Source organism: Bubalus kerabau, chromosome X (genome assembly GCF_029407905.1).
Source record: "Bubalus kerabau isolate K-KA32 ecotype Philippines breed swamp buffalo chromosome X, PCC_UOA_SB_1v2, whole genome shotgun sequence".
Classification (NCBI taxonomy): Eukaryota; Metazoa; Chordata; class Mammalia; order Artiodactyla; family Bovidae; genus Bubalus; species Bubalus kerabau.
The window spans coordinates 110631210-110775388 of record NC_073647.1 but is presented as its reverse complement, the minus strand read 5'-3'; the positions used below and the strand labels follow the sequence as shown (position 1 = coordinate 110775388).

Sequence of the window (144179 nt, the reverse complement as noted above, 5' to 3'; positions counted from 1 at the left end):
CCCCTGTTTACACTATTTCCCCTTCTATTTGCTGTGAAGTAATGGGACTGGATGCCATAATTTTAGGTTTTTTAATGTTATTTTTAAGCCAGCTTCTTCATTCTCTTTCATCCTCATCAAGAGGCTCTTTAGTTCCAATTCTCTTTCTGCCATTAGAGTGGTATCATCTGCATTTTGCAGGTTGTTGATATTTCTCCAGGCAGTCTTGATTCCAGCTTGTGATTCATCCATCCTGGCATTTCACATGATGTACTCTCTATATATGCTTTGTGGCCAAAAACAGAGAAGTTATGTACAGTTAGCAAAAACAAGGATGGGTGCTGACTGTGGCTAAGATCATGAAACCCATATTGATAAATTCAAACTTAGATTTAACAATGTATGGAAACCCTTAGGCCATTCAGATATGACATATATTTCTTATGATTATGCATTAGATCAGATCAGATTAGATCAGTCACTCAGTCGTGTCCGACTCTTTGCAACCCCATGAATCGCAGCATTCCAGGCCTCCATGTCCATCACCAACTCCCGGAGTTCACCGAGATTCACGTCCATCGAGTCAGTGATGCCATCCAGCCATCTCATCCTCTGTTGACCCCTTCTTCTCCTGCCCCAATCCCTCCCAGCATCAGAGTCTTTTCCAATGAGTCAACTCTTTGCATAAGGTGGCCAAAGTACTGGAGTTTCAGCTTTAGCATCAGTCCTTCCAAAGAAATCCCAGGGCTGATCTCCTTCAGAATGGACTGGTTGGATCTCCTTGCAGTCCAAGGGACTCTCAAGAGTCTTCTCCAACACCACAGTTCAAAAGCATCAATTCTTCGGCGCTCAGCCTTCTTCACAGTCCAACTCTCACATCCATACATGACCACAGGAAAAACCATAGCCTTGACTAGACGAACCTTTGTTGGCAAAGTAATGTCTCTGCTTTTGAATATTCTATCTAGGTTGGTCATAACTATCCTTCCAAGGAGTAAGCGTCTTTTAATTTCATGGCTGCAGTCACCATCTGCAGTGATTTTGGAGCCCCCCAAAATAAAGTCTGACCCTGTTTCCACTGTTTCCCCATCTATTTCCCATGAAGTGGTGGGACCAGATGCCATGATCTTTGTTTTCTGAATGTTGAGCTTTAAGCCAACTTTTTCACTCTCCACTTTCACTTTCATCAAGAGGCTTTTTAGTTCCTCTTCACTTTCTGCTATAAGGGTGGTGTCATCTGCATAGCTGAGGTTATTTATATTTCTCCCAGCAATCTTGATTCCAGCTTGTGTTACTTCCAGTCCAGCGTTTCTCATGATGTACTCTGCATAGAAGTTAAATAAATAGGGTGACAATATACAGCCTTGACATACTCCTTTTCCTGTTTGGAACCAGTCTGTTGTTCCATGTCCAGTTCTAACTGTTGCTTCCTGACCTGCATACAAATTTCTCAAGGGGCAGGTCAGGTGGTCTGGTATTCCCATCTCTTGAAGAATTTTCCACAGTTTATTGTGATCCACACAGTCAAAGGCTTTGGCATAGTCAATAAAGCAGAAATAGATGTTTTTTCTGGAACTCTCTGGCTTTTTCCATGATCCAGCGCATGTTGGCAATTTGATCTCTGGTTCCTCTGCCTTTTCTAAAACCAGCTTGAACATCAGGAAGGTCACGGCTCACATATTGCTGAAGTCTGGCTTGGAGAATTTTGAGCATTACTTTACTAGCGTGTGAGATGAGTGCAATTGTGCGGTAGTTTGAGCATTCTTTGGCATTGCCTTTCTTTGGTATTGGAATGAAAACTGACCTTTTCCAGTCCTGTGGCCACTGCTGAGTTTTCCAAATTTGCTGGCATATTGAGTGCAGCACTTTCATAGCATCATCTTTTAGGATTTGAAACAGCTCCACTGGAATTCCATCACCTCCACTAGCTTTGTTCGTAGTGATGCTTTCTAAGGCCCACTTGACTTCACATTCCAGGATGTCTGGCTCTAGGTCAGTGATCACACCATCGTGATTATCTGGGTCATGAAGATCTTTTTTGTACAGTTCTGTGTATTCTTGCCATCTCTTCTTTATATCTTTTGCTTCTGTTAGGTCCATACCATTTCTGTCCTTTATCAAGCCCATCTTTGTATGAAATGTTCCTTTGGTATCTCTGATTTTCTTGAAGAGATCCTTAGTCTTTCCCATTCTGTTGTTTTCCTCTACTTTGTATTGATCACTAAAGAAGGCTTTCTTATCTCTTCTTGCTATTCTTTGGAACTCTGCATTCAGATGTTTATATCTTTCATTTTCTCCTTTGCTTTTTGCTTCTCTTCTTCTCACAGCTATTAGTAAGGCCTCCCCAGACAGCCATTTTGCTTTTTTGCATTTCTTTTCTATGGGAATGGTCTTGATCCCTGTCTCCTGTACAATATCATGAACATCCATCCATAGTTCATCAGGCACTCTATCTATCAGATCTATGCCCTTAAATCTATTTCTCACTTCCACTGTATAATCATAAGGGATTTGATTTAGGTCATACCTGAATGGTCTAGTGGTTTTCCCCACTTTCTTCATTTTAAGTCTGAATTTGGCAATAAGGAGTTCATGATCTTAGCCACAGTCAGCTCCCCATCTTGTTTTTGCTGACTGTATAGAGCTTCTCCATCTTTGGCTGCAAAGAATATAATCAATCTGATTTCAGTGTTGACCATCTGGTGATGTCCATGTATAGAGTCTTTTGTGTTGTTGGAAGAGGGTGTTTGTTATGACCAGTGCATTTTCTTGGCAAAACGCTATTAGTCTTTGCCCTGCTTCATTCTGTATTCCAAGGCCAAATTTGCTTGTTACCCCAGGTGTTTCTTGACTTCTTACTTTTGCATTCCAGTCCCCTATAATGAAAAGGACATCTTTTTTGGGTGTTAGTTCTAAAAGGTCTTGTAGATCTTCATAGAACCGTTCAACTTCAGCTTCTTCAGCATTACTGGTTGGGGCATAGACTTGGATTACTGTGATATTGAATGATTTGCCTTGGAAATGAAGAAAGATCATTCTGTCGTTTTTGAGATTGCATCCAAGTACTGCATTTCAGACTCTTTTGTTGACCATGATGGCCACTCTATTTCTTCTAAGGGATTGCTGGCCACAGTAGTAGATATAATGGTCATCTGAGTTAAATTCACCCATTCCAGTCTATTTCAGTTCACTGATTCCTAGAATGTCGACATTCACTCTTGCCATCTCTTTTTTGACCACTTCCAATTTGCCTTGATTCATGGACCTGACATTCCAGGTTCCTATGCAATATTGCTCTTTACAGCATCGGACCTTGCTTCTATCACCAGTCACATCCACAGCTGGGTATTGTTTTTGCTTTGGCTCCATCCCTTCATTCTTTCTGGAGTTATTTCTCCACTGATCTCCAGCAGCATATTGGGCACCTACTGACCTGGGGAGTTTCTCTTTCAGTATCCTGTCATTTTGCCTTTTCATACTGTTCATGGGGTTCTCAAGGCAAGAATACTGAAATGGTTTGCCATTCCCTTCTCCAGTGGACCACATTCTGTGATAGATTCAAGGTATTAAATCTGATAGACAGAGTACCTGAAGAACAACGGACAGAGGTTTGCAACATTGTATAGGAGGCAGTGAACAAAATCATCCCGAAGAAAAACAAAAGCTAAAAGCCAAAATGGTTCACTGAGGAGGACTTACAAATAGCTGAGAAAAGAAGAGAAGCTAAAGGCAAAGGAGAAACAGAAAAATATACACATCTGAATACAGAGTTCCAGAGAATAACAAGGAGAGAAAAGAAAGTCTTTTTAAGTGAACTATGCAAAAAAAAAAAAAAAATAGAGGAAAACAATAGAATGGCAAAAACTGGAGATCTCTTCAAGAAAGTCAGAGATACCAAGGAAACACTTTATGGAAAGAGAGGCACAATAAAGGACAGAAATGGTATGGACCTAACAGAAGCAGAATATATTAAGAAGTGGTGGCAATAATACACAGAAGAACTATATATTAAAAAAATAATAATAATGACCCAGATAATCATAATGGTGTGATCACTCACCTAGAGCCAGATATCATGGAATGCGAAGTCAAATGGTCCTTAGGAAGCATCATTATGAACAAAGCTAGTGGAGGTGATAGAATTCCAGCTGAGCTAATTCAAATCCTAAAAGACGATGCTGTGAAAGTGCTGCACTCAATATGCCAGCAAGTTTGGAAAATTCAGCGGTGGCCACAGGACTGGAAAAGGTCAGTTCTCATTCCAATCCCAAAGAAAGGTAATGCCAAAGAATGTTCAAACTACCATACAATTGTACTCATTTCACATGCTACCAAAGTAATGCTCAAAATCTTCCAAGTTAGGCTTCAACAGTACATGAACCGAGAACTTCCAGATGTACATGCTGGATTTAGAAAAGGCAGAGGAACCAGAGATCAAATTGCCAATATCTATTGGATCATTGAAAAAGCAAGAGAATTCCAGAAAAACATCTTCTGTTTCATTGACTACGCTAAAAGCTTCGACTGTGTGGAATACAACAAACTGGAAAACTCTTAAAGAGATAAAAATATCAAACCACATTAGCTGACTCCTGAGAAACCTGTACGCAGGTCAAAACAACAGTTAGAAATGGACATGGAACAGCAGACTGGTTGCAAATTGGGAAAAGAGTGTGTCAAGGCTGTATATTGTCACCCTGCTTATTTAACCTATATGCAGAGTACATCATGTAAAATGCTGGACTGAATGAAGCAGAAACTAGAATTAAGATTACTTGGAGAAATATCAATAACTTCAGATTTGCAGATGATAGAACCCTTATGGCAGTGAAGATAAACTAAAGAGCCTCTTGATGAGGCTTTTTCTCCTTTCACGGTGAAAGAGGAGAGTGAAAAAACTGGCTTAAACTCAACATTCAAAAAATGAAGATTATAGCACCTTGTCCCATCCCTTCATGGCAAATAAATGGGGAAACAATGGGAACAGTGACAGACGTTATTTTCTTGGGCTCCAAAATCACTGTGGATGGTAACTGAAGCCATGAAATTAAGAGGCTTGCTCCTTGGAAGAAAAGCTATGACAAACCTTGACAGTGTTTTTAAAAAGCAGAGACATTACTTTACCAACAAAGGTCTGTCTCTTCAAAGCTATAGTTTTTCCATTAGTCATGTATGGATGAGAGAGCTGGACAATAAAAAAGGTTGAACACTGAATAATTGATGCCTTCGAATTGTCATGCTGGGGAAGACACTTCCGAGTCCCTTGGACAGCACGCAGATCAAACCAGTCAATCCTAAAGAAAATCAATACCAAATATTCTTTGGAAGGATTGATGCTGAAGCTCCAATACTTTGGCCACCTGATATGAAGAGCCAACTCATTGGAGAAGACCCTGATGATTGGAAAAATTGAAGGCAGGAGGAGAAGGGGATGACAGGATTAGATCTTAGGATAGTATCACTGACTAAATGGCAATGAATTTGAGCAAACTCTGGGAGATGGTGAAGGACAGGGAAGCTTGGCATGCTACAGTCCATGGGATCACAAAAAGTTGGACAAGACTAAGCAACAACCAATCCAGGTATAATATAAGTAAGCACGGTGACAATATACAGCCTTGATGTACCCCTTTCCCAATTTTGAACCAGTCCATCGGTCCATGTCTGGTTCAAATGGTTGCTTCTTGGCCTGCATACAGGTTTCTCAGGAGACAGGTAAGGTGGCCTGGTATTCCCATGTCTTTAAAAAATTTTCCCACAGTTATTTTGTGATTCATGCAGGCAAAGGCTTTAGCACAGTCACTGAAGCAGTTTATAAAATATTTGCCTCTAACTTTTCAACTTACTTCACTCTGTATAATAGGCTCTAGGCTCATCCACCTCATTAGAACTGATTCAAATGCATTCCTTTTCATAGCTGAGTAATATTCCATTGTGCAAATGTACCACAACTTTGTTATCCATTCATACACCAATGGACATCCAGGTTGCTTCCATGTCATAGCTATTATAAATGGTGCTGCGATGAACTTTGGGGTGCATGTGTCTTTTTCAATTATATTTTTTTTCCAGGTATAGGCCCAGTAGTAGGATTACTGCATCATAGTTGGTGATGGACAGGGAGGCCTGGTGTGCTGCGATTCATGGGATCACAAAGAGTCGGACACAACTGAGCAACTGATTTGATCTGATAGTAGTTTAAGTCTTAGTTTTTAAGGACTCTCCATACTGCTCTTCATGGTGGTTGTATCAATTTGCATTCCCATCAGCACTGTAAGATGTTTCCTTTTTGTAAACACCCTGTCCAGCATTTATTCTTGTAAACTTTTTGATGATGGCCATGCCAACAGTCATGAGATGATACCCACTGTAGTTTTCATTTTCAGTTCTCTAATAATGAGAAATGTTGAGCATATTTTCAAGTGTGTATTAGCCAGTGTATGTCTTCTTTGGATAAATGTCTGTTTGGATATTCTTCCCACTTTTTGATTGGGGTGTTTGTTTTTCTGGTATTGAGCTTCATGAGCTGCTAGTATATTTTAGAGATTTATTCTTTGTTGGTTGTTTCATTTGCTATTAATTTCTCCATTCTAAGTGTTGCCTTTTTAACTTGCTTATAGTTTCCTTCACTGTGCAAAAACTTTTCTGCTTTAATTAGGTCCCATTTGTTTACTTTTGTTTTTATTTCCATCACTTTAGGAGATAAGTAATAGAGGATCTTGTTATGATTTATATCAAAGAATGTTTTGCCTAAGTTTTCATCTTTGAGTTTATAGTTTCTGGACTTGTGTTTAGGTCTTTAATCCAATTTGAGTTTATTTTTGTATATGGCTTTAGGAAGTGTTCTAATTTCATTCTTTTACACATGGTTGACAGTTTTCCCTGTAACACTTATTGAGGAGACTGTCTTTTCTCCATTGTATATTCTTGCCTATTTTGTCAAAGACAAGGTGTCCTTAGATGTGTGGATTTATCTCTGAACTCTCTGTCCTGTTTCATTGGTCTTTCTATTTTTTTGCTAATACCATACTGCCTTTATGCCTGTAGCTTTGTAGTTTAATCTGAAGTCAGGAAGGTTGATTCTTCCAGTTCCATTCATCTTCTCAAGATTGCTTTCACTGTTCATGGCCTTTTTTGTTTCCATACACATTGTGAAATTATTTTTCCTAGTTCTGTGAAAAATTTCGTTGGTAGTTTTAGAAGTATTGCATTGAATCCATAGATTGCTTTGGCTAGTAAATTCATTTTCACTATATTGATTCTTATAATCCAACAGCATGGCATATCTCTCCATCTCTTTTTGTCGTCTTTGATTTCTTTCATGATTGTTTTTATAGGTTTCTGCATACAGATGTTTTGTCTCTTTGGGGAAAACAAGAAAGGGGTATAAAAACAAACAATAGAATAAATGGTAATGGGATCATACTTATCAACAATTACTTTAAAGGTAAATGGGCTAAATACTTCAACCAAAAGACACAGTTTGGCTAAATGGATTAAAAAAATATAGGAACCTGGTATATGCTGTCTAAAAGAGACCCACCTCAAATCTAGGGACACATACAGATTGAAATTGATGAAGTGGAAAAAGATATTCCTTGCAAATGGAGACCAAAAGAAAGTGGGAGTAGGAATACTTTTAACAGATAAGATAGACTTTAAAATATAGACAATTTGAAGATACAAAGAAGGACACTATATAATGATCAAGGGATCAATCCAAGAAGAAGACATAACAATTATAAATATATATGCACCCAGCATAGGAGCACCTCTATACATAAATCAAATGCTAACAACTATCAAAGGGGAAATTAATGAATGATGTTGGAGGATTTTAATACCCCACTCACAGAAATAGACAGATCATTCAGACAGAAAATGAATAAGGAAACACAAGTTTTTTTTTGTTTGTTTGTTTATTTTTTTTTTTTTTTTATGGAGCCTATTATACAGAGTGAAGTAAGCCAGAAAGAAAAACACCAATACAGTATACTAACACATATATATGGAATTTAGAAAGATGGTAACAATAACCCTGTGTACGAGACAGCAAAAGAGACACTGATGTATAGAACAGTCTTATGGACTCTGTGGGAGAGGGAGAGGGTGGGAAGATTTGGGAGAATGGCATTGAAACATGTAAAAAATCATGTATGAAATGAGTTGCCAGTCCAGGTTCGATGCACGATACTGGATGCTTGGGGCTGGTGCACTGGGACGACCCAGAGGGATGGAATGGGGAGGGAGGAGGGAGGAGAGTTCAGGATGGGGAACACATGTATACATGTGGTGGATTCATTTTGATATTTGGCAAAACTAATACAATTATGTAAAGTTTAAAAATAAAATAAAATTAAAAAAAAAAAAAAGAAACACAAGTTTTAAATGATACATTGGACCAATTGGACTAATTGATATCTAAAGTTCATTTCATTTGAAATCAATAGATTTCATTTTTTTCTCAAGTGCACATGAAACATTCTCGACGATAGATCACATTCTGGGCCACAAATCAATCCTTGGTAAATTTTTATAAATTGAAATGCTTTCAAACATCTTTTCTCATCACAATACTGTAAAATTAGCTATCAAATAGAGGGAAAAATACAAAAAAAAAAAACAAATGGAGACTAAACAACGTGCTTCTGAATAACAAACAAATCACTGAAGAAATCAAAAAATAAAAATAAAATAAAAATATGCCTGAAACAATTGACAATGAAAATACAACTCAAATTTATGGGCTTCAGTAAAAGCAATTCTAAGAGGGAAGTTTATAGCAATACAATCCTACCTCAAAAAACAAGAGAACCATCAATAAACAACCTAACCTTACACCTAAAGAAACTAGAAAAATATTTTTTACAAATTTTTTGGTATAAGGAAAGAAATCATTCAATCAGCACAGAAAGAAATGAAAAAGATTATAGCAAAGATCAATAAAACTTAAGCATGTTCTTTGAGAAGATAAAATAGAAAAAACTGTTAGCCATACTAATCAAGAAAGAAAGGGAGAAGAATCAAATCAATAATATTAGAAATAAAAAAGAAGTTACAACAGACAACACAGAAGTACAAAAGATCATAAGAGACTACTATATGCCAATAAAATGGACAAATTCTAAGAAAAGTGTAACCTTCCAAAACTGAATCAGGAAGAAATAGAAAACATGAACAGACCAATCACAAGCATGCAAATAGAAACTATAATAATAAAAAAAATTCTTACAGCTAACAAAAGCCAGGGCCACGTGGATTCACAGGTGAATTCTACCAAAAGTTTAGAGAAGATCTAAAATGGCAACTCACTCCAGTATTCTTGCCTGGAGAATCCTGTGGACAGAGGAGCCTGGTGGGCTTCTGTCCATGGGGTCACACAGAGTCCGACACAACTGAAGTGACTTGGCATGCATGCATGCATTGGAGAAGGAAATGGCAACCCACTCCAGTATTCTTGCCTGGAGAATCCAGGGGACAGAGAAACCTGGTGGGCTGCCATCTATGGGGTCACACAGAATTGGACACGACTGATGTGACTTAGCAGGAGCAGCAACAACACCTTTCTTGCTCAGATTCTTCCAGACAATTGCAGAGGAAAGAAAACTCGAAACTCATTGTTTGAGACCACCATCACCCTAATACCAAAACCAAACAAAGATACACAGACAGAAAGAAAATTGCAGGCCAATATCATGCTTCCTAAGTGGTGCTAAAGCAAAAACCAAAATCCCATGGCCTCCAGAATGAAAACCACAACCACAGAAAACTAACGAAAATTATCTCATGGATCACAGACTTGTGTAACTCAATGAACAGTATGAAAAGGTAAAAAGATATGACACTGTAAGATAAGCCCCCCAGGTAGGTAGATGTCTAATACACTACTGGGGAAGTGTTGAGAAAGAGCTCCAGGCTGAACCAAAGAAGAAACTACACCAAGTTGTGGGTGTATCTGGTGGTGGAAGTAAAGTCTGATGCTGTAAAGAACAATATTGAATAGGAACCTGAAATATTAGGTCCATAAATCAAGGTAAACTGGATCTGGTCAAACAGGAGATAGCAACAGTGAACATCAACATCTTAGGAATCTTTTAAGAATTATCATACGAAGACTCTGGAGAGTCCCTTGGACTGCAAGGAGATCAAAGCAGTCAGTTCTAAAGGAAATCAACCCAAAATATTCATTGGAAAGACTAATGCCGAAGGTCCAATATTTTGGCCAGCTGATGCAAAGAGTCGAGTCATTGGAAAATGCCTTGATACTTGGAAAGACTGAGGGCAGGAGAAGAAAGGTATGACAGAGGATGAGATGATTGGCTGGCATCACCAACTCAATGGATATGAGTTAAAGCAAACTCTGGGAGATAGTGGCACTAGTGGTAAAGAACCCACCTGCCACTGTGGGTAGATACCAGAGACAAGGGTTCTATCTCTGGGAAGGGAAGATCCCCTGGAGGAGGACATGGCAACCCACTCCAATATTCTTTCCTGGAGAAACACATGGACAGAGGATCCTGGCAGACTACAGTCTAGAGTCGCAGAGTCGGACACAACTGAAGTGACTCAGCATGCACACACGCATGCATGCGCATTGATTGTTGTTAAGGCACTATTTCATGCCTAACTCTTTGCAACCCCATGGCTTTAGAATGCCAGGCTTTCCTGTCTTTCACTACCTCCCAGTGTGCATGCTAACTCACTTCATTCGTGTCCAACTCTGTGCATTCTGCAGTCCATGGGGTTGAAAAGAGTTAGGCATGAAACAAAAACAGGCCAATATCACTGATGAACATAGAGGCAAAAATCCTCAACAAAATTCTAGCAAACAGAGTCCAACATCACATTAGAAAGATCTTACATAGTGATCAAGTCAGCTTTATCCCAGGGAGATAAGGATTCTTCAATATCCCCAAATCAATCAATGTGATACACCATATTAACAAACAAAGATAAAACTATATAACCATCTCAGTAGAGCTAGAGAAAGTGTTTGACAAATTCAACAGCCACTTATGATGAAAAATCTCCTGATTGCAGGCATAGAAGTAATCTACCTTAATATAATAAAGGCAATGTACAGTAAACCCACAACAAATATTATCCTCAATGGTGAAAACCTGAAAGCATTTCCTTTAAAATCAGGAATAAGAGAAGGGTTCCCACTCTTACCACTGTTATTCAACATAGTTTTGGAAGTCCTAGCCACAGAAATAAATAGAAGAAATTCACATTGGGAAAGTGGTAAAACTCTCACTGTTTTCAGATGACATGATTCTCTATATAGAAAATCCTAAAGATGCCACCATAAAATTGCTAGAGCTAATCAATGAATATAGTAAAGTTGTAGGACATAAAATTAATACACAGAAATTTATTGCATTTCTATACACTAAAAATGAAAAATCAGAAAGAGCAATTAAAGAAACAGTCCATTGCAATAACGGGATTTTTTTTTTAATTTATATCTGATAAGTTAATATTCAAATTATATAAATAGCTCCTATAGCTTAATAGCAATCCCCTTAAAATCCAATTAAAATTGGCTTAGGATCTTAATAGACATTTTCCCAAAGAAGATATACAAATGACTAAAAGTAACATGAAATGACACTGCATGTCATACTAATCATTAGGGAAATGCAAATAAAAATCTCAAAGAAATATCACCTGTTTTAATGGCTATCATCAAAGATAAGAGATAACAAATGCTCGTGAAGTTGTAGGGAAAAGGAAATCCTTGTGCACTGTTCATGGCATTGCAAATTGGTACAGTTAGCATTGAAATCAGTTTCAAGGTTCTTTAAAAATTAAAAGTAGAGCTATCATATGATTTGACAATATCACTTCTGGATATATATCCATTAAAACAGAGCACTATGTTGAAGATATATCAGCACTCTAGTGTTTATAATAGTATTATCTCTAAGAGTTAAGACATGAAAAGAACCTACATGCTCATTGACAGATAAGTAAAAAATGTTATAGTAGATGGAATATTCAGTTCAGTTCAGTCACTCAGTCGTGTCTGACTCTTTGCGACCCCATGAATCACAGCACGCCAGGCCTTGCTGTCCATCACCAACTCCTGGAGATCACCCAGACTCACATCCATCGAGTCATTGATGCCATCCAGCCATCTCATCCTCTATCGTCCCCTTTTCCTCCTGCCCCCAATCCCTCCCAGCATCAGAGTCTTTTCCAATGAGTCAGCTCTTCACATGAGGTGGCCAAAGTACTGGAGTTTCAGCTTTAGCATCATTCCTTCCAAAGAAATCCCAGGGCTGATCTCCTTCAGAATGGACTGGTTGGATCTCCTTGCAGTCCAAGGGACTCTCAAGAGTCTCTCCAACACCACAGTTCAAAAGCATCAATTCTTTGGTGCTCAGCTTTCTTCACAGTCCAACTCTCACATTCATACATGAGCACAGGAAAAACCATAGCCTTGACTAGATGGACCTTTATTGGCAAAGTATTCAACTATAAAAAGAGAAATCCTTCCATTTGTGACAACACAAAGGGAACTTCAGAGAATTATGCTAAGTGAGATGTTAGACAAAGACAGATATTGTACAATATCACTTATATACTAAATATAGAACACACAAAAATCAAACTCATATAAAAAGATAAGATTTGTGACTATCAAATGTGGTAGGTAAGGAGTAGGAGAATAAATGAAAGTGGTCAGTTGGTACAAACTCCAGTTATAAGATGAGTAAGTACTGGGAATGTAATGTACAGCATGGGGCTACTAGTTGACACTGCTATTTGGTATATTTAAAAGTTGTTAAGAGTTGTCATCACAAGGAAAAAAATTTGTCTTGTGTTTACATTAATATGAAATTATGGATATTAGTAACTTTATTGTGATAATCATTTCACTATGATTTTTGTAAGTTGATTCACTATGCTGTACAGCTTAAGCTTACACAGTGCTGTATATCAATTTAATCTCAAAAAGTGTGGGAAAAGTTTTTGGAAACAAATTGCTACTGCTGCTTAAATATCTGAGTCATTCATATATAGATGACAACAGTAAGAGACCATTTTCTGATGAGATCCAAGTCAAGCTGCTCACTAAACATACACCACATAGATGGCTGATTGCTGTTTGGACTGCATCACTGTATTGGACATGAAACACAATTTAGGACTCTGATACAGAAGATATCACTGAATGCCTAGCAATGACCCTTTCCAAACCTGATTTCACAGTGAGAGTGGCCATATCCCATGAAACTTTGCCCTATCTAGAGATAGAACATTGGCACAACAGATTTCTTCCTCCAACAGTGGGAATTAGCTGTGCCTCACTGCTGCTGGCAATTCTTAAAATTAATGGTGTTGCTGTTCGAATACAATCAACTAACTCTTGACAAAACATTATGGTCCTTGAGGTAATATGCTATGATTTTGATTTTCTTAATTATCTGTATAGGCAATTGTGCACGTTGAATCATGAAATCCACTCAGGGATGGCTTGATAGTAAACATAGAGTTAACCCTTGAGCAACATGGGTTTGAACTGCATGGGTCCACTTATAGACACTTTTTTTTTTTTCAATAGTAAATATTAGTTTACTACAAGATCTGGATTTGGTTGAATTCACAGATGTGAGAGACTGGATATGGATGAATTTGATATATAGAAGGCTTACTTAATTGTATGCATATTTGTGACAATGTGGAAGAACAGCACCTCTAACCACAGCACTGTAATAGCATCAACTGTATTCATGGACTATCCATGATCCCTACCATACATAGTTAGTTCAGTTGCTCAGTCATGTCCAACTCTCTGTCACCTCAAGGACTGCAGCATACCATGCTTCCCTGTCCATGACCAACTTCTGAAGCTTGCTCAAACTCATGTCCATTGAGTCAGTGATGCCATCCAACCATCTCATCCTCTGTCATCCCCTTCTCCTCCTGCCTTCTATCTTTCCCAGCATCAGGGTCTTTTAAAATGATTCAGTTTTTCGCATCAGGTGGCCAAAGTATTGGAGTTTCAGTTTCAGCATGAGTCCTCCCAATGAATATACAGGACTGATGTCCTTTAAAATTGACTGGATGGAACTCCTTGTAGTCTAAGGGACTCTCAAGAGTCTTCTCCAACACCACAATTCAAAAGCATCAATTCTTCAGCACTCAGCTTTCTTTATGGTCCAACTCTCACATACATACATGAATACTGGAAAAACCATAACTTCCACTATATGGACTGTTGTGGGCAAAGTGATGTTTCTGCTTTTTGATACACTGTTTAGGTTTCTCATAGCATTTCTTCCAAAGATCAGAATATTTTAATTTCATGGCTACAGTCACCATCCATAGTGACTTTGGAGTCAAGAAAATAAAGTTTGTCATTGTTTTCATTTTCCCCATGTGTTTGCCATGAATTGATGGGACCAGATGCCATGATCTTTGTTTCTGGAATGTTGAGTTTTAAGCCAGCTTTTTCACTCACCTCTTTCACTTTCATCAACAGGCTCTTTAGTTTGTCTTCGCTTTCTGCCATAAGGGTGGTGTTATCTGCATATCTGAGGTTATTGATATTTCTCTTGGCAATCTTGATTCCAACTTGTGCTTCATACAGCCTGGCATTTCACATGATATACAATGCATATAAGTTAAAGAAGCAGGGTGACAATATACAACCTTGATGTAATCCTTTCCTGATTAGGAACCATTCTGTTGTTCCATGTCCAGCTGTAACTTGCTTCTTGAAATACATACAGATTTCTCAGGAGGCAGCTAAGTTGGTCTGTTATTCACATCTCTTTAAGAATTTTCCAGTTTGTTGTGATCCACAAAGTCAAAGGCTTTGGTGAAGTCAATAAAGCAAAAGTAGATGTTTTTCTAGAACTCTCTTGCTTTTTGGATGATTTAATGGATGTTGACAGTTTGATCTCTGGTTCCTCTGCCTTTTCTAAAATCAGCTGGAACATCTGGAATTTCATAGTTCACGTACTGTTGAAGCCTGGCTTGGAGAATGTTGAGCATTACTTTGCTAGCATGTGAGATGAGTGCAGTTGTGCAGCAGTTTGAACATTCTTTGGCATTGCCTTTCTTTGGTATTGGAATGAAAACTGACCATTTCCAGTCCTATGGCCACTGCTGAGTTTTCCAAATTTGCTGGCATATTGAGTGCAGCACTTTCACAGCATCATCTTTGACGATTTGAAACAGCTTAACTGGAATTCCATCACTTCCTCTAGCTTTGTTCATAGTCATGCTTCCTAAGGCCCAATTGACTTTTCATTCCAGGATGTCTGGCTCTAGATGAGTCAGCACACCATTGTGGTTATCTGGGTCATGAATATCTTTTTCGTACAGTTCTTCTGTGTATTCTTCCACCTCTTCTTAATATCTTCTGCTTCTATTAGGTCCATACCATTTCTGTCCTTTATTGTGCCGTTCTTTGCATGAAATGCTCCTTTAGTATCAAAATTTTCTTGAAGAGATCTCTAGTCTTTTCCATTCTATTGTTTTCCTGCATTTCTTTGCACTGATCACTGAGGAAGGCTTTCTCTTCTCTCCATGCCATTCTTTGGAACTCTGCATTGAAATGGTATATCTTTCCTTTTCTCCTTTGCCTTTCACTTCTCTTCTTTTCTCAGCTCTTTGTAAGTCATCCTCAGACAACCCTTTTGCCTTTCTTCTTTTCTTTTTCTTGGGGATGGTCTTGATCCCTGTCTCCTATACAAAGTCATGAACATCTGTCCATAGTTCTTCAGGCAATCTGTCTATCAGGTCTAATCCCTTGAATCTATTTGCCACTTCCACTGTATAATCATAAAGGATTTGCTTTAGGTCATACATGAATGGTCTAATGGTTTTGCCTACTTTCTTTAAGTCTGAATTTGGCAATAAGGAGATCATAATCTTAGCCACAGTCACCTCCTGGTCTTGTTTTGGCTGACTGTATAGAGCTTGTCCATCTTTGGCTGCTAAGAATATAATCAATCTGATTTTTGTATTGACTGTCTGCTGATGTCCATGTGTAGTGTCTTCTCTTGTGTTGTTGGAAGAGGGTGTTTTTTATGACAAGTGCATTCTCTTGGCAACACTCTGTTAGCCTTTGCCTGCTTCCTTTTGTATTCCAAGGCCAAACTGGCCTGTTACTCCAGGTATCTCTTGGTTTCCTACTTTTGCATTCCAGTCCCCTATAATGAAAGGGACATCTTTTGGGGTGTTCTAGAAAGTTTTGTAAGTCTTCATAGAACCATTCAACTTCTGCTTCTTTGGGATTAGTGTTTGGGGCATGGACTTGGATTACCATGATATTGAATTGTTTGCCTTGGAAAGGAACAGAGATCATTCTATTTTGAGAGTGCACCCAAGTACCTCATTTCATACTCTTTATTTCACTATGATGTCTACTCCATTTGTTCTAAGAGATTCTTGCCCACAGTAGTAGATATAATGGCCATCTGAGTTAAATTCACCGATTCCATTCCATTTTAGTTCACTGATTGCTAAAATGTCAGTGTTCACTCTTGCTATCTCCTGTTTGACCATTTCCAAGTTTTACCTTGATTCATGGACATAACATTCCAGGTTCCTATGCAATATTGTTGTTTACAGAATCAGACTTTACTTCCATCACCAGTCACATCCACAGCTTGGAGTTGTTTTCACTTTTGCTCTTTCAATCTTTCTGAAGTTATTTCTCCACTTTTCTCCAGTAGCATATTGGGCACCTACTGATCTGGGGAGTTCATCTTTCAGGATCATACCTTTTCATACTGTTCATGGAGTTCTCAAGGCAAGAATACTGAAGTGGTTTGCTATTGCCTTCTCCAGTGGACCACGTTTTGTCCGAACTCTCCACAATGACCCATCTGTCTTTGGTGGCCCTTCATGGCATTGGTCATAATTTCATTGAGTTAGAGAAGGTTGTGGTCCATGTGATCAGTTTGATTAGTTTTCTGTAATTGTGGTTTTCATTTTTTCTGTCCTCTGAGTGATAAGTATAAGAAGCTGATGGAAGCTTCCTGATGGGAGAGACTGACTGTGGGAAACTGGGTCTTGTTCTGATGGGCGGGGCTGTGCTTAGTAAATATTTAATCCAATTATCTGTTGATTGGCAGGGATGTGTTCCTTCCCTGTTGTTTGACCTGATACTTCCCTGTGTTTTGACCTACCACACATAATCACCTGTTATTTTTTAAACAATTTTTTCAGATGTAATTTACATACCATAAAATTCCCAATATAAATATATAACGCAAATTGTTTTAGTGTATACAGAGATATGTGAAATGTAATCACAGTCAATTTGAAACATATTTTTTTCCTCAGAAAGAAAGCGGTACTCCTTGTCTATCATTGTCCCAATTGTATCAAATTCTAAGCATTAAAAACTACTAATATGTTTTCTGTTCTTATAGATTTACCAATCTTGAACATTCTGTATACATGGAATCATATATTACATGGCTGTATTATGCACCTTGCATCATGAAAGCCACTTAGAAATGGCTTGATAGTAAACATATAGTTAACCCTTGAGCAACATGGATTTGAACTGCACAGATCCACTTATAGACACTTTTATCAATAATAAATATTAGTGTACTACAAGGATCTACAGTTGGTTACATTCATGGATGTGGAACTGTGGATGATATTATGCACCATACAGCAAATTTCCACAGGCTACTAACTTTATATATAATAATGTATATGTTTTAATGCTACTCCTCTCAATTCATCCCACCCTCTCCTCTCCTGTGCCCCTTGTCCACAAGGCTTTATGTCTGTGTCAACATAACATCTGCAGATCGCTTCATTGTACTATCTTTTTAGATTCCATCAGTTGAGTTCAGTTCAGTCGCTCAGTCATATCCGACTCTTTGCAACCCCATCAATCACAGCAGCCAGGCCTCCCTGTCCATCACCAACTCCTGGAGTTCACTCAAACTCATGACCATCGAGTCGGTGATGCCATCTAGCCATCTCATCCTCTGTCGTCCCCTTCTCCTCCTGCCCTCAATCCCTCCCAGCATCAGTCTTTTCCAATGAGTCAACTCTTTGCATGAGGTGGCCAAAGTACTGGAGTTTCAGCTTTAGCATCATTCCTTCCAAATAACACCCAGGACTCATCTCCTTTAGAATGGACTGGTTGGATCTCCTTGCAGTCCAAGAGACTCTCAAGAGTCTTCTCCAACATTACAGTTCAAAAGCATCAATTCTTTGGTGCTCAGCTTTCTTCAGATTCCAACTCTCACATCCATACATGACCACTGGAAAAACCATAGCCTTGACTAGACGGACCTTGGTTGGCAAAGTAATGTCTCTGATTTTTAATATGCTGTCTAGGTTGTCATAACTTTCCTTCCAAGGGGCGAGTGTCTCTTAATTTCATGGCTGCAATCACCATCTGCAGTAATTTTGGAGGCCAGAAAAATAAAGTCAGCCACTGTGTCCACTGTTTCCCCATCTATTTGCCATGAAGTGGTGGGACTGGGTGCCATGATCTTCGTTTTCTGAATGTTGAGCTTTAAGCCAACTTTTCCACTCTCCTCTTTCACTTTCATCAAGAGGCTTTTTAGTTCCTCTTCACTTTCTGCCATAAGGGTGGTGTCATCTGCATATCTGAGGTTATTGATATTTCTCCCGGCAATCTTGATTCCAGCTTGTGCTTCTTCCAGTCCAGCATTTCTCATGATATACTCTGCATATAAGTTCAATAAGCAGGGTGACAATATACAGCCTTGATGTACTCCTTTTTCTATTTGGAAAGAGTCTGTTGTTTTCATGTCCAGTTCAAATTGTTGCTTCCTGAGCTGCATACAGATTTCTCAAGAGGCAGGTCAGGTGGTCTGGTATTCCCATCTCTTTCAGAATTTTCCTCAGTTTATTTTGATCCACACAGTCAAAGGCTTTGGCATAGTCAATAAAGCAGAAGTAGATGTTTTTTTTTTTTTTTTCTCCTGGAACTCTCTTACTTTTTCGATGATCCAGCAGATGTTGGCAATTTCATCTCTGGTTCCTCTGCCTTTTCTAAACCCAACTTGAACATCTGGAAATTCATGATTCACGTATTGCTGAAGCCCAGCTTGGAGAATTTTAAGCATTACTTTACTAGCGTGTGAGATGAGTGCAATTGTGCGGTAGTTTGAGCATTCTTTGGCATTGCCTTTCTTTGGGACTGGAATGACAACTGACCTTTTTCCAGTCCTGTGGCCACTGCTGAGTTTTCCAAATTTGCTGGCATATTGAGTGCAGCACTTTCACAGCATCATCTTTTAGGATTTGAAATAGCTCAACTGGAATTCCATCACCTCCACTAGCTTTGTTCATAGTGATGCTTCCTAAGGCCCACTTGACTTCACATTCCAGGATGTCTGGCTTTCGGTGATTGATCACACTATCATGATTATGTGGGTCATGAAGATCTTTTTTGTACAGTTCTGTGTATTCTTGCCACCTCTTCTTAATACCTTCTGCTTCTGTTAGGTCCCTACAATTTCTGTCCTTTATCGAGCCCATCTTTGCATGAAATGTTCCCTTGATATCTCTAATTTTCTTGAAGAGATCTCTAGTCTTCCCCATTCTGTTGTTTTCCTCTATTTCTTTGCATTGATTGCTGAGGAAGGCTTTCTTATCTCTCCTTGCTATTCTTGGAACTCTGCATTCAACTGGGTATATCATTGCTTTTCTCCTTTGTTTTTTTGCTTCCCTTTTTTCACAGCTATTTGTAACCCCTCCTCAGACAGCCATTTTGCTTTTTTGCATTTCTTTTTCTTGGGGATGGTCTTGATTCCTGTCTCCTGTACAATGTCACGAACCTCCACCCATAGTTCATCATGTGCTCTGTCTATCAGATCTAGTCCCTTAAATCTGTTTCTTGCTCCCACTGTATAGTCATAAGAGATTTGATTTAGGTCATACCTGAATGGTCTAGTGGTTTTCTCCACTTTCTTCAATTTCAGCCTGAATTTGACAATAAGGAGTTCATGATCTGAGCCACAGTCAGCTCCCGGTCTTGTTTTTGCTGACTGTATAGAGCTTCTCCATCTTTGTCTGCAAAGAATATAATCAATCTGATTTCGGTGTTGACCATCTGGTGATGTCCATGTATAGTCTTCTCTTGTGTTGTTGGAAGAAGGTGTTTTCTATGACCAGTGCGTTCTCTTGGCAAAACTCTATTACCCTTTGCCCTGCTTCATTCTGTACTCCAAGGCCAAATTTGCCTGTTATTCCAGGTGTTTCTTGACTTCCTACTTTTGCATTCCAATCCCCTATAATGAAAATGACATCTTTTTGGGGGTGTTAGTTCTAAAAGGTCTTATAGGTCTTCATAGAACTGTTCAACTTCAGCTTCTTCAGCATTACTGGTTGGGGCATAGACTTGGATTACTGTAATATTGAATGGTTTGCCTTGGAAACGAACAGAGATCATTCTGTCTTTTTTGAGATTGCATCCAAGTACTGCATTTTGGACTCTTGTTGACTCTGATGGCTACTCCACTTCTTCTAAGGGATTCCTGCCCATAGTAGTAGATATAATGGTTATCTGAGTTAAATTGACCCATTCCAGTCCATCTTAGTTCGCTGATTCCTAGAATGTCGATGTTCACTCTTGTCATCTCCTGTTTGACCAATTCCAGTTTGCCTTGATTCATGGACCTAACATTCCAGGTTCCTATGCAATATTGCTCTTTACAGCATCGAACCCTGCTTCCATCACCAGTCCCATTCACAACTGGGTTTTATTTTTGCTTTGGGTCCATCCCTTCATTCTTTCTGGAGTTATTTCTCCACTGATCTCCAGTAACATATTGGACACCTACTGACCTGGGGAGTTCATCTTTCAGTGTCCTATCTTTTTGCCTTTTCATACTGTTCATGTGGCTCTCAAGGCAAGAATACTGAAGTGGTTTGCTATTCCTTTCTCCAGTGCACCACATTCTGTCAGACCTCTCCACCATGACCCAGCCACCCAGCGTGGCTTAGTTTCATTGAGTTAGACAAGGCCGTGGTCCGTGTGATCATATTGGATGATATAAGTGTACTATTCTGTCTTTACTTCAATTTCCATTTGCACAGAATACCTATTTCCATCGCCTTAGTTTCAGTCTGAGTGTCTTTGTGTCTGAACTGATTATGTTATAGGTAGAATATATATGGACTTTATTTTTGTATCCATTCAGCCTTTCTAAGTCTTTTGATCATTAAGTCCATTTATATATAAGGTAATTTCCACTACTTTGTTCTCCAGCTCACTCATCCATTTCTCTGTATGATTTAGTCTATTTTTTATACCCTTTTTGTATTTTTTATCATTTCAGTTATAGTATTCTTCATCTCTATTTGGTTGTTATTTATATTTTCTAACTCCTTTAAAGTTTCTAATTTCTCACTCTGTGAATCCATTCTTCTTCTGAGTTATTTGATCATCCTTTTGACAACTACCCAATATCTTTCTTGGGTAGCTTGCTTATCTCCACTTCACTAGGGTTTTACCTTGTTCCTTATCTGAATTACATTCCTCTATAGCCTAATTTTAACTAAATTGATGTTTGTATTTGTGTATATCTAGAAAGTTAGTTACATTTCCCAACCTTGGCAAACTTGCCTTTTGTGGGAGATATCTTATGAGTTCCAGCTGCACACTCTACTTTCAGCCCCCAAGATTTAGTTTCCAGGCCCCCTTGTACAGAGACCACTGATTGCTGGTTAACAATATTGAGTCATGAGACAGCTGACTGTAGAATCCCATGTGACCCTGGGGTTAGTACTGACTGATTGGTGGGTGCAGTGTCTGGGAGACTCTAGGGTTGTTGTTCACCCACTTTTAGGTGAAACCATGTCCTGGATTAGCACCAGACTACTGGCAGACAGTCAGATCTTTAAGTCTTGTTGTAGGGTCCAAGGTTACTAGAACTGTCATCACTTTACTGGTGGAAGTGTAGTTCTTGACATGGATTGATATGAGTTCCAGTGTGCCCCAAAACTTTTGCTGGACTGCTAGTGGATATAACAAAGGCATGTTGGTGGGCAGGCTGTAGAATGTTTGTTTTCTTGTGCTTAGTGTCTGATCACTGGTCAGTAAGCCTGGTTCAGAGGCTAAAACAGGATTCCTAGAGGACACAGCCATGGCCCAGTGAATTCTATGGTTGATGCCTGTTCACTGGTATGTGGAACTGTGTCCTGAGCCTTCTCTTGGGCAAGGCTTTGTCCAGAGGCAGGGGTTGGCTCAGAGGGTCTTAAAGCAGGCTGTTTGCTGATGGGAGTCCATTTCCCCACTCAGTTAGTTCCTTGGCCTGAGGCATTGCATCACTGATGCTTACAAGCTATTATCTCAGGGCAGAGCTGGGCCCTGGGACTAATAAGCCAGAGGTTATATTCCACAGTGATACTTGCTTTCTCCAGCATTTATGCAGTAGAAGGAGCTCCCAAGAATTTCTGCAACCACAGTTTGCTTCTCTAGGAGACTATTGAAGACTAGCAGGTAGGTCTGGCCCAGGGTCCTGTCAACTGACTTATTTCGCTCTGCATCCTAGTTCATGTGATGTTTTGTGTGTGCTTTATCAATGAAGTCAGTATTTCCCTTAGTCTTATGGCACTTCCAAAGTTAAGTCTTTCTGGCTTTCAAAACCAAATGCTCTGGGAGCTCATCTTTCCAGTGCAGGAATCCTTGGCTACAGATCCCAATTTGGAGCTCAGGACTTTCATTGCTGTGGGAGACCCTCTGCAATATAATTATTCTCCAGTATGTGGAAGCTTTCCGGGTGGCATTAGTGGTAAAGAACCTGCCTGCCAATGAGATTTGAGTTCAATTCCTAAAGAAGGCTACCCATTCCAGTATTCTTACCTGGAGAATCGCATGAACAGAGGAGCCTGGAGGGCTGCAAAGAGTTGGACATGACTGAAGCAACTTGGGAGGGGGGGTGTTATGGGACTTGAATACGTCAGAAGTCTGACCCTCCTACCAATCTCATTGTGATTCCTTCTTCATGTCTTTTGTTGTAGAGACATCTTTCTGATAGGTTCTACTCTTTTTCATCAATGGTTATTCTGCAGATAGTTGTAATTTTGGTGTCCTTTTGAGAGGAGGTGACTCCAAAGTCTTTCTACTCTGCCATCTTGGCTAAATCTCCCACTCACTTTGAGAATGAACAATGATTAATTGCATGGATATACCACATTTTTATTCAGTCACTCAGTCATAGCTATTTATGTGACTTTCACCTTTTGGCTATTATGAATAATGCTGTTGTAAACATTTGTGTGCATGTTTTTGTGTGGACACATGTTTTCATATCTCTTGGGTTTATAACAAGGAGAGTAATTACTGAGTCAAATTACAATTTTCTGTTTAACTGTTTGAATTATTGTTAGAGTATTTTTAAAAGTAGTTTTAAAAACTACTTTTTATGCAAAACAGCATTTTGTATTCTCACCAGTAATATAAGAATGCCCTAATTTTTCCACATTTTCAAAATTATCTCATTTTTTAAATCTAGTTATTCCAGAGTGTTTTATGTAATATCTCATTATGTATTGATTTGCAATTCTCTGATGACTAATGATGTCAGGCACATTTTCACCAGTTATATTCCTTCCTTAGAGAAATGCTGATTTAAATACTTTGCTTATTTTAACTGGGCCATCTTTTAATGTTGAGTCCTAAAATATCTTTATAAATTTTAAGAAGACACTTAGATGTAAAAAGTACAAACATTTCCTTTCATTCTGTGGTTGTCCTTTCACTTTATAGGTAGTGTCTTTTGAAGCTTAAGATTTTAAACTTTTTTATTAAGGTCAGCTAATCTATTTTTTCCTTTGTGGCCCATGGTTTTCATGTCATAGGAAAACCCAGTTAATAGAGATGTATCTCTAAGCTTTATTTTTTTCTCTTCCACTTTTATTGAGATAAAATTGACCTACAACACTAAAGAAGTTTAAAGTGCACAGCCTAATGTTTTAACTTACAGACAACACAAAACGATTACTGCAATAGGTTTACTGAACATCCATCATCTCGTACAGATGAAACATTAAAAAAATAGAAAAAAAATTTCTTGTGATGAGAATCCCTAGGATTTACTCTCCAAAGAGAGTAAAAGTAAAGTCTGATGCTGTAAAGAACAATCTTGCATAGGAACTTGGAATCTTAGGCCCATGAATCAGGGAAAATTGAAAATGTTCAAACAGGAGATGGCAAGAGTGAACATCGACATTTTGGAATCAGTGAACTAAAATGGACTGGAATGGACGAATTTAATCCAGATGATTGTTATATCTACTACTGTGGGCAAGAATCCCTTAGAAGAAATGGGGTAGCCCTCTTAGTCAACAAGAGTCCAAACTGCAGTACTTGGGTGCAATCTCAGAAAAGACAGAATGATCTCTATTTGTTTCCAAGGCAAACCATTCAGTATCACAGTAATCCAAGTCTATGCCCTAACCACTAACCCCAAAGAAGCAGAAACTGAATGGTTCTATGAAGACATACAAGGCCTTCTAGAACTAACACTCAAAAAGATGTCCTATTCGTCATAGGGGACTGGAATACAAAATTAGGAAGTCAAGAGACACCTGGAGTAACAGGCAAGTTTGGCCTTGGAGTACAAAAATGAAGCAGGACAAAGGCTAACAGAGTTCTGCCAGGAGAATTTGTTGGTCATGGCAAAAATCCTCTTCCAACAACAGAATAGAAGACTCTACATATGGATATCAGCATATGGTCAATATAAAAATCAGATTGATTATATTCTTTGTAGCAGAAGATGGAGAAGCTCTATACAGTCAGCAAAAACAAGACAGGGAGCTAACTATGGCACAGATCATGAATTCCTTATTGCCAAATTCAGACTTCAATTGAAGAAAGTAGGGAAAAACACTAGGCCATTCAGGTATGACATAAATCAAATCCCTTATGATTACACAGTGTAAGTAACAAAGAGATTCAATGGATTAGATCTGATAGAGAGAATGACTGAAGAACGATGGACAAAGTTTGTAATATTGCACAGGAAGCAGTGATTAAAACCAACCCGAAGGAAAAAAATGCAAAAAGGCAAAATGGCTGTCTGAGGAGGCCTTACAAATAGCTGAGAAAAGAAGAGAAGCTAAAGGCATAGGAGAAAAGGAAAGATATATCCATCTGAATGCAGAGTTCCAAACAATAACAAGAAGAGATAAGAAAACCTTCCTAAGTGAACGATACAAAGAAATAGAAGAAAAAGATAGAATGGGAAAGACTATAGGTCTCTTCAAGAAAATTAGAGATATCTAGGGAACATTTCATGCAAAGATGGGCACATTAAAGGACAGAAACGCTATGGACCTAAGAGAAGCAGAATATATTAAGAAGAGGTGGCAAGAATACACAGAAGAACTATACAAAAAATATATTCATGACCCACATAAGCACGATGGTGTGATCACTCACCTAGAACCAGACATCCTGGAGTGTGACATCAAGTGGTCATTAGAAAGCATCACTATGAACTAGTGGATGCTCACTATCACTATGGAGGTGATAGAATTCCAACTAAGCTATTTCAAATCCTAAAAGACAGTGCTGTTTAAGTGCTGCATGCAATATGCCAGCAACTTTGGAAAACTCAACAGTGGTCAAAGGATTGGAAAAGGTCAGTTTTCATTCCAATTCTGAAGAAGGGCAATGTCAAGGAATGTTCAATCTACTGCACAGTTGTACTCATTTCACATGCTAACAAAGTAATTCTCAAAATCCTCCAAGCTAGGCTTCAACAGTATGTGGATTGAGAACTTCCAGATGTACAAGCTGGATTTAGAAAAGGCAGAGTAATCAGAGATCAAATTGCCAAGATCTGTCTGATCATAGAAAAAACAGGGGAATTCCAGGGGTGGGGGGTGGGGGGAGGGGGGCGGGAATCTACTTCTGCTTCATTGATTGTGCTAAAGCCTTTCTGTAGAACACAACAAAATGTGGAAAATTCTTAAAGAGTTGGGAATACCACACCACCTTATCTGTTTACTGAGACACCAGTATGCAGGTCAAGAATCAAGAGTTAGAACTGGACATGAAACAGAAGACTGGTTCCAAATTGGGAAAGGAGTACATCAAGGCTGTATATTGTCACTCTGCTTATTTAACGTATGTGCAGAGTACATCATGCAAAATGCTGGGCTGGAAGAAGCACAAGCTGGAATCAAGATTGTAGAGAGAAATATCATTAACCTCAGATATACAGATGACACCACCCTTATGGCAGAAAGTAAAGAGGAATTAAAGAGCCTCTTTATGAAGGTGAAAGAGGAGAATGAAAAAGCTGGCTTAAAGCTCAACTTTCAAAAAACAAAGATCATGACATCCAGTCCCATGGCTTCATCGCAAATAGATGGGGAAACAGTGACAGACTTTATTTTCTTGGGCTCCAAAATCACTGTGGATGGTGACTGCAGCCATGAAATTAAAAGATGCTTGCTCCTTGGAAGATAAGCTATGACAAACGTAGACAGCATATTAAAAAGCAGAGAAATTAATTTGCCGACAAAGGTCCATAGAGTCAAAGCTATGACTATTCCAATAGTCATGCATGGATGTGAGAGCTGAACAAAGGCTGAGTGGTGAACAATTGATGCCTTTGAATTGTCGTGCTGGAGAAGACTCTTGAGAGTCCCTTGGACAGCAAGGAGATCAAACCAGTCAATCCTAAGGCAAATCAGTGCTTAACATTCATTGGAAGGACTGATGCTGAAGTTCCAATATTTTGGCCACTGATGTGAAGAGCTGACTCATTGGAGAAGACCCTGATGCTGGTAAAGATTGAAGGCAGGAGGAGAAGGGTGCAACAGAGGATGAGATGGTTGGATGGCATCACTGACTGAATGGACATGAGTTCGAGCAAACACTGGGAGATGGTGAAAGACAGGGATACCTGGCGTGTGGCAGTCTATGGGGTCACAAAGATTCAGACATGCCTGAGCAACTGAACAGCAATAACAACAACGACTCTCTTAACAACTTTCATATACAGAATTAGTTATGTTTGTCATATAGTGAATTGCATCCATAGTATTTATCTTATAACTTGACCACCTCCATTCAATTGCGCCTCCCACCTCGAGAAACCCGAAATCTAATCTTTTTCTCTATGAGTTGGTCTGTTTGTTTTTGAAGTACAATTGATATACAACACTGTTAGTTCCCAGTACAGAACATAGTGATTCAATATTTTTATATTTTTCAAAATAATCACCATGATAAGTCTAACCATCTTCTGTTACCACACAAATAAATCACATAATTATTGACTCTATTTCCCACACTGTAATTTTCATATCTGACCATTTATTTTGTAACTGAATGTTTATATCTCTAAATCTCCCTCACCTATTTCTCTCCTCTCCCTGCCTCCTCCCCTCTGGCAACTACCTGCTTTTTTTTTTTTTTTTTTTTTTTTCCTTTCTGTGTCTATGATTCCCAAGTCGTAGTTTAAGAGGTTTTTAGTTTCTACAAGTAGGTCCCATATCCATTTTGAGTTAATATTTGCATATTAGGGGAGTTATACATCCAAACTCATTTCTTTGAGTATAATATCTGTCCCAGCACCATTTGTTGAAAAGACTCTTCTTTCCCTTTGAATGGTCTGAATACCCTTGTTAAAAATAAGCTGAACATAAACACATGCTTTTATTTCTATACTTATACTTCTATTATATTGAATATATATATACCCATATGCCAGTTACCACACTGTCTTGATTATCATCCCCAGGTAGCAAATTTTGCAATCAGAAAGTGTGATTTTTTTCCTATTTTTCTATTTCAAGATTGCAAATTTCTACAAGGAATTCAGTTGGGATTCTGATAGAGATTGTATTAAATCTGTAAATCAATTTGGAGATAATTTTCATCTTATATATTAAATCTTCTTATTCATAAACATGGAATATTTTCCATTATTTATATTTTCTTTAATTTCTTTCAAAATGTTTTGTAGTTGACAGAATATACTCTTACTTCCTTTGATAAAATTAGTTCTAATAATTTTATTCTTTTTGATGGTGATGTAAATGGAATTTTTTCTAAATTACATTTTAGATCACTCATTGCTGCTGCTAAGTCGCTTCAATCGTGTCCAACTCTGTGCGATCCCATAGACGGTAGTCCATCAGCCTCCCCCGTCCCTGGGATTCTCCAGGCAAGAACACTGGAGTGGGTTGCCATTTCCTTCTCCAATGCATGAAAGTGAAAAGTGAAAGTGAAGTCTCTCAGTAGTGTCCGACTCTTAGCAACCCCATGGACTGCAGCCTACCAGGCTCCTCCGTCCATGGGATTTTTCAGGCAAGAGTACTGGAGTGGGGTGCCATTGCCTTCTCCAGATCACTCATTGCAAGTATATAAATATATAGTTGATTTTTATATATTGATCTTGTATCCTTCAACATTTCTGAATATATTTATTTATTAAGGACTCTTGGAAATTTTCTGTGTACAAAATTGTATTATCTCTAAATAGATACAGTATTATTTCTTTCTTTCATATCTGGATGATTTTTATCCTTTCCCTTGTCTAATTCCAGTGACCAAAACCTCTAGCATAAGGTTGAATAGAAGTGGAAAGAGCTTCCTGATCATAGGGGAAAGCATCCAGTTTATCACCATTAAGTATAATGTTAGCAGCATTCATAGATACTCTTGAGGTTGAGAAAGTTCCCTTACACTAATTTATTGATTAATTTTGTCATAAAAGGGTATTATAATGTGTCAAATACTCTTTCTCCATCTATTGACATATCATATTTTTTAAATTGTATGACTATATCATATTACATTCATTTGTTTTCAAAGTTAAACCACCTTGAATTTCTAGGGTAAATACTGTTTGCTCACATTGTGTAATTTTTGTACATGTTGCTGCATCAAGTTTTATATTCATGCTCATAAGAGATATTGCTCTATAGTGTCCATTTCTTATGATATTTATTTCTAGTTTTGTTATAAGGGTGAAACTAGCATCACAGAATGAGAAAGGAAAGGCTACTTCTGTTTCTTGGTGGGAAAGCTTGTAAAAGAGTTGTGTTACTTCATGAAATGTTTGATAGAATTTGATGGTGAAGCCATCTGGGCCTGGGCTTTTCTTCTTGGGTAGCTTTTGACTTAGTCTCTTACACTTGATTTGTGTACCCATATTGTTTACTTTTTCTTGAGTCAATTTTGGTCATTGGATCTTTCTGAAATTTGACCATTTCATGTAAGTTATCGAATTTTAGGCATACCATTGTGAACATTGGGCTTCTCTGGTGGCTCAGAGGTTAAAGCATCTGCCTGCAATGCGGGAGACCTGGGTTTGATTCCTGTGTTGGGAAAATCCCCTGGAGAAGGAAATGGCAACCCACTCCAGTATTCTTGCCTGGAGAATCCCATGGACAGAGGAGCTTGGTGGGCTACAGTCCACGGGGTCGCAGAGTCCGACACAACTGAACGACTTCACTTTCACTTTCATTGTGAACATTATTCCTTTATAATCCTTTCACTTCTGAATAACTTGTAGTGATGTTCCCTCTTTCATTTCCAATTCTAGTAATGTTATTCTTCTTTCATTTTTTTTTGTTCAGTCTAGATAAAAGTTTAACACTTTTTAAAGTCTTTTCAACAAAACTTCTTTTGGTTGCATTGAATTTGTTTTCTACTCTCTATGTCATTAATTTGCATTCTAAATTTTATTATATCTTTTCTTATGCTTGTTTTAGGTTTATTTTGCTTTTCTTTTTCCAGTGCTTAATGGTGGAAGGTCAAAATATTAATTTTAGATTCTCTTCTTTAATACAAGCATTCACAGCCATAAATATCCATCTTAAAGCTACTTTATCTGAGTTCTTTTTTAATCTGTGTTTTTTCTTTCAGTTTGAAATAGCACATAAAGCTTTAACCAACTAAAACTGGTTTTGCTTCCTTAAAACAAGTTGTTGATTAACTATATCTGGAGTAATTTTACAGACAACACTGCACATATGCAAGATGAGAATCCATGTCTCCAAGATGACCTGGAAATGGTGGCTCAGATGATAAAGAATCTGCCTGCAGTGTAGGAGACCCACCTTTGATCCCTGGGTCATGAAGATCCTCTGGAAAAGTGAATGGGTACCCACTCCAGTATTCTTCCTTAGAGAATTCCACGGACAGAGTATCGTAGTGGGCTATAGTCCATGGATCACAGAGTCAGACACGACTGCATGACTAACATTTTCACACTTTCACAAAGCTCAAAGAATAGAATTGTTGCCACTTGAGGCTTTTATGTGGAGAAGGCACTGGCGACTCACTCCAGTACTCTTGCCTGGAAATCCTGTGGACGGACGAGTCTGGTAGGCTGCAATCCATGGGGTCGCGAAGAGTCGGACACGACTGAGCGACTTCACTTTCCCTTTTCCCTTTTATGCACTGGAGAAGGAAATGGCAACCCACTCCAATGTTCTTGCCTGGAGAGTCCCAGGGACGGGGGGGAGCCTGGCGGGCTGCCATCTATGGGGTTGCACAGAGTTGGACACGACGGAATAAACTTAGCAGCAGCAGCAGCAGCAGAGGCTTTTCTGAAGTGAGAAGTCTTTCAATAAGGAAAATACTGCATCCAGCAGCATGAATAGTTTAATTATCATATATGAACCAATTCGAGTCTAGCCGATCAGCTCCTGTCCCTAATCCCTTAAATTTCACCCTGAATCTTTCCACTTTGAATAAAGCTCTTTCATTTATCAATACCCAATGCCACAGTATTGGTTTTTATTCACATGAGGCAACAAGCCCTTGCTCAATAACAAGTTCAGAGTATTTTCTAATTTTCCGTTTGACTTCTTACTGATCTATTTTATATTTAGGAGCAAAATTAATTTACACATATTTGTGAGTTTCCTAAATGTCTTTTTGTTATTTATATCTAATTTCTTTCCACTGTTGTTAGAAAACATACTTTGTATTATTTCTATCTTTTAAATTTTATGCAGATTTATTTTATATGTTAGCATATATTTCATGTTGCAGAATATTTCATATGTACTTGAGAAGAATGCATATTCTACTATTGTTAGGTGGACTATTGTGTAGCTGTGTGCATGTCTATGTATGTGTGTGCATGCCCACTCAGTCTCTTCAGTCATGTCTAATTCTTTGCAACCCCATTGACAGCAGCCTGCTAGTCTCCTCTGTCCATTGGATTTTCCCAGAAAGAATACTGGAGTAGGTTGCCATGACCTCCTCCAAGGGATCTTCTTGACCCAGAGATCAAATCCCTGTCTGCTGCTTCTCCTGCATTGTAGGCAGATTATTTACCTGCTGAGCCACTGGGAAAGCCCGTGTAGATGTCTGTGAGAGAACTTATTCTTAAGTAGGTTCATAGGGGACAAACATTTTTTCTACATTCTTTTGTCTTCGTCACATAAGATGTTTTTTCTTAAGCTCTGAGTTGTTATGGCCACAGTATATGTCTTCTAAAACTAACTTTCTTTAAGCCCAGAGCTAATGATTGCACAACAAAACAACTTATCTTGCTCAAGGGTATACTTTTCCTTAAGCTCTGTACTAATTCTTATATAACAACATGTATGTTGCTCAAGGACATATTTCTCCTACTTAATAAAAACCTTCCAACTAATCCTGCTATCTTAAGATGTATCTTGTAGGAGTGGGTCTGAAAAAGTATATAAGGCCTTGATAAGACTAGAAGTTTTCTCTATCCCTTTTTCACTGTAATAAAACTTTTGCCACACAAAACTGTGAGTGACTGAAGCTGTATCTTTGGTTCCGAAGCCAAATTCTCTCCTTTGGAGATCATGACTCCAACACCATTCACTGTAAGCTATCATCCATTAGGTCTAATTGTTTTATATGTGTTTTTCAAATCTTATGTTTCCCTCTTGGTTTTCTACCTTGCCGTTCTATCCATTATTAAATATCAGGTATTAAAGTTTCCAACTATTATAGTTTACTTGTTTATTTCTCCCTGTAATCATCAGTTTTTGCTTCATGTATATTTTGCTGCTGTGTTATTAAATGCATATGTATTGATCATTCTTATATCTTTCTGATGAGTTGAACTTTTATCATTATATGATGTTTTATTCTTTAACTCTAGTAATATTTTAATGTCTGTTTTATCTGATATTAGTATAGATTGTCCAGTTTTACTGTTATTATGAATTTCATGATGTATCATTTTCCATCCTAACTTCCAATCTCGTATCTTTGAATCTTAACTGTCTCTCTTGTAAATCACATGTGGTTGGATTTTTTTTTTTTAAATCAAGCTCTATAATCTCTGTCTCTTAATGGGATTGTTTAATCCATTTACACTTTATACTAATATTGATTGAGTTGTATTTAACCTGCCAATTTACTCTTTGTTTTCTACTTTAAAAAATTTCCCCTCGATTCCTCCATTAATCCCTTCTTAGTATTAAATAATTTTTCCTAATGGAACACTTACATTGCTTAAATGTTTCTCTTCATACAGTTTTTATTTTTTTAGTTATTTACTTAGTTATCAATCTGCATTTCAACAGCTAACACAAGAATGACATTAGCAAAATGGCAAAATTGGAATTATCATCCCTCATTCCCCCAAAGAAAACACCAATTCTGACAACCATTCATGGATGAGAGTACCTTTGTTGGAGCTTAAGAGGCCAGTGCAGAGGTTATAGTACAGTATACTGAGCAAAAAAAAAAAAAAAAAAAAAAAATGAGAATAGGTTCATTGAAGAGTGTAGGAAAAACCATTTCACTTTATATCTCCCCTACCTCAATGTGGCACAACTCAGTTCTAAGAGTGCCCCACTCAGCTCACATTCCTTATGAGGGAAAGTGAGAGTACTGAACACCTGACTTCCCAGCTATGCAGGACATTGCCCAAGAGACACACATCTTACTTGCTCCACTTGGAACACTGAGGGGCCCAGCCTAGTTGGATAGTCTGTTGACAGATAGGAACAGGAAAAGGGCCATAGTCTCACAGCAAACAGGACACAGAACTCATCAAAGGGTAACATTTTCTACCAACCACTTCACAGACTATACCAAGAGACCTGCTAATGAAACTTGTAGCAAGCATTGCCTGCAAAACTGCTCAGCTAGACCAAGTGCACTGCTAGCACTCCATACTATCCCCCCGCCCCATAGCCAGGGTTCTACATATGCCTCTGCAGACAGCACTTGAGCCTCTGTAATTCACACATGAGTACATAAAGATGATTAGCTTAACTTTGTTTGACTGAGAAAAGGTAAATAACTTTGAACACTCCAGAGCTCTGCCATAGTGAAAATAAACAGTAGACTCTCAGTCACTGACCTGGCATTGCAGAATAGAGAAAAGGCAAATAATCTTAGACTACCTTGCTCAAGTGGTAATAACAGGAGTGGAGTAGGCACATTCATAGAAAAGTTCTAGGAGAAACCCATAATTGCTATACAACCTGACTAATGGAAGTCTCTCTCACCTAAAGCAAGTCAATAAAGTCTGAAGGAGGAAAATTCTTTTTCAATGTGAAGAAAGCAAAAAGAAAGACTTTAAGGAGCAGGAAAATCAAGGAAGCATGACACTACCAAACAAAATAATAATTTTTAACCAACCCTGAAGAAATGGATAACTATGAATTGCCTGACAAAGAATTCAAAATATTTTTTTAATTAGTGAAAAATTATTTAACAATGTTCTATTAGTTTCTGCCATACAAAAATATGAATCAGTCATAACTCATGAGGTTACCTTTGAATTTTAGGTTCTCTTTCTTGAGGTTCCTTCTCACTTCCCATCAATCCATCCCTCTATGTCATCACAGAATGCCAGGCTGGGCTCCCTGTGTTATATAGAAACCTCCCACTAACTGTCTATTTTACACATTATAGTGTATATATGTCAATGTTACTTTCTCAATTTGTCCCATGCTCACCTCCCCCTGCTGTGTCTACATGTCTGTTCTCTACTAGATTCATTAAAATGATCTTTGTAGATTATGCACATATGCATTAATATACAATGTTTGTTTTTCTCTTTCTGACTTACTTCACTCTGTATAACAGGCAATAAGTTCATCCACTTCACTACAACTGATTCAAATTCATTCCTTTTTATGACTGAGTAATGTTCCATTCTATGTATGTATGTGTGTGTGTATATATATATATCTATATATATCTCTTTGTTTTTATCCACTAAGCTGTCAGTGGACATGTACATTGCATCCATGTCCTGACTATTGTAAATATTGCTGCAATGAACATAGGCTTTTATTTATTTATTTTTGAATTGGGATATAGCAGATTAACAAACAATATTGTGATAGCTTCCAGTGAACAGCAAAGGGACTCAACCATCTATATAAAATGTATCCATTCTCCCCTAAACTCTCCTCCAATCCAGGCTGCCACATAACATTGAGAAGAGTTCCATGTGCTATAAAGTAGGTCCTTGTTGGTTTCCATTTTAAATATAGCAGTGTGTTCATGCCCATCCAAAACTTCCAAACTATTCCTTCACCCAATGCTTCCCTCTGGCAACCATAAGCTTGTTCACAAAGTCTGTGAGTCAGTTTCTCTTTTGTAAGCAAGTTCATTTGTATAATTTCTTTTTATATTCCACATATAAGTGATGTCATATGATATGTATTTTAGAATTCTGGTTTTCTCAGGATATAGGCCCAGTTGCTGGGTCATATGGTATTTTTATTCATAATTTGTTAAAGAATGTCCATATTGTTCTCTAAAGTGGCTGTATCAGTTTATGAGCCTCTTGATAAAGGTGAAAGAGGAGAGTGAAAAAGCTGGCTTAAAACTCAGCACTCAAAAAGCAAAGATCATAGCATCTGGTCCCAACACTACACCATAAATAGATGGGAAAACAATGGAAACAGTGACAGATTTTAATTTCTTGGGCTCAAAAATCACTGAGGATAGTGACTGCAGCCATGAAATCAAAAGACACTTGCTCCTTGGAAGAAAAGCTATGACCAATTTAGTGTATTAAAAAGCATAGACATTACTTTGCCAACAAAGGCCCATATAATCAAAGCTATGGTTTTTCCAGTAGTCATGTATGGATGTGAGAGCTGGACAATGAAAAAGGGTCAGCACAGAAGAATTGATGCCTTCGAACTGTCATGCTGGAGAAGACTCTTGAGAGTACCTTGGAGACAGCAAGAAAATCAAATCAGTCAATTCTAAAAGAAATCAGCACTGAATATTTATTGGAAGGATTGATGCTGAAGCTGAAGCTCCAATACTTTGGCCACCTGATGTGAAGTATTGACTCATTGGAAAAGACGCTGATGCTGGGCAAGATTGAAGACAGGAGAAGGGGCTGACAGAGGATGAGATGGTTGGATGGCATCACCGACTCAATGGACATGAGGTTGAAAAAATTCTAGGAGATGCTGAAGGACAGGGAAGCCTGGTGTGCTGCAGTCCATGGAGCTGCAAAGATTTGGACACAACTGCATGACTGAACAACAACAAAACCAACAGTGCAGTAGGGTTCTCTTGTCTCCATATCCTTTCCAACGTTTGTTTGTAGAATTTCTTTCTTTTTTTCTTTTTTTTTTTTTTTTTTGATGGCCATTCTGACTGGTGTGATATGATACCTCATTATAGTTTTGATTTGCATTTCTAATAACAATCAATACTGAGCATTTTCCATGTGTTTATTTGTCATCTGTAGGTCTTCTTTGAAGAAATGTTTATTTAGATCTTGTGCCCAATTTTTGATCAAGCTGTTTCCTTTTCTGATACTGAGCTGTATGAGCTAATCATGTACTTTGTGGATTAATCCTTTGTCAGTTGCTTCATTTGCAATTATTTTCTCCCATTCTGAGGTTGTCTTTTCATCTTGTTTATAATTCCTTTGCTATGTAAGAGCTTTTAAATTTTATTAGGTCCCATTTTTAAAGCTTTATTTTTATTTCCATTATTCTCGGAGGTGGATTAAAGAGGATCTTGCTGTGATTCATGTCGAAGGGCACACTGCCTGTGTTTTTCTCTAAGAGTTTTATAGAGTCCAGCCTTACTTCTAAGCCTTTAAACTATTTTGAGCTTATTTTTCTATATGGTGTTAGGAAATGTTCTAATTTCATTCTTTTAAATGCAGCTGTGCAGTTTTCCCAGCACCAGTTATTGAAAAGGGTATCATTTATCCATTGTATATTCTTGTCTTCTTTGTCAAAGATAAGATGCCCATATAGGTGTAGCTTTATCCTTGGGCTTTTATCTTCTTCCATTAGTTTACATACATACTTATTGTGGCAATACCATACTGTCTTGATAACTATAACTTTTGTAGTATCGTCTGAAGTCAAGAAGCTTGATTCTTCCAGGTCCAATTTTCTTTCCCAAGTTTGCTTTTCTGCCGGGAGCCAGCATGAAGAACTCCGCCCATGGCAAAGGTCATGAGGAAGGAGGCTCGGCATACGCAAAGGCGGGATCGAGCCTCAGGAGTCCCCCTGGAAATTCTCGAGCATCTACCCCCAAAACCAGAGTCTGCCTACTTTACTGCTTTGTGCTCTCACCTACACCTCTGACTTTATGGGGGGCTGTCCCCCACCACCATCTCTCTCTCTGAAAAAGAGTTAACTTACAGCTCCAGTTAATAAAGTTCCTGGGTGTGACAAGAGTGTTTTGGTTCACAAACCCCTCAGATGGCTCTCTAACTTGCCTGACAGGTTTACCTGGACTCCTACAGCTATGCATAAAATTGTTTACAGTCTCCCAACCGCGAGAGGCACGGGGAGCTTAAGATATTCAAATAGTATAGAGCCTCTCAGAGAGTTAGAAATTGTCAGAATAGAACTAGTAGAAGATTTCATTGTTGAGCCAATGCTTGCTGCCAAATTTCCACATCCCCTGTATTGTATCCTTGAAAGTGTATTAATTAATATAGTTGGTATGTAGAAAAAATAAGTAGTGGCCTTGGTGTTAACAACTTTAGACCCTTAAGATAATAAATTATTTCCTTTGTTGTAAACCCACTGCACCTTTGCCCTATAGGAATGCAACTTTATCTAACACCTTTGGAGGATGGCGCCAAACTTTAAAATAATTACTCTTAGAGAAAATAAGCTATTGTTTCCTGATCGCCGATGCCGTTCCCCCTTCGAATTCCCTGGATCCACTGGGGCTGGACCCCGGCACTTTTCCTATTCAGGATCTTTTGTGTTTCCATACAAATTGTGTGTGTGTTTTTTTTTTTTTCTCTAGATGTGTGAAAAGAGCCATTGATAGTTTAAAAGAAATTTCATTGAATCTGTCGATTTCTGTGAGTAGTATAGTCATTTTGACAATATTTATTCTTTCAATCTAAGAACATGTTATATCTTTTCATTTGTTTGTGTCATCTTTGATTTCTTTCATCAGTGTTTTACAATTATCTACACACAGGTCTTGGTCTCTTTAGGTAGGTTTATGCCTAGGCATTTTATCCTTTGGTTTGCAATAGTGAATGGGATTATTTCCTTATTTCTCTTTCTGATTATTAATTGTTTGTGTATGGGAATACAAGGGATTTCTGTGTAATAATTTTATATCCTGTGACTTTACTAAATCCATTGATTAGATCTAGTAATTTCTGGTGATATATTTAGGGTTTTCTATATATTTTAACATGTTGTCTGCAAGCAGTGAGATTACTTCTTTTCCAATCTTGGTTCTTTTTATTTCCTTTTCTTCTCTGATTGCATTGTCTAGAACTTCCAAAATTATACTGAATAAAAGTCTCAACAGTGGGCATCTTTGTCTTGCTCTTGATCTCAGAGGAGATATTTCAATTTTCACTTTTGAGAAAATATTTGCTATGGGTTTGTCAGGTATGCCCTTTATTATTTTGAAGTAGGTTCTTCTATGCTGATTTCCTTGTGTTTTTATAATAAATGAGTGTTGAATTTTATCATAAGCTTTCTCTGTATCCATTGAAATGATCATATGCTTTTATCCTTCAATTTGTTAATATGGTGTATCACATTGACTGTTTTGCATATATTGAAGAATTCTTGCTTCCTGAGTTAAATCCCACTTGATCATGGTGTATCTTTCTTTTAATATGCTGTAGGATTCTCTTTGCTATAATTGCATTGAGAATTTTTACATCTATGTTCATTGATGACAGAGACCAGGAATTTTCTTTTTTGTTGTTGTTTTTTTAATTTATTTATTTTAATTGGAGGCTAATTATTTTACAATATTGTAGTGGTTTTTGCCATACATTAACATGAATCAGCCATGGGTTCCAATGCATGGAAGTGAAAAGTGAAAATTCCATGGATGGAGGAACCTGGTGGGGTCGCTAAGAGTGGGGCATGACTGAGTGACTTCACTTTCACTTCCATGCATTGGACAAGGAAATGGCAACCCAATCCAGTTTTCTTGCCCGGAGAATTGCAGGGATGGGGGAGCATGGTGGGCTGCCATCTATGGGGTTGCACAGAGTCAGACATGACTGAAGTAACTTAGCAGCAGCAGCAGCAGCAGCAGCAGGATTCTCTTTGCTAGAATTTCATTGAGAATTTTTACATCTATTTTCACTGATGATAGAGACCAGGAATTTTCTTTTTCTTTTTAATTTATTTACTTTAATTGGAGGCTAATTATGTTACACTATTGTGGTGATTTTTGTCATACATTGACATGAATCAGCCATGGGTTTACATGTGTTCCCCATCCTGAACCCCCCTCCCCATCCCATCCCTGAGGATCATCCCAATGCACCAGCCCTGAGCACCCTGTGATATCTACTTTTGATATCAGTGTGATGATGGCCTCATAGACTGAGTCTGGGAGTGTTACTTCCTCTGCAATTTTTTGGAAATGTTTGATCAGGATAGGTATGCAGTTCAGTTAAGTCACTCATTCATGTCCGATTCTTTGCAACCCCATGGACTGCAACACACCAGGCTTCCCTGTCCATCACCAACTCCTGGAACTTACTCAAACTCATGTCCATCGAGTTGGTATTGTCATCCAATCATCTCATCCTCTGTTGTCCCCTTTTCTTCCCACTTTCAGTCTTTCCCAGCATCAGGGTCTTTTCCAATGAGTCAGTTATTTGCATCAGGTGGCCAAAGTATTGGAGTTTCAGCTTCAACATAGTGCTTCCGATGAATATTCAGGACTGATTTCCTTTAGGATTGACTGGTTGGATTCCTTGCAGTCCAAGGGACTCTCAAGAGTATTCTCTACCACTATAGCTCAAAAGCATCAATTCTTTGGTGCTTAGCTTTATTTATAGTCCAAATTTCACATCCATACATGACTACTGGGAAAAAAAAAAACATAGCTTTGACTAGACAGAACTTTGTTGACAAAGTAAGGTCTCTGCTTTTTAATATGCTGTCTAGGTTGGTCATAGCTTTTCTTCCAAGGAACAAGCCTGTTTTAACTTCAAGGCAGCAGTCACCATCTTCAGTGATTTTGAGCTCAAAAAAAATAAAGTCTAACACTGTTTTCATTGTTTCCCCATCTACTGGCCATGAAGTGATGGCAACTGATGCCATGATCTTAATTTTCTCAATGTCGAGCTTTAAGCCAACTTTTTCACTCTTTTTCATTTTCATCATGAGGTTCTTTAGTTCTTCTTAGCTTCCTGCCATAAGGGTGGTGTCATCTGCATATCTGAGGTTATTGAGACTTCTCCAGGCAACCTTGATTCCAGCTTGTGCTTCATCCAGCCTGGCATTTTGTATGATGTACTCTGCATATAATTTAAATAAGCAGGATGACAATATACAGCATTGACGTACTCCTTTCCCAATTTGGAACAAATCTGTTGTTCCATGTCCAGTTCTAAATGTTGCTTCTTGACTTGCATACAGATTTCTCAGGAGGCAGGTGAGATGGTCTGGTATTCCCATCTCTTTCAGAATTTTCCACAGTTTCTTGTGATCCACACAGTCAAAGGCATTGGCAAAGTCAATAAAGCAGAAGTAGACATTTTTCTGGAACTCTTTTTCATTTTATTTTTTTTTCCAGATTCCATTCAAATTTTACTAATTGTCTATTGTGTATGTGTTTTAAAGTATATTTTATTGGAAAACTATAGATTTGAAGTTATAGTTACAGCAACAAAGTTAAAAGTAAAACATGTACTTACTGACAGATGTATAGATGCTCTGGTATAAATGAGAAGATACCACTTTTGTTATGATATTATACATGTTTTAATGCTATTCTTCCAAATCATCCACCCACTCCCTCTCCCACAGAGTCCAAAAGACAGTTCTATACATCTGTGTCTCTTTTATTGTCTCTCATACAGGGTTATCGTTACCATCTTTCTAAATTCCATATATATGCATTAGTATACTGTATTGGTCTTTTTCTTTCTGGCTTACTTCACTCTATATAATGGCTCCAGTTTCATCCACCTCATTAAAACTTATTCAAATGTATTCTTTTTAATGGCTGAGTAATACTCCATTGTGTATATGTACCACAGCTTTCTTATCCATTCATCTGCTGATGGACATCTAGGTTGCTTCCATGTCCTGGCTATTATAAACAGTGTTGCAATGAACATTGGGATACACGTGTCTCTTTCCCTTCTGGTTTCCTCGGTGTGTCTGGCCAGCAGTAGGATTGCTGTGTCATATGGCAGTTCTATTTCCAGTTTCTTAAGGAATCTCCACACTGTTCTCCATAGTGGCTCTACTAGTTTGCATTCCCACCAACAGTGTAAGAGGGTTCCCTTTTCTCCACACCATCTCCAGCATTTATTGCTTGTAGACTTTTGGATAGCAGCCATTCTGACTGGCGTGAAATGGTACCTCATTGTGGTTTTGATTTGCATTTCTCTGATAATGAGTGATGTTGAGCATCTTTTCATGTGTTTGTTAGCCATCTGTATGTCTTCTTTGGAGAAATGTCTGGTTAGTTCTTTGGCCCATTTTTTGATTGGGTCGTTTATTTTTCTGGAATTGAACTATAGGAGTTGCTTGTATATTTTTGAGATTAGTTGTTTGTCAGTTGCTTCATTTTCTACTAATTTCTCCCATTCTGAAGGCTGTCTTTTCACCTTGCTTAGAGTTTCTTTTGTTGTGCAGAAGCTTTTAATTTTAATTAGATCCCATTTGTTTATTTTTGCTTTTATTTCCAATATTCTGGGAGGTGGTCATAGAGGATCCTGCTGTGATTTATGTCGGAGAGTGTTTTGCCTATGTTCTCCTCTAAGAGTTTTATAGTTTCTGGTCTTATGTTTAGATCTTTAATCCATTTTGAGTTTATTCTTGTGTATGGTGTTATAAAGTGTTCTAGTTTCATTCTTTTACAAGTGGTTGACCAGTTTTCCCAGCACCACTTGTTAAAGAGATTGTGTTTTCTCCATTGTATATTCTTGCCTCCTTTGTCAAAGATAAGGTGTCCATAGGTGCGTGGGTTTATCTCTGGGCTTTCTATTTTGTTCCATTAATCTATACTTCTGTCTTTGTGCCAGTACCATACTGTCTTGATGACTATAGCTCTGTAGTAGAGCCTGAAGTCAGGCAGGTTGATTCCTCCAGTTCCATTCTTCTTTCTCACAATTGCTTTGGCAATTCGAGGTTTTTTGTATTTCCATACAAATTGTGAAATTATTTGTTCTAGCTCTGTGAAAAATACCGTTGGTAGCTTGATAGGGATTGCGTTGGATCTATAGATTGCTTTGGGTGGTATACTCATTTTCATTATATTGATTCTTCACATCCATGAACACGGTATATTTCTCCATTTATTAGTGTCCTCTTTGATTTCTTTCACCAGTGTTTTATAGTTTTCTATATATAGGTATTTTGTTTCTTTAGGTAGATATATTCCTAAGTATTTTATTCTTTTCGTTGCAATGGTGAATGGAATTGTTTCCTTAATTTCTCTTTCTATTTTCTCATTATTAGTGTATAAGAATGCAAGGGATTTCTGTGTGTCAATTTTATATCCTGCAACTTTACTATAGTCATTGATTAGCTCTAGTAATTTTCTGGTGGGGTCTTTAGGGTTTTCTATGTAGAGGATCATGTCATCTGCAAACAGTGTTTTACTTCTTTTCCAATTTGGATTCTTTGTATTTATTTTTCTGCTCTGATCGCTGTAGCCAAAACTTCCAAAACTATGTTGAATAGTAGTGGTGAGAGTGGGCACCCTTGTCTTGTTCCTGACTTTAGGGGAAATGCTTTCAATTTTTCACCATTAAGGACAATGTTTGTTGTGGGTTTGTCATATATAGCTTTTATTATGTTGAGGTATGTTCCTTCTATTCCTGCTTTTTGGAGACATTTTTCTTGAACTCTTTTTCATTTTAAATGATCCAACAGATATTGACAGTTTGAGCTCTGGTTCCTCTGCCTTTCCTAAATTCAGCTTGAACATCTAGAAGTTCATGGTTCACGTATTGCTGAAGCCTGGCTTGGAGAATTTTGAGCATTACTTTGCTAGAGTGTGAGATGAGTGCAATTGTGCGGTAGTTTGAACATTCTTTGGCATTGTCTTTCTTTGGAATTGGAATGAAAACTGACCTTTTCTAGTCCTGTGATCACTGCTGAGTTTTCCAAATTTTCTGGCATATTGACTGTATGACTTTAACAGCATCATCCTTTAGGATTTGAAATAGCTCAACTGGAATTCCATCACCTCCACTAGCTTTGTCCGTAGTGATGCTTCCTAAGGCCCACTTGACTTCTCATTCCATGGTGTCTGGCTCTAGGTGAGGGAACAGACCATAGTGGTTATCTGGGTCATGAAGATCTTTTTCGTGTAGTTCTTCTGTGTATCCTTGCCATCTCTACTTAATATAATCTGCTTCTGTTAGGTCCATACCATTTCTGTCCTTTATTGTGCCCATCTTCACATGAAATTTTCCCTTGGTATCATTAATTTTCTTGAAGAGATCTCTAGTCTTTTCCATTTTATTGTTTTCCTCTACTTTTCTGCATTGATCACTGAGGTAGGCTTTCTTATCTCTCCATGCCATTCTTTGGAACTTTGCATTCAAATGGCTATATCTTTCTATTCTCCTTTGTCTTTCACTTCTCTTCTTTTCTCAGCTATTCATAAGGCCTCCTCAGAAAACCATTTTGTCATTTTGCCTTTCTTTTTCTTGGGGATGATCTTGATCACTGCCTCCTGTGCAATGTCACAAACCTCCATCCATAGCTTTTCTGGTACTCTTTCTATCAGATCTAATCCCTTGAAGCTTTTTGTCCCTTCCATATCATAAGGGACTTGATTGAGGTCATGCCTGAATGGTCTAGTGGGTTTCCCTGCTTTCTTCAATTTAAGTCTGAATTTGGCAATAAGGAATTCATGATCTGAGCCACAGTCAGCTCCCAGTCTTGTTTTTCTAACTTTATAGAGCTTCTCCATCTTTGACTACAAATAGCGTAATCAGTCTGATTTCATTATTGACCATCTGGTGATGTCCATGTGCAAAGTCTTCTCTTGTGTTGTTGAAAGAGGGAGTTTACTATGACCAGCACATTCTCCTGGTAAAGCTTTGTTAGCCTTTGCCCTGTCTCATTTTCTACTCCAAGGTGAAACTTGGCTGTTACTCCAGGTATCTTTTGACTTCCTACTTCTGTATTCCAGTCCCCTATAATGAAAAGGACACTTTTTGGGGGTGTTAGTTCTAGAAGCTCTTGTACGTCTTCATAGAATCGTTTAACTTCAACTTCTTCAGCATTATTGGTTGGGGCATAGTCTTGGATTACTGTGATATTGAATGTTTTGCCTTGGAAATGAATAGAAATCATTCTGTCGTTTTTGAAAGTGCCACCAAGTACTGCCTTTTGGACTCTTTTGTTAACTTTGAGGACTACTCCATTTCTTCTAAAGGGTTTTTGCCCACAGTAGTGGATATAATGGTCATCTGAGTTAAATTCACCCATTCCCATTCATTTTAGTTCACTGAATCCTAAAATGTGATGTTCACTGTTGCCATCTCCAGTTTTACCACTTCCAATTTACCTTGATTCATGGACTTATCATTCCTGGTTTATGCAATATTGTTCTTTACAGCATATGTACTTTACTGCCATCATCAGACACATCCACAACTGGGTGTTGTTTTTGCATTGGCTCTGTCTTTCATTCTTTCTGGAGTTATTTCTCCACTCTTCTCCAGTAGCATATTGGACACCTACTGACCTGGGGAGTTCATCTTTCAGTGTCCTATCTTTTTGCCTTTTCATAGTGTTTACAGGGTTCTCAAGGCAAGAATACTGAAGTGGTTTGTCACTCCCTTCTCCCGTGGACCACATTTTGTCAGAACTCTCCACCATGATCCGTCCATCTTGGATGGCCTTACATGGCATGGCTCATGGTTTCATTGATTTAGACAAAGCTGGGTGAAATCACATTTAGAATTAAACCCCATATCTGCCAGAGATGCTTGGAGGCCTCAAACAGTACCTTGTGCATAGCAGTAGACCCCACAGAGGCTGAACAAGACCTGTGTTTGAGTGTTTCCTAAGGAGATACATGCCAGCAGTGTCCTGCCACAAGGGCAGGGGCTCTGGGTGCAGCAGACCTGGGTATGGCATAAGCCCTCTTGGGGGAGGTTGCCATTAACCCCACCATAGAACTGCCAGAACTTACACAGGACTGGGGAAACAGACTCTTGGAGGGCACAAACAAAACTTTGTGTGCATCAGGACCCAGGAGGAAGGAGCAGTGACCCCACAAGAGACTGACCCAAACTTACCTGTGAGCATCCAGGAGCTTCCAGCAGAGGTGTGGATGGGTAGTGGCCTCCTGAAGGGTAGTGACACTGAGTGAGGACCTTTTGAAGGAGATCACCATTATCGTCATTGCCTCCATCATAGTTTGGCCTCAGATCAAACAACAGTGAGGGAACACAGCCTTCCCATCAACAGAAAACTGGATTAAAGTTTAACGGAGCATTGCCCCGCCCATCAGAACAAGACCCAGTTTCCCCCACAGTCAGTCTCTCCCTTCAGGAAGTTTCCATAAGTCTCTTCTCGTTATCCATCAGAGAACAGACAGAATGAAAATCACAGTCACAGGATAGGTATTAGCTCTTCTCTAAACTTTTGATAGAATTCCTCTGTGAAGTCATCTGGCCCTGGGCTTTGGTTTTTTGGAAGGTTTTTACCACAGTTTTGATTTCAGTGCTTATTATTGGTTTGTTCCTTTTTTCTGTTTCTTCCTGGTTCAGTCTGGAAAACCTGTACTTTTCTAAGAATTTGTCCATTTCTTCCATATTTTCCACGTTATTGGCATGTAGTTGCTTATAGTTGTTTCTGATGATCTGTATCTCTACATTATCTGTTGTAACTTCTCACTGTAATGTTATATGTTGTAACTTCTCCCCTTTTTCTTGATGAGTCTCACTAGCAGTTTGTAAATTTGTTTCTCTTCTCAAAGAATCAGATTTTGGTTTTATTGATATTTGTTATTGTTTGCTTCATTTACTTTTCATTCATCTCTGCTCTGATATTTATGATTTCTTTCCTTCTACTACCTTTGGGCTTTTTTAATATCTTTTTTTTCCAGTTGCTTTAGGTATAAAGTTAGGTTTGATGTTTTTCTCATTTCTTGAGGTAGGCTTATATTGCTATAAATTTCCCTCTTTGCAGTGCTTTTACCTCATCCCATTGGTTTTGAGTTGTCACGTTTTCATTGTCATTTGTTCCTATACATATTTTTAATTTCCTCTATGATTTCTTCAGTGACCTCTTGGTTGTTAAGAAGCATATTTTTTAGCTAGCTTCTGTGTGTTTGTGGGTTTTTTTTTACAGATTTATTTCCTGTCACTGATATGTAATTTTATAGTTCTGTGGTCAGAATAAAATGCTTCATACAATTTCAATTTTCTTAAAATTACAGACTTGATTTGTGACACAGGATGTGATCTATTATAGAGAATGTTTCATGTGTCCTTAAGAAAAAAGTTAATTCTACTACTTTGGATGGAAAGTCCTGTAAATTTCAATTAGGTTCATTGACTCCAATGTATCATTTAAGACTCATATGTTTTAAAGTTAATGTGCTGTCTGGATGATCTGTCCACTGATGTGAATGGGTTATTAAAAGCCCCCACTCTTACTATGCTATTTTCATTTACCTCTTTTTACAGTTGTTAGTCTTTGTCTCATTTATTGAGGTGCTCTTATATTAGGTGCATATGTATTTTTAATCATTGTATCTTCTTCTTGGTTTGCTCCATTGATCATTATGTATTGTCTTTGTCTCTTGTCACAGTCTTTATTTTAAAGCCTATTTTATCTGAGTATCACTACCCCTACTTGCCTTTGTTTTATTTTGCATGAAATATCTTTTTCCAGACCCTTACTTTTTGTATGCTTTTATCCCTATTTCTGAAGTGGGTCTCTTGTAGGCAGGGAATCTTGATTTTTAATCCATTCAGGCTTTGTCTTTTGGCTGAAGTATTTAATCCACTTACATTTAAGATAATCAGTGTTATATATGACACTATTACTATTTACTTTGTATTTGTTTTGTGAGTATTTTCTTTCTCTTGTGTTTCCTGTGTAGAGAAGTTCCTTTAGCATTTGTCATAAAGCTGGTTTTGTGGTGCCAAATAGTGCTGTTATCTTTTGCTTACCTGTAAAGTTTCGTTTTTGCTGCCAAATCTGAATGAGGTCCTTGTTGCATGGAGTAATTTTGCTTGTAGATTATTTTCTTTCACCACTTTATGTATAAACTGGCACTCCCTTCTGGCCTGTAAAGTTTCTGCTGAAAGATGAGCTGTTTGGCTCAGATATGGCCTTACTCCTGCTTGTACTTCCTTCCAAAATCCACAATTGACCCCCAAATCCATAATCTCAAGCTAATGGCAGGGATTTAATTCACTGCTCCTTTGGTTTCATATACAAATTCCCTTCCTCTTCTTTGGTCACAAAGCCCCTGGTACTTAGCTTTGGTTTTAGCCCTGTCTCTGTTTGTAGGCTTCCCTCCAGTGTCTTTTCCCCACCTAGACAAGAAAATGTGAAAGAAGTGGCTTATTAGGACTCACTTGCTCAGTCAGGCTGAGGATAGTGATGTGTTGCAGATACAATTCAGATGTGTGGGGAATGTCTGAGAGGTTAGAGTCTCATGGGAAGGTGCCACAGCCTAAGGCCTATCACACACTCAACTATGGTGTTGGGGACCACAGTGGTGTCTTGTGTCCTCCCTCTGGCACTTCCATATGCCTTTGCAGCAGCCAGCTAGCCTTCCCACTTCTGGGACTGCAGATCATGTCTTCCATCTCTCTTCTCTTGCTCTCATGTGGGCTTTTACAGCCGCTAGTGCCCAGCTGGCTTACCCACCTCTGGATTGCAAACCACCACCATGTCCTGCCCTGACTCTGGCACTCACAAAGGTAGTATTCTGCCATCTTCAAGTGTACAGAGTTAGAGGGCCACCATGATAATGATATCTTGCCTCTCTGGTTGGCCCAGGCTTTTTCCTGGACTCTCTCATATGTGTTGTACTAGCCCCTTCCACAGAGTATCTTCACAGAATTTGACCCCAGTCCTTTCCCTGGAGTCTGCTTCTGAAGCCTGAGACTGAGGACCCAGCCCCCTTCACCACAGCAGGTGTGCAAATAAGTATCCTGGGATGGTGAGTGCTGCTTGGTGCTGACTTCTTTGGTGAATTCTCTCCATTTTGGCTTCCACGAACCTGCTGCTGTTCTCCCCTCTGAGGCTCTTAAGGACATCTCTGTCATCACCCATGAGGGGATTTCCAGCTGTGTAGAAACCTTTCCTCCTTCACAGCTCCATCCTCAAGGCAAAAGCCCTATACCATTACATTTATCTCTTTTTTCCTTATTTTTCTGGCCCTACTCCATTTTGTAAAGATAGACTTGCCTTTTTGGAAGTCTAGGGTCTTCTTCCAGTGTTCAGTAGGTGTTCTATAGGAGCTGTTCCACGTTCATATGTATTCTTGAGGCATTTGTGGGAAGGAAGATTATCTTTAGAATAATTAAAAAAAAAATACTACCTAAAGAAAGGTGTTCTCTACTTCAAATGTGCCAGCCAAAGAACAGTAGGTCGAGCATTATGAAAGCCACCATAAAGTGATATCACAAAAGAAAAATATTTCAGGACACTAAACCTAAAATAAAGGAATATTATAATCTCACTGATACAGAATTCAATACATCTGTAATGAAGAAACAAAACATAGTACAGGAAAACTCAAAAAGGCAGTTCAATGAGCTCAGGAATAAATTTAATAAAGGAAAAGAATATTTTACCAAAGAGATTGAAGCTCTAAAAAGAAACACGCAAAAAAAAAAAAAAAAAAGAACTGAAGAACTCAACAAACAACACGGATAATGCATTAGAAAATATTAGAAATAGAACAGGTCAAAAAAAAAAAAAAGAAAAAGAAAAGAAATAGAACAGGTCATAAGGAATACAGAATTAGTGAATCAAAGATAGACTCTAAAAATCATATAGGTAAGTGAATTAAGTTCCTTAAAAAATGAGGAAATTCCGTAAGAATTATTCAACTCTTTTTGAAAGGAGAGCATTAGCATAATGAGTATCCCACAAAGAGAATAGAGGGAGAAGGGAACAATAAGTTTACTAAATAAATAATAGCTAGGAAATTCCCAAACCTATGGAAGGAACTAGATGTACAAGTCTGTGAAGCTAATAGATCATCTAACAATCTTAATACAAAAAGACCTTTTCCAAGACACATTATATCAAAAAACAATGAAAAGTAAAGGATTTTAAAAGCAAGGGGGGAAAACACAATAACTGGAAAGAAGCTCCAATTAGATATCATCATATTTCTCAACAGAAATTCTACAGTACAGGAGAGAATGGAAATATGTACTAAAATATTGGCAGATTAAAAACTATCAACTAAAAAGATAAGGGTAGAGATAGGCTAGTAGAGGAATCTTGAACTTATGTCCTCCCAAAAGAATATCAAAATCATAACCAACTACTGAATGGCCATCAATTAAAAAGACTGAAACCTATCCTCCAGAAAAGATATTCTACATCCAAAGACAAAGAAACCACAACAGATAATAGAAAGGGCATATTCACATATAATCAAATCTCATCACCCACAAATTGGAGAATAATTATATTTCAGAAGCTCTCCTATAGGAATGAGAGTTCCAAGCCCCATTTCAGGCTTTCCAATCTGGGTGTCTGGCATCAGGAGGAGGAGTCACCATAGCCTTTGGCTTTGAAAGTCAGTGGGACTTGATTGCACTAGCCCAATAAACTTGAGGGAAATAGAAATTCCATTATTGGAGGATTGGAACAAGGTCTTGTGCCCACTGTGACTCAAGGCAAAAGCAACGGTTTTATAAGAGCTTGGGCCAGACCTACCAGCTGGTTTTGGAGGGTCTTCTAGGGAGGCACAGGGAAAGTTTGGCTCTCTCTGGTGACATAAAAGATGGTGGTGAACATGTCCAGGAGTACTCATCTGAATGCTTATATCTTGAAGGGATCATTAGCATCAAGAAGTGGCCCCACCTAACAGTCTGGAGGGTCCAGTGTTGAGATGCCTTAAGAAAAACAAACAGGGCAAGAATACAGCTCCATCCACCAGCAGACAGGCTACCTAAAGAATTCTTAGTGCATTTTCACCTCTAGACATAGCCCTTGACATGGCACTGACCACCAGGGAACCACATACCAGTGGGAAGGCACCAGTCCCTTCCATTAGAAAGCCCTCACAAAACTCTAGACAAATTTCATCCTAGAGGGGGAAGAAATTAGAAGCAAGAAAACTATAATCCCACAGTCCGTGGAACTGAGTTCACAAACAGGTCAGAAATTACCCTGTGACTAGCTGGAACCAGATCTTTGGCTGAAAAAAAGAAAACTGTACTACTTGGACACATAGAACATCCTTCATTAAGGGCTACTTGTGCAAGATAAAAATAAATAAATAAATAAATAAATAAATAAAATAACTAACCTTCAAAATATGTAAAGATACAAACAGGAATGTAGAGACAATGATATGGCAGAGGAATATGTTTCAATGAGGGAACAAGATAAAATATCCAAAGAAAAACTAAGTGACATGGAAAGAGGCCATCTACCTGAGAAAGAGTATACAGTAATGATCATAAAGATCATCCATGAGTTTGGGGAAAGAAAGGATGCACAGATGAAGAAGTTACAAGTAGTTTTTTAACACAGCTAGAAAATATAAAGAATAACCAAACACAGTTGAAGAAAAAAATAACTGAAATGAAAAATATACTAGAAGGAATGAAGAGCAAAATAAGAGGCAGAAAAACAGATAAGTGAGCTGGAAGACAAAGAGGTATGAATCATTTCCATGGAATAGAATAAAGAAAGAAAAAAAGAGGATAGTTTAAGGGACCATTGAGACAAGGTAAAAATGCAACAACATTTACAGTGTAGAGCTCTCAGATGGGGGAGAGAGAGAGAAAAGGCCTGAGAAAATATTTGCAGATATAGTAACTAAATAGTTCCCTAACATGGGAAAGAAAGAAATCACACAAGTCCCAGAAACACAGAGAGTCCCATACAGGATCAAATCAAGGAGGAACCTGGTGAGACACAGAGTAATCAAATTGACAAAAATTTAAAAAGAGAGAAATTATGGAAAGAAATGAAGGAAAAACAATAAATAATATAAACGGGAAATCCATATAATTACCAGCTGATTTTTCAGCAGAAACTCTGCAGGCCAGAAAACAGTGACCTTTTTTCTGTCTATATCTATAAAAAAAAAGTGACATATTTAAAGTGATAGAGGAAAAACCTACAACCAAGAATACTCTACTCAGCAAGGATCTCATTTCGATGTGGCAGATAAATCAAAAGCCTTACAGATAAGCAAGAGCTAAGAGAATTAAGAACCACAAAACCATCTTTACAACAAATGCTAAAGGAACTGCTCTAACAGGGGGGAAAAGCCCACAAACGGAAACAAGAAAATAACAAAATGAAAAGTTCAACAATAAAAGTTAACATACAGTAAAGGTAAGAAATAATTTATACACAGATATGCTATCTAAACTAGGAATCATGGAAAAGGAACTAAAGAGCCTCTTGATGAAGGTGAAAAAAGAGAGTGAAAAAGCTGACTTAAAACTCAACATTCAGAAAAATAAGATCATGGCATCTGGCCCCATCACTTCATAGCAAATAGCTGGGGAAAGAGTGGAAACAGTGACAAATTTCATTTTCTTGGGCTCCAAAATCACTGTGGACAGTGACTACAGTCATGAAATTAAAAGACCCCTGCTCCTTGGAAGAAAAGCTATGAGAAGCCTAGACAGCATATTAAAAATCAGAGATATTACTGTGTTGACAAATGTCCGTATAGTCAAAGCTATTGTTTTTCCAGTAGTCATGTGAGAGTTGGACCATAAAGAAGGCTGAACACCGAAGAATTGATGCTTTCAAACTGTGGTGCTGGAGAAGACTCTCAAGAGTCCCTGGGACAGCAAAGAGATCAAAGCAGTCAACCCTAAAGGAAATCAGTCCTGAATATTCATTTAAAGGACTGATGCTGAAGTTAAAGCTCCAATACTTTGGCCTTCTGATGTGAAGCATTGACTCATTGGAAAAGACCATGATGCTGGGAAAGATTGAGGACAAAAGGAGAATGGGGCGACAGAAGATGAAATAGTTGGATGGCATCACTGACTTAAAGGACATGAGTTTGAGCAAACTCAGGGAGATAGTGAAGGAGGGAAGCCTGGCATGTTGCATTTTGTGGGGTTGCAAAGAGTCAGACATGACTTAGCGACTGAACAACAAACCAGTAATCATGAGAGAAGGAGAGTATAAAAGCAATATATCTGAAAAGCATTTGAAGTTAAGGGTTCAGCAACTTTAAACAGTGATGTATACATATAGACTACTATACCTAAGTGAAAATAAAAGTCACTCAATCATGTCCGACTCTTCATGACCCCATGGATTATACAGTCCATGGAATTCTCTAGGCCAGAATACTGGAGTGGGTATACTTTCCCTTCTCCAGGGGATCTTCCCAACCCAGGAATTGAACTCAGGTCTCCTGCATTGCAGGTGGATTCTTTGCCAGCTGAGCCACAGAGAAGCCCAAGAATACTGGAGTGGGTAGCCTATCCCTTCTCTAGTAGATCTTCCCAACCCAGGAATTGAACTAGGGTCTTCTGCATTGCAGGTGGATTCTTTACCAAATGAACTATCAGGGAAATGCAAACCAAAAGTTACAATAGATAAACATGCACAACAGAATAAGTAATCCAAACATAAAAGTTAGTCAACAAATAATAAGAGAACAAGTAATGGAATCAAAAAGTTCTATGAAAACAAATCCAAAACAGTTAACAAAATGGAAATAAGAGCATGTTATAGATAATTATAGTAAATGTAACAGAATAAAATGCTGCAACCAAAAGACATGGACTGGCTGTGGTTTTAATTGCTAAGTTGGGTCCGACTCTTGCAATATCATGGATTCTAGTCTTCCAGGCTCCTCTATCCATGGGATTCTCTAGGCAAGATTACTGGAGTGGGTTGCCATTTCCTTCTCCAGGGAATCTTCCTGACCCAGGAATCAAACCCAGGTCTCTTGCATTGCAAGCAGATTCTTTACTGACTGTGCTATGAGGGAAACCTTAGACTGGCTAGGTAGATACAACAATAAGATCTGTATATATATGCTGTATACCAGAGACCACTTCAGATGTAGGGACACATACAGACTTAAAATGAGGAAGTGAAAAAAGATAGCTCATGCAAATAATCAAAATAAAGCTGGAGTAACAGTACACATATCAGAAAAATAGACTTTAAGACGAAGACTCTTACAAGAGATAAGGAAGGACACTAACATAATGATTGAGGGATCAATCCAAGAAGGAGCTATAACAATTGTAAATACATATGAGCCCAACATAGGAGCACCTCAATACATAAGGGAAATACCAACAATCATGGAGGGAAAAATCAACAGTTACACAATAATAGTGGGGAACTTTAACACCCCCACTTACATCAAAGGACAGATCATGCAAACAGAAGACCAACAAGGAGTCACAGGCCTCAAACGGCAGGTTAGGGACATCCTATTGGTACAATGGATGAGAATCCACCTGCAAATGCAGGGAACATGGGTTCAATCCCTGGTGAGTGAAGATTCCACATGACGTGGAGCAACTAAGCCCATTCACTACAACTACTAAGCCCATGAGCCACAACTATTGACCTCGTGCACCACACATTGAAGCCTGCACCCTCTTGGGCCCATGAACCACAACTACTGAGCCCGTGTGCTGAAACTACTGAAGTCCATACACCTAGAGCCTCTGCTCTGAAATAAGAGAAGCCACTGCAATGACAAGCCTGTATACCACCATGACTAGAGAGGAGCAAGTGCTCTCTGCAACCAGAGAAAGCCCATATGAAGCAATGCAGACCCAGCACAACCAAAAAAAAAAAAATCACATTAGACCAGAAGGACATAATTGATATTTGCACATCATTCCATTTAAAAGCAGCACAATAAACATTCTTCTAAAGTTCACATGGAACATTCTCTAGGACTTACCACATTAGATCAGATCAGTCGCTCAGCCGTGTCCGAATCTTTGCAACACCATGAATCACAGCACGCCAGGCCTCCCTATCCATCACCAACTCCCGGAGTTCACTCAGACTCAAGTCCATCGAGTCACTGATGCCATCCAGCCATCTCATCCTCTGTCGTCCCCTTCTCCTCCTGCCCCCAATCCCTCCCAGCATCAGAGACTTTTAAAATGAGTCAACTCTTCGCATGAGGTGGCCAAAGTACTGGAGTTTCAGCTTTAGCATCATTCCTTCCAAAGAAATCCCAGGGCTGATCTCCTTCAGAATGGACTGGTTGGATCTCCTTGCAGTCCAAGGGACTCTCAAGAGTCTTCTCCAACACCATAGTTCAATAGCATCAATTCTTTGGCGCTCAACCTTCTTCACAGTCCAACTCTCACATCCATACATGACCACAGGAAAAACCATAGCCTTGACTAGATGGACCTTTGTTGGCAAAGTAATGTCTCTGCTTTTTAATATGCTATCTAGGTTGGTCATAACTTTGCTTCCAAGGAGTAAGCGTCTTTTAATTTCATGGCTGCAGTCACCATCTGCAGTGATTTTGGAGCCCAGCAAAATAAAGTCTGACACTGTTTCCACTGTTTCCCCATCTATTTCCCATGAAGTGGTGGGACCAGATGCCATGATCTTCGTTTTCTGAATGTTGAGCTTTAAGCCAACTTTTTCACTCTCCGCTTTCACTTTCCTCAAAAGGCTTTTGAGTTCCTCTTCACTTTCTGCCATAAGGGTGGTGTCATCTGCATATCTGAGGTTATTGATATTTCTCCCGGCAATCTTGATTCCAGCTTGTGTTTCTTCCAGTCCAGCGTTTCTCATGATGTACTCTGCATAGAAGTTAAATAAACAGGGTGACAATATACAGCCTTGATGAACTCCTTTTCCTATTTGGAACCAGTCCGTTGTTCCATGTCCAGTTCTAACTGTTGCTTCCTGACCTGCATACAAATTTCTCAAGAGGCAAGTCAGGTGGTCTGGTATTCCCATCTCTTGAAGAATTTTCCACAGGTTATTGTGATCGACACACTCAAAGGCGTTGGCATAGTCAATAAAGCAGAAATAGATGTTTTTCTGGAACTCTCTGGCTTTTTCGATGATCCAGCGCATGTTGGCACTTTGATCTCTGGTTCCTCTGCCTTTTCTAAAACCAGCTTGAACATCAGGAAGTTCACGGTTCACATATTGCTGAAGCCTGGCTTGGAGAATTTTGAGCATTACTTTACTAGTGTGTGAGATGAGTGCAAGTGTGCAGTAGTTTGAGCATTCTTTGTCATTGCCTTTCTTTGGGATTGGAATGAAAACTGACCTTTTCCAGTCCTGTGGCCACTGCTGAGTTTTCCAAATTTGCTGGCATATTGAGTGCAGCACTTTCACAGCATCATCTTTTAGGATTTGGAATAGCTCAACTGGAATTCCATCACCTCCACTAGCTTTGTTCGTAGTGATGCTTTCTAAGGCCCATTTGACTTCACATTCCAGGACGTCTAGCTCTAGATCAGTGATCACACCATCGTGATTATCTGGGTCGTGAAGATCTTTTTTGTACAGTTCTTCTGTGTATTCTTGCCATCTCTTCTTAATATCTTCTGCTTCTGTTAGGTCCCTACCATTTCTGTCCTTTATCAAGCTCATCTTTGCATGAAATGTTCCTTTGGTATCTCTGATTTTCTTGAAGAGATCTCTAGTCTTTCCCATTCTGTTGTTTTCCTCTATTTATTTGCATTAATCGCTGAAGAAGGCTTTCTTATCTCTTCTTGCTATTCTTTGGAACTCTGCATTCAGATGTTTGTATCTTGCCTTTTCTCCTTTGCTTTTTGTTTCTCTTCTTTTCACAGCTATTTGTAAGTCCTCCCCAGGCAGCCATTTTGCTTTTTTGCATTTCTTTTCTATGGGAATGGTCTTGATCCCTGACTCCTGTACAATGTCACAAACCTCATTCCATAGTTCATAAGGCACTCTATCTATCAGATCTAGGCCCTTAAATCTATTGGCCCTTAAATCTAGTTCTCACTTCCACTGTATAATCATAAGGGAGTTGATTTAGGGCATACCTGAATGGTCTAGTGGTTTTCCCTACTTTCTTCAATTTAAGTCTGAATTTGGCAATAAGGAGTTCATGATCTGAGCCACAGTCAGCTCCTGGTCTTGTTTTTGCTGACTGTAGAGAGCTTCTCCATCTTGGCTGCAAAGAATATAATCAATCTGATTTCGGTGTTGACCATCTGGTGATGTCCACGTGTAGAGTCTTCTCTTGTGTTGTTGGAAGAGGGTGTTTGTTATGACCAGTGCGTTTTCTGGGCAAAACTCTGTCAGTCTTTGCCCTGCTTCATTCCGTATTCCAAGGCCAAATTTGCCTGTTACTCCAGGTGTTTCTTGACTTCCTACTTTTGCATTCCAGTTCTCTATAATGAAAAGGACATCTTTTTTGGGTGTTAGTTCTAAAAGGTCTTGTAGGTCTTCATAGAACCGTTCCACTTCAGCTTCTTCAGCATTACTGGTTGGGGCATAGACTTGGATTACTGTGATATTGAATGGTTTGCCTTGGAAACGAACAGAGATCATTCTGTCGTTTTTGAGATTGCATCCAAGTACTGCATTTCGGACTCTTTTGTTGACCATGATGGCCACTCCATTTCTTCTGAGGGATTCCTGCCCGCAGTAGTAGATATAATGGTCATCTGAGTTAAATTCACCCATTCCAGTCCATTTTAGTTCGCTGATTCCTAGAATGTCGACATTCATTCTTGCCATTTCTTGTTTGACCACTTCCAATTTGCCTTGATTCATAGACCTGACATTACAGGTTCCTATGCAATATTGCTCTTTACAACATCGGACCTTGCTTCTCTCATCAGTCACATCCACAGCTGGGTGTTCTTTTTGCTTTGGCTCCATCCCTTCATTCTTTCTGGAGTTATTTCTCCACTGATCTCCAGTAGCATATTGGGCACCTACTATCCTGGGGAGTTTCTCTTTCAGTATCCTATAATTTTGCCTTTTCATGCTGTTCATGAGGTTCTCAAGGCAAGAATACTGAAGTGGTTTGCCATTCCCTTCTCCAGTGGACCACATTCTGTCAGATCTCTCCACCATGACCCGCCCATCTTGGGTTGCTCCACGGGCATGGCTTAGTTTCATTGAGCTAGACAAGGCTGTGGTCCTAGTGTGATTAGATTGACTAGTTTTCTGTGAGTATGGTTTCAGTGTGTTTGCCTTCTGATGCCCTCTTGCAACACCTACTGCTTTACTTGGGTTTCTCTTACCTTGGGTGTGGGGTGTCTCTTCATGGCTGCTCCAGCAAAGTGCAGCCATTGCTCCTTACCTTGGACAAGGGGTATCTCCTCACCACCGCCCTTCCTGACCTTCAACGTGGGATAGTTCCTCTAGGCCCTCCTGTGCCTGCGCAGCCATGGCTCCTTGGACTTTTAAACAGATATTATATACCTTTTTACCTTTTCCTTTGTGCTTCATGGAGCTTTACTTTCTCACAAGCTACCACTGACAGAGGCCTTCACCGGGCACTTCACAGCAGAGTTCCTAGTGAGAAACCATGGCGGCACCAGAGCTGCAGTGTTGGGATTTACCACATGCTGGATCACAAAGAAAGATTCAGTATATTTAAGAAAACTGATATCATATCAAACATGCCTGACCACAATGTTATGAGATTAGAAACCAGCTAAAGGAAAAAGACTGTAAAAGCACACATACATGGAGGATAAACAATATGCTCCTTAAATGGATCACTGAAGAAATCAAAGAGAAAAACAAAACAAACAAACAAAAAAACCCACTTATAAACAAATTAAAATAAAAACATGACAACCCCAAACCTATGGGATCCAGCAAAGGCAGTTATAAAAGTGTAGTTTATAACAATAAAATCTTACCACAGCAAACAAGAAAAATCTCAAATAAACAATATAAATTTACACATAAAGCTAGTATAGAAAGGAGAACAACAAAAGACAAAGTTAACAGAAGGAAAGAAAGCTGACTTTGAAAAATTAAACAAAATTTATAAACCTTTAGCCAGACTCATCAAGAAAAAAGGGAAGTGGGCTAAGGTTGATGAAATTAGAAATGAAAACTGAAAAGTTACAGCAGACAATACAAAAATACAAAAGTTCATGATAAACTACAGCAAGCAAATATATGCCAATAAAATAGACAATGAAGGAGAAATAGACAATTTTTATAAATGTGCAATCTCCCAAGACTGAATCAGGAAACAAATGCAAATATGAAAATACAAATCAAAAGTGCTGAAATTGAAAGTGTGGTTCAAAAACTACCAACAAAAAAACATCCCATGATTAGATGAATTCCCAGGCAAATTCTATCAAACATTTAGAAAAGAATTAACACCTATCATTCTGAAACTCTTCCCAAAAACCTCAGAGGAAGAAACTCTCCTTAACTCAATGAGGTTACCATCACCCTGATCACAAAATCAGACAAAGATACCAGAACAAAAATAAAATTATAGGCCAATATCACTGATGAGCATAGACACACAAATTGTCAACAAAATACTAACAAAACAAATCCAGCAATACATAGGAAGAATCATAAGCCATGATCAAGAAGGATTTATCCCAGGGATATAATCATTTTTCCATATCTACAAATCAATCAGTGTGATATATCATATTAAAAAAAACTGAAGAATAATAACAATATGGCCATTTCAACAGATGTAGAAAAGCTTTTGAAAAAATTCAATACCTGATTATGATTAAAAAAATAAAGAGCCTGTCCAGAATGTGGGCTTAGAGGGAATATAACTCAGCATAATAAAAGCCACATATGACAAACCTACAGCTAACAGTATACTCAGTGGTGAAAAGTTAGAAGAATTTTCTCTAAGATCAGGACGAAGATGAGCATGGCCACTCCTGCCACTATTTATTGGTCATAATGTGTGGCTTGAGGGATCTTACTTCCCCAACAAGGAATTGAATCTAGGTTCAGTTAAATTGCTGAGTCCTAACCACTGGACTTCAAGGGAATTCCCCACTCTTGCCATCTTTATTCAACATAGTTTTGGAAGTCCTAGCTATGGTAATCAGAAAATAAAATGAAATAAAAGAAGTCCATGTTTGAAAAAAAAGTAAAAATGCCACTGTTTGCAGATAAAAAGATACTATACATAGAAAAGCCTAAAGATGCTACCAGAAAACTACTAAAGCTCATCAATAAATTCAGTTAAGTTTCAGGATAAAAATTAATACACAAGTGGTGGTTTAGTTGCTAAGTTGTGTCTGACTCCTGTCATCCCATGGACTGTAACTTGTCAGCCTCCTCTGTCCATGGGATTCTCCAGGCAAGAATACTGGCGTGGGTTGCCATTTCCTTCTCCAGGGGATCTTCCTGATCCAGGAATGGAAACTGGGTCTCCTGCATTTCAGGCAGATGATTTACCAACTGAGCTATGAGGGAAGCCCCAATACACAGGAATCTTTTGCATTTCTATACACTAACAAAAAAGATCAGAAAGAGAAATTCAATAACAATCCCAAGGGGAGGAGAGGGTGAGATGTATGGAAAGAGAAACATGAAAACTTACATTACCAGATGTGAAATAGATAGCCAGTGGGAATTTGCTGTATGGCTCAGGAAACTCAAACAGGGGCTATGTATCAACCTAGAGGAGTGGGATGGGGAGCAAGATGGGAGGGAGCTTCAAAACGGTGAGGAGATATATATATATATATATATATATATATATATATATATATATATATACCTATGGCTGATTCATGTTGGGGTTTGACAGAAAACAGCAAAATTATGTAAATCAATTATCCTTCAATAAAAAATTAGTTTTTCACATTTTTTTTTACATTTACCGTAGAAACAAAAAGAATACAATATCTATGAATAAACTTACATAAGGAGGCAAAAGACCTGTACTTTGATAGCTATAACATGTTGATGAAACAAATTGAAAATCACACAAAAAGATGGAAAGATATTCAATGTTCTTGGATTGGAAGAACCAATGTTGTCAAAATGACCAGACTAACCAAGGCAATCTGTAGATTCAATGCAATCCCTATCAAATTGCCAATGGCATTTTTTTTACAGAACTAGAAAAAAAAATCTTAAAATTTGTATAGACATGAAAGACATGGACTAGTCATCTTGAGAAAGAAAAATGGAGCTGGAGAAATTAGGTTCCCTGAATTCAGGCTATATTACAAAGCTTCAGTCATCAGAACAGCATGGTACTGGCACAAAAATAGAAAGTCCAGAAATAAACCCATATACTTACGATCAATTAATCTGTGACAGAGGAGACATTACTGTAAAATGGAGTAAAGACAATCTCTCCAATAAATGTTGCTAGGAATGATGGACAACTACATGGGAAAAAAGAAATTGAAATATTCTTTAACACCATACACAGAAATAAACTCAAAATGTATTAAAGACTTCAATGTATGACTGGATACTATAAAACTCATAGGAGAAAACATAGGCATAACTGTCTTTGCAATAAATTACAGTAATATCTTTTCCTAGAGTAATGGAAGTAAAAACAAAAATTAAAAATGGAATCAAATTAACCTCAAAAACTTTTGTAGAGGAAAAGAAAACAAGACAGCCTTCAGAATGAGAGAAATTATTTGCAAATTATGCAACCAACAAAGCATTTATCTCCAAAATTTATAAAAACTCATAAGGCTTAATATAAAAAGCCCCAAACAATCCCTCCCAAAATGTGCAGAAGGTGTAAATAGATACTTCTACACAGAAGACATACAGATAGCCAAGAGGTCAATTAAAAGATGCTCAACTAATTATTAGAGAATTGTTAGATAATTGCAATTATTAGAGAAAAACAAATCAAACTTCAATATAACTTCACACAAGTCACAAGGATGTCCACTTTCACTACTTTTACTTAACTTAGTTTTGAAAGTCCTAGCCATGGAAACCAGAGAGGAAAAAGAAATAAAATGAATCCAAATTTTTAAGGTGAAATAAAACTATCACTTTTTGTAGCTGACATGACAATATATTAGTACATAGAAAATCCAAAAGCTGCTACCAGAAAACAATCAGAGCTCATTGATAAATTCAGCAGAGTTTTATAATGCAAATTAATATACAGAAATCTGTGGCATTTCTATACCCTAACAATGAAATATCATAAAGAGACATTAAATAACAACCCCAATTAAAAGGAATAAAATATAGATGATTAAACCTGTGTAACAAGACAAAAACCTGTATTCTGAAAACTTTAAGATGCTTAAAAAAAAAAAAGAAATTGAAGATAATACAAACAGATGGACATGTTCTTGGATCAAAAGAATTGATAGCTTATGGTGAACGATGTCAGATTTGTGATCTCTGAAAAAGAAGATTTAGCTTCAGGACCAGGGACCAGACTTGATTACTCAAATGCTTTTGTGTAGCAGAGTTTTACTAAAATATAAACAGGGACAGAGAAAGCATCTGACATAGGCATCAGGAACCCTTATATACTTTTACCAGACCCACTCCTACCACATACATCTTAAATTAACAATATTTAAACTAACAATAGAAAGGTCTTACAAGACCCCACCCCCACACAAGATAACATGATTAGTATACATTATTGTTATATAATCCTTAGTACAGAGTTTAAGATGAGTTGTTTTGTTGTGTAGTCATCAGCCCTGGGCTTAAAGAAAATAATATCTTACTTGTCTAAGACTAAGGAGTGTAGGAAAAGTTGTTTCTCCTTTTCTCCTCTTGAGAGCCCTGGACTTCTTATCAACCAAGCTAATAATTAACTGTTTTCTTTTAGAATTATGTTACCATGGGAACGGAGTGGCGTTTTCATTCCATGACTACTTCCTGCTGGGAAGGGGCTTTATCCCTAAATTGCTGAGGTAACATACTCTACTAATCCTTATATTGAGGGTCTCTGATCCAGGAGCAACAAGTAATAGTTGGAGGAGGCTGTGACACTTATAAGTGTTTGGACAACCATTTGTAACCTAAAAGCTTTCACACGGTTAGAAAAAAAAAAAAAAAACCCATTATGCAGTTGCAGATGTAAGGCAAAAAAGTCATTAAACTAAGTTAAAACATAATCAAAATTAAAAGTCACATTATGTCCACACTTAAGGTACATGGTGTTATACCAGTCCATCTTAGGATTGTTCAGTTCAGTTCAGTTCAGTTGCTCAGGTATGTCTGAATCTGTGTGATTCCATGAACTGCAGAAGGCCAGGCCTCCCTGTCCATCACCAACTCCGAGAGTTTACTCAAACTCATGTCCATTGAGTCAGTGATGCCATCCAACTATCTCATCCTCTGTCGTCCCCTTCTCCTACTGCCCTTCCCAACATCAGGGTCTTTTCAAATGTGTCACTTTTTCACATCAGGTGGCCAAAGTATTGGAGTTTCAGTTTCAACATCAGTCCTTCCAATGAACACTCAGGACTGATCTCCTTTAGGATGGACTGGTTGGATCTTCTTGCAGTCCAAGGGACTCTCAAGTCTTCTCCAACACCACAGTTCAAAAGCATCAATTCTTCAGTGCTCAGGTTTCTTTATATTCCAACTCTCACATCCATACATGACCACTGGATAAGCCATAGCCTTGACTAGAAGGACCTTTGTTGGCAAAATAATGGCTCTGCTTTTTTAATATGCTGCCTAAGTTGGTCATAACTTTTCTTCCAAGGAGTAAGCAATTTTAATTTCATGACTGCAGTCACCATCTGCAGTGATTTTGGAGCCCAAAATCAGCCACTGTTTCCACTGTTTCCCCATCTATTTGCCATGAGGTGATGGGACCGGATGCCATGATCTTAGTTTTCTGAATGTTGAGCTTTAAGCCAACTTTTTCACTCTCCTCTTTCACTTTCATCAAGAGGCTCTTTAATTCTTCTTCACTTTCTGCCATAAGGGTTCTGTCATCTGCATATCTGAGGTTATTGATATTTCTCCGAGCAATCTTGATTCCAGCTTGTGCTTCCTCCAGCCCAGCCTTTCTCATGATGTACTCAGCATAGAAGTTAAATAACCAGGGTGACAATATACAGCCTTGACGTACTGCTTTTCCTATTTGGAAACAGTCTGTTGTTCCATGTCCAGTTCTAACTGTTGCTTCCTGACCTGCATACAGATTATTCAAGATGCAGGTCAGGTGGTCTGGTATTCCCATCTCTTTCAGAATGTTCCACAGTTTATTTTGATCAACAAAGTCAAAGGCTTTGACATAGTCAATAAAGCAGAAACATATTTTTTCCTGGAATTCTCTTGCTTTCTCGATGATCCAGCAGATGTTGGCAATTTGATTTCTGGTTCCTCTGCCTTTTCTAAAACCAGCTTGAACATCTGGAAGTTCACAGTTCATATATGTTTTAAGCCTGGCTTAGAGAATTGTGAACTAGTGTGTGAGATGAATGAAACTGTGTGGTAGTTTGAGCATTCTTTGCCACTGTCTTTCCTTGGGATTGGAATAAAAACTGACCTTTTCCAGTCCTGTGGCCACTGCTGAGTTTTCCAGATTTGCTGGAATACTGAGTGCAGCACTTTCACAGCATCATCTTTCAGGTTTTGAATAGCTCAACTGGAATTTCATCATGTCCACCAGCTATGTTCTTAGTGGTGCTTCCTAAGGGCCACTTGACTTCACATTCCAGGATGTCTGGCTCTAGGTGAGTGATCAAACCATCATGATTATTTGGTTCTTGAAGATCTTTTTTGTACAGTTCTTCTGTGTATTCCTGCCACTGCTTCTTAATATCTTCTGCTTCTGTTAGGTCCGTGCCACTTATGTCCTTTATTGAGCCCATCTTTGTATGAAATGTTCCCTTGTTATCTCTAATTTTCTTTAAGAGATCTCTAGTCTTTCCCATTCTATTGCTTTCCTCTATTTCTTTGCATTGATCACTGACAAAGGCTTTCTTATCTCCCCTTGCTATTATTTCAACTCTGCATTCAAGTGGGTATATCTTTCCTTTTCTCCTTTGATTCTCACTTCTCTTCTTTTCACAGCTATTTGTAAGGCCTTCTCAGATAGCCTTTTTTTTTTTTTTTTTTTTTGCACTTCTTTTTCTTAGGGATGGTCTTGATCCCTGTCTACTGTACAGTGTTATGAACCTCTGTCTATAGTTCATCAGGCACTCTGTCTATCAGATCTAGCCCCTTTTATCTATTTCTCACTTACACTTTATAATTGTAAGGGATTTGATTTAGGTCATACCTGAATGGTCTAGTGGTTTTCAATACTTTCTTCAATTTAAGTCTGAATTTGGCAATAAGGACTTCATTATCTGAGTCACCGTCAGCTCCTGGTCTTGTTTTTTTTGTTTGTTTGTTTGTTTTTTTTTGCTGACTGTATAGAGCTTCTCCATCTTTGGCTGCAAAGAATATAATCAATCTGATTTCAATGTTGACCATCTGGTGATGTCCATGTGTAGAGTCTTCTCTTGTTTTGTTGGAAGACGGTGTTTGCTATGACTAGTGTGTTCTCTTGGCAAAACTCTATTAGCCTTTACCCTGCTTCATTCTGTAATCCAAGGCCAAATATGCCTGTTACTCCAGGTGTTTCTTGAATTCCAATTTTTTCATTCCAGTCCCCTATAATGAAAAGGACATCTTTTTTGGGTGTTCATTCTAGTAGGTCTTGTAGGTCTTCATAGAACCATTTAACTTCAGCTTCTTCAGCATTACTGCTTGGGACATAGACTTGGATTACTGTGATATTGAATGGTTTGCCTTGGAAACAAACCAAGATCTTTCTGTCATTTTTGAGATTGCCTCCAAGCACTGCATTTCGGACTCTTTTGTTTACTATGAGGCTACTCCATTTCTTCTAAGGGATTCTTGCCCACAGTAGTAGATTTAATGGTCATCTGAGTTAAATTCACCCATTCTGGTCCATTTTAAAGTTCACTGATTCCTAAAATGTTGACGTTCACTCTTGCCATCTCCTGTTTGACCACTTCCAATTTGCCTTGATTCATGGACCTTACATTCCAGGTTCCTATGCAGTATTGCTCTTTACTGCATCGGATATTGCTTTTATCTCCAGTCACATCCACAACTAGTTGTTGTTTTTGCTTTGACTCCATCTCTTCATTCTTTCTAGAGTTATTTCTCCACCAATCTCCAGTATCCTATTGGCACCTATTAACCTGGGTAATTCATGTTTAAGTGTCCTATCTTTTTGCCTTTTCATACTGTTTCTCTTTCAGTATCCTATAATTTTGCCTTTTCATGCTGTTCATGAGGTTCTCAAGGCAAGAATGCTTAAGTGGCTTGCCATTCCCTTCTCCAGTGGACCACATTTTGTCAGAACTCTCCACCATGACCCATCTCTCTTTGGTGGCCCTACATGGCATGGCTTAGTTTCATTGAGTTAGACTAGGCTGTAGTCCATGTGATTAGATTGGTTAGTTTTCTGTGATTGTGGTTTCAGTCTGTCTGCCCTCTGATTTCCTCTCTTGGTGCCTACTGTCTGACTGGTGTTTCTCTTACCTTGACATGGGCTATCTCTTCATGGCTGCTCCAGCAAAGTGCAGCCACTGCTCCTTGCCTCAGTGGGGTATCTCCTCTGAGCCGCTCCAGCACTGAGCAGCCACCACTTGCTGCTCCAGCATCGCTTGCCTCTCCAGGGCCCTGCAGCTGCCACTCCAGCACTGCACAGTTACTCATTGAGACTTAAACACCTTATATCAATAATTTATAGTTCCAGCCTTCAGAAAATCAGTAAGGATATAGTTGAACTGAACAGCACAATTTCTCAGTTGGATCTAATTGATTATTGTTGTTGTTCAGTTGCCCAGTCATATCTCTTTGTGATGCCATGGACTACAGCATGCCAGGCCTCCCTGTTCCTCATCATCTAATGGAGTTTGCCCAAGTTCATGTCCATTGCATCAACCATGCTATTCAGCCAACTCATCCTCTGATGCCCTTTTCTCCTTCTGCCCTCAATCATTCCTAGAGTCAGGGACTCTTCCAACAAAACAGCTGTTTTGAACAGGTGAAGGAGCTTCAGCATCAGTCCTTCCAAAGAGTATCAGGCTTGATTTCCTTTAGGATTGACTGTTTTGATCTCTTCACTGTCCAAGGGACTCTCACGAGTCTTCTCCAGCACCACAGTTCAAAGGCATCAATTTTTCAGCACTCTGCCTTCTTTATGGTCATGTTCTCATGGCTGTACGTGACTCCTGGGAAGACCATAGCCTTGACTATAGGGACCTTTGTCAGCATAGTGATGACTCTGGTTTTCAACACATTGTCTAGGTTTGTCATAGCTTTCCTGACAAGAAACAATCATCTTCTAATTTCATCTGCTGTAATTTTAGAACCCAAGAGGAAGAAATCTGCCAGTGTTTCCACCTTTTCTCTTTCTATTTTCCATGGAGTAATGAGGAGTAATCACATGCCATGATCTTAGTCTTTTTTTCCCATTTTTTTTTATTGAAGGGTATTTGCCTTACAGAAATATGTAGTTTTCTGTCATATGTCAACAAGAATCAATATTCAGTTTAAGCTTTTTTTTTTTTTTTTTTTCACTCTCCTTCTTCACCCTCATAAAGAGGCTCTTTAGTTCCTCTTTGCTTTCTGCCATTAGGGCAGTATCATCCCCATATCTAATGTTGTTGATGTTTCTCCTGCCTATCTTGATTCCAGCTTCTAACTCATGCATCCTGGCATTTCTTATGATGTGCTCAGCATATAAGTAAAATAAGTAGCATGACAACAGACAGCCCTGTTGTATTCCTTTCTCAATCCTGAACCAGTCAGTTGCTCCATCAGTCAGTTCAGTTCAGTCGCTCAGTCGTGTCTGACTCTTTAAGACCTCATGGACTGTAGCATGCCAGACTTTCCTGTACATCACCAACTCCCAGAGCTTGCTCAAACTCATGCCCATTGAGTCACTGATGCCATCCAACCATCTCATCCTCTGTCATCCCCTTCTCTTCCTGTCTTCAATCTTTCCCTGAATCAGGATCTTTTCCAATGAGTCAGTTCTTCACATCAGGTGGCCAAAGTATTGGAGTTTTGCTTCAACATCAGTCTTTCCAATGAATACTTAGGATTGATTTCTTTTAGAACTGACTGGTTTGATCTCCTTGCAGTCCAAGGGACTCTCAAGAGTCTTCTCCAAAGCCACAGTTCAAAATCATCAATTCTTCAGGGTTCAGCTTTGTTTATAGTCTAACTCTCACACCCATACATGACTACTGGAAAAATCATAGCTTTGACTAGATGGACTTTTGTCAACAAAGTAATGTCTCTGCTTTTTATGTACTGTCTAGATTTGTCATAGCTTTTCTTCCAAGGAGCAAGCATCTTTTGATTTCATGACTGCAGTCACCATCTTCAGTGATTTTGGAGCCCAAGAAAATAAAGTCTGTCACTATTTCCATTGTTTATCCATCTACTTGCCATGAAGTTATGGGATTGGATGCTAGGATCTTCAACTTTTTGAATGTTCAGTTTTAAGCCAACTTTTTCCCTCTCCTCTTTCATTTTCATAGAGAGGCTCTTTAGTTCTTCTTTGCTTTCTGCCATAAGGATGGTATCATTTGCTTATCTGAGGTTATTGATATTTCTTGATATTTCAGTTGCTCCATATAGGGTTCTAAATGTTGCTTCTTGACCCACATACAGTTTTCTCAGGAGACAGGTAAGATGGTCTGGTAGTTCCATCTCTTTAAGAGCTTTCTGCAGCCATGAAATTAAAAGACACTTACTACTTGGAAGAAAAGTTATGACCAACCTAGATAGCATATTGAAAAGCAGAGACATTACTTTGCCAACAAAGGTCCGTCAAGTTAACGCTATGGTTTTTCCAGTGGTCATGTGTGGATGTGAGAGTTGGACTGTGAAGAAAGCTGAGCAACGAAGAATTGATGCTTTTGAACTGTGGTGTTGGAGAAGACTCTTGAGAGTCCCTTGGACTGCAAGGAGATCCAACCAGTCCATTCTAAAGGAGATCAGCCCTGGGTGTTCTTTGGAAGGAATGATGCTAAAGCTGAAACTCCAGTACTTTGGCCACCTCATGCAAAGAGTTGACTCTTTGGAAAAGACTCTGATGCTGGGAGGGATTGGGGGCAGGAGGAAAAGGGGACAACAGAGGATGAGATGGCTGGATGGACGTGAGTTTGAGTGAACTCTGTGAAATGGTGATGGACAGGGAGGCCTGGCGTGCTGCGATTCATGGGGTCACAAAAAGTCGGACATGACTGAGAGACTGGACTGAACTGAACTGAATGGATCACTTTCCTCCCAATCCACTACCATCATGGGGCTATCTGGATGAGCCAAACACTGTTGTTTCAGTCATCCTTTAAGCTACAACTGGGACTCTGTGCTATTTTCTCACAAGTTTCTAATTGCGCAAGAGTTTCCCTCACACCTTCTGGGAAGGGATACACTGAGCAAGGTCCAGGCCTCCTTTTTTTTTTTTTTTTTTTTTTTTTAATGAATATGGAACACACTTTTTTCATTAAAAAAAAAAATGTGTATCCTAGAGTGTGGCCTGACAGAAAAACTGCGGGTCAAGCCCCTGCCACTATCAAGCTCAAAGACACTCACCTATTTCCACATCAAAAGCAGTATCCACTAAAGCCTGAGGTTAAGGAAGAGCTAAAACTCATCACTGAAAATTTAAAGGAACAAGGGCTATGAATTCCCTATTATAGTCCATACAACACTTCTATTTTTTGTGTAATAAAGTCCAATGATAAATGGATACCAGTTCAAGATTTATGAATAATAAATGAAGATGTGGTTCCTGTACATCCTATGGTGCCTAATCCTTATACTGTATTGCCTGAAATTCCTGAATGAGCCAAATATTTTTCAGCCATTGATTTGAAAGATGCTTTCTAGAATTAAACCTGTACTAAATAATCCACTACCTAGGACCTTGAGACAATTGAGAGGATTCTTAGGCATTACAGGCTATTGCCACATTTGGATTCTGGGTTATGGGAAACTTGCCTGGTCTGTATTTAAACTTATAGCTGAAACTCAACAGACCAAATAGGACAATCTGGTTTCGTCTCCAGAGACTCAAAAGTCTTTTAAGACTCTTCAAGTTCTCTTACAAGCTCCTGCTTTAAACTTGCCCACAAGGTCAGAGTTTAATCTGTTTGCTACTGAAAGAAAAGGTATGGCCTTGGAAGTGATGACACAACCCTGAGGGCCTCACCAAAACCTGTAGCTTCTATTGCTTTGCTAGTGCTTGATGCTCTTAAGTTTACTAATGGGTGAAATCTTACTGTACTGACTTCTCATGATATGAGTGAAATCTTAAACTCTAAAGTTCAGAGGGACAATGACTCCACCTTTAAAGCTGCTGTAACTCAAGGGGTGTAAAAAATCTAAGAATAGAATATCACTTACACTGTTCCTGTAGACCCCAATCTTCAGGAAAATTTGAAAAGGTTAATGACATTATTAAGAGGCATCTGGGTAAGCTAACTCAGGAAACATGATGACAGTTGGCTTATTATTTTACCGATAGCTTTAGTGAGGGCTCTAACTGCCCCTAAGAAGAAAGGAATGCCTCTATGGCAGACCATTTTTGTGCACAGATATTGTCATAGATCCTGAAAGTTTATAATTAAGTATGTGACTCAGCTTTCAGCCTTTCAACAGACATTACAAGAACTCCAAGAGGTGACCCCTGACCCAGCCTTCACAATCGGTATATTGCTGAGTCTGCATAAAGCTCCCCTTTTCATCAGTTGAAGCCTTTACATGGTGGGTTTCTCTGCTTCACAAAAAGGACTTTCTCCAATTCTATGACTACCTTCATTGACAACAACCACATGTGATGCCTCTTCTTGATCTGATGACATCAAACAATCCTAAGATGGACTGATGTAACTATGGACATAATGTAACTTTTAATTTTGATTATGTTTTAACTTGGTTTAGTGACCATTTTGCCTTATATCTGTAACTGTATAACAAGATTTGTTTCTAACCGTCTAAAAGTTTTTAAGTTACAAATGATTGTCCAAGGTCCTATGAGTGCCACAACCTCCTCCAACTATTACTATGGGCCCCTGGATCAGAAACCCTCAGTATGAGGGTTAGGATAATATGTTGTCTCAATAATTTAGGGACAGTGCCCCATCCAAGAAGGAAATAGTTATTGAATGAAAATGCTACCCCTTTCCCTTGACAACATAATTCTCCTAAATTAAAAGGTAGGGGGCATGAGAGAGCTAATTCTTAGGTAGGTTGATAAGAACTCCAGGGTCCCTGAGGAAGACAAAGAGGTCTGGGGCTCTTGAGGTGGAGAAAAGGACAGGTTTTTGTTTCTACATTCCTTCATCGTAGTCACATAATTTTTTTTTTTTTCTTTAAGCCCACAGCTAATGATTGCACAACAAAACAACTCATCTTGCTCAAGGATTTTTTTTTTCCTTGAACTTTGTACCAGTGATTATATAATATCAATGTATCCTGCTGGAGGACATGTTTCTCCTTCTTAAGAACCTCCTGACTAAGCCTGTCATCTTAAAGTGTATGTTGTGGGAGTGGGTCTGGTAATAGCTTTCTATTCTTAGTTCTAATACTGTTATGTTAAAGTGTATGTTGTGGGAGTTGGTGAGGTAAGATATTTCCATTAGTAGTTCTAATCCTGTTATCTTAAAATAGAAATTGTGACAGTGAGTCTGGTAAGACCTTTACAACCTCAAGACATTCTTTTGATTTACTGTTAATAACCAATTAGTGAAGTGAATTCGCTCAGTCATGTCTGACTCTTTGTGAACACATAGACTGTAACCCATCAGGCTACTCTGTCCATGGGATTCTCCAGGCAAGAATACTGGAGTGGGTAGACATTCCCTTCTCCAGGTGATCTTCCTGACCCAGGGACTGAACCCAGGTCTCCTGCACTGCAGGCAGATTCTTCACTAACTAAGCCACTAGGGAAGCCTGTGGGATCTAAGAATTAAACGAAAATAACAAAATATAAACTAATTCACAGAACTATGGACATACTGGTGGTTTCCAGTATGGAGAGAAGTAAGATAAGGCAAATTAAGAGAAAGAGATTAAGAAAGGAAAACTACCAGGTATAGAGAGGGGTTGAAGATGGCAGAGGTGTAAGACATGATCATCTTTCTCCCCACAAATGAATAAAAAAAAAAAAAAAACAGTTGTAAGTGGAGCAACTTCTACATAATACCTACTGAATACTGACAAAAGACTTCAGGCTTACAAAAAGGCAAGATAATATCCAAATAAAGCAATAAGAGAGACAAAGGAAATGGGATGGGTCCTGCACCTTCAGAAGGGAGTTGCAAAGGAGGAAAAGTTCTTGCACACTTGGAAACCCCCTCACAGGCAGGGTCAGAGGGGAGCTTTGGCATCACAGAGGGGAATGCAGTAACAGGTGTTGGAAGACAAGACAGAAAAAAATCAGCACAAAGATCATTGCTGATCAGCACTTCCCAGCCAAGACACTGTTTGCACACCAGCTTCAGTGAGTGGAGGGTGGGTGCTGATGCTCAAAATTCTCCAAGCCAGGCTTCAGCAATATGTGAACCGTGAACTTCCTGATGTTCAAGCTGGTTCTAGAAAAGGCAGAGGAACTAGAGATCAAATTGTCAACAACCGCTGGATCATAGAAAAAGTAAGAGAGTTCCAGAAAAACATCTATTTCTGCTTTATTGACTGCCAAAGACTTTGACTGTGTGGATCACAATAAACTGTGGGAAATTCTTCAAGAGATGGGAATATCAGACCACCTGACCTGCCTCCTGAGAAATCTGTATGCAGGTCAGGAAGCAACAGTTAGAACTGGACATGGAACAAAAGACTGGTTCCAAATAGGAAAAGGAGTACGTCAAGGCTGTATATTGTCACCGTGCTTATTTAACTTCTATGCAGAGTACATCATGAGAAATGCTGGGCTGGAAGAAACACAAGCTGGAATCAAGATTGCCAGGAAAAATATCAATAACCTCAGCTATGCAGATGACACCCCCCCTTATGGCAGAAAGTGAAGAGGAACTAAAAGGCCTCTCTATGAAAATGAAAGAGGAGAGGAAAAAAGTTGGCTTAAAACTAAACATTCAAAAAGTGAAGATCCTGGCATCCAATTCCATCACTTCATGGCAAGTAGATGGAGAAACAATGGAAATAGTGACAGACTTTATTTTCTTGGGCTCCAAAATCACTGCACATGGTGACTGCAGCCATGAAATTAAAAGACGCTTACTCCTTGGAAGGAAAGTTATGTCCAACCTAGATAGCATATTCAAAAGCAGAGACATTACTTGGCCAACAAAGGTCCGTCTAGTCAAGGCTATGGTTTTTCCAGTGGTCATGTATGGATGTGAGAGTTGGACTGTGAAGAAAGCTGAGCGCCAAAGAATTGATGCTTTTGAACTGTGGTGTTGGAGAAGACTCTTGAGAGTCCCTTGGACTGCAAGGAGATCCAACCAGTCCATTCTGAAGGAGATCAGCCCTGGGATTTCTTTGGAAGGAATGTTGCTAAAGCTGAAGCTCCGGTACTTTGACCACCTCATGTGAAGAGGTGACTCATTGGAAAAGACTCTGATGCTGGGAGGGATTGGGGGCAGAAGGAGAAGGGGATGACAGAGGATGAGATGGTAGATGGCATCACTGACTCGATGGATGTGAGTCTGAGTGAACTCCGGCAGTTGGTGATGGACAGGGAGGCCTGGCGTGCTATGATTCATGGGGTTGCAAAGAGTCGGACACGACTGAGTGATTGAACTGAACTGAACTGATTGGACACCAGGGAGAAGACTGGGGTTAACTACCATGAAGATACTCTTAGAGGGCTGGTACAGACACAGATAAGGGAGTCCAGGGAAAAGCCTGGGCCTGACAGAGATCATTGTCCCAGGGACACTCTAACTCCATATGCTTGCAGGACACAGAACCCTGCCTTCGAGAGTGCCATAGGTGGGACTAGCCAGCTGCAGCCTGCAAACTCAGAGGTGGGCATATTCATTGACTTGCCACAACCAAGGCTGTCACAAGTGCTAGGGGTGAAAGGCAAGAAGGGGTTGTGGTCTGAGACCCCAGAAGTTGGCATGATGGTCACTACAGTGGCTGCCAAGCTGTGAGCAAGTAGAGGTCACTACCCACAACTTCCTGGGAGCCTATGCAGCTTGGCTCTTCAAAGGGGCCCATGACCTAGGGCCAATTCCTCTGGAAGAGTGAATGACACACCGCAAACTGTAGCAACTTTTGGCAGGTATCTGCTGCCACAGCCACCCCACACACACCCCAATTGTGTCTGCCGTACCCCTCTCTTTCTCCAGCCTGACTGAGAAAATGAGTCTGTCTTTATCCCCTCTTGTCTGGGCGGGAAACATGTCAGAGGGCAGCCTACAGGCAGAGGCAGGGCCTGTCAGGGGATGTTCAACTTTAAGAGATCCAGTATCTTTTCTTCCTTTGTGTGCCATTTCTCAAGGACTCTCTGTTCCTTATCAGTTCCTGGAAAACAGAAATGAGCAGAGCTGCACACAGTTCTCAGGACTGAGATTACGGGAAAGAGCACCTGCTTGGATTCCCTTCAGTGACTCCCTTCAGTGACCTTTTACTTAAAAGACTATCCCTTTTGTTGCAACTGGTGGAATTTCATTCTTTTTAATGGCTGAGTAATCATTTTATTGAAGATGTATAAGCATGCGTTTCTGCAAATATAGTACCCTTGTTTCACTCGAGACTTGGGTCCCTGTGTACTTCTCATTGACTCCAGTCCCCAGGTTCTGGTCTACGAAGACCGTGACAAGGGCCAAAACCAAAGCAGAGCATAAGACTCTGTGTGGCCAAAGAGGAAAATAATTCACTCCTGAAGTGGCAGGTGCAGCAGGTTAAATCACTACAATTAGCTTGAGACTATGGAGTTTGGGGACAACAGTAGACTTTGGAAGCAGGTAAAAACTAGAGTAAGGCCAGATCTGAGTCAAAGCAGACCTAACAGTGCCCACAGCAGGTCCAGAGGTCTCCCTAGAAATCATGGAGGACTTTCTGAGTAGGTAGATTGGCTGGTGTTCACTGTGTGGCGAGGACAACTGACATCACAGGAAAGTATAATTTTTACTACCACTGTCTCTCTACATATTTTTGTGCTTTTTCTTTTTCATTTTGCTCTATTGTTTTTCATTTTTATTAATCCTTTAATTTTTATTTTTTACTTACTCTTTCCTTTTTAAATGTTTTTATTTTTAAATAAATTCATTTTCCCTATTTCCACAATACTTTTTCATTATATAGCATTTTTCCATGTTTTCATTTTGTATTTTTGCTGCTCTAGTTTTTAGTGTTTGTTTCATTTATGGATCTGTTTACTGATTTGAATGCTCTCATCTTTTTTGATACCTCTCTTTTTGGAATTGTGACATTGTGCATTTCCATCTAATTAATGTTGCTTTAACATTTGTCTTAGGGTCTTTTTCCTAGCTGTTCTTTTCTGGTTTGTATGTTTGTTTGAATTTTTCCTTGTTTCCTTATTTTTCCTGACTGTGCTCTGTGGCTTGTGGAGTCTTGGTGCTCCAGAAAGGATTAAGACCTGAACCTCTGAGATCAGACACCTAAATTCAGGATGTTGACCACAAGAGAACTCCCAACCTGACAGAATATGAATCTAGAGTGAGAGCTTTCCCAAGGGCCTCTATCTCAACACTAAGACCTGGCACCACCCAAAAGCCAGCAAGTTACAGTGCAGGACACCTCATGTATCCTGCAACTAACAAAACAGGAACACAACTCTCTCCATTATCAGACAGGGTGCCCAAAGTTATACCAAGTTCATAGTCACTGTATAACACATCACTGACTGTGGCACTGCCTTTTAGAGACAAGATCTTGCTACATGCACCAGAACGTAGGCATCAGTCATCCTACCAGGAAACCTTCTTAGGCACTGTTCCAATCCCACACACTGGGGGAAGACTCAATAAGTAAAAGGAAATATGACCTGGCAGCCAATGGAAAGGTGACCCCAAATGCAGTAAATTAAACAAAAAGAAAATACAGATAAACACGCAGCAGATGAAGGAACATGGTAAAAGCTCATCAGACCAAACAAATCAAAAGGAAATTAGGTAGTCTACTTGAAAAAGAATTAGGAGTAATGATAGTAAAGGTAAAATGAAACCTCAGAAATAAATTGGAGGCATTAGCAAAGACTCTTGAGAGTCCCATGGACAGCTAGGACATCAATTCAGTCAATCCTAAAGGAAATCAACCCTGAGTATTCATTGGAAATACTGATGCTAAAGCTGAAGTTCCAATATTTGGCCACCTGATGAGAACAGATGACTCATTGGAAAAGACTCTGATGCTGGGAAATATTGAAGGCAAAAGAAGTAGGAGACTGCAGAGGATGAGATAATTAGATAGCATCACCAACTCAATGAACATGAATATGAGCAAACTCCAGGATAGTGGAGAAGAGGAGTCTGGCATGCTGCAGTGTACGGGGTTGCAAAAAGTCAGACATGACATAGTGACTAAACAACAACAACAGATAAATAGAATGGAGGCACAGGTTGATAAGATACAAGAAATATTTAACAAAGACAGAGAATAAAGAACAAACAATCAACAATATTAAAACTGAAATAAAAAAATACACTAGAGGGACCCAATAGCAGAATAACTGAGGCAGAAGAACAGATAAATGACCTGGAAGAAAGAATGGTGGAAATAACTGAAGCAGAGCAGAATGAAGAAAAAAGAATGAAAAGAAATGACAACAGTTTTGGAGAACTCTGGACAACATTAAGCACACCAACATTTGAACTGTAAGAATCCTAGAAAAAGAAGAAAAAAAGAAAGGATATGAGAAAATGTTTGAGGAGATTATATTAAAAAAAAAAAAAAAAAACTTCACTGACATGGGAAAGGAAATAGACACCCAGTCTAGGAAATCCAGAAAGTCCCATACAGAAATAGACCAAAAGAGAAACATCCCCAAACTTATTAGTCAAACTAACAAAAATCCAACACAATGGAAAAATATTAAAATCAGCAAGGAATAAGCAACAAAAAACTTATAATGAAATCAGAAAAATTCTGATCTTTCAGCAGAAACTCTGCAGACTGGAAGAGAGTGGGAGGATATCATTAAAATGATGCAAGGGGGGAAAAAAAAAAAAACTACAAACAAGATTACTCTATCAAGCAAGGATCTTATGCAAATTCGACCAAGAAATCAAAAGCATTACCAATAATCAAAAGTTAAGATAATTCAGCACCACCAAACCAGCTCTACAACACATGCTAAAGGAACTTCCCCAGACAGGAAACACAAAGAAAAGAAAGAAGACCTACAGAAATAAATCCAAATTAATAAAGTAAATCATAATAAGATCATCCATATCAATAATTACCTTAAATGTAAATGGATTCAACACCACAACCAAAAGACACAGACAGATAAAATAGAAACAAAAACAAGACCTCCATATATGTTGTCTAGAAGAGACTCACTTCAGACATGGGGACACATGCAGACTGAAAGTGAGGAACTGGAAAAACATATTTCACACAAATGGACTATCAAAAGAAAATAATACTCACATCAGACAAAAAAGACATTCAAATAAAGACCATTACAAGAGTCAAAGAAGAACACAGCATAATGATCAAGCAATCAATTCAAGAAGATATAACAATTATCAGTTCACTTCCGTCGCTAGTCACATCTGACTCTTTGAGAATCCATGAGCTGCAGCATGCCAGTCTTCCCTGTCCAACACCAGCTCCCAGAGCCCACCCAAACTCATGGCCATTGAGTCGGTGATGCCATCCAACCATCTCATTCTCTGTCTTCCATTCTCCTCCTGCTCTCAATCTTTCCCAACATCAGGGTCTTTTCCAAAACAGTCAGCTCTTCGCATCAGGTGGCCAAAGTATTGGAGTTTCAGTTTCAACATCAGTCCTTCCAATGAACATCCCGGACTGATCTCCTTTAGGACGGAATGGTTGGATCTCCTTGTAGTCCAAGGGACTCTCAAGAGTCTTCTCCAACACCACAGTTCAAAAGCATCAACTCTTCAGCTCTCAGCCTTCTTTATAGTCCAACTCTCACAGGAATACATGACCACTGGAAAAACCATAGCCTTGACTAGATGGACCTCTGGTTTTTAATATGCTGTCTAGGTTGGTCATAACTTTCCTTCCAAGGAGCAAGCGTCTTTTAATTTCATGGCTTCAGTCACCATCTGCAATGATTTTAGAGCCCAGAAAAATAAAGTCAGCCACTGTGTCCACTGTTTCCCCATCTATATGCCATGAAGTAGTGGAGGTGATGGAATTCCAGTTGAGCTATTTCAAATCCTGAAAGATGATGCTGTGAAAGTGCTGCACTCAATATGCCAGCAAATTTGGAAAACTCAGCAGTGGCCACAGGACTGGAAAAGGTCAGTTTTCATTCCAATCCCAAAGAAAGAAATGCCAAAGAATGCTCAAACTACCGCACTATTGCACTCATCTCACACACTAGTAAAGTAATGCTCAAAATTCTCCAAGCCAGGCTTCAGCAATATGGGAACCGTGAACTTCCTGATGTTCAAGCTGGTTTTAGAAAAGGCAGAGGAACCAGAGATCAAATTGCCAACATCCACTGGATCATCGAAAAAGCGAGAGAGTTCCAGAAAAACATCTATTTCTGCTTTATTGACTATGCCAAAGCCTTTGACTGTGTGGATCACAATAAACCGTGGGAAATTCTGAAAGAGATGGGAATACAAGACCACCTGATCTGCCTCTTGAGAAATTTGTATGCAGGTCAGGAAACAACAGTTAGAACTGGACATGGAACAACAGACAGGTTCCTAATAGGAAAAGGAGTACGTCAAGGCTGTATATTGTCACCCTGTTTATTTAACTTCTATGCAGAATACATCATGAGAAATGCTGGACTGGAAGAAGCACAAGCTGGAATCAAGATTGCTGGGAGAAATATCAATAACCTCAGATATGCAGATGACACCACCCTTATGGCAGAAAGTGAAGAGGAACTAAAAAGCCTCTTGATGAAAGTGAAAGTGGAGAGTGAAAAAGTTGGCTTAAAGCTCAACATTCAGAAAACGAAGATCATGGCATCCGGTCCCATCACTTCATGGGAAATAGATGGGGAAACAGTGGAAACAGTGTCAGACTTTATTTTTCTGGGCTCCAAAATCAGTGAAGATGGTGACTGCAGCCATGAAATTAAAAGAGGCTTACTCCTTGGAAGAAAAGTTATGACCAACCTAGATAGCATATTCAAAAGCAGAGACATTACTTTGCCAACAAAGGTCAGTCTAATCAAGGCTATGGTTTTTCTCATAGTCATGTATGGATGTGAGAGTTGGACTGTGAAGAAGGCTGAGCGCCGAAGAATTGATGCTTTTGAACTGTGGTGTTGGAGAAGACTCTTGAGAGTCCCTTGGACTGCAGGGAGATCCAACCAGTCCATTCGGAAGGAGATCAGCCTTGGGATTTCTTTGGAAGGAATGATGCTAAAGCTGAAACTCCAGTACTTTGGCCACCTCATGTGAAGAGTTGACTCATTGGAAAAGACTCTGATGCTGGGAGGGATTTGGAGGCAAGAGGAGAAGGGGACTACAGAGGATGAGATGGCTGGATGGCATCACTGACTCAATGGACGTGAGTCTCAGTGAACTCCGGAAGTTGGTGTTGGACAGGGAGGCCTGGCCTGCGATTCATGGGGTCGCAAAGAGTCGGACATAACTGAGTGACTTTTCTGATCTGATCTTAGTACTGTGAAAAATACCATTGTTGGCTTGATAGGGATTGCACTGAATCTATAGAAGGCTTTGAGTAGTATACTCATTTTCAGTATATTGATTCTTCCAATCCATGAACATGGCATATTTCTCCATCTATTTGTGTCCTTTTTGATTTCTTTCATCAGTGTTTTATAGTTTTCTATATATATATATAGGTTTTTTTGTTTCCTAAGGTAGATTTATTCCTAGATGCTTCATTATTTTTATCACAATGGTGAATGAGATTGTTTCCTTATTTTCTCTTTCTGCTTTCTTATTGTTAGTGTATAGGAATGAAAGGGATTTCTGTGTTTTAATTTTATATCCTGCAACTTTGCTATATTCATTGATTCAGTTCAGTTCAGTTCAGTTGCTCTGTCATGTTCGCCTCTTTGCAACCCCATGAACTGCAGTATGCCAGGCCTCCCTGTCCATCACCAACTCCTGGAGTCCACCCAAATCCATGTCCATCTTGTTGTTAATGCCATCCAACTATCTCATCCTGTGTCATCCCCTTCTCCTCCTGCCCTCAGTCTTTCCCAGCATCAGGATATTTTCCAATGAGTCAGCTCTCCGCATCAGGTGGCCAAAGTATTGGAGTTTCAGCTTCAATATCAGTCATTGCAATGAACACCCAGGGCTGATCCCCTTTAGGATTAACTGGTTGGATCTGCTTGCAGTCCAAGGGACTCTCAAGAGTCTTCTCCAACACCACAGTTCAAAAGCATCAATTCTTCTACACTTAGCTTTCTTTGTAATCCAACTCTCACATCCATACATGACTACTGGAAAAACCATAGGCTTGACTAGATGGACCTTTGTTGGCAAAGTAATGTCTCTGCTTTTTAATATGCTGTCTAGGTTGGTCATAACTTTCCTTCCAAGGAGTAAGAGTCTTTTAATTTCATGGCTGCAGTCACAATCTGCAGTGATTTGGGAGCCCAGAAAAATAAAATCAGCCACTGTGTCCACTGTTTCCCCATCTATTTGCCATGAAGTGATGGGACCAGATGCCATGATCTTCGTTTTCTGAATGTTGAGCTTTAAGCCAACTTTTCCACGCTCCTCTTTCACGTTCATCAAGAGGCTTTTGAGTTCCTCTTCACTTTCTGCCATAAGGGTGGTGTCATCTGCATATCTGAGGTTATTGATATTTCTCCCAGCAATCTTGATTCCAGCTTGTGTTTCTTCCAGCCCAGCATTTCTCATGATGTACTCTGCATATAAGTTAAATAAGCAGGGTGACAATAAAGAGCCTTGACGTACTCCTTTTCCTATTTGGAACCAGTCTGTTGTTCCATGTTCAGTTCTAACTGTTGCTTCCTGACCTGTATACGGTTTTCTCAAGAGGCAGGTCAGGTGGTCTGGTATTCCCATCTTTTGAAGTGTTTTCCACAGTTTATTGTGATCCACACAGTCAAAGGCTTTGGCATATTCAATAAAGCATAAATAGTTGTTTTTCTGGAACTCATTTGCTTTTTTGATGATCCAGCAGATTGATTAGGTTTAGTAATTTTCTGTTCTTTAAGGTTTTCCATGTAGAGGATTATGTCATCTGCAAACAGTGAGACTTTTACTTCTCTCCCAATCTATATTGCTTTTATTTCTTTTTCTTCTCTAATTGCTGTGACTATGACTTCCAAAACTATGTTGATTGGTAGTGGTGAGAGTGGGCACCCTGTCTTGTTCCTGACTTTAGGGGAAATTATTTCAATTATTCATCATTGAGGATCATGTTTGCTATGGGTTTGTCATATATGATTTTTATTATGTTGAGGTATGTTTTTCCTATGTCTGCTTTCTGGAGAATTTTAGTCACAAATGGGTGTTGAATTGTTTTCTCTGCATCTATTGAGATACTCATATGGTTTTTATCTTTCAATCTGTTAATGTGGTGTATCACATTGACTGATTTGTGAATATTGAAGAATCCTTGCATGCATTGGATAAAGCCCACTTGGTCATGATGCTTAATTTTTTTAATATGCTGTTGGATTCTCTTTGCTAGAATTTTCTTGAGGTTTTTTTGCATCTATGCTCATCAGTGATATTGGCCTGTAATTTTCTTTTTTGGTGACATCTTTGTCTGGATTTGGTATTAGGGTGATGGTGGCCTCATAGAATGAGTTTGGGAGTTTACTTTCTGCTGCAATTTTCTGGAAGAGTGTGAGTAGGATAGGTGTTAGCTCTTCTCTAAATTTTTCATAGAATTCACCTGTTCTTTACCACTAGCACCACCTGGGAAACCATTTGAGTTACTGGGAGCAGGTTAAAGATGTTTATTAATCAATATAGTGAAAATGAGTATACTACCCAATGCAATCTAAAGATTCAATGCAATCCCTATCAAGATACCAATGGTATTTTTCACAGAACTAGAACAAATAGTTTTACAAATTGCATGGAAATACAAAAAAAAAAAACTAGAATAGCCAAAGCAATATTGAGAAAGAAGAATGGAACTGGAAGAATTAACCTACCTAATCTCAGGCTGTATTACAAATTTAGAGTCATCAAGACAGTATGGAACAAAGACAGAAATATCGACCGTTAGAACAAAATAGAAAGTCCTGAGATAAATTGACACGTCCATGGACAGCTTATCTTTGACAAAGGAGGCAAGAATATACAATGGGGGAAAGACAATCTCTTTAACAAGTGGTGCTAGGAAAACGGGTGTACCATGTGAAAGGAAGGAAACTAGAACACTTTCTAACACCACACACAAAAATAAACTCAAAATGGATTAAAGATCAAAATATAAGACCAGAAACTATAAAACTCTTAGAGGAGAATATAGGCAAAACACTCTCTGACATAAATCAGAGCAAAATCCTCTATGACACACCTCCCAGAGTAATGGAAATAAAAGCAAAAATATACAAATGGGACCTAATTAAACTTTAAAACTTTTGCACAATGAAGGAAACTATTAGCAAGGTGTAAAGACAGACTTCAGAATGGGAGAAATTAATAGCAAATGAAGCAACTGACAAATAATTAATCTCAAAAATATATAAGAAGCTGCTGCAGCTCAATACCAGAAAACTAAACGACCCAATCAAAAAATGGGCCAAAGAACTAAACAGATATTTCTCCAAAGAAGACATACAGATGGCTAACAAACACATGAAAAGATGATCAACATCACTCATTATCAGAGAAATGCAAATCAAAACCACAATGAGGTACCATCTCATGTTGGTCAGAATGGATGCCATCAAAAGGTCTACAAACAATAAATTCTGGAGAGGGTGCAGAGAAAAAGGAATCGTCTTACACTACAGTGTAAGACTGCAAACTAGTGCAGCCACTATGGAGAATAGTGTGGAGATTCCTTAAAAAACTGGAAATAGAACTGCCTTATGATCCAGCAATCCCACTGCTGGGCATACACTCTGAGGAAACCAGAACTGAAAGAGACCCAGGTACCCCAATGTTCATTGCAGCACTGTTTATAATAGTCAGGACATGGAAGCAACCTAGATGTCCATCAGCAGATGAATGGATAAGAAAGCCGTGGTACATATACACAATGAAGTATTACTCAGCCATTAAAAAGAATACATTTGAATCAGTTCTTATGAGGTGGATGAAACTGGAGCCTATTATACAGAGTGAAGTAAACCAGAAAGAAAAACACCAATACAGTATACTAACACATATATATGGAAAGTAGAAAGATGGTAATGATAACCCTGTATGCAAGACAGCAAAAGAGACACAGATGTATAGAACAGTCTTTTGGACTCTGTAGGAGAGGGAGAGGGTGGGATAATTTGGGAGAATGGCATTGAAACATGTAAAATATCATATAAGAAACAAATCGCCAGTCCAGGTTTGATGCATGATACAGGATGATTGGGGCTGGTGCACTGGGATGACCCAGAGGGATGGTACAGGAAAGGAGGAGGGAGGAGGGTTCAGGATGGGGAACACATGTATACCCGTGGTGGATTCATGTTGATGTATGGCAAAATCAATACAATATTGTAAAGTAATTAGCATCCAATTAAAATAAATAAATTTATATAAAAAACTGGAAGTAGAACTGCCAACCAAGCAAAAGGTAGACAAAAGAACTAAGCAGACATTTCTTCAAAGAAAACATACAGATGGCTAATAAACACATTAAAAGATGCTCAACATCACTCATTATTAGAGAAATGCAAATCAAAACCACAATGAGGTATCATCTCATACCAGTCAGAATAGCCATCATGAAAAAGTCTACAAACAATAAATGCTGGAGAGTGTGTGGAGAAAATGGAACCCTCGTACGCTGTCGGTGGGAATGCGAGCTGGTTCAGCCACTAAGGAGAACAGGATGGAGATTCCTTTTAAAAACTGAAAATAGAACTGCCATATGACCCAGCAATCCCACTGCTAGGCATACACCGCAAGTAAACTAGAATTAAAAGAGATACATATACCCCAATGTTCATTGCAGAACTATTTACAATAGCTAGGACATGGAAGCAACCCCGATGTCCATTGGCAGAAGAAAGGATAAGGAAGTTGTGGTACATATACACAATGGACTATTACTCAGCTATAAAAAGAAATGCATTTGAGTCAGTTCCAATGAGGTGGATGAAACTGGAGCCTATTATACAGTGTGAAGTCAAAAAGAGAAACACAAATACTGTAAATAAATGCATATATATGAAATTTAGAAAGATGGTAATGACAAATCTATATGCAGGGAAGCAAAATAGACATGAATGTAAAGAATGGACTTTTCAACTCTGTAGGAGAAAGTGAGGATGGGATGATTTGAGAGAATAGCATTGAAACATATATATTATCTTATGTAAAACATATGAACAGTGCAAGTTCAATGCATGATGCAGGGGACCCAAAACCAGTACCCTGGGACACCCAGAGGGATGGGGTGAGGAGGGAATTGGGAGGAGTTTCAGGATGAGGAGACACATGTGTGCCTGTGGCTGACTCATGTCAATGTATGGCAAGAGCCATCACAGTATTGTTAAGTAATTATCCTCCAATTAAAATAAATTAATTAATTTTTAAAATTTGTATGGAAAAAAATAGACCCTGAATTGTCAAAGCAAACTTGAGAAAAAGAACAATGCTGGAGGTACCACCCTCCTTCAGACTATACTACAAAGCTACAGTCATCAAAGTGGCATGGTACTGGCATGAAAACAGAAAAATAGATCAATGTAAGAGAATAGAGAGACCAGAAATAAACCCACACACCTATGGTCAATTAATCTATGACAAAGGAAGGAAGAATATACAATAAAAAAAAATAGAATGTCATTAGTAAATGGTGTGGGGAAAACTAGGCATCTACATGTTAAACAATGAGATAAGAATATTTCCTCATGCTACATACAAAACTAACTTCAAAAAAAAAAAAAAAAACAAATTAAAGATCTAAATGTAAGAACTGAAACCATGAAACTTTTGAAGAAAGCATAGGCAGAAAACTTCTTGACATATATCATAGCAATATTTTTTTGGAACTCTGTCCTAAGGCAAATTAAATTAAAGCAAAAATAAAAAAAATGGGGCCTAAGCAAACTTAAAAGCTATTATACAGGAAAGGAAAGGGTTGACAAAAATCGAAAGAAAACCTAATGAATATGAGAAAATATTTGCAAATTATATGACCTACAAGGAGTTTATATGTTTTGGATATTAATTACCCAAAATTTCCAAAATTACACACAAAAATTTGTTCAAAATTATAAATATCCAAAATTTTGGATTCATATCCCAAATATATAAACTCCCAATAAGTCCACATTTAAAAATTATACAATCCAATCAAAAATGGGCAGAAGACTTGAATAGAAATTTTTTAAAAATAATACATACAGATGCCTAATAGGCACATTAAAAGATATTAATCATCTCTATTTAATAGGGAAATGCAAATCAAAACAACAAATGAGGTGTCACCTCACACCTGTCAGAATGCCTTGCCTAGCATCAAAATGTCTACAAATAGCAGTAGCAAATGTTGGACAAAATATAGAGAAAAGAGAACCTTGGTACACTCTTTTTGGGAGTGTAAACTGGTGTAGCCAGTATGGAAAACAGTATGGAGTTTTCTCAAAATACTAAAAATAAAACTACCATCAGATCAAATCAGATCAGATCAGTCACTCAGTCGTGTCCAACTCTTTGCAACCCCATGAATCGCAGCACGCCAGGCCTCCCTGTCCATCACCAACTCCCGGAGTTCACTCAGACTCATGTCCATCGAGTCAGTGATGCCATCCAGCCATCTCATCCTCTGTCGTCCCCTTCTCCTCCTGCCCCCAATCCCTCCCAGCATCAGAGTCTTTTCCAATGAGTCAACTCTTCGCATGAGGTGGCCAAAGTACTGGAGTTTCAGCTTTAGCATCATTCCTTCCAAAGAAATCCCAGGGCTGATCTCCTTCAGAATGGACTGGTTGGATCTCCTTGCAGTCCAAGGGACTCTCAAGAGTCTTTTTCAACACCACAGTTCAAAAGCATCAATTCTTCAGCGCTCAGCTTTCTTCACAGTCCAACTCTCACATCCATACATGACCACTGGATGGTCATAATCTTGACTAGACGGACTTTTGTTGGCAAAGTAATGTCTCTGTTTTTGAATATGCTATCTAGGTTGGTCATAACTTTTCTTCCAAGGAGTAAGCGTCCTTTAATTTCATGGCTGCAGTCACCATCTGCAGTGATTTTGGAGCCCCAAAAAATAAAGTCTGACACTGTTTCCACTGTTTCCCCATCTATTTCCCATGAAGTGATGGGACCAGATGCCATGATCTTCGTTTTCTTAATGTTGAGTTTTAAGCCAACTTCTTCACTCTCCTCTTTCACCTTCCTCAAGAGGCTTTTTAGTTCTTCTTCACTTTCTGCCATAAGGGTGGTGTCATCTGCATATCTGAGGTTATTGATATTTCTCCCGGCAATCTTGATTCCAGCTTGTGTTTCTTCCAGTCCAGCGTTTCTCATGATGTTAAATAAGCAGGGTGACAATATACAGCCTTAGCTCTAGTAATTTTCTGGTGGAGTCTTTAGGATTTTCTATGTAGAGGATCATGTCATCTGCAAACAGTGAGAGTTTTACTTCTTCTCTTCCAATCTGGATTCCTTTTATTTATTTTTCTTTTCTGATTGTTGTGGCCAAAACTTCCAAAATGATGTTGAATAGTAGTAGTGAGAGTGGGCACCCTTGTGTCATTCCTGACTTTAGGGGAAATGATTTCAATGTTTCACCATTGAAGAAATGTTTGCTGTGGGTTTGTCATATATAGATTTTATTATGTTGAGGTGTGTTCTTTCTATACCTGCTTTATAGGTTTTTTTTTTTTTATCATAAATGTATGTTGAATTTTGTCAAAGACTTTCTCTGCATCTATTTAGAAAATCATATGGTTTTTATCTTTCAATTTGTGAATGTGGTGTATTGCATTGATTGATTTGTGGATATTGAAGAATCCATGCATGCCTGGGATAAAGCCTACTTGGTCATGATGTACGATCTTTTTAATATGTTGTTGGATTCTGTTTGCTAGAATTTTGTAAAGGATTTTTGCATCTATGATCATCAGTGATATTGACCTGTAGTTTTCTTTTTTCATGACATCTTAGTCAGGTTTTGGAATTAGGATGATGGTGGCCTCATAGAATCAGATTGACAGTTTTCCTTCCTCTGCAATTTTCTGGAAGAGTTTGAGTAGGATAGGTGTTATCTCTTCTCTAAAGTTTTGGTAGAATTCAACTGAGAAGCCTTCTGGTCCTGGGCTTTTGTTTGCTAGAAGATTTCTGATTACAGTTTCCATTTCCGTACTTGTGACGGGTCTGTTAAAATTTTCCATTTTTTCCTGGTTCAGTTTTGGAAAGTTGTACTTTTCTAAGAATTTGTCCATTTCTTCCAAGTTCTCCATTTTATTGGCATATGGTTGCTGATAGTATTGTCTTATGATCCTTTGTATTTCTGTGTTGTCTGTTGTGATCTCTCCATTTTCATTTCTAATTTTGTTGATTTGATTTTTCTCCCTTTGTTTCTTGATGAGTCTGGTTTTATTTATCTTCTCAAACAACAAGCTTTTGGCTTTGTTGATTTTTGCTATGGTCTCTTTTGTTTCTTTTGCATTTATTTCTGCCCTAATTTTTAAGATTTGTTTCCTCTACTAACCCTGGGGTTCTTCATTTCTTCCTTTTCTAGTTGCTTTAGGTGTAGAATTAGATTATTTATTTTGTTTGGGACTTTATGGTTTTTTTTGGACTTGGGTGACTATTTCCTTCCCAATTTTAAGGAAGTTTTCAACTATTATCTCCTCAAGTATTTTCTCAGGGCCTTTCGTTTTGTCTTCTTCTTCTGGGACTCCTATAATTCGAATGTTGGGGTGTTTGTCATTGTCCCAGAGGTCTCTGAGGTTGTCCTCATTTCTTTTAATTCTTTTTTCTTTTTTTCCACTCTGTTTCATTTATTTCTACCATTCTAACCTCTACCTTACTAATCCCATCTTTTGTCTCTGATATTCTACTGTTGGTTCCCTCCAGAGTTTTTTTATCTCATTTATTGCATTATTCATTATATATTGACTCTTTTTTTATTTCTTCTAGGTCCTTGTTAAAACTTTCTTGCATCTTCTCGATCCTTGTCTCCAAGGTATTTATATGTAACTCCATTCTGTTTTCAAGGTTTTGGATCATTTTCACTATCATTATCTGGAATTCTTTATCAGGTAGATTCCCTATATCTTCCTCTTTTGTTTGATTTGGTGGGGATTTATCCTGTTCCTTTACCTGCTGGGTATTTCTCTGCTTTTTGATCTTGTTTATATTGCTGTGTTTGGGGTGGCCTTTCCAGATTCTTGCAGTTTGTGGTTCCTCTTTATTGTGGAGGTTCCTTGCTATGGGTAGGGTTGGATGGGTGGCTTGTCAAGGCTTCCTGGTTAGGGAAGCTTTTGTTGGTGATCTAGTGGGTGGAGCTGGATATGTTCTCTCTGGAGTGCACTGAAGTGTCCAGTAATGAGTTTTGAGATGTCAATAGGTTTGGTGTGACTCTGGGCAGCCTATATATTAAAGCTCAGGGCTATGTTCTTGTGTTGTTGGAGAATTTGCATGGTATGTCTTGCTCTGGAACTTCTTGTCCCTTGGGTCGTGCTTGGTTTCAGTGAAGGTATGGAAGCGTTTGATGAGCTCCTATCAATTAATGTTCCCTGGAGTCAGGAGATCTCTGATGTTCTCAGGATTTGGACTTAAGCCTCCTGCCTCTAGTTTTCAGTCTTATTTTTACAGTAGCCTCAAGACTTCTCCATCTATACAGCACTGATGGTAAAACATCTACATTAATGATGAAAAGTTTCTCCACAGTGAGGAATATCCAGAGAGGTACACAGAGTTACATAGGGAAGAGAAGAGGGAGGAGGGAGATAGAGGTGACCAGGAGGAGAAGAGGGGGAATCAAAAGGGGAGAGAGCCAGCTAGCCAGTAAACACTTCCCTATGTGCTCTCCACAGTCTGGACCCCTCAGAGATGTTCACAGAGTTACACAGAGTAGAGAAGAGGGGAGAAGGAAACAGAGGTGTCCAGGAGGATAAAAGGGGAATCAAAAGGAGAGAGACAGATCCAGCCAGTAATCAGTTCCCTAGATGTTCTCCACAGCCCAGAACACACAAAAAGATTCACAGAGTTGGGTAGAGAAGAGAAAAGGGAGGGAGGAAATAGATGTGACCTGGTGGAGAAAAAGGAGAGTCCAAAGGGGGAGAGAGCAATCCAGCTAGTAATCTTGATCCCTAGTAAAAATGGGTCCTGAAGATTGGGTACTTAAATGTACAAAATTGATAACAAATATCAAAAAGCAAAGAATAGAAATCTAGAGTAGAGGCTAGATTCTCAAAAATACAATATTAAAGGAAAAAACAAAGTCACAAAAATTATAATATATATAAAGTTTGCTTTAAAAATTGGGTCTTTTTTTTTTGCAAAGTAATAGTAGGTTATAAAAATGAAAATTAAAGGAGTAGTAGACGACTTAAAAATTTAAAAAAATTAATTTAAAAATGATAATAGTAAAAATATATCTAAGACTTTCTCTGGTGTTGTTGTGGACAGTGTGGGCTCATTTTCAGATAGTTCCTTGATCCAGCTTACTCTTCTCAAGATCTATAGGCCCCTTCCTACATAGTTGGTGCTAACTGCAGGGTTTTAATCTACTGCACCTGTCACTTCCAAAGTGGTTCCCTCTGTTTATTTTAGCTTCTTCTGTTTGCTGGTCTCTTCAGTGTCTAATATCTGCCCTGACACAAGGGGGCGGTGGTGGTCACTTTTTTAGGCTCACTTGTTCAATCGTGGGGAGGGAGGAACACAGCAAACAAATATCACTAGCATCTGTGGGGAGTGTTCCCAGTGTCTCAGCCACACTGTGTTTGTCCCAGCTCATGGCATGTGTGCTTTCCCAGTCTACACTGCTCTCAGGCTCTAGGTTGCCCTGCTGAGAACTGTCTGATGCAGGCCCTGGATTGAGTGTACTTCCCAGGTCTAAGCCATTTAGGTTCAGGTTCTCAGGTACTCCACAAAGGTGCGTACTTGAATGGGCCTGCATTTTGTGCCCTTCCCTGGTCTGAGCAGCTCAAGTGACCAAGTGCTTGGCGAGCAAAGTCACTGTGACTCATCACCTTCCCCGTCCCTGCTGCTCAGTTTTCTGGGTGTACAACCAGCGCACCTTCTCAGGTGTGCCATGTGTCTCTCCTGGGGAGCTGATCTCTGGCTGTGACCCTCCAGGCAGATGTTGACTGTCCAGAATCCCAACGAGTCTTGGTTAGCAACGAAGCCTGCTTGCAGTTTGGTAAATGGTGCTTCTCTGGGGCCATGATTGCCCCCTTCTGGCTCTGGCTGCCCTCACCTGCCTGTATCCAGTGGGGGAAGTGCCCGTCCACAGCTGGCTAGCTCTGCACAGTGCTTTTTTCTGTGAGCGGGCCTGGTGGTGTCTTAGGTTAGGGCTTTTCACACGATAGCTATACCACAGTCTGGGTTGCTATCTCTAGTTAGTGCCCTCAGATTGCCCTTGGGGCATTCAGGCCCGATCCTTACCCTAAGCAATGCAGCCCGAGCCTCCCTGTCCAGTCCCTGCTTGCTAGTGGCAGATGCAAGCATCCTGGCTGCTTCTCCCCCTAGGAGTTGCTTTTAGGTATGTAATCTGTGGATTTTAATTATTTATTTATTTTTCCTCCCTGTTATGTTGCCCTCTGAGGTTCCAAGGCTCCCCACAGACTCGCTGGTGAGAGTGTTTCCTGGTATTTGGAGACTTCTCTCTTTTTTAAGGCTCACTCCTGGAACAGATCTCCATCCCTACCTCTTTTGTCTCTCTTTTTATCTTTTATATTTTTTCCAGCTTCCTTTTGAAGACAATGGGCTGCCTTTCTGTTTGCCTGATGTCCTCTGACAGCATTCAGAAGCTGTTTTGTGGAATTTGCTCAGCGTTCAAATGTTCTGTTGATGAATTTGTGGGGGATAAAGTGATCTTCCTGTCCTATTCCTCTGCCATCATAGGACCGCCCCACCTCCACTAGCTTTGTTCATAGTCATGCTTCCTAAGGCCCACTTGACTTCAAATTCCAGGATGTCTGGCTCTAGGTGAGTGATCATACCATCATGGTTATCCGGGTCATGAAGATCTTTTTTGTATAGTTCTTCTGTGTATTCTTATCACCTCTTCTTAATATCTTCTGCTTCTGTTAAGTCCATACCATTTCTGTCTTTATTGAGCCCATCTTTGCATGAAACATTCCCTTGGTATCTCTAATTTTCTTGAAGAGATCTCTAGTCTTTCCCATTCTATTGTTTTCCTCTATTTCTTTGCACTGATCACTGAGGAAGGTGTTCTTCTCTCTCTTTGCTATTCTTTGGACCTCTGCATTCAAATGTGTATATCTTTCCTTTTCTCCTTTTTTCACTTTTGCTTTTCTCCTTTGCTTTTCACTTCTCTTCTTTCCACAGCTATTTGTAAGGCCTCCTCAGACAGCCATTTTTATTTTTTCCACTTCTTTTTCTTGGGGGTTGTCTTCATCCTTGTCTCCTGTACAATGTCAAGAATTCCCATCCATAGTTCATCAGGCACTCTAGCAGATCTAATCCCTTGAATCTATTTGTCTCTTCCACTGTATAATTGTAAGGGATTTGATTTAGATCATACATGAATGATTTAGGGGGTGTCCCTGCTTTCTTCAATTTAAGTCTGAATGTGGCAATAAGGACTTCATTATCTGAGCTACAGTCAGCTTCTGGTCTTGTTTTTACTGACTGTATAGAGCTTTTCCATCTTTGGCTGCAAAGAATATAATCAATCTGGTTTCGGTATTGACCATTTGCTGATGTCCATGTGTAGAGTCTTCTCCTGTGTTGTTGGAAGAGGGTGTGTGCTGTGAGTTCTCTTGGCAAAACTCTATTAGCCTTTGCCTTTCTTCATTCTGTATTCCAAGGCCAAATTTGCCTGTTATTCCAGGTGTTTCTTGACTTCCTACTTTTTTAATTCCAGTCCCCTATAATGAAAAGGGCATCTTTTGGGGGTGTTAGTTCTAGAAGGTCTTGTAGGTCTTCATAGAACTGTTCAACTTCAGCTTCTTCAGCCTTACCAGTCACGGTATAGACTTGGATTACTGTGATATTGAATGGTTTGCTCTGGAAACGAACAGAGATCATTCTGTCTTTTTTGAGATTGCATCCAAGTATTGCATTTCAGACTCTTTTGTTAACTATGATGGGTACTCCATTTCTTCTAAGGGATTCTTGCCCACAGTAGTAGATATAATGGTCTTCTGAGTTAAATTCATGCACTGCAATCCATTTTAGCTCACTGATTCCTAAAATGTCGATGTTCACTCTTGTCATCTCCTGTTTGACCACTTCCAATTTGCCTTGATTCATGACCTAACTTTCCAGGTCCCTATGCAATATTGTTCTTTACAGCATCGGACTTTGCTTCTATCACCAGTCACATCCACAACTGGGTGTTGTTTTTACTCTGTCTTAGTCTCTTCATTCTTTATGGAGTCATTTCTCCACTGATCTCCAGTAGCATATTGGGCACTTATCGACCTGGGGAGTTCATTTTTCAGTGTCCTATCTTTTTGCCTTTTCATACTGTTCATGGGATTCTCAAGGCAAGAATACTGAAGTGGTTTGCGATTCCCTTCTCCAGTGGACCGTATTTTTCCAGAACTCTCCACCATGACATGTCCATCTTTGTTGGCCCTACAAGGCATGGCTCATAGTTTAACACAGAGTTCCAGAGAATAGAAAGGGGAGACAAGAAGGCCTTCTTCAATGAGTACTGCAAAGAAATATAGGAAAACAACAAAAGGGAGATGAATAGAGAGCTCTTCAAGAAAACTGGAAAGATCAAAGGAACATTTCATCCAAAGATTGGCACAATAAAAGACAAAAATTGTAAAGATATAATAGAAACAAAAGAGATGAAGAAGAGATGGAATGAATACACAGAATAACTGTACATAAAATATCTTAGTGCCTCAGATAACCATGATGGTGTGGTCACTCACCCAGAGCCAGACATCCTGGAGTGTGAATTCAAGTGGGCCTTAGGAAGCACTGCTGTCAATAAAGATAGTGGAAGTGATGGAAATCCGGCAAAGCTTTTTAAAATCCTAAAAGATGATGCTGCACTCAGTATGTCAGTACATTTGGAAAACCCAGCAGTGGCCACAGGACTGGAAACAATCCACATCCAAATTCCCAAGAAGGACAGTACTAAAGAATGTTCAAACCACAGGACAATTGCACTCATCTCCGATGCTTGTAAGGTTATACTCAAAATCTTGCATGCTAGGCTTCAGCATTATTTGAACAGAGAAATTCAAGCTGGGCTTAGAAAAGGCAGAGGATCCAGATATCGATTTGCCAACGTTTGCTAGATCATAGAAAAAGCAAGGGAACTCCAGGAAAAAAAAATCTACCTCTGATTCAGTAACTATGCTAAAGCCTTTGACTGTGTGGATCATAACAAACTGTGGAAAACTTTTAAAGAAATAGGAATACCAGACTATCTTACCTGTCTCCGGAGAAACCTGTATGCCAGTTAAGAAGCAACAGTTGGGGTGGGGGGCAGTCCCAAGATGTAGAGGATTAGGATGGAGAGACCACTTTCTCTCCCACAATTTCATCAAAAGATCATTTGAATGTGGAGCAACTTCCACAAAACAGAATGCTATCAGAGGACACCAGATACCCAGAAAGGCAGCCCAATCTCTTTGGAAGGAGGTAGGACAAAATATATAAGATGAAAACAGAGACAAAATATTTAGGGATGGATACCTGTCCTGGGGAGGGAGTCATGAAGGAAGAGAAGTTTCCACACGATAAGAAACCCTCTCATAAGCATGTCAATGGGGAGCTTTGAAACCTCAGAGGGCAACATAACCCCCCCCCAAAAAAAAAAAAAACACCCACAGACTACATGCCTAACTGCAACTATCAGCAGAGGAGAGGCACAAATGCTAATGTCTGTGAGCAGCCAGTGGGGGCTGGGAGCAGAGGCACAGGCTACATTGTCTGTCCCTACAGTAAGGACTGGGCTTGAATGCCCTGAGGACAATCTGAGGGGGCTAATGTGACATAGCAACTCAAACCATGGGATCACTAAAAAGATTAAAAATAAATAAATAGATAGATAAAAGGACATTTCCCATGAAAGGTTCTAAGACCCTGACATGCTCACAGAACAAAGGATTGTGCCCTAGCAAATACCAATGGAGAGCAAGACAGCTGCCCTTTAGGGCCCTCCCTACCCAGAGGCAGAGAGACAGGTGTACATGAGCCAGAGCTAGAAGACAAGGGGCCACTGCAATCTGGGCCCCAGAGACCGAAGCTTCTGGCAAACTTTGCACAGGTTCCCAGTTGCTAACCATGTCTTCCTGGGATCCTGAACAGTTCACATTGGCTAGGAGGGTCACAGCCTGAGATTAGCTCCCCAGAGGAGACACATGGCACTCCTGGGATTGTGCCCTCATGGTGCATCTGGCAAACCAAGTGGCCAGGAATGGGGAGATGCATAAGATGCACAGCTCACTTGGGATAGTGTACTCCCCAAGCACCCAGTTGCCTGAACAGCTTGGACCTGGAAAGGGCACAAAACACACAGTCCATCTGGGTCAGTGCCCTTGCAGTGCACCCAAGAACCTGAGTGGCTTAGAAATGGGAAGTGAGTGAACTGCAAGGCCCACATGGAACAGTGTCATTATGGAGCATCCTGGAGCATGAGGAGCGTGGACCCAGGAAGTACATGCTACCTTGGGCTGTGGCAAACACAGTGTGGTGCATCCACTGCAAGCACTGCGCACAAATGCCAGCAGGGTTCATCTGCAGTATCCCTCTCTCTCCACAGCACAACTGATGGCTAATAATTACACATGAAAAGATACTCAATATCATTAATTTTAGAGAAATACAAACCAAGACCACAATGAGGTATCATCTCACGCCAGTCAGAATAGCCACCTTCAAAATGTCTACAAACAATAAATGCTGGAGAGGGTCTGTAGAAAAGGGAACCCTCTTACACTGTTGGTGGGAATGCTAACTGGTATAGCCATTATGGAGAACAGCGTGGAGATTCCTTTAAAAACTGGAAATAGAATTGCCATGTGACCCAAGAATCCCACTGCTGGGCATACACACTAAGGAAACCAGAACTGAAAGAGACACATGCACCCCAATGTTCATTGCAGCACTGTCTACAGTAGCTAGGACATGGAAGCTACCTAGATGTCCATCAGCAGATGAATGGATAACGAAGTTGTGGTACATATACACAATGAAATGTTACTCAGCTCTAAAATGGAACAATTTGAGTCGGTTGTAATGTGATGGATAAAACTGGAGCCTATTTTACAGAGTGAAGTAAGTCAAAAAAAGAAACACCAATACTGGATATTGACTCATGTATATGGAATTTAGAAAGACAGTAATGACAATCTTACATGCAAGGGAGCAAAAGAAACATAGATGCCAAGAACAGACTTTTGGCCTCTGTGGGAGAAGGCGAGGGTGGGATGACTTGAGAGAATAGCATTGAAACATGTACATTGTCATATGTAAAACAGATGACCAGTGCAAGTTCAATGCATGAAGCAGGGCACTCAAAGCCGGTGCTCTGGGACAACCCAGAGGGATGGGTAGGAGAGGGAGGTGGAAGAGGTGTTCAAAATAGGGGACATATGTGCACCTGTGGCTGATTCATGTTGATGTATGGCAAAAGCCATCACAATATTATAAATTAATTATCCTCCAATTAAAATAATTAAAAAATAAATAAAAGAAGAGATGGAATCTTGTATGGAAAACCTCACTGGTTGAGGATTGAGAAAGGAGTATGACAAGGGTGATTATTGTCACCCTGTTTATTTAACTTATATGCTGAGTACATCATGAGAAATATTGGGCTGAATGAGTTACAAGCTGGAATCAAGATTGCTAGGAGAAATATCAACAACCTCAGATATGTGGATGATACCCGCATGGCAGAAAACAAAGAGGAACTAAAGAACCTCTTGATGAGAATGGAAGAGGAGAGTGAAAAAGATGGCTTAAAGCTCAATATTAAAAAATAAAAAAATAAAAACTATGATCATGACATCAAGTTCCATCACTTCATGGCAAATAGAAAGGGAAAAGGTGGAAGCAGCAACAGATTTCCTCTTCTTGGGCTCAGAAATCATGGCAGACGGTGGCTGCGGTCATTAAATTAGAAGACTATTGCTTCTTGGAAGAAAAGCTATGACAAACCTAGACAGTGTGTTAAAAAAGCAGAGACATCACTTTGCTGACAAAGGTCCATATAGTCAAAGCTATGGTCTTTCCAGTAGTCATGTATAGATGTGACACCTGGACCATAAAGAAGGCAAAGCATGGAAGAATTATCTGAGTCCCTCAGACAGCAAGGAGATCAAACCAGTCAATCCTAAAGGAAATCAACCCTCATTATTCATTGGAAGGACTGATGCTGAAGCTCAAATACTGATGTGAACAGCTACCTAATGTGAACAGCCAGCTCATCGGAAAAGACCCTGATACCAGGAAAGATTCAAGGAATAAAGAGAAGATGACAGAGGATGAGGTGGTTGAATGTCATCACCAATTCAACAGATATGAATTTTGGCAAATTCTGGGAGATAGTGGAGGAAACAGGAGCCTGGAGTACTGCAGTCCATGGGGTCACGAAGAGTTGAACATTACTTAGCAACTGAACAACAACATGTCAACCAATACAATTTCCTTTAGCCAAATATGGCTATTGAGCACTTAAAAATGGCTAGGGTGAATTGAGATGTGCTATGAGTGCAACGTACACACTAGACTCTGAAAACTTTGTATGAAAAATATCTTTAAATATCTCATTAATAATGTTTATATTGATTGTATTTTAAAGTTGTAATTTTTGAAGTATGTTGGGCTAAGTGCATTACTAAAATTAGCTTTTACCTATTTCCTTTTCCTTTTTAATGTGATAATTGATAAATGCTAAAATATATGTGACATCTTTTTTTTCAAGCTTTGCTGAGATGCAAATGACATATAACATTGTATAAATTAAGATGACTTCTTATATGTGTACATATTGCAAAATAATATGAAATAAGGTTTGTTAATACATTCATAACCTCACATAGTTACCATGTTTTTATATATGTGGTGAGAACTTTTCAAATCTACTTCAACAGCTTTCAGATACATGTACAACATATTCAACTCTACTTACCATGCTGTACATTAAATTCCCAAATCTTATTAATCTTATAACTGGAAGTTTGTACCCTTTGAACACCTTCAGTCATTTCCTCTACTCACATCTCATCCCTCAAACCTAACAACCACCCATCTGTTCTCTGTTTTTAATGGGTTTCTTAGGTTCCATATATAAGTGGAATCACACAGTATTTGTCTTTCTTTAATTTCACTTAGCATAACGTCCTCAAGGTCCATCCATTTTGTTGTAAATGCCAGGATTTCCTTTGTTCATAGCTTAACACTATTTCATTTTATATCTTCATTATACATTCATCTGTTGATGGACACTTAGAATGTTTTCATTACTTGGCTATTGTGAATAATGTTTCAATAAACACAGGAATAATATATCTCTCCAACAACTTGTTTCCTCCCCTTGAAATATATACCCAGAAGTGTAATAGCTAAAGTATATGATAGCTCCAAGTTTAATTTTTTGAGGACCCACCATATTTTGTAATGGTGGTTATACCAACTTATATTCCTGCCAGGGTCCAGCCCCGGTGGATCCAGGGAATTAGAAGCGGGGATGGCGTCAGCGAGGATCAAGAAACAATTGCTTAATTAAATGTTAATTAAAGATATAAAGAGTAATAGAATAAGGATAGCTCAGTGAGAAATTTTAGTGGAGAAAAGAGGATGAATAATTCAACCAGAAGGTGAGAGAAAGAATGACATGGGGAGACCAAGCTTCGGTGAACAAGGCCCGCGATTTATTTTCCAAAGTAGTTTTTATACCTTAAGTTATGCATAGAGGATAATGGGGGAAGTGGTAGAGTCATGCAGTAAGCCGGGCTTTCTTCCTGAAAACTTATCATATGGAAAAGTTTAGGTGATTTGCATCATCTTCTGGCCCGGAGGCCTCTTAACATTTTAAGACCCTTTCTTCAGAAAACTTATTTTTCTCTAAAGGTGATTAGTCAGGCGCCACCCTCCAAAAGCATTAGATAAAGTTGCATTCCTATAGGGCAAAGGTGTGGTGGGCTATAACAAGAAAAAGAATTAACTCAAGGGTCCAAGGTTACAAATATTAAAGCTACTACTTACACCAATTATATTAATCAATACACTGCCAGGGACACAGCAGGTAAGGGATATGGAAACTTAGCAGCAAACATTGGTCCAACAAGTGAAAAACCCTTCACCAATACAATTTCTAATCAATCTTTTAACTGTTCAAAGGAATCTGTATTTAGACAGTTTAGAACATCTCATGCCTCTCACAGTTGGGAGGCTCTGAACAATCACATGTGGCCAGAAAAACCTATTCAGGCAGGCTAGAGGACTTCCAAAGGAGTTTGTAGGTTGAAACACTGTCACACCCAGGAATTATTAACTGGAGCTGTAAGTTAACTCTTTTTTCAGAGAGAGGTAGTTGGGGACAGCCCCCCATAAAGTCAGAGGTGTAGGTGAGGGCACAAAGCAGAAAGTAGGCAGACTCTGGTTTTGGGAGTAGATGCTCGAGAATTTCCAGAGGGACTCCTGAAGCTCGATCCCGCCTTTGCGTATGCCGAGCCTCCTTCCTCATGACCTTTGCCATGGGCGGAGCTCCTGCTCCCGACATCTTCCCATCAACAGTATACAAATATTCCCCTTTGCCCACATTCATGCCAGTGCTTGTTATCTCTTGTCTTTCTTTCAAATTAATTTTTTTAATTTAATTAGAGGCCAATTACTGTACAGCATTGTGATGTTTTTTTCCCATACATCAACATGAATCAGCCATGGGTGCACATGTGTCCCCCTATCCTGAACACCCCTCCCACCTTCCTCCCCACACCATCCCTCTGGGTTGTCCCAGAGCACTGGCTTTGAGTGCCCTGCTTCATGCATCGAACTTGCACTGGTCATCTACTTTACATATGATAATATATATGTTTCAATGCTATTCTTTCAAATTATCCCATCCTTGCCTTATCTGACATAATTCAAAAGCCTGTACTTTACATATGTGTCTCTTTTGCTGTCTTGCATGTAGGGTCATTGTTACTGTCTTTCTAAATTCCATATACATGCGCTAATATTCAGTATTTGTGTTTCTCTTTCTGACTTATTTCACTCTGTAAAATAGGCTCCAGTTTCATCCAACTCATTACAACTGACTCAAATGCATTATTTTTAATGTTGAGTAATATTCCATTGTGTATATGTACCACAACTTCCTTATCCATTCATCTGCCAATGGACATCTAGGTTGCTTCCTAGTCCTAGCTATTGTGAACAGTGCTGCAATAAACATTGGGGTACATGTGTCTCTTTCAATTCTGGTTTCCTCAGTGTGTATGCACAACAGTGGTATTCCTGGGTCATATGGCAGTTCTATATCCAGTTTTAAGGAAACTCCACACTGTTCCCCATAGTGGCTGTACTAGTTTACATTCACACCAATAGTGTAAGAGGGTTCCCTTTCCTCCACACCCTCTCCAGCATTTACTGTTTGTAGATTTTTGATGGAAGCCATTCTGAACTGTGTGAGATGGTACCTCACTGTGGTTTTGATTTGCATTTTTCTAATAATGAGTGATGTTGAGCATCTTTCCATGTGTTTGTTAGCCATCTGTATGTCTTCTTTGGAGAAATGTCTGTTAAGTTCTTTGGCCTATTTTTGGATTAGGGCGTTAATTTTTCTAATATTGAGCTGCATAAGCTGTTTGTATATTTTGGAGATTAATTCTTTGCCAATGTCTTCTTTTGCTATTATTTTATCCCATTCTGAAGGCTGCCTTTTTGGCTTGCTTACACTTTCCTCTATTGTGCAAAATATTTTAAGTTTAATTGGGTACCATTTGTATATTTTTGCTTTCATTTACATTACTCTGGGAGGTTGGTCATAGAGGATCTGGCTGTGATTTATGTCAGAGAGTGCTCTGCCTATGTTTTCCTCTAAGAGTTTTATAGTTTCTGGTTTTACATTTGGAATTTTAATCCATTTTAAGTTTATTTTTGTGTTGGAAAGTGTTCTAACTCCAGTCTTTTACAGGTGGTTGACCAGTTTCCCAGTACCACTTGTTAAAGAGATTCTCTCTTGTCCATTGTATATTTTTGCCTCCTTTGTCACAGATAAGGTGTCCACAGGTGTGTGGATTTGTCTCTGGGCTTTCTATTTTGTTCCATTGATCAATCTTTCTGCTTTGTGCAAGTATCATACTGTCTTGATGACAGTAGCTTTGTAGTATAGTCTGAAGTCAGGAAGGTTGATTCCTCCAGTTCCATTCTTCTTTCTTAAGATTGCTTTAGCTATTTGAGATTTTTTGTGTTTCCATACAAATTATGAAATTATTTGTTCGAGTTCTGTGAAAACCACCATTGGTAGTTTGATAGGGGTTACATTTAATCCATAGATTGCTTTGTGTAGTATACTCATTTTCACTGTATTCATTCTTCCAATCCCAGTAATTGGTATATTTCTCCATCTATTTGTTTCATCTTTGATATTTTTCATCAGTGTTTTATAGTTTTCTATATATAGGTCTTTCTATTTCTGTAGATAAATTTACTGCTTATTTAACTTATATGCAGAGTACATCATGAGAAACGCTGGGCTGGAAGAAGCACAAGCTGGAATTAGGATTGATAGGAGAAATATCAATAACCTCAGATATGCAGATGACACCACCCTTATGGCAGAAAGTGAAGAGGAACTGAAAAGCCTCTTGATGAAAGTGAAAGAGGAGAGTGAAAGAGTTCGCTTAAAGCTCAACATTCAGAAAACGAAGATCATGGCATCTGGTGTCATCACTTCATGGCAAATAGATGGGGAAACAGTGTCAGACTTTATTTTGGGGGGCTCCAAAATCACTGCAGATGGTGATTGTAGCCATGAAATTAAAAGACGCTTACTCCTTGGAAGGAAAGTTATGACCAACCTAGATAGCATATTCAAAAGCAGAGACATTACTTTGCCAACAAATGTCTGTCTAGTCAAGGCTATGGTTTTTCCCGTGGTCATGTATGCCTGTCAGAGTTGGACTGTGAAGAAAGCTGAGCGCCGAAGAATTGATGCTTTTGAACTGTGGTGTTGGAGAAGACTCTTGAGAGTCCCTTGGACTGCAAGGAGATCCAACCAGTCCATTCTAAAGATCAGTCCTGGGTGTTCATTGGAAGGACTGATGCTAAAGCTGAAACTCCAGTACTTTGGCCACCTCATGTGAAGAATTGACTCATTGGAAAAGACCCTGATGCTGGGAGGGGTTGGGGGCAGGAGGAGAAGGGGACGACAGAGGATGAGATGGCTGGATAGCATCACCTATTCGATGGACATGGGTTTGGGTGAACTCTGAGAGTTGGTGATGGACAGGGAGGCCTGGTGTGCTGCAATTCATGGGGTCGCAAAAAGTCGGACATGACTGAGTGACTGAATTGAACTGAACTGAATTCCTAAGTATTTTATTCTTTCTGTTGCAGTGTTGAATGGGATTGTTTCCTTAATTTCTCTTTCTCTTCTTTCATTGTTATTGTATAGGACTAAAAGGGATTTATGTGTATTAACTTTATATCCTGCAACTCTACCACATTTGTTGCTTAGCTCTAATAGTTTTCTGGTGGTATCTTTGGGTTTTCTATATAGAGGATCATGTCATTTGCAAACAGAGAATTTTACTTCTTCTTTTCCAATCTGAATTCCTTTTATTTCTTTTTCTTCTCTTATTGCCGTGGTTAGGACTTCCAAACCTATGTTCAATAGTAGTGGTGAAAGAGGGCACCCTTGTCTTGTTCCTGATTTTAGAAGAAATACTTTCAATTTTTCACTATTGAGGATAATGTCTGCTGTGGGTTTGTCATATATGTCTTTTATTATTTTGAGATATGTTCCTTTTATTCCTGCTTTCTGGAGAGTTTTTATCATAAATGCATGTTGAATTTTTTCAAAGACTTTCTCTTGAGGTAATCATATGGCTTCTATCTTTCAATTTGTTAATATGATGTATCACATTGATTGATTTATGAATATTGAAGAATCCTTACATCCCTTGGAAAAAGCCCATTTGATCATGATGTATGATCTTTTAAATATGCTGTTGGATTCTGTTTGCTAGACTTTTTTTTTTTTTTTGAAGATTTTTGCATCTATGTTCATCAGTGATATTGGCCTGTAGGTTTCGTGTTGTGTGGCATCTTTGTCTGGTTTTGGTATTATGATAATGGCGGCTTCATAGGATGAGCTTGGGAGATTACCTTCCTCTGCAACTTTCTGGAGGAATTTGAGTAGAATAAGTGTTAGCTCTTCTCTAAATTTTTGGTAGAATTCACCTGTGAATCCTTCTGATTCTGGGCTTTTGTTTGTTGGAAGATTTTTTTATTACAGTTTCTATTTCTGTGCTTGTGATATGTCTGTTAAGATTTTCTAATTCTTCATGGTTCTGCTATGGATGGTTATACTTTTCTAAGAATCTGTGTGTTTCTTCCAAGTTGTCAATTTTATTGGCATATAATTGCTCATAGTAGTTTCTCATGATCTTTTGTATTTCTGTGTTGTCTGTTGTGATTTCTCCATTTTCATTTCTAATTTTATTGATTTGATTCTTCTCCTTTCTTGATGAGTCTGGCTAATGGTTTTTCTATTTTATTTATCTTCTCAAAGAACCAGTTTTTAGTTTTGCTGATTTTTGCTATAGTCTCCATTCTTTTTAATTTATTTCTGATCTGATTTTTATGATTTCTTTCCTTCTACCCACTTTGAGTTTCTTCTGTTCTTCTTTTTCTAGTTGCTTTAGGTGTAAAGTTAGGTTATTTATTTGATGTTCCTCTTGTTTCTAGATTTAGGCTTGTATTGTAATGAACCTCCCTCTTAACATGGCTTTTACTGAATCTCATTAGGTTTGGGGTTATTGTGTTTTAATTTTCACTTGTTTCTCTGCATTATTTTGGCTCAGCTGTTAAAAAATCTGCCTTCAATGCAGAGACCTGGATTCTATCCCTGGGTGGGGAAGATCCCTGGAGAAGGGAACAGCTACCCATTCCAGTATTCTGCCCTAGAGAATTCCATTGATTGTATAGTCTATGGGCTTGCAAAGATTTAGACACAACTGAGAAACTTACATTTAGATTGATATTTTTATTTCCTTTTGATTTCTTCTGTGATCTATTGGTTATTCAGAAGTGTGTTGTTTAGCCTCCATATGTTTGTGCTTATGTGCATATGTGTCTTGGAGTGTTTTGCTTTGAATTTATCCTGTTTGGGACTCCCTGAGTTTCTTGGAATTTGGTGGCTACTTCCTTCCCCATTTTCGGGAAGGTTTTGACTATTATCTCCTCAAGTATTTCTCATGCCCTTTCATTTTGTCTTCTTCCTCTGGGACACCTATGATTTGAATGTTGGGTGTTTAACATTGTCCCAGAGGTCTCTGAGGTTGTCCTCATTTCTTTTATTACTTTTTTTCTTTTCTCCTCTCTGCTTCATTTATTTCCACCATTCTATTTTCCACCTCACTGATCCTATCTTCTGCCTCAGTTATTCTACTGTGGGTTCCCTCCAGAGTGCTTTTAATCTCAGTTATTAGATCACTCATTATTGATTGTCTCTTCTTTATTTCTTCTAGGTCCTTGTTAAACATTTTTTGCATCTTCTCAATCCTTGTCTGCAACTATATATTTTTTTCAAGATTTGGATCATCTTTACTGTCATTATTCTGTAGACTCCCTGTCTCCTCTTTTTTTATTTAGTTTGGTGGGTTTTTATCATGTTCCTTCATCTGCTGAATATTTTGCTGCCTTTTCATTTTGTTTAGATTTCTGTGTTTGGAGTGCCCTTTCTGCAGGCTGGAAGTTCATGGTTCCTTTTGATTGTGGAGTCTGCTCCCTGTAGGTGGGGTTGGACCAGTGGCTTTTCAAGGTTTGCTCATTGGGGGAGCTTGGATCTGTGTTCTGGTGGGTGGGGCTGGATCTCTTCCCTCTGGAGTGCAATGAAGTGTCCTGTGGTGAATTTGACGGGATGTTTATGGGTTTAGCATGGCTTTGGTTCATGTCTTTTAATGTTCACGTTTGTGTTCCTGTTTTTTTGGAGAATTATTGTGGTGTGTCTTGCATTGGAACTTGTTGGCTCTTGGGTGGAACTTGGTTTCAGTGTAGGTATGGAGACTTTGGGTGGGCTCCTGTCTATTAATGTTCTCTGGAGTCAGGAGTTCTCGGATGTTCTATGGTTTTGGAGTTAAGCCTCCTGCCTCTGGCTTTCAGTCTTTCTCTTACAATAGCCTCAAGACTCCTTTTGAAGAGATTGGGCTGCCTTTCTGGGTTCCTGGTGTCCTCTGCCAGCATTGTTGTTTTGTGGAAGTTTCTCAACCTTCAGATGGTCTTTTGATGAATTTATGGGTGAGAACATCGTCTCCCTTTCCTATTTCTCTGCCATCTTGGGACTGCCCTATCTCTTGTCTTTTTTATAATAACAATTCTAACAGGTGTGAGGTGATATTTCATGGGCTTTGATCGGCATTTCACTGAAAATTAGTGATGTTGATCAGTGTTTCATATCCCTATTGGCCATTTGAATATATTCTTTGGAAAACTGTTCAATTCTTTTGCTGACTTTTGAAATAGGGTTCTGGTGTTTCTTTGTTTGTTACTGAGTTGTATGAGTTCTTTATATATATTTGAGATTAACCCTTTATCAGATATGTAGCTTGAAAATATTTATTCCCATTATGTAGGTTGCCTTCTCATTGTATTGATTGTTACCTTTGCTGTGCAGATTTTCAGTCTGATGTAGTCCCATGTGACTTTTGCTTTTGTTGCTTCTGCTTTGGGTGTCATATCAAAAAAAAATGAAGTTTCTCTGTGTGTTTTTTTTCTAGGAATTTTATGGTATCAGGTCTCATATTTAAGTCATTAATCCGTTTTTAGTTCATTTTTCTCAAAAGTGTAAGACTGGGATTCAGTGTCATTCTTTGACATGAAAGTGAAAGTCATTGAGTCATGTCTGACTCTTTGCAACCCCATGGACTGTACCCTGTCAGGTTCCTCTGTCCATGAATTTCTCTAGGCCAAAATACTGGAGTGGGTAACCATTTCCTTCTCCAGGGAATCTTCCCAACCTAGGGAATGAACCCAGGTCTCCCACATTACAAGTGGACTCTTTACCAGCTGAGCCACCAGGGAAACCCATTCTTTGGTATTTGGATATCCAATTTTCCCTGCGCCATTTATTGAAGAGACAATCTTGTCTCTATTGTGCATTCTTAGCTCCCTTGCACATTGGACTTATGTTTATATTTGTATTAGCACTGGTCTAGAAAACTCTTTCTCTTTGTTTCTTGGAAAGCTGGATAGAGAGGATCTGGCTCTGAGAATCACAAAATTATAAGTATGATGAGCTCAAGATGCTTTCTTCTTTGAATTACCAATTCTAAGAAAGCTGCCCACTGACGAGAAATGCCTGCATTGTACTGTTTCATGTGTGAGAAATTATTTTTTAATATTGCACTACTAAGATTTGGATGGTATTTGTAGAGGCAGTAAGCATATATTGATTAATACAAGTAGTATGGGAAAGAGTTAACAAAGATAAGGAGGACTGGGAGCATTGGGACAAGAATTTTAAACTAAGTCTTCAATGTGGCTCCCATTGTGACTATAGATAGTGAATAAGAACTTTAAATGAGAATGCAAACACAAAAACCTGAATGTTGGAGAACATTTTGTTTGTTCGAGGAGTACTAATGATTCCAGTGTGGAAGAAGCACAGTTAGATGATAGGTTGAACATTTAGAATTGCTGAATCTATTACAACCTATAAACATAGAAATTTTATATTCAGTGTTATCAGTGAGAATGGTAGAAAATATCAGAAAGAGATATAACAGACTAGCGGGGGAAAGACTGGATCAAATATAGTCTTGTAAGAAACTCTTTGTATTTTTACTTTTCTTCTGAGTGAAATGAGGAGTCATTATAGGTTTTGACTGATGTAGTGATCAGGCTATTAAAGAACAAGAGCACAAGCAACCAGTCTACTATAAGCTAGTCATGAAGTAAGGATGGCTAAAATTAAGATAGTAGTAGTGAATGTGATAAATATGGTAAGACTTTAGACAAATTTTGAAAGTAGGGACAACATAATCATGATGAGTTAAATATGGGCTGTGAAAAAGAATGACATTTAGTTAGTAACCTTTGAATAGGGAAAGATGGAGTTGCCATTTGCTGCAATGGGGTGATACAACTGCAGGTGAAGCAGGTTTTAGGGGAAATATAAGACTCTTAGCATGAATGTATTGACTTTGTTAGACAGCCCCATGAAAATGTCTATTAAGTAACTGGATTTACAAGTCTGGAGTGCAAAGAGAGGTCAGACAAGATATATTAATTTGAGACTTTTCAACTTCTAGATGGCATTTAAAGCCATAACCCTGGATGAGATCACCAAAGAAGAGAACATGGATAGAGAAGGTATCTACTGATTGATTTGGGAAACAGTAACATTAAGAGATGGGCCTGATAAGAAGGAACATATTTATAAAGGTGAATTTATAAGAGGTAGCCAGTGAGTTACCAGAAAAACCTGGGGAGTGTGGGATCCTTAGTGTAGGAGATAGTTTTGTAAAGAAGATGGAATGATCAAAGGCCACTGATAGATAAAGTAAGATGTAAAATGAAAGTGAAAGTCACTCATTTGTGTCAGACTCTTTGTGTTTCCATGGACTGTAGCCCACCATACTCTTCTGTCCATGGGTTTTTTCCAGGCAAGAATACTGGAATGGGTTGTCATTCCCTTCTCCAGGGGATCTCATTGAAGGCAGATTCTCTTACACTCTGAGCCACTACAGAAGCCCGGTAAAGTAAGATGGAGATTAATAAATGAAAATTGGTGGTCATTGATGACTCTTAACAAGAACAGTTTTCATGGAGTGGTGGGGAAGTGAACAGGGGAACCAGACTAGAGTAGGAGTAGGTTTTAGAGACAATGAGAGGAAAATATTGAAAACAGTGGATAGGAAACACCTTCAGGAGTTTTGTTGCAAAAGAGAGTAGAAATATGAGGTGGTAGCTGAAACAGTAAATGAAATCAGAAAAGGGTATTTTTGAGATGGGAAAAATTGAAACCATGTTCTTCTGGTGATATAAGCCTAAAACACATTGCTTAATGCAAAAATAAGTTCTAGAAAATATAAACAATATGGCATAACTTATGCTTAAAAATTTACCAATAATACCATATTTCATCTAAGACCAAGATTTACACATATTTGTGGAGGAAAAAAATAGCATTTACTATTTCCTTTTACTTTCCTTATATTTTTCCTTTTTTACATTTTTATTTTTCACATTTTAACATCTCTAAATGTGCCATATATCTGTTAATTCATAGCTTATTATAGTTTAATTGTGGTCATTTTCTTTTTTAATGGTACACAAAATTTTCTCAAAATTAACAGTAGTTACATTAAATGATATGCAAAATATATTTTCTATGGGTATAGAAGTAGAGAAGGCAAATCAGCAAATTCATAACAGAGATAACAATCTGGGGCATACATAGAGCCACAGTGACTGTGAATGTTGTAAATATTTATTTGCAATAGTTTAATGATTTAAAAGGGGAATGGATGCCAATATTTTATGTGTAAATAAAAATACATATAAAATATATATGAAACTGGATAATTTTAGAATCAAAAATATAAAAGTAAATTTTAGAAAGATAGACAATTTAAAAGAAAGATATGAAGAGAAACACACAATAGGACTACTGAATGGCAAAAAGACCCCACAGGAAAATAAGTTGAAACTCACTAATCAGAAATAAATAGACTAAAACACTGAGCTACCAATCCTTACTCACTAATTTGGCACACATTAAAAATATGAAAATATCAAGAGTTGACTAGAATGTGGAAAAGATGGAATACCTACAATGCTGATTATACCATAATTTGGTTCAGTGAATTAATGCAAGAATTTGGCAATATTTAGGAATTTTGAATTGCTTATACCTACAACTCAGTATTTCTTTTTCCACTGTATACACTGCAGAAACTCTGGAACAAGTCCAGAAAACTATTCATTGTATCATTGTTTGTAATAATGAAATGTTGAAATGAATTAAATGACCATCAAGAGAATGGATGCTTGGCTATATTGTTAAATGGATGACAAAAATGTTATATATATATATATATATATATATATATATATATACACTCTGTAATAGAGTTGCAGATAACAAGGAATGTTAGAGATATAAGAGGGAGATTTAAAAACAAAATATTGAGTAACAAAAGCAAGATGCAAAAAAATATATATATATACTCATGATTAAACTTATGTTCAAAATAAAGCTCAGCGAAATTAAATTATTAGACACATCAGAGTTCTGTTTCAGGCTTGATGACAAGGCTTTTTTAAGGAAAAAAAAGCCAAAACATTTTCTTGAATATCTGTAACAGTGGATACATACATATACTTTTAAAAGGAAGTGCTAAATAAGCTTGTTCAACTAAGTACATGATTGGTTAGTTTTACAAACTGTAGAGATGTCATATTCTTATCAGTTAGACAGTACATATATATAGTTGGGTCATAAGAACCCATAGCCATCTCCCAGAAATGTCTTGTGGGCCACTGAAAGAGAATTATTCTCTTCCACTCACAGTATGGAGTAAATAATTATCCTTCATAATGGACATTTTAAAAATAAATATGAAAAACAAAATGAATAATATCTGTAAATAATATAGGTATGAATATAAAGATGGTTAAGATATGCAAAATTTGAATGATGATTTTTAGCGTTAGAGAGGAAGAAAAGAATAGGATCAGGATTAGAGAATAAAAAAGAATTACATTTTATTGATAATATTTTAATTTTAAAATGCTTTAATAAAAACAGGTAAAATTTTAATGGAGAGTACTTATTACTTGTAATATTGCTTATATACACTCTATTTTCAAAATACCATAAAAATGATATTACAAAGAATTTTTAAGAATTGAATCTGCAAAATGATCCTAGATCTCTAAAAGAGTAGAAAAAAAGGTGAAAGAAATAAAGGGTTCATATTTTGCTTGAAGCCCTGGGGAATGAGATTTATAGTGGTTTTAGGTTAGATTATTTTCTTCAAGTGAATCTTCTGAATTTTACAGAGTCCACATAGTACATGCAATTCTTTTCAATCTGTGAAAAAGAAGAAAAGGGAAAAAATATATATTTTCAAGAAGTCTGGAAATGACCAGAGAGTAAAATTCCCTAGAGATTGTATCAAGATGCAAATAAACACAAGCTCATTTCTCTCGTCCTTTCTCAAATCCCCTTAAACGGCAAGAAACGCCATTTTCCGTATATAGAGACTAACATCGGAAGGGCACAGGAGGGAAAGAGAAGGGAAATTGTTGGAAAATGGGAAAACAGATGGGGCACGGGCACTGCGGTAGGGGTAGGGTGGGGAAAATGGGGGCCCCTGATCTGGAGACGGAACGCAAAGCTGGTTGGGGTGGGGCGTTGTGGGTTTAACAAGGCGCCTCCAGATTTTGGAAAGGCGTGGGGCCGGGAGATAGAAACACCTCCCAGGCACAGGGCAGAGGTGGGCCTGAGAGTGGAGGAGGCGGGGAGGGTGGCAGTGTTTGGGAGGAAGGGGCGGCCTCTCTCCTGGCAGGAAGCTGCGCGATGGTAAGAGGGAGGAGACTGCGGCTGCGGCAGCGGCTTCTGGGATCCCGATGTGGCAGAGAGGCCGTCACCGTCAAGGAGGTGGAGGGCCTGCGAGCCCAGTGTTGGAGACACTGCCGCCATCCTCTTCGTCAGCCCAGCTGTCTTCCTAGACACGCTTCTCGCCTAAGGATCCTTCCCTCCCAGCTCTTGCAAACTCCGAACTCGTCGCCTGCTGATCCTCTTTCACCACAGGTTCACAGCGGAGGCAGCAGTGAGGTGTCCGATTTGGACACGTGAGACCTGCGGTCCCCCGACTTGGGGAGGTGGGCGCTGGACTAGAGAATCGGAGGATGCGGGTTGGTGGGTGCCAAGAGGGAAAATTTGGGTTCTGTGCTGGAATGGAAGTTGAGGGAGACTGAGAAAGGTGATTTGGGGATTGGGGGTGGGGAGAAGTAGAGCCGAAGAGCACCTGGGTGGTAATAAAGGTGGCCCCAGAAAGAGAAAGAGATTTGTTCTGGGCACCCAGCGGCAAAATGGGGTAGACCAGGAAGAGATATGAAGGAGAGTTGAACAACAGGCAGAAGGAATGGGGAGGGAGGCAAGACAGATGAAGAGCAAATGATAGTGAGCAGAGGGAAAGGGTACTATGTTAATCTAAATAGAGAGAATGAGTGGGAGCTAATAAACGATGAATATTTGTATTTGGTATGGGGAGTCTAAGATGGCAACAGAGGTATTAACCAAAGGAGCCTGCTCCCTCTTGCTGGGGGCTCAACAACCAAAACTATCACCTTTCCAACCCTTCAGCACAGCCAAATAAGTTTGGAGGGAGGACACTGTAGGCAAACATCCAATAATATTTTGATAGCCAGCATCTCTGCTGGACATCCAGTAACTTGGATGGCAATACATATACCTGATGCCCAGGGAATTTGCAATGCAGAGAAATAAAATTTCACACTACAGTACACTAAATGTTTCTCCCTAGCCTCTTTCCTCCCCTTGCAGGTATGAAGACACCTCACAAAAAGGCAACTGCAAGGCAGCAAACCAGGGAAATTGTTGATGACCACACCTTGTCTGCAAGTATGAGGAAGAAAAAGATTTCTCAAAAGAAACAGAGGGGCAGACCTTCCTCCCAGACCCGCAGGAACATCGTGGGCTGCAGAATTTCACATGGATGGAAGGAAGGTGATGAGCCCATCACCCAGTGGAAAGGAACCGTTCTGGATCAGGTGCCTATAAATCCCTCTCTTTATCTGGTGAAATATGATGGAATTGACTGTGTCTATGGACTGGAACTTCACAGAGATAAAAGGATTTTAAAGCTTAAAATCCTTCCTGATAAAGTGCCATTTTCTCGAGTCAGAGATGTGCACCTTGCAAATACCATAATTGGTAAAGCTGTGGAACATATGTTTGAGGGTGAACATGGTTCTAAGGATGGATGGAGGGGGATGGTCTTAGCTCAAGCACCCATCATGAAAGCCTGGTTTTATATTACCTATGAGAAAGATCCTGTTTTGTACATGTACCAGCTTTTAGATGATTATAAAGAAGGTGACCTCCATATCATGCCAGAGTCGAGTAAGTCTTCTCCAAAAGAGAGAGAGCCAGAAGGAGTTATAGATGGCCTCATAGGTAAACATGTAGAATATACCAAAGAAGATGGCTCCAAAAGGACAGGCAAAGTCATTCACCAAGTTAAAGCCAAACCTTCTGTGTACTTCATCAAGTTTGATGATGATTTCCATATCTATGTCTATGATTTGGTGAAAAAGTCTTAATGGTTAGGGTAAACATTGTCATGTGTATGTAGGCAAATATATGATTTGGAGAAACACAAAATATGTTGCTTTTCAGTGTACTGAAAGTATAGGGGTCCCTAATAACCCATCATCATTGCCAGCAAAACTGTTGTTTTGTTCTGAAAAATATAAGTTTATGTAGCTATGACATGCTGTGTGTAAGGAATTTGTCATGGTGAAAAGGTTGGGTGTGTTTGGTTGAGAGGACATGAAAGGAAGGAACAAGTGTAAATTCAGGCTGTGAATAAAGTTCAGCTAGTATCATAATCAGTCATCTAAAAATGGAACAGGACTTATCTGGTCTGGTCTAAGGAGAGGAGAGGAGAAGGAATTAGAGATGGATTGTGGGGGAAAGGAAGAGAGATGGCTGCTTAAGAAAGGATATGGGAAGAGGTCAGAAATGGAGAGGCTTCTAGGGGCAGGGATAACCTAAGAAGGGGAGGCAGCCAACTGGGGGGCATTGAAGAATAGCAGAGAGTGAAATCTTGGGGTTGAGAGGAAACCAGGATAAATTGAGTAAAGAGGGACACAAATACATTTAGAAGAAGTTCAGGGCAAGGGAGACAAAGATAAAGTTGGCAGAGATCTGAGGAGAAGCTAAAAGGATACTTTAGAAGGGGAGGAACACTAAGGAAGGAGAATTCTCCTCCTTCCACAGAGGGAGTGAAAATAGAGAAAATGGCATGAGGTGTGGGGTCCATGAGAGATTGGAAGACCCAAGAAAAATAGCACTTCTGGCAGTATCCAAGTTGCCCTCCTTAGCTCTGTGCACAAAGAAGTGGCAACAAAGAAACCAGATGGATTGGAGCTTCTCTAGAGGGAAATTTTGACAGAAATGTCTCAGGATTTAAGCAGGAGCCAAGTTTATACATAAAAGACTTTTATTATATCAGGGAGTTCATGCCACACCTGCTGAGCAGAGCCCAGCCCTCAGCCTAAACACACTAGCATGGTGCTCCATAGCAGGGGGCTGTAGGCAGTTACCTCGTATTTTCCAGAGGACCCAGGGGCAGTAAATCTCAGACCTGAAGTTCTTGGTTCACTTGCTCTACACTGAATAAATGATTTTTTGGGGAACGAGTCAGTGGAGTTCTCAGAACTTAAGAGATGTGCCACCTTGCATTTGGAAGGCATTTTATCCAGAAAAAAATGAAACTTGCTCAACCCAGATACTGCACTCATCTCACTGTTCTTCAACTTCCTGAACTATACCTTGCCTCCTTACAGAGGATTGAGCTTAATGCTTCTGTCCAGGGCATGGGGAGGCATGGGGAGACTTCTCTCCAGGGCATGGACACTTGACTGTCCATGCTTCTCTCAGCAGCTGCCTGAAACCACAGATATCTCCCCCCAGTGCTTCACCAGATGGAGGTCTGCTGCCTCCAGAAACCCCATTCTGGCAATAGCCCAACAAAAATAATGCCTACTGACTCTTCACGTGTACCTCCTGACTAGTCTTGCCCACTTCAAGCACATGGGGAACTGTACTAGAAATGTGTGCAGTTCTATTTTCAGGTGAGATAGGTGGCATGGGCAGTTGAGCAGGGAGATGTGACTTTGTATAACGAAGTCCTTCTACTGTATAGTGCCACATAGGTGGTTGGTGGGAAGAGGGTGTGGTAACTCCCAATAAATTCCCTCTGAGGTATGGTGTCCCAATACATGGGTCTTTGTCCTTCTCTCTTCCTTTCCTTCCCCCAGTCCAGCTGTGGATGTTCCCTTCAAAACTCTCTCTGGTTTTCCCACTCCACATTCTTCACTGCCCTCAAAGAAACAGTGCTGCTGTCTCTCTTCTGCCCAGTAACTCCAGGCATAGCAGGCAGAGGGGAAGGAAGGGAGCTTTCCAGAGTGGAAAGAAGTTGGTAATTCCAGTTCATTCTCTCCACCCAACATGACCTGAAGCTGTTTGCCTCAAGAACTACACAAGGTGAGCCCACCTCACCAGAGCATGGATAGATTTTCTTTCATTCATCACATAATTCAGTCTAGCAAACACCTGCAGGCCACTCATGGGCCAGTTTCAGCCCACTGTCATATTTTGGTTGATCTTCATGTTTTTATCATTCTTGATTTTAAAATTAGTTATATAGACATTTGGGGGATTTCACATTTCAAAAATCCACATTTCTGGCTTACCTTAAAAAACAAAACAATAGACCAAGGGTTAGGGCCAACATTCCAACAAGGACACAAGCAGTTGACTCTGAGGAAGGCTTCAGCCCATTTTAAACTCAGAATGCCCTCTCAAGTGGGCCATGCCCCCAGATGGCCTGCCTCACTGTAGTAAAATGCCCAGATATCCCCTGGAAGCATTTGCATTGGTCACTTTGGGGTTAGACCCAGGGGAAACTGCTAAGCTCCTCTTTGGCTTACTCTGACTGCCTTTGCTTTTTAATTTATTTGCTTTATCTTCATCTCACCATTACTTACTTCAGGTGGGCTCTCAGCCAGTCAGTCTTCTAGACACAGGAACCTATGGTAGTAAATAAAAGAAACAAATAAAATAATCTTACCCTCATGGAACTTTCATTGTAGTGTGGGAGAGAGTAGTCAAGATAAAAGGATAAATTATTTTCAAAATGATAATGTTAAGTAGAGAAATAAAGAATGGGCTATGGAAGTCCCAGGGAGACTGAAGTTGGATAGATTATGTACTAAGAGAGGGCTTCACTTAGAAGATAGCTTTTGAGTAAAGGCCTAAAGACAATAAGAGAACTGGCCCTGTGGCTGTCTGGGGAAGGAGCATTCCAGGCAGAGGTACAGCAAATGCTGAGCTCACAAGGCAGGAGTAGGACTGTCATGTTCAAATAACACTGAGGTTACCAGTGTGGCTGAAGCTGAATGAGCAAGGTAGATAATATCAGGAAGTGGTTTCAAAGAGGTGAGGGGATCCCAAAACAGATAGCTTAGAGTTTTGAAGGTCCTAGAATGGAATTTGGCTTTTCCAGTAAGCGTGGTAGGGAGTCATTCTAGTATTTCTACCAGAGGCTGGGTATGATTTGTTTTATATTTTTCACAGGATCATTCTGGAGACTCTGGAGTGTAATCTGTTTGTGGTCAAGTTTGGGAAAAGGGAGATCACATATACTAGTGAAACAGAAGAGCAACCTGAAAACAGATTTACATACAGGAAATTTGAATCATAATAGAGGTGGTAGTTCAGATAAATGATAAAAAGACATTTTATTCAATAAATGATGCTGCATTAATCTGTTTTCCATATGACAAAAAATAAGCTTAAATCCCTTCATCACATCCTACACACAAATTCTTCATGGATATAAATGTTATTACTTAAATTTAGAAGGTAATATTTATAAAACTTTTAGAATAAGAAGTGAATGTTCAGTTTTTTTCTTATAGAAATGGGAAAGATTTATTTTACATGCAAAAAATGCACAGTGATGAAGGAAAAGTTTGAAACTTTTGATTATTTGAAGATATGGATGCCCCTAATATCAAAATCATCATATTAAAAGTGGAGTCAGAGAGATTATGTTACAGACTGTGATATTTAAAGTGAATTAAATAAAAATGTATTCCTTGAGGAAATATTATAGCCTATAGAAAACTTGGAAAACTAGGCAATCACAAGTAGATCACAGTCAATAAACACACATTTCCTTAATCAGTTCCCCATTAACTTATTGTATCTTGTCCATAATAAGGCATCTGCTAACATAATATATAGTTTACTTAGTTAATATATTTATTGTTTCCCTACCAGAATGTAAACCCTGAAAGTGCATGATTTTTCTTCCTTAAAAGAGTGCCTGGCATACTGTAAGTGTGTAATAAATATTTGTTAACTATATGAATCTCATCAGTAACCTAGGGAACTGAAAAAGTAACATGATCTCACATACATTAGATCAGCAACACATGAAGTTTGAAAATATTCATTGACCAGTTAAAGAAGTGGGAGATCCATACATGCTAGGTGAGAGTTTGTCAGAGAGAAATCTGCCATTATCTAGTGATAGCCTAGATAGAAGATGTTGCATTTCCAGCAGTTTCATTCTTATACATTGTTGAAAGACAATTCTGCATGTATCTCACATGTTACTGTACATCTGGTGAGCAAAACACTGAAAATTCTTTGTTTTGAGGTATTTTTTGAGAGATGTTTGAACAGTAAACAGCTTTCAAAGACAGAATAGGATCTCCATCTGAAGTAAAAAGCAGGACTGAATAGAGTCTTTGGAAGGTAGTGATTTCCTCTGGAACAAAGGGCAGGAATGCTTACTCCAATATAATGAAGATAATGTCTCTTAAGAGCAAAGGAAAGGGATCAGTTCAGTTCAGTCGCTCAGTCGTGTCCGACTTTTTGCAACCCCATGAATTGCAGCACGCCAGGCCTCCCTGTCCATTACCAACTCCCAGAGATCACCCAGACTTTGAGTCAGTGATGCCATCCAGCCATCTCATCCTCTGTCGTCCCCTTCTCCTCCTGCCCCCAATCCCTCCCAGCATCAGAGTCTTTTCCAATGAGTCAACTCTTTGCATGAGGTGGCCAAAGTACTGGAGTTTCAGCTTTAGCATCATTCTTTCCAAAAAAATCCCAGGGCTGATCTCCTTCAGAATGAACTGGTTGGATCTCCTTGCAGTCCAAGGGACTCTCAAGAGTCTTCTACAACACTACAGTTAAAAAGCATCAATTCTTCAGCACTCAGCCTTCTTCACAGTCCAACTCTCACATCCACACATGACCACAGGAAAAACCATAGCCTTGACTAGATGGACCTTTGTTGGCAAAGTAATGTCTCTGCTTTTCAATATGCTATCTAGGTTGGTCATAACTTTGCTTCCAAAGAGTAAGCGTCTTTTCATTTCATGGCTGCAGTCCATCTGCAGTGATTTTGGAGCCCAAAAAAATAAAGTCTGACACTGTTTCTAATGTTTCCCCATCTATTTCCCATTAAGTGATGGGACCGGATGAAAAGGGATGCTTACTGCCTATTATAAAAGTTTAAGGATCCCAGACTGAGGTTTCCTCCTTTGTAATGCAACTTAATTTATATGTATGTGTCATGTAACCATTCTTCATCACCCTGTAGGGAGTGGGACTCGGGCTTATAGGGTAAAAACACTGATACTCAGACTATTTTTATTAATGTGAGTAATAAACTATCCTTTGTCTATGAACAAAAATCTCATATAGTCTACTGGCACCCAAGAAACTGTGACAGGTAAATTGTTAGCTCACAAATAGGGTTCACTTCAGTTCAGTCACTCAGTCGTGTATGACTCTTCACGACCCCATGGACCACAGCACGCCAAGCCTCCCTGTCCAACACCAACTCCCAGAGTTTACTCAAACTCATTTCCATTGAGTCGGTGATGCCATCCAACCGTCTGATCCTCTGTCGTCCCCTTCTCCTCTTGCCTTCAATCTCTCCCAGCATCAGAGTCTTTTCAAATGAGTCAGCTCTTCACATCAGGTGGCCAAAGTATTGGAGTTTCAGCTTCAATATCAGTTCTTCCAATGAACATTCAGAACTGATCTCCTTTAGGATGGACTGGTTGGATCTCCTTGTAGTCCAAGGGACTCACAAGAGTCTTCTCCAACACCACAGTTCAAAAGCATCAATTCTTTGGCGCTCAGCTTTATTTATAGTCCAACTCTCACATCCATACAAGACTACTGGAAAAACCATAGCCTTGACTAGACAGACCTTTGTTGACAATGCTTCTTCTTTTTAATATGCTGTCTAGGTTTGTCATAACTTTCCTTCCAAGCAGCAAGCGTCTTAATTTCATGGCTGCAGTCACCATCTGCAGTGATTTTGGAGCCCCAAAAAATTAAGTCTGACACTGTTTCCACTGTTTTCCCATCTATTTGCCATGAAGTGATGGGACCAGATGCCATGATCTTCATTTTCTGAATGTTGAGCTTTAAGCCAACTTTTTCACTCTCCTCTTTCACTTTTATCAAGAGGCTCTTTAGTTCTTTTTCACTTCCTGTCATAAGATTGGTGTCATCTGCATACCTGAAGTTATTGATATTTCTCCCAGCAATCTTGATTCCAGCTTGTGCTTTATCCAGACCAGCATTTCTCCTGATGTACTCTGCATATAAGTTAAATAAGTAGGGTGACAATATACAGCCTTGACGTACTCTTTTTCCTATTTGGAACCAGTCTGTTCTTCTATGTCCAGTTCTAACTGTTGCTTCCTGGCCTGCATACAGATTTCTCAGGAGGCAGGTCAGGGGGTCTAGTATTCCCATCTTTTTCAGAATTTTCCACAATTTATTGTGATCCACACAGTCAAAGGCTTTGGCATAGTCAATAAAGCAGAAATGGATGTTTTTCAACTTCATAATCTTCACTCTTGATAATTAGAGTAATGAGGATAAAATACTGACAGAGACATGGTTTCTGCAAGAGGAGGAATGAGGACCTCAAAAGCCAACTAATGGAATTTGAGGGTACTTTATGACAACTGATGTTGAATGTACAAATAAGCTATGCATAAATAGTCCTCCATCTTTTAATGAGGTGGAATTAGGGAAGCAGTTGCAGGATGAGGGCTGAAGCAGCCTTGTCTCCAGTGGGGTCAAAGTTCACATGGACCTCTCTGAGTATGATGGAAAATCTGAGGGAAGGGAAAGAGTCAAACTTCATTGGACCTGTTAGATATGGACACTCAAGTCACTATTTTACCTAGACCTGTGGAAGAAATATAAAAATGAGCTAATGAAAATTGGACTGGGTTTAAAGTGCAAAAAGGAAGACAGTATGACCTTGAGAGTGAAAACTTTGGGGCCAATTCTGTGCACTCTAGGTATTATCTCTAATATGAATATATAGTGGAAACAGATACTTGTATTTCCCTGTCCCATAGGGGCTAAATGAGATTCAGCCATAGAGCAGTATTGGTGAGGCACATAAATCATTTTCCCACCAACCTCCCTGTCTCCTTCTGGGTGCATCCCAAGAGGAAAAAATTCACAGCCAAGATTTAAGGAATTGAAGGAAGCACATGTGGTTAGAAGTTTAAGGACAGCTGTGTGCAAAAAAAAAAGCTTCAAGCTTAGAGGGGACTATTGTCAAATTCACCTATTTCTCCTATACTCTAAACTGTTGCAGACAATGTGACTCTACTTAAATCCATTACACAGGCTAATGGTACATGATACACTTTTAAATGTTGACAACATTTTCTTTCCCATACTACTGGCATCTGAAGATCAAGATCTTTTGACATTCAGGTGAAAAGGTCTCCAATATATTTTTCTTGTACTCCTTCAGGGTTACTTAAACTCCACTGGCATTTGCCAAAATTGAGTATGTCACAAGTGCTTCTACATTCTGATTTTCAAAAATTTCTAAATACATGATATCTTGATGGTTGATAGTCAGAAGCCTTAGTCTTCACAGCCCAAGCTAGACAGAGTGGTTAAAAATCCGCAACAAATTTCAAGAGTCTGTTTACCAAGTAATGTTTCTCAGTACTATGTGAGCCAGATTTATAATACTTAGTTCTTCAAATAGTCAAAGAAAGTTTGTCTTTTTCCCCCTTTCCCACCAAAAAGGAGGCCCAGTACCTAACTGTATCCTTTGGATATTGAAAACTGATTGCTTGGGTATTGTGTTTGGCTCTTTATATCAGGTACTCACACATCAGCATTTTTAAATGTGGCCCAAAACAATGCCCTGCTATGGATATTGCCCAACAAACTGTGTCATGCTCTACCTTTGGGGCCCCACAAATGTAATGACCCCTTTGAGATTAAGTCTCTGGGACTGATGACTATCCAATTGGAATCACTAACAAAGGGAAGCAATATACACCTGTTGCAGATAGTTAACATTAATAAAATTTCCAAAACATTCAAGACAATGCAGGCTTTTTTTTTTTTTTTTTTTGTAGAAGTAACCGTATACTAAGAGCATAGTAGCACACATATGAATGAAAATAATAGACCTAGAAAAGAACCCTCTCCAGAATCCAACCATGCTGAGTTCCATGCTCAGTTCCTTGGACTTACAACCAGCAGAACTACAAGAAGTTTCTGTTGTTTATATGATGCACACTTTATTGAATTTTGTTATAGGAGCTTGAATTGACTAAGATGAATAATATATGCTTATAATGAAATATTAATATTACTTAATAAGAAATGGGAATAAAGTTCTCATACACAATGTGATGATAATGAACCATAAAAAACTATGCTAAGTGAAAAAAGCCAGACAGAAAAGGATAAATACTATTAATTCCATTCATAAGGAATATCTAGATAGGGAAATTCATACAGTAAGTTAACAATGTTACTGTTGTTCAGTAACTCAGTTGTGTTCAAATCTTTGCAACCTCATGGACTGTAGCCCACCAGGCTCCTCTGTCTGAAGGATTTCCCAGGCTAGAATATTGGAGTGGGTTGCCATTTCCTTCTCCAGGGGATGTTCCCGAGCCAGGCATTGAACCTGTATCTCTTGCATCTTCTGCATTGGCAGGCAGGTTCTTTACCAGCTGAGCCGCTAGAGAAGTCCTATTGGAGCTTCCCCAAAAAAGACATAATTTGACTTGTTTGGTGGTACCATTGAAGTTGTCAGTCAAAAGACTTATTCTTATTCTACCTCACTCAAAATTATCCTATACTAATAGCTTTTAGTATTGGATACTAAATACTAAAAGTGCAGGTGGCTGCAATGGCACACAAGCGCAGCCTAGAGGAGCTACCCCACATACCAGGTCAGGGGCAGTGGCCAAGACTGCCAGGCTGTGACAGTGCAGGAGCAGCCACCCCACGTCCGAGGTCAGCGGCAGTGACCGAGAGGAGCAGCCCCACACTCAAGCAGAAGTGGCTGCATGGGCGTAGGAGGGCCTAGAGGAGCTACTCCACGTTCAAGGTCAGGAGGGGCGGTGGTGAGGAGATACCCCTCATCCAAAGTAAGAAGCAGCGGCTGCACTTTGCTGGAGCATCCGTGAAGAGATACCCCACGTCCAAGGTAAGAGAAACCCAATGAAGATGGTAGGTGTTGCAAGAGAGCATCAGAGGGCAGACACACTGAAACCATAACCACAGAAAACTAGTCAATCTAATCACACAAGGACCATAGCCTTCTCTAACTCAATGAAACTAAGCCATGCCCGTGGGGCAACCCAAGATGGGCGGGTCATGGTGGAGAGGTCTGACAGAATGTGATCCACTGGAGAAAGGAATGGTAAACCACTTCAGTATTCTTGCCTTGAGAACCCCATTAACAGTATAAAAAGGCAAAATGGTAGGATACAGAAAGAGGAACTCCCCAGGTCAGTAGATGCCCAATATGGTACTGGAGATCAATGGAGAAATAACTCCAGTAAGAATGAAGGGATAGAGCCAAAGCAAAAACAATACCCAGTTGTGGATGTGACTGGTGATAGAATCAAGGTCTGATGCTGTAAGGTCTATATTGCATAGGAACCTGGAATGTTAGGTCCATGAATCAAGGTAAATTGGAAGTGGTCAAACAGGAGATGGCAAGAGTGAACATCAACATTCTAGGAATCAGTGAACTGAAATGGACTGGAATGGGTGAATTTAACTCAGATGACCATTATATCTACTACTGCGGGCAGGAATCCCTTAGAAGAAATTGAGTAGCCATCATGGTCAACAAGAGTCTGAAATGCAGTACTTGGATGCAAACTCAAAAATGACAGAATGATCTCTGTTCGTTTCCAAGGCAAATCATTCAATATCACAGTAATCCAAGTCTATACCCCCACCAGTAACACCGAAGAAGCTGAAGTTGAACGGTTCTATGAAGACTTCCAAGACCTTTTGGAACTAACACCCAAAGAAAGAATGTCCTTTTCATTATAGGGGACTGGAATGCAAAAGTAGGAAGTCAAGAAACACCTGGAGTAACAGGCACATTTGGCCTTGGAACACGGACTGAAGCAGGGCAAAGGTTAAAAGATTTTTGCCAAGGGAAAGCACTGGTCATAGCAAACACCTTCTTCCAACAAGACAACAGAAGACTCTACACATGGACGTCACCAGATGCTCAACACTGAAATCAGATTGATTATATTCTGTGCAGCCAAAGATGGAGAAGCTCTCTACAGTCAGCAAAAACAAGACTGGGAGCTGACTGAGGCTCAGATCATGAGCTCCTTATTGCCAAATTCAGACTTAAATTGAAGAAAGTAGGGAAAACCCCTAGACCATTCAGGTATGACCTAAATCAAATCCCTTATGATTATACAGTGGAAGTGAGAACTAGATTTAAGGGACCAGATCTGATAGATAGAGTGCCTGATGAACTATTGATGGAGGTTCATGACATTGTACAGGAGACAGGGATTAAGACCATCCCCATGGAAATGAAATGCAAAAAAGCAAAATGGCTGTCTGGGGAGGCCTTACAAATAGCTGTGAAAAGAAGAGAAGCAAAAAGCAAAGGAGAAAAGGAAAGATATAAACATCTGAAAGCAGAGTTCCAAAGAATAGCAAGAAGAGATAAGAAAGCCTTCCTCAGCGAAGAAATAGAGGAAAACAACAGAATTGGAAACACTAGAGATCTCTTCAAAAAAATTACACATACCAAGGAAACATTTCATGCAAAGATCGGCTCAATAAAGGACAGGGATGGTATGGACCTAACAGAAGCAGAAGATAATAAGAAGAGGTGGCAAGAATACACAGAAGAACTGTACAAAAAAGAGCTTCACAACCCAGATAAACACGATGATGTGATCACTCACCTAGAGCCAGACATCCTGGAATATGAAGTCAAGTGGGCCTTAGAAAGCATCACTACGAACAAAGCTAGTGGAGGTGATGGAATTCCAGTTGAGCTACTTCAAATCCTGGAAGATGATGCTGCGAAAGTGCGGCACTCAATATGCCAGAAAATTTGGAAAACTCAGCAGTGGCCACAGGACTGGAAAAGGTCAGCTTTCATTCCAATCCCAAAGAAAGGCAATGCCAAAGAATGCTCAAACTACTGCACAATTTCACTCATCTCACACACTAGGAAAGTAACGCTCAAAATTCTCCAAGCCAGGCTTTAGCAATATATGAACTGTGAACTTCCAAATGTTAAAGCTGGTTTTAGACAAGGCAGAGGAACCAGAGACCAAATTGCCAACATGTGCTGGATCATCGAAAAATCAAGAGAGTTCCAGAAAAAACATCTATTTCTGCTTTATTGACTATGCCAAAGCCTTTGACTGTGTGCATCACAATAAACCGTGGAAAATTCTGAAAGAGATGGGAATACCAGACCACCTGAACTGCCTCATGAGAAATCTGTATGCAGGTCATGAAGCAACAGTTAGAACTGGACATGGAACAACAGACTGTTTCCAAATAGGAAAAGGAGTACATCAAGCTGTATATTGTCACCCTGCTTATTTAACTTATATGCAGAGGACATCATGAGAAACGCTGGGCTGGAAGAAGCACAAGCTGGAATCCAGATTGCCAGCAGAAATATCAATAACCTCAGATATGCAGATGACACCACCCTTATGGCAGAAAGTGAAGAGGAACTAAAAAGCCTCTTGATGAAAGTGAAAGAGGAGTGTTAAAAAGTTGGCTTAAAGCTTAACATTCAGAAAACGAAGATCATGGCATCTAGTCCCGTCCCTTCATGTGTAATAGATGGGGAAACAGTGGAAACAGTGTCAGACTTTATTTTTGGGGCTCCAAAATCACTGCAGATAGTGACTGCAGCCATGAAATTAAAAGACGTTTACTCCTTGGAAGGAAAGTTATGACTAACCTAGATAGCATATTCAAAAGCAGAGATATTACTTTGTCAACAATGGTCCATCTAGTCAAGGCTATGGTTTTTCCAGTGGTCATGTATGCCTGTGAGAGTTGGACTGTGAAGAAAGCTGTGTGCCAAAGAATCGATGCTTTTAAACTGTGGTGTTGGAGAAGACTCTTGAGAGTCCCTTGGACTGCAAGGAGATCCAACCAGTCCCTTCTAAAGGATATCAGCCCTGGATGTTCTTTGGAAGGAACGATGCTAAAGCTGAAACTCCAGTACTTTGGCCATCTCATGAAAAGAGTTGACTCATTGGAAAAGACTCTGATGCTGGGAGGGATTGGGGGCAGGAGGAAAAGGGGACAACAGAGGATGAGAAGGCTGGATGGCATCACCGACTCAATGGACATGGGCTTGAGTGGACTCTGGGAATTGGTGGTGGACAGGGAGGCCTGCTGTGCTGTGATTCATGGGGTCGCAAAGAGTCAGATGAACTGAACTGCACTGAATAGCTTTTAGGGGAGTACAAAAAACATTTGCTCAACTTTTTAATAGGATAGCTGCCTAAAACAATGGATAAAAATTTGAGGCAATCACTAGGCAAAATAGCTCAAGATAAATGAGAAACAACCTATCCTTAGGGGCTTTGAAAATCTCTGACATATTCCTGGGTATATGGAAGGCCACCTTTATGTGTCAGGCTTTGTGCATGATCAGAAAAGACATTATTCCCCTAAACTCTCATTTTATGGTGGGCTTTAGGCTCTATGAAAATAATAAATGAAAAATAAGACAGAGTGCTAAACTGCATGGTTCTACATACCCCAACATACAAAAAGTGCCTGCAAGACTTATTTATTACAAGTGATTAAGGAATTTACTGACAGATTATTTGTTGACTGCAAAGCTCATTGAATTTGAGACTTCAGTAGACATACATGAAAAAGTAGAAATATTACAGAATTAGCTCAGAAAAGTCATGAAACAAACAACTATTAAACAGCAATAAAACAGACCTAGGATGGGGGAGAAAGAATTCTATCATTGCCATATTATGTTATATTAAATATCCAGTTCTCAAATGCGTTCCTTTTTATGGCTGAGTAATGTTCCACTGTGTGTATGTACCACAACTTCTTTATCCATTCATCTGTCAGTGGACATCTAGGTTGCTTCCATGTTCTAGCTATTGTAAATAGTGCTGCAGTGAACATTGAGGTACATGTGTCTTTTTCAATTTTGGTTTCCTTGGAGTATATGCCTAGAAGTGGGATTGCTGGTTTTATTGATAAAACCATATGGTGCTTTTATTCCTAGTTTTTAAGGAATTTCTATACCATCTTCCATAGTGGCTGTATCAATGTACATTCCCACCAACAGTGCAAAAGGGATCCCTTTCTCCACACCCTCTCCAGAATTTATTGCTTGTAGACTTTTTGATTATGGTCATTCTGACCAGTGTGAGGTGATATTTCACTGTAGATTTGGTCTGCATTTCTCTAATAATGAGCATCTTTTCATGTGTTTGTTAGCCATCTGTATGTTTTCTTCGGATAAATGCCTTTTCAAGTCTTTTTCCCACTTTTGATTGGCTTGTTTTTCTGGTATTGAGATGTATGAGCTGCTTAAGTCAGTTCTAATGAGGTGGATAAACCTAGAGCCTATTATACAGAGTGAAGTAAGTCATGGAGAGAAAGATAAATATGGTATACTAATGCATATATATGGAATCTAGAAAGAAGGTGCTGATGAATTTATTTGTAAGGCAGCAATGGAGAAACATAGAGAATAGACTTATGGACATGGGGAATGGGCAGGAAAGGGTGAGATGTATGGAGAAAGTAACATGGAAACTTACATTACCATATGTAAAATAGATCAGTTCAGTTCAGTTACTCAGTCATGTCCGACTCTGTGACCCCACGGACTGCAGCACATCACACTTCCCTGTCCATCACCAAGTCCCAGAGCTTGTTCAAACTCATGTCCATCGAGTCAGTGATGCCATCCAAACATCTCACCCTCTGTTGTCCCCTTCTCCTCCTGCATTCAATGTGTCCCGGCATCAGGATCTTTTCAAATGAGTCAACTCTTCACATCAGGTGACCAAAATATTGGAGATTCAGCTTCGGCATCAGTCCCTCCAGAGAATATTCAGGACTGATTTCCTTTGGGATTGACTGAATTGATCTCCTTACAGTCCAAGGGACTCACAAGAATCTTCTCCAACACCACAGTTTGTAAGCATCAGTTCTTCAGCACTCAGCTTTCTTTATGGTCCAAATCTCACATCCATACATGACTACTGGAGAAACCATAGTTTTAACTAGATGGACCTTTGTCAGCAAAGGAATGTCTCTATTTTTAATATGCTATCTAGTTTGGGCATAGCTTTTCTTCCAAGGAGCAAGTGTCTTTTAACTGCATGGTTGCAATCACCATCTTCAGTGATTTTGGAGCCCAGGAAAATATAGTCTCTTACTGTTTCCATTGTTTCCCCATCTATTTGCCATGAAGTGATGGGACTGGATGCCATGATCTTCGTTTTTCGAATTCTGAGTTTTAAGCCAGCTTTTTCACTCTCCTCTTTCACTGTAATCAAGAGGCTCTTTATAGTTCCTCTTCACTTTCTGCCATAAGGATGGTGTCTTCTGCATATCTGAGGTTATTGATATTTCTCCTGGCAATCTTGATTCCAACTTGTGCTTCATCCAGCCCAGTATTTCACATGATATAATTTGCATATAAGTTAAATAAGCAGGGTCACAGTATATTGCCTTAACATATTCCTGTCCCAATTTGGAACCAGTCCATTGTTCCGTGTCCAGTTCTAACTGTTGCTTCTTGACCTGCATACAGATTTCTCAGGCGGCAGGTAAGGTGGTCTAATATTCCCGTCTCTTGAAGAATTTTCTACAGTTTGTTGTGATCCACACAGTCAAAGGCTTTAGCATAGTCAATGAAGCAGAAGAAGGTGTTTTTTTCTGGAACTCTCTTGCTTTTTCTATGATCCAACTGATGTTGGCAATTTGATCTCTGGTTCCTCTGCCTTTTCCAAATCCAGCTTGACAATCTGGAATTCTTGGTTCATGTACTGTTGAAGCTTGGCTTGAAGGATTTTGAGCATTACTTTGCTAGCATGTGAAAGTGAAAATTGCTGAGTCGTGTTCGACTCTTTGCAACCCCATGGACTATACAGTCCTTGGAATTCTCCCAGAAAAATACTGGAGTGGGTAGCCTAACCTTTCTCCAGTGGATCTTTCCAACCCAGGAATCGAACCGGGGTCTCCTGCAATGCAGATTCTTTACCCACTGAGCTGTGAGATGAGCACAATTGTACAGTAGTTTGAACATTCATTGGCATTGCCTTTCTTTGAAAGTGGAATGAAAACTGACCTTTTTCAGTTCATAGCCAAAGGGAAGTTGCTGTATGACTCAGGGAACTTAAACAGGGGCTCTATATCCACCTAGAGGAGTGGGATGGGGAGGGATATGGGAGAGAGGCTCAACAGGGAGGGGACATATGCACACCCATGGCTGATTCATGTTGGTGTTTGACAGAAACAACAAAATGATGTAAAGCAATTATCCTTCAATTAACAAATAAATACTTTTTTAAAAAAAGAAAAAAAAATCCAGTTCTCAAACAAAAATACAAAACATGTAAAAAAAAAAAAAAGAAAGAAAGAAAGAAATTATATACCACAAAAAGTAAAAGAGTAATCAGTATACACTGTCCCTAAGGAAGGGCAGCGATTGGACTTAAAGACATAAATCAGCTATTTAAAAAATATTTGGAGGGGGATATCAATCTCATCACTTCATGGCAAATAGATAGGGAAACAGTGGAAACTGTGGCTGACTTTATTTTTTTGGGCTCCCAAATCACTGCAGATGGTAACTGCAGCCATGAAGTTAAAAGACACTTACTACTTGGAAGGAAAGTTGTGACCAATCTGGAAAGCATATTAAAAAGCAGAGACATTACTTTGTCAACAAAGGTCCATCTAGTCAAGGCTATGGTTTTTCCAGTAGTCATGTATGGATGTGACAGTTGGACTATAAAGAAAGCTGAGTGCTGAAGAATTGATGCTTTTGAACTGTGGTGTTGGAGAAGAGTCTTGGGAGTCCTTTCGACTGCAAGGAGATCCAACCAGTCCATCCTAAAGGAGATTAGTCCTGAGTGTTCACGGGAAGGACGGATGTTGAAGCTGAAACTCCAAACTTTGGCCACCTGATGCAAAGAGCTGACTCATTTGAAAGACCCTGATGATGGGAAAGATTGAAGGCAGGAGGAGAAGGGGACGACAGAGGATGAGATGGTTGGGTGGCATCACTGACCCAATGGACATGAGTTTGGGTCAACTCTGGGAGCTGGTGATGGACAGGGAGGCCTGGTGTGCTGTGATTCACGGGGTCACAAAGAGTCAGACACGACTGAGCAAGTGAATGGAACAGATCAGCCAAGATGGTGGAGTGGAAAGATCCTGAGCTCACCTCCTCTCATAAGCACACCAAAATCACAGATATTTTCACAACCATCAATGAAAAGAACTAGAACTTACCAGAAAAGATCTACAAGTAAAAGCATAAAGATGAAACCAAAAGGAGACAGGTAGGAGTGGTGGACTCACACTATAATCAAGTTCCATAGCCCCATGTGGGTGACCTACAAAGTGAAGAATAATTATATTGCAGAGGTATTCCAATAGGAGAGGGATTACTGAATCCTACATTAGTCTCCCCAGTCTGGGGGTCCTGCGCTGGGAAGACAAGCCCACAGAGCATTTGGTTTTGAAGTCCAGTGGGGCTTAATTTTCAAAGTCTCACAAGAATGAGGGAAATAGAGACTTTATTCTTAAAAGGTACATCAGATCAGATCAGATCAGTCTCTCAGTCGTGTCCGACTCTTTGTGACCCCATGAATCGCAGGACGTCAGGCCTCCCTGTCCATCACCAACTCCCAGAGTTCACTCAGACTCACATCCATCGAGTCAGTGATGCCATCCAGCCATCTCACCCTCCGTCGTCCACTTCTCCTCCTGCCCCCAATCCCTCCCAGCATCAGAGTCTTTTGAAATGAGTCAACTCTTCGCATGAGGTGGCCAAAGTACTGGAGTTTCAGCTTTAGCATCATTCCTTCCAAAGAAATCCCAGGGCTGATCTCCTTCAGAATGGACTGGTTGGATCTCCTTGCAGTCCAAGGGACTCTCAAGAGTCTTATCCAAAACCACAATTCAAAAGCATCGATTCTTCAGCGTTCAGCTTTCTTCACAGTCCAACTCTCACATCCATACATGACCACAGGAAAAACCATAGCCTTGACTAGACGAACCTTTGTTGGCAAAGTAATGTCTCTGCTTTTGAATATGCTATCTAGGTTGGTCATAACTTTGCTTCCAAGGAGTAAGCGTCTTTTAATTTCTTGGCTGCAGTCACCATCTGCAGTGATTTTGGATCCCAGAAAAATAAAGTCTGACACTATTTCCACTGTTTCCCCATCTATTTCCCATGAAGTGATGGGACCGGATGCCATGATCTTAGTTTTCTGAATGTTGAGCTTTAAGCCAACTTTTTCACTCTCCACTTTCACTTTCATCAAGAGGCTTTGTAGTTCCTCTTCACTTTCTGCCATAAGAGTGGTGTCATCTGCATATCTGAGGTTATTGATATTTCTCCCAGCAATCTTGATTCCAGCTTGTGCTTCTTCCAGTCCAGCATTTCTCATGATGTACTCTGCATAGAAGTTAAATAAACAGGGTGACAATATACAGCCTTGACGAACTCCTTTTCCTATTTGGAACCAGTCTGTTGTTCCATGTCCAGTTCTAACTGTTGCTTCCTGACCTGCATACAAATTTCTCAAGGGGCAGGTCAGGTGGTCTGGTATTCCCATCTCTTGAAGAATTTTCCACAGTTTATTGTGATCCACACAGTCAAAGGCTTTGGCATAGTCAATAAAGCAGAAATAGATGTTTTTTCTGGAACTCTCTTGCTTTTTCCATGATCCAGCGCATGTTGGCAATTTGATCTCTGGTTCCTCTGCCTTTTCTAAAACCAGCTTGAACATCTGGAAGTTCACAGCTCACATATTGCTGAAGCCTGGCTTGGAGAATTTTGAGCATTACTTTACTAGCGTGTGAGATGAGTGCAATTATGCGGTAGTTTGAGCATTCTTTGGCATTGCCTTTCTTTGGGATTGGAATGAAAACTGACCTTTTCCAGTCCTGTGGCCACTGCTGAGTTTTCCAAATTTGCTCGCATATTGACTGCAGCACTTTCACAGCATCATCTTTCAGGATTTGGAATAGCTCAACTGGAATTCCATCACCTCCACTAGCTTTGTTCGTGGTGATGCTTTCTAAGGCCCACTTGACTTCACATTCCAGGATGTCTGGCTCTATGTCAGTGGTCACACCATTGTGATTATCTGGGTTGTGAAGATCTTTTTTGTACAGTTCTTCTGTGTATTCTTGCCATCTCTTCTTAATATCTTCTGCTTCTGTTAGGTCCCTACCATTTCTGTCCTTTATCGAGCTCATCTTTGCATGAAATGTTCCTTTGGTATCTCTGATTTTCTTGAAGAGATCCCTAGTCTTTCCCATTCTGTTGTTTTCCTCTATTTCTTTGCATTGATCGCTGAAGAAGGCTTTCTTATCTCTTCTTGGTATTCTTTGGAACTCTGAATTCAGATGTTTGTATCTTTCCTTTTCTCCTTTGCTTTTCACTTCTCTTCTTTTCACAGCTAAAAGGTACATACAGAATCTCAAATGCACCAAGACTCATTGCAAAAGCAGTAATTTAATATGAGCCTGGGCCATATCTGCCTGTTGGGCTTAGAGAGTCTCCCAGAAAGGTGTTGGTAGGGGGTAGCTGCGGCATACCCTGGGAACATAGACACTGGTGTCAGCCATATTTTGGAACATTCTACCATATAAACACTGGTGCTAGATGCTTCCATTTTGATATCATCCCTCCAGCTCATTAGCACCAAAACCTGACCCCAACCAAGAGCCTATAAGTGCCAGTGCTGGAACATCTCAGGCCATTCGGCTAAAAGGGCAGGGATACTGCCTCAACCATTAGCAGACACGCTGGCTAAGGGATTTCTGAGCCCACAGCTGCCTCTAGACATGTCCCTAGCCATAGCCATGCCCACCAGAGGATTAATACCCAGCTTTACCCACCAGTGGGCAGACATGAGCCCTGCCCTCAGGAACTCTTCATGAACCTCACCTGCCAGGGGGCAATACCAGATACAAGAAAACCATCATATGGTAGGCTGCAAACCCAGGACTCCCATAGAGGTCAAACCTACTTTAGGACCAGAGGGACCCTGGACAGCCCATTAGCAGACCAATGCACGCTTTGGGACACACCAGACCACATACCTAACTTTTAGATACCATCCCCTAAACCAACACTCTGAAACAAGCTCTGGGATTCCTAGGCTCTGCAGCCAGGAATTGGCTCTGTCTGCTAGTTGTTCAGCACTAACCCAAGGATCTGACTTCACCCACCAATAGGGGGACAATAGCCCTGGAGTTTTAAGACCCAGAATCCACACATCAGGGATCCAGCACTAGACCAAGGGCCCCCTAGGTTTCTGCAGGCAGCCTTCTTGTGACCTGACCCTGAAACAGTAGCTGGCAGCAACCACATAAAGCAAAGCCTGGCAACCAACCATGTTAGGTGCCAACCAAGCCTACCAGACTGGGCAGATAGTCAGTCTGCCACAAACCCATGCAGCCCTCTTATGAGGAATCCCTCAAATTTACAGCTGAATGACAAGCGGGGGAGTAAACTGCTGGAATGCATAGGATGTCTCTTAAACAAGCTAATCTACTTATCAAAAAAACATAACTAATATACATAAAAATACAAATAGTAACTTAGACAAAGTGAGGTGGCAGAGTACTATGTTCCACATGAAGGAAATAGACAAAACCCCAGAAGAGGAACTAAGGGAAGTGGAGATAGGCAATCTACCTAGGAAAGTGTTCAGGGTAGTGATCAGAAAGATGATCAAAGAACTAAGGAGAAGACTGGTTACACAGAGCAAAAAGTTAAGAGGTTTTTTAACAAAGAGATAGAAAATACAAAGAACAAACAGACATGAATGCAATAATTGAAATTAAAAATACACTATGAGGGATCAATAGTAGACTAAACAAAACAAAGTAATGGATCAGTGAAGTGTAAGACAGAGTAGTGGAAATCATTGCACTTGAACAGAAAAATAAATGAAAAAAATAAGGAAATGTTAAGAGACTTTTGGAAAAGCATCAGGTTCACTAATATTTGCATTATAGGGGGTCCCAGAAAGAAAAGAGAAAGGGCCTGAGAAAATATTTGAAGACATATTTGAACACCTCCCTAACCTGGGGGTGGATGGGGGAAGTAACTCAAGTCCACAAGCTCAGAGAGCCCCATTAGGTTTGAACTAAGAGGAACACACAAAGACACATTTTAATTAAAATGACAAAAATGAAAGATAAAGAAAGAATATTACAAACAACAAGGGTAAAGCAGAAAAAGGAACTCCAGCTGATATGTCAGGAGAAACTCTGCAAACCAGAAAAGAGTGCATGATATATTTAAACTGATGAAATGGAAAAGCCTACAACCAACAATACTCTGCCTAGCAAAGCTTTTGTTGAGATTTTATGGAGAAATATAAAGCTTTACAGACAAACAAAAACTAAAAGAGTTCAGCACCACCAAACTGACTTTATAACAAATGTTAAAGGAACTTCTTTAGGTGAAAGTGAAAGACCACAACTAGAAACAAGAAAATTACAAAATGAAAAAGCTCATCAGTAAAGGCAAACATACAGTAAAGGTAGGAAGTCATCAACACACAAAGCTAGTAGGGAGGTTAAAAGAAAAAAAAAAATAGTACAAGAATCTATATTTACAGTAAGTAGTTAAGGGATACACAAAACAATTAGATGTAAAATATGATATCAAAAATAATAATGAGGAGAGGAGGGTACAGTTGCAGGGTTTTTAAAATGTATTTGATTGAGTCAAGAGGGTGGAGGAGTAGGAGGACATGGAGTTCATCTCTGCCACAAATGTAACAAAAACACATCTACAAATGGGGCAATTCCCACAGAGCTCTGGCATAACCCTAACAGAGGACCTTGGATACCTAAAAGAATAAAAAGAATCCCTGTATAACTGGGTAAGATGAAAGAAAGACGAGAAAAGGAAGAAGACAGGAAGCGGGAAAGGACCTGTGCCCATGGAGGGAGAGCTGAAGGAGAAAAAAGGTTCTCACATCTGGGGAAGCACCTTCACCAGTAGGGAGATCATTTGGAACAGAAGAGGAACTTTGGGGGCTATTGGAGGAGAGCATGGCAAATGGTCTGTGGCAAGCAGGACAGAGTGAGATGTACACAGATGGTTCATGCCACAACCCTACATGCCCTATCCTAAGACATGTGTCCACTGCTGCAGACAGGGACTGGATGTTAAAACATGAGGTCTGGAGAACAAACCCTAGAAGAGGACTCCTGGAGATGTAAGGAGACAGCCTGAGGAGATGGGAGTGAGAAAATCCACAATTGGGAATGCTTGTGGAGAAAACTTGAACTTCCATAGAAGTAAAGAGTCATTGTGGAGTAATGCACAATAGGTGGTGATGCCATTTTTCCTCTTTCTCCACATGCAAATCCCAGCTTTTTGGATAGGATGAACAAGAAAGGGCTCCTGCCAGGGCCAGCTCTTTTGCTCCCTTGTCCACCACCCTTCCCATGTGACCCGTACCCACCAGGGCTGGCTACACAACAACACCCATCCCCACTGGGGGCTCCTGTGATGCTGATGAACACAACTTCCTCCTCCCACCATGTCCTGGCCACAGCAAGTGTTTCTGTGACCCTGCTGACCACCACCTTCTCCCCTGCACACTTTCCCTGCCATGGTGGGCACTCTTGCAACTCTGGCTGCCACCATCTCCATGCCCATCCTCACTGAGGTGGACTCATGTGCTTTGGGGAAGCCTTAGAAGCAGAATCCTGTGGGCACCTTCATGTGGAGGTGATGTTGAAAATATAGTGGAGCCTCAGGGGCTATGCAACTAAGGAAGAAAACCTGAAGTATCTTCTCACAGCTACACAGATTGTGAATTGACATCCCCACAACTGGGTTTGTAAACTCAGAGCTGACAAAACATCTAAACAGATAATGAGTGCTCTTGTAGCCAAGATAGGCCTAGTTTTAGCACTTGTAGACTTTGTGGCCACATACATGCAGGAGTTGTGTCAGGCCAGAGTCTAAGCTGCCCACATAGTGCCCACAGCGGGTCCAGATTCATATTACTGCAACTCTTGAATCTGACTTCAGTGGATCTGTGCTGGTGGCCTGGTAAAAACAACATCTGAGAAACATCAGGGCCAATTGCCAGCAAACCCACAGTTAAGCTGGGGCCAAAAGCAGTGCCAACAACACTGTAATCTGAGAGCTTATACAACAGGTTAAAGATGACACAACAGAACACACCCACAGGTAACAGATCCATGGGAGGAATACAGTGGCTTCCCTCCAAGTAGGGGTACTAAAATCCCACCTACCTCACACCACAAATCAGATAAACAGCTAAGAAACAGATCTTGGGACCCTACTGCAATGACTAGGGATCAGACCAAACCTCTGACAGAGCAGTGACAACCACAGAGAAAAGAGGATGCCCTGCCCAATATAGAGTGCAGTTTCTAGTCACCTGTGTCATCAATTACAGGTTCTATCAGGGGATAACTGCCAGCATACACTGAGGAAAGAGATGGCAGACATCTATACTAAAAGCAGCCCTCACACCAAAAATATAAATCCCACACAGGCTATATAGGGACTTTCCCCATAAAAGTATCCCTTCAAGATAGCATGAGAGTCTTGCATTGGGAAGACGAACCCACAGAGAATTTAGCCTTGAAAATCAGCAGGGCATGAGTGTGGGAGCTCCACAAGAATGGGGGAAACACACATTCAATTCTTCGAGGGTGCACACAAGATCTCACATCCACTGGGACCCACGACAAAACAGTATTCTAAAGGAACCCGGGTTAAATCTACTTGGAGTCTTGGAATGTCTTCTGGGAAGGCAAAGGTTGACTGTAGCTCAATGTAGGGGCAAGGAAACTGGTAGTAAAAGCCCCAGGAAATACTGATCAGAGCAAGTTTTCCCAGAGGCCTGCATTTCAGCACCCAGATTTGGCCCCACCCAACGACCTGCAGTTTCAGGCTGGAAAGCCTCAGGACAAACAACAAAGATAAGAACACAGCACCAACCATCAGAAGACAGGCTTCATAAAGTCATACTGAGCTCACAAACACCTCAAAACACACCACTTGACAGGACCCTATCCTTCAGAGGGATAAGATCCAGCTCTACACACCATAGGACATTTACCATTCCTTTCCATCAGGAAGCCTACAAAAACCCATGGACCAACTTCATCCACCATGGGGCAGACACCAAAAGCAAGAAGAACTGTGATTCTTCAGCTTGGGAAAGAAGACCACAAACATGGAAAGTTATAAAATGAGATGACAGATAAATATGTTGAAAATGAAGGAAAAAGATGCAAACCCAAAAGAACAACTAAATGAAGATGAGATACACAATCTACTTGAAAAAGAATACAAAGTATGATAGTAAAGATGATCCAAATCTCAGAAGAAGAACGGAAGCACAGATCAACAATATACATGAAATGTTTAACAGGGAGATAGAAGATTTAAAGAACAAACAGAGTTGAGCAATACAGTAGCTGAAATGAAAATTCACTAGAAGGAATTGATAGCAGAATTACTGAGCCAGAAGAAAAAAATAAGTGAGCCGGAAGACAGAGTAGTAGAAAACACTGCCACATAATAGAATAAAGGAAGAAGAATGAAAAAAATGAAGACAGTCTCTACTACCTCTGGGACAACATTAAATGCAACAACCTTCACATTATAGGGATCTGAGAAGAGAAAAAGAAAGCACCTGAAAAAATATTTGAAGATATTATAGCCAAAAACTAGGCTAACATGAGAAAGGAAACACTCAGGTCTGGGAAGCAGAGAGAGTCCCAAACAAGATGAATAAATACCTTAATTGTAAATAAAGTACATTTTCCAAGCAAAAGACACAGATGGTTGAATAGATAGCAGAACAAGATCCATATATATGCTGTCTACAGGAGAAGAACTTCAGATATAGGGACATATACAGACCAAAAATGAGAGGATGGAAATAGATATTCCATGCAAGTGGAAATTAAAAGAAAGCTGGCATAACATATGAGACAAAATATACTTTAAAATGAAGACTGTTACAAGAGACAAGAAGGACACTACCTAATGATAAAGGGATCAATTCTGAAAGAAGATATAACAATTGTGCATATATATGCATCCAACATCAGAGCACTCAATATATTAGACAATCACTAAGAGCCATAAGAAGAGAAATCAACAGTAACACAATAATAGAGAGCATCTTCAACACCTCACATACAACAATGGAGACCATCCACATAGACAATGAGGAAAAACAGGCCTTAAATGACAAATTACAAGACATAAATTTAATTCTTATTTATACAGCATTCAATCCAAAAGCAGCAGAATTTATATTCTACTCAAGTGCATATGGAACATTCTCCAGGACTAATCACATGCTGGGCCACAGTGCAAGACTTTGTAAACTTAAGAAAATTGAAATCAAATCAAGCATCTTTTCCATATACAATTCTATGAGACTAGAAATTCACTACAAAAAATAAATGTAAAAAAGTCAAGAACATGGAGGCTAAACAATATTCTACTAAAAAATAAATGGATCACTATCAAAATCAAAGAGAAAATATTTTTTAAACCTAGAGACAAAGGAAATTGAAAGCACAGCAATCCAAAACCCATGGGATGCAGCAAAGGAAATTCTAAGAGGAAATTTTACCTCAGGAAAAAATACAATATAATTTTACCTCAGCAAAAAAGAAAAATCGAAAATAACCTAACCTTATACCTAAAAGCGACTAGAAAAAAAAAAAAAAAAGAATAAACAAAAAACAAAGGTAGTAAAAGGAAGAAAATCATAATGACAAGAGCTTAAATAAATGAAATAGAAATGAAGGAACCAATAGCAAAGACCAATGAAACTAAACAGCTGATTCTTTGGGAAGATAAAATAATAATAATAATAAACCTTTAGCTAGATTTATGAAGAAAAGAGGGAGAGGACTCAAATGAATTGAATTTGAAACTAAAACAGAGAAGCTTCAACAGATACCAAAGAAATACAGAAGATCATAAAAGACTACTACAAGCAACAATACAACAAAATAGACAACCTAGAAGAAATGAGCAAGTTCTTGGAAAGGTACACTCTTCTTCTAAGACTGAACCAGGACGAAATAGAAAATAGAAACAGATCAATCACAATAGTGAATATGAAACTGGAATTTAAATATTTCAAACAAACAAAAGTCTAGAACCAGACAGCTTCTCAAATAAATTCTCTCAAACATCTAAAGAAGAGTTATCACCATTACTTTGTAACTATTCCAAAATATTGCAGAGAAAAGATCATATCAAAGCACATTCTATGAAGCCAACATCACCCTATTATCAAAACCATACAAATAAACAACCAAAAAGTAAATTTCAGGTCAATATCACTGGGGAACATAGACACAGAAACCCTCAACAAAATATTAGGAATCCAAATCCAACAATACATTAAAAGCATTATACACCATGATCAAATGGGATTTACCTCAGGGAAGCAAGGATTCTTTATTATATGGAAATCAATCAATGTGCTGCACCATATTAACAAACTGAAGTATAAATTTCATATGATTATCTCAATAGATGCAGAAAAAGTTTTTGGTAAAATTCAACATTATGATACAAACTCTTGAGAATGTAGGCATAGAGAGAACATATCTCAACATAATAATGACAATATATGACAAATCCACAGAAAATATCATTCTCAATGATGAAAACCTGAAACTATTTTCTTTAGCATAAGAAAAAGACAAAGATAACCACTATTGTCAGTTTTATTCAACATAGTTTTGAAAGTATTACCCACAGCAATCAGAGAAGAAAAGGAACTAAAAGTAATCCACAATGGAAGAAAGAAGTAAAACTTTCACTGCAGCTGATACTTTACAAAGAAAATCCTAAAAATGCTATCACAAAGCTATTAGAGCTCATGAATTAATTTTGTAATGTTGCAGGATACAGACTCAAAGCTCAGAAGTAACTTTCATTCCTTTACACTAACAATAAAAAATCAGAAAGAGAAATTAAGGAAAAATTCCTTTTACCATCACATGAAAAAGAATAAAATACCTAGGAACAAACCTACCTAAGGAGGCAAAAGTCATGTACTCAGAAAATTATAAGCTATTAGTGAAGAATTCAAGGATCACACAAACAGGTGGAGAGACATACCATGTTCTAATCAATTTTGTCAAAATGGCTGCACAACTCAAACTAATCTACAGATTCAATGAAATCCCTATCAAACTACCAATGGCATTTTTCACGGAATTAGAGCCAAAAAATTTTACAATTTGTATGGAAATGCAAAAGATTATGAACAGCCAAAGCAATCTTGAAAAGAAAAGGCCTGGAGTGATCAGGCCCTCTGACTTAAAACTATACTACAAACCTACAGTAATCCAAATAGTATATGATAATGGCACAAGAACAGAAATATAGACCAATTGAACAGAATAGAAAGTCCAGATATAAACCCACACCCATAAGGTCAACTAACATGACAAAGGAGCCAAGAATATATAATAGACAAAAGATAATCTCTTCAATGAGTGATGGTGGGAAAACCGGACAGATACATGTAAAAGAATGAAATTAGAACACTCTCTAAAACCATACACAAAAATAACTCATAATGGATTAGAGACTGAAATGTAGGGCTGGATACTATAAAACTCTTAGAAGAAAACATAGGTAGAACACACTCTGACATTAATTGCAGTGATATCTTTTTTGTTTAGCCTCTTAGAATGATGAAAGTAAAAACAAAAATTTTTAAAAAAAGCATTTAATCAAACTTAAAATATGGGCAAAAAAAAATCATAAAACAGAAGGACAACCCACAGACTGGGAGAAAATATTTACAAATTAAGCAATCAACAAGGAATTAACCTCTGAAATTTACAAAAAGTTCATGTAGCTCAATATCAAACAAACAATACAATAAATAATGGGTAGAAAATTTAAACATTTCTGAAAAGAAGACATACAGATGGCCAAGAATCACAAGGAAAGATGCTCTGCTCAGCATCACTAATCATTGCTTTGTTTTGTTCAGCCACTCAGTCGTGTCCAACTCTTTGAGACTTCATGTAATGCAGCAACTCAGGCCTCCCTGTCCCTCATCATTTCCTGAAGTTTGCCCAAGTTCATGTCCATTGCAATGGTGATGCCATCCATCCATCTCATCATCTTATGCCCTCTTCCCCTTCTGCCATCAATCTATCCCAGCATCAGGGACATTTCCAGTGAGTCAGCTGTTCTCATCAGGTGACCAAAATACTGGAGCATCAGCTTCAGCATTAGTCCTTCCAATGAGTATTTTGGGTTCATTTCCCTTAAGATTGATTGGTTTGAGCTCCTTGCTGTCCAAGGAACTCTCAGGAGTCTTCTCCAGAACCACAAAGGCATCAATTCTTTCATATTCTGCCCTTTTTATGGTCCAGCTTTCAAAACCATAGGTGACCACTGGGAAGACCATAGCCTAGACTATACAGACCTTTGTCAGCAGAGTCATGTCTCTGCTTTTCAACACACTGTCTAGGTTTGTCACAGCTTTTCTGCCAAGAAATAATCTGATTGTATGGCTGCAGTCACCATCTGCAGTGATTTTAGAGCCCAAGAAGAGGAAATTTGTCACTAATTATTACAGAAGTGCAAATAAAACTGAAATGAGTTATCACCTCACACCATTAAGAATTGCCATCATTAAAATATCTACAAACAATAACTGCCAGAGAGGGTGTGGAGAAAAGAAAACCCTACTACATTGTGGTGAGAGACTAAATTGGTACAGCCACTATGGATAACAATATGGAGGTTACTTAAAATCTAAAAACAGGGCTAACATATGAGCTTGTAATCCTACTACTGGACATATATCTGGGGAAAATCATAATTTGAAGCTATACACACACTCCAATATTCTTTTTAAAAAAATCATTTTGGCTATTTTATTTGGAGGCTAATTACAATATTCTGGTTGTTTTTGCCATACATTGACATGAATCAGCCACAGGTGTACATGTGTGACCCTGCCCGAAGTCCCCTCCTATCACCCCCCAATTCCATCCCTCTGGGTTGTCCCAGTGCACCGGCTTTGAGTGCCCTGTTTCATGCATCAAACTTGGACTGGTCATCTATTTCACATATGGTAATACACATGTTTCAATGTTGTTCTATAAAATCATCTCACCCTGGCCTTCTCCCACAGAGTCCAAAAGTTTGTCTGTTATCTCTGTGTCTCTTTTGCTGTCTCATACATAGGGTGGTCATTACCATCTTTCTAAATTTCATATATATGTGTGTTAATATACTGTATTGTTGTCTTTGTTTCTGACTTACTTCACTCTGTACAACAGGCTCCAGTTTCACCCACATCACTAGAATTGATTCAAGTGCATTCTTTTTAATAGCTGAGTAATATCCATTGTGTATATGTAGCAAAGTTTCTTATCCATTCATCTGCCAATGGACATCTAGGTTGCTTCCATGTCCTAGTTATTGTAAACAGTACTGTGATGAACATTGGGGTATATGTGTCTCTTTCAATTCTGGTTTCCTCATGTCTATGTCCAGCAGTGGGATTGCTAAGTTGTATGACAGTTCTATTTCCAGTTTTTTAAGGAATCGCCACACTGTTCTCCATAGTGGCTATACTAGTTTGCATTCCCACCAACAGTGTAAGAGGGTTCCCTTTTCTCCTCACCCTCTCCATCATTTATTGTTTGTAGACTTTTGGATAGCAGCCACTCTGACCTACATGAGATGGTACCTCATTGTGGTTTTGATTTGCATTTCTCTGATAATGAGTGATGTTGAGCATCTTTTCATGGGTTTGTTAGCCATCTGTATGTCTTCTTTGGAAAAATGTCTGTTTAGTTCTTTGGCCCACTTTTGGACTGGGTCATTTATTTTTCAGGTGTTGAGCTGCATGACCTGCTTGTATATTTTTGAGATTAATTCTTTGTCAGTTGCTTCATTTGCTATGGGTTTTCTATATAGAGGATTATGTCATCTGCAAATAGTGAGAGCTTTACTTCTTCTTTTGGAATCCTTTTATTTATTTTTCTTCTCTGATTGCTATGGCTAAAAATCCCAAAACTATGTTGAATAGTGATGCTGAGAGTGGGCACCCTTGTCTTGTTTCTGACTTTAGGGGAAATGCTTTCAATTTTTCACCATTGAGGATCATGTTTGCTGTGGGTTTATTATATACAGTTTTTACTATGTTGAGTTATGTTCCTTCTATGCCTCCTTCTGGAGAGTTTTTATCATAAATGGGTATTGAATTTTGTCAAAGGTTTTCTCTGCATCTATTGAGATAATCATATGATTTTTATCTTTCAATTTGTTAATGTGGTGTATCACATTGATTGATTTGTGAATATTGAAGAATCCTTGCACCCCTGGGGTTAAAGCCCACTTGGTCATGATGTATGACCTTTTTAATATGTTATTGGATTCTGCTTGTTTGTTTGTTTGTTTGTTTTTGAGGTTTTGTGCATCTATGTTCATCAGTGATATTGGCCTGTAGTTTTCCTTTTTTGTGGACTCTTTGTCTGGTTTTGGTATTAGGGTGATGGTGGCCTCATAGAATGAGTTTAGGAGTTTATTTTCCTCTGAAATTTTCTGGAAGAGTTTGAGTAGGATAGGCGTTTTAGTTATTCTCTAAATTTTTAGTAGAATTCATCTGTGAAACCATCTGGTCCTGGGCTTCTGGTTGTTGAAAGATTTTTTTATTGCAGTTTTGATTTCTGTGCTTGTGATGGTTCTGTTAAAATTTTTTAATTCTTCCTCATTTAGCTTTAAAAGGTTATACTTTCCTAAGAATTCGTCCATTTTTTCCAAGTTGTCCATTTTATTGGCATATGGTTGCTAATAGTAGTCTCTTATGATCCTTTATATTTCTGTGTTGTCTGTTGTGATTTCTCCATTTTCATTTCTAATCTTGTTGATTTGATTCTTCTCCTTTTTTTTCATGAAAGCATTAGTCTGGGTAATGGTTTGTCTATTTTACTTATCTTCTCAAGGAACCAGCTTTTAGTTTTGTTGATTTTTGCTATAGTCTCCTTTGTTTCTTTTTCACTTATTTCTGCTTTAATTTTTATGATTTCTTTACTTCTACTGACGCTGGGGTTCTTCATTTCTTCTTTTTCTAATTGCTTTAGGTGAGCCTGTTCATTTGATTTTTCTCTTGTTTCTTGAGGTAAGCTTGTATTGCTACAAACCTTCTCCCCCTAGCACTGCTTTTACTGAATCCCATAGGTTGTGCATTGTCGTGTTTTCATTTTCATTTGTTTCTATGCATATTTTAATTTACTTTTTTATTTCTTCTGTGATTTGTTGGTAATTCAGAAGCGTGTTGTTTTACCTCCATATGTTTGTATTTTTAATAGATTTTTCCCTTTAGTGGACGTCTAAGCTTAGCACATTGTGATAGGAAAAGATGTTTGAAATTATTTCAGTTTTTTTGAACTTAACAAGGCTATATTTATGGCCCAGGATGTGGTCTATCCTGTAGAAGATTCCATGTGCAGTTGATAAAAAGGGGAAATTCATTGTCTTGGGGTGAAGTGTCTTATAGATATCAATTAGGTCTAACCAGTTCACTGTATCATTTAAAGTTTGTGTTTCCTTGCTAATTTTCTGTTTGGCTGATCTATCCATAGATCACATAGGTGTGAGTGGGGTATTAAAGTCTCCCACTATTATTGTGTTACTGTTAATTTCCCCTTTCATACTTGTTAGCATTTGCCTTACATATTGTGATGCTCCTATGTTGCTGCTGCTGCTGCTAAGTCGCTTCAGTCGTGTCCGACTTTGTGCGACCCCATAGACGGCAGCCTACCAGGCTCCCCCATCCCTGGGATTCTCCAGGCAAGAACACTGGAGTGGGTTGCCATTTCTTTCTCCAATGCAGGAAAGTGAAAAGTGAAAGTGAAGCCGCTCAGTCGTGTCTGACTCTTTGCGACCCCATGGACTGCAGCCTACCAGGCTCCTCCGTCCATGGGATTTTCCAGGCAAGAGTGCTGGAGTGGGGTGCCATCACCTTCTCCGGCTCCTATGTTGGGTGCATATATATATTTATAATTGTTATATCTTCTTCTTGGATTGATCCTTTGATCATTAGGTAGTGTCTTTCTTTGTCTCATATCACTGACTTTATTTCAAAGTCTATCTTATCTGATATGAGTATTGCTACTCCTTCTTTCTTTTGGTCTCTATTTGCATGAAATATCTTTTTCCAGCCCTTCACTTTCAGTCTCTATGTGTCCCTTGGTTTGGGTGGGTCTCTTGTAGACAGCATAAATAGGGGTCTTGATTTTGTATCCATTCAGCTAGTCTTTGTCATTTGGTTGGGGCATTCAACCCATTTATATTTAAGGTAATTATTGATAAGTATGATCCTATTGCCATTTACTTTGTTGTTTTGGGTTTGAGTTTATAAACCTTTTCTGTGCTTCCTGTCTAGAGAAGATCCTTTAGCATTTGTAAAAGAGCTGGTTTGGTGGTACGGAATTCTCTCAGTTTTTGCTTGTCTGTAAAGCTTTTGATTTCTCCTTCATATTTGAATGAGATCCTTGCTGGGTATAGTAATCTGAGTTATAAGTTTTTCTCTTTTATTACTTTAAGTATGTCCTGCCATTCCCTTCTGGCCTGAAGAGTTTCTATTGAAAGATCCGCTGTTATCCTTATGGAAATACCCCTGTGTATCTTTTGTTGTTTTTCCCTTGCTGCTTTTAATATTTGTTCTTTGTGTTTGATCTTCATTAGTTTGATTAATATGTGTCTTGGGTGTTTTGCCTTAGGTTTATGCTGTTTGGGACTCTCGGGATTTCTTGAACTTGGGTGCCTATTTCCTTCCCCATTTTAGGGACGTTTTCAACTATTATCTACTCATGCATTTTCTCAAGCCCTTTCTTTTTGTCTTCTCCTGGGACTCCTATGATTTGAATGTTTGTGTGTTTAACATTGTCCCAGAGGTCTCCGAGGTTATGTTTGGGTGTTTAACATTGTCCCAGAGGACTCTGAGGTTGTCTTCATTTCTTTTAATACTTTTTTTTTTCTTTTTCCTGTCTACTTCATTTATTTCCACCATTCTATCTTCCATCTCCATTATACTAACTTCTGCCTTAGTTATTTTACTGTTGGTTCCCTCCAGAGTGCTTTTGATCTCAGTTATTGCATTATTCATTATTGATTCACTCTTTTTTTACTTCTTTTAGGTCCTTGTTAAACACTTCTTGCATCTTCTCAATCCTTGTCTCTAGTCTATTTATCTGTAACTCCATTTTGTTTCAAGAGTTTGGATCATCTTTGCTCTCATTATTCTGAATTCTTTTTCAGGTAGACTCTCCATCTCTATCTCTCTCTCTCTTTTATTTATTTATTTTTTTTGTTTGGTGGCCATTTATCATGTTCCTTTACCTGCTGAATGTTTCTGCAATTTTCATTTTGTTTAGATTGCTGTGTTTGGAGTGCCCTTTCTGTATGCAGGACGTTTGTGGTTCCTTTTTATTGTTCTCCCTGTGGGTGGAGTTAAACTAGTGGTTTGTCAAGGTTTCCTGGTTGGGAGAGCTTGCGTTGCTTGCGTTTGTGTCCTGCTGGGTGGAAATGGTTCTCTTCTCTATGAAGTGCCATGAAGTGCCATGAAGTGTCCAGTAGTGAGTTTTGTCGTGTCTATGGGTTTGGCATGGCTTTGGGCAGCCTTTTAATGCTCAGGGCTGTGTTTCTGCTTTGCTGGAGAATGAGTGTGGTATATCTTGTTTTGAAACTTGTTGGCTCTTGGGTGGAGCTTGGTTTCAGTGTAGGAATGGAGGCTTTTGGGTGAGTTCTTGTTGATTAATATTCCCTGGAATCAAGAGTTCTCTGATATTCTCAAGTTTTGGAGTTAAGCCTGCTGCCTCTGGCTTTCAGTCTTATTCTTACAGTAGCCTCAAGACTTCTCCATCCATACAGCACAGATGATAAAGCATCTAGGTTAATGGTGAAACGATTCTCCACAGCAAGGAACACCCAGAGAGGTTCAAAGAGTTACATGTCGAAGAGAAGAGGGAGGAGGGAGATAGAGGTGACCAGGAGAGAAAAGGGGGAGTCAAAGAGGGAAAGACCATTCTAGCCAGTAATCAGTTCGTGCAGTGTTCTCCACAGCCCAGAACACCCAGAGAGATTCACAGGATTAAGTAGACAAGATAAGGGGGATGGAGGAGATAGAGGTTACCTGGGGGAGAAAAGGGAGAGTCAAAAGGGGAGAGGGCAATCAAGCCAGTAATAACACCCCTAAAGTGAAAATGGATACTGAAGATTAGATTATTAAAGGTACAAAATTGATAACAAATACCAAAAAGCAAAGATAAAAAAATCTAGAGTAGTTAGACTCTCAAAAATACAATATTAAAAATAGAAAACAAAATCAATCACAAAAATTATAAAATATATATACATATATATATGAAATTTGCTTTAAAAATAGGATCTTTTTTGCAAGGTAATAGTATGTTATAAATATGAAAATTAAAGGAGTAATAAAGAATTTAAAATAATTAAGTGATAAAAGTAAAAATATATCTAGGAATTTCTCTGGAGCTCTTGTGGGTAGTGTGGGGTCAGTTTATTTTCAGATAGTCCCTTGTTCTAGCTTGTAGTTGTTCTCAAGGTCTATAGACCCCCCCTCCAGTGCTTAGCCAATGTTAGCTATAGGGTTTTAATCTGTTGCACCTGTCAATTCCAGAGAGGTTCCCTCTTCTTTGTTTATTTTGGCTTCCTCTGTTTGCAAGTCTCTTCAGCGTCT

The 144179-nt window shown here is 39.2% G+C and overlaps 1 protein-coding gene across 3 annotated transcripts; it reads left to right on the top strand.

The window, feature by feature from the left end:
* The first annotated feature begins 31697 nt into the window (after positions 1-31697).
* On the top strand, positions 31698-110534 carry LOC129639580 (spindlin-2). Of its 3 annotated transcripts, XM_055564712.1 has the most exons (4): positions 31698-31779; positions 105329-105389; positions 108838-108908; positions 109574-110534. In XM_055564712.1, the coding sequence occupies exon 4, from the start codon at positions 109596-109598 to the stop codon at positions 110370-110372; it is 777 nt and encodes a 258-aa protein (XP_055420687.1). In that variant the 5' UTR covers positions 31698-31779; positions 105329-105389; positions 108838-108908; positions 109574-109595; the 3' UTR covers positions 110373-110534. The 3 variants fall into 3 exon arrangements, with proteins under 3 accessions (XP_055420687.1, XP_055420688.1, XP_055420689.1); XM_055564713.1 differs by lacking the exons at positions 31698-31779; positions 105329-105389 and having other exon boundaries at positions 108778-108908; positions 109594-110534; XM_055564714.1 differs by lacking the exons at positions 31698-31779; positions 105329-105389; positions 108838-108908 and adding an exon at positions 108966-109009.
* The last annotated feature ends 33645 nt before the right edge of the window (positions 110535-144179 follow it).

Coding starts and splice junctions, on each gene's coding strand:
- LOC129639580 (XM_055564712.1), top strand. CDS start 109,596: ATGAAGACACCTCACAAAAAGGCAACTGCAAGGCAGCAAACCAGGGAA.